This window comes from Ctenopharyngodon idella, chromosome 6 (genome assembly GCF_019924925.1).
Source record: "Ctenopharyngodon idella isolate HZGC_01 chromosome 6, HZGC01, whole genome shotgun sequence".
Lineage (NCBI taxonomy): Eukaryota > Metazoa > Chordata > Actinopteri > Cypriniformes > Xenocyprididae > Ctenopharyngodon > Ctenopharyngodon idella.
The window spans coordinates 26,617,074-26,725,232 of record NC_067225.1 but is presented as its reverse complement, the minus strand read 5'-3'; the positions used below and the strand labels follow the sequence as shown (position 1 = coordinate 26,725,232).

The 108,159-nt window shown below is 36.7% G+C and overlaps 3 protein-coding genes across 4 annotated transcripts; 1 reads left to right on the top strand and 2 right to left on the bottom strand.

The window, feature by feature from the left end:
* Window positions 1-10,564: 10,564 nt before the first annotated feature.
* ppp4r2b (protein phosphatase 4, regulatory subunit 2b) lies at window positions 10,565-17,219 on the bottom strand. Of its 2 annotated transcripts, XR_007930576.1 has the most exons (10): window positions 17,039-17,219; window positions 15,864-15,945; window positions 15,119-15,289; window positions 14,760-14,853; window positions 13,246-13,283; window positions 13,058-13,132; window positions 12,831-12,971; window positions 12,330-12,649; window positions 10,975-12,246; window positions 10,565-10,844 (listed from the first exon to the last, which is right to left on the bottom strand). XR_007930576.1 is itself a non-coding variant. In XM_051896670.1 (9 exons), exons 1-9 carry the CDS (start codon window positions 17,157-17,159, stop codon window positions 11,918-11,920), a joined length of 1,371 nt encoding a protein of 456 aa, XP_051752630.1. In that variant the 5' UTR covers window positions 17,160-17,219; the 3' UTR covers window positions 10,565-11,917. The 2 variants fall into 2 exon arrangements, 1 of the variants encoding a protein (XP_051752630.1); XM_051896670.1 differs by having other exon boundaries at window positions 10,565-12,246.
* Window positions 17,220-17,785: 566 nt separating this feature from the next.
* Window positions 17,786-37,046, bottom strand: gxylt2 (glucoside xylosyltransferase 2). Its single transcript, XM_051896671.1, has 7 exons — window positions 36,617-37,046; window positions 28,481-28,676; window positions 25,168-25,299; window positions 24,818-25,069; window positions 23,567-23,690; window positions 21,332-21,504; window positions 17,786-19,579 (listed from the first exon to the last, which is right to left on the bottom strand). Exons 1-7 carry the CDS (start codon window positions 36,883-36,885, stop codon window positions 19,397-19,399), a joined length of 1,329 nt encoding a protein of 442 aa, XP_051752631.1. The 5' UTR covers window positions 36,886-37,046; the 3' UTR covers window positions 17,786-19,396.
* A 465-nt stretch (window positions 37,047-37,511) lies between these two features.
* shq1 (SHQ1, H/ACA ribonucleoprotein assembly factor) lies at window positions 37,512-78,823 on the top strand. The gene is made up of 12 exons (XM_051896669.1): window positions 37,512-37,669; window positions 38,817-38,978; window positions 39,357-39,421; window positions 43,748-43,870; window positions 43,989-44,146; window positions 44,289-44,401; window positions 44,605-44,705; window positions 50,114-50,271; window positions 52,735-52,788; window positions 56,733-56,856; window positions 63,791-63,911; window positions 77,857-78,823. The coding sequence occupies exons 2-12, from the start codon at window positions 38,836-38,838 to the stop codon at window positions 78,494-78,496; spliced, it is 1,800 nt and encodes a 599-aa protein (XP_051752629.1). The 5' UTR covers window positions 37,512-37,669; window positions 38,817-38,835; the 3' UTR covers window positions 78,497-78,823.
* Window positions 78,824-108,159: the final 29,336 nt, after the last annotated feature.

The window sequence follows — 108,159 nt, the reverse complement described above, 5'->3', positions numbered from 1 at the left end:
TATTCCCATCATTAAAAAGGCCTATTTTGTTTGAATAGCATTTTTGTATTTTTGAAGAACATAAGAGATCAAGCAAAACTTCATGTCTTGTCTCATACTAGTGATTAAATTCACTTTCTGGCTCACTAAAATGCTGATTTCTAAAAATGTAGAATTGCAGCCCTTTCTCTTGATATACCTTAATGCTCAAAATAATTAATTGGTTTGAGTAGGGTAAACTTAAATTAAACAAATTAGTTCAATCAAATTAACTTTTATGAGTATTTAGAACTTTCTTTTTCTTTTGAGTTCACAAAACTGATGCATTTTAAGTAATCTGTATTGTTTCATTGTTTTTAGTTTTATGAACTTGTTTCTTTTAATTTAGATGAACTTAAATTAAACTGAAACTGGGCTGGGGTTTCTATTTCCCATCACGCTTTGCTATGACACTCGAAAGGGAGAGTAAATGCTAAAATTAAGTGTTATATAAGGTTTTTTGTACAAGATTAATGTTAAGTGGAAGATTTAGTAGTGTTTAATATTTAGCTATGCTAATTTAGAAGAGTTTCTGTCATGTTGGGTTTTTTCGGGGGTTACCATCATGGTGACGAGTGGAGCATGATCTGTGTTTGAGAACAGGTATGTTAAACATCTTATATTGTTGTATTCATTCAGCAATTACTATGCTGTGCTAATGCTATCAAAGCACTGTGTTAGTAATTCACAAATTAGCATTTACTGAATTAGCTAGTCAAAGCTAGCCAAGTTTCCACTACTAAAAATATTTAAGTTGAAATTACTTGTTCATTTTGAGTTAAATATATGAATTCGCTTACTCAAATATTTTGAGTTAAGAGCAATTAAAATGTATGAGTACAAAATAAAGTTCTGCTTACTTAAACTTTGAACTTCTTAACTTAAAATGTAACTGATTACCTCATGTTTTGAGTTTTGCCAACTTATTCGGGTTTACAATGTAGGCCTACCGCACCTGTAGGTCAAAATATTGGAAGTGAGAGCAGTGAAAACAAGTGCTGTGCAATGTAAACGTTACTCTCAAGCTCCTGGTGTTCCTGTCACTGTTGGTTGCTATAGGCACTGTTGTGTCGGAACATTCACTGAGGTGAAAGTCGCTCTGCACTCCCCTGGCAGTAAAAACTGTAAAGTGTTGTTCACGTTTACCCTGAGTACCTCAAGGCATCGATCCAAGACCCGTTTCTTCAGCATTCTCCCTCTCTTTGAGAAGCTAAACATCATGTTGAACCTCAAAGGTACAGTGCTTAACATGCCTTTCCTTTGTGATGCTGTAAGAATGCTGTTGTAGATACTTCAGATTTTTTTTTCCATTGCAAATGACTTATGCACGCCTTGGTGGGGCCATAATTGAGTTTTGATGAGCTCTGCCAAAAAAAAAAAAAAGAAAGAAAAAAAGAGGCAGTTTTGTTAAACAAGTCAGCATGCCAGAATATTATATGGTGATGCATAATAGATTTGTTTACTAATTATTTACCCATTTAATTTAAATTTAGCGATGGGTGAGTTGGGTAACATAATGGAACCAAAATAAATATGACAAATAAAAGTTGCTAGCATGAAGTTTCTAAAATTGCCAAATGTTTTAAATCTAAATCCATACATTTAGATGCTTTAAATGGAACAAAACATGCTGAATGCCCCTGCTGCTACAAAAAAAAAAGAAAAAAAGAAAAGAAAAGAAAGAAAGACAAAAGTGACTTGTGTTAAAAGGTCTTTGACAGTGTAACAATGTGGTGTAGCATCTCATTTAATTTACTGCCCCTCTTTTCCTACGTTAGAGTGAAAGTGTTGTAGATTTACTGCCTTTGAGTGTGTTGGGAAAGCAGGACCGAAATGGAATTCTAAGGATTCAGTGGAATGTTGTGCCTTTGAAAGAGCCAAGATAAGTTTGAGCACTTGCTACTGGATGATTTTGTGTTGTTTGCTAAAGCCTAGAGTTTGTTTTTGCACTGTATTCAAATAGTTCGCCTTCACATACTCTACTATATCACAATTTGAACATTAGTCAAAGTGTTACTTCACCCAAAAATAAAAATTCTGTCATAAATTACTCACCCTCATGCCGTTCCACACCCGTAAGACCTTTGTTCATCTTCGGAACACAAATTAAGATGTTTTTGATAAAATCCGATGGCTCAGTGAGAGCAAGATAATTAACGCTTTCAAATGCAGAGTAAGGTATTAAAGACATATTTAAAACAGTTCACGTGAGTACAGTGGTTAAATGTTAATGTTGTTAAGGGACGAGAATACTTTTTGTGTGCCAAGAAAACAAAATAACGACTTTATTCAACAATATCTAGTGATGGGCGATTTCAAAACACTGCTTCATGAAGCTTCAAAGCTTTACGAATCTTTTGTTTTGAATCAGTGGTTCGGAGCGTGTATCAAACTGCCAAAGTCATGTGATTTCAGTAAACGAGGCTTTGTTATGTCATAAGTGTTTCAAAATTTCAATGGTTCACCACTGGGGACGTGACTTTGGCAGTTTGATACGTGCTCTGAACCACTGATTCAAAACAAAAGATTCGTAAAGCTTTGAAGCTTCATGAAGCAGTGTTTTGAAATCGCCCATCACTAGATATTGTTGAATGAAGTCGTTTTTTTTTTTTTTTTTGGTGCACAAAAAGTATTCTCAGTATTCATAACATTAAGGTTGAACTACTGTAGTCACATGAACGGTTTTAAATGTCTTTAGGAGCTTTCTGGGCATTTGAAAGTGTTAATTATCTTGCTGGCAATGCAGGCCTCACTGAGCCATCGGATTTCATCAAAAATATCTTTTGTGTTAATTTGTATAATTGTATAATTTGTGTTCCGAAGATGAACGAAGGTCTTACGGGTGTGGAACGACATGAGGGTGAGTAATTAATGACAGAATTTTCATTTTTGGGTGAACTAACCCTTTAAGCCCCAGAAAGGTAGTAAAGACATCATTAAAGTAATCCATGTGACCCAATTGTTTTAACCTCAACTTTATGAAGTCACACGAATGCTTTGTTTACAAAACGGCTTACAAAATTCAAAATTCATATTTTTTTAACATTTTTATTTAAATTGAACAATGACATTTAAATGTAACATTTATTTATTAATTACATCAAATAGATAAAATAAACAAATTGTAAATTTTAAATAATTTTAATACATTGTTTGGCTGAATTGATTTACTAAAATATCTGCCTGTGTTATTTATTTCATGTAATTAAGAAATATCTTTACACTAGAGAATCACATTTGGTGGCCTGCATCAGTTTATCCACAGTGAGTCACTCACATATTATATGTCATGGGAGATTTGGTTTATTGACCATCAGAACTAATAATAGCTCCCTCGGGGGATGATGCAGTGCTGATGGCAGAGCCGTTCAAAGACCAGCTTAACAGCAGCACAAGTCCTAAATCCACTAGCTTTCTCAAAATCAATCCACTCACTGTATTTAGGCGTTATTGATTTTATTGGTTTTCACTTGTCAGGTCCTTTAATACCCGCCAACCTCTATTATGATGAATCTGCTATTTCACATAGCTGTAATGGTGATGATTACATCATATAACCTCTGCTCATATGTAGCTTGTTTAGTCACAGTATGAGCCGCTATGCAATCACACTGGGAAATTGATTGAATGCCTGACCGCTAAGAGGGATTCGAAGACTTGTCCACATGATTGTGCCCTCGCTGCAATAATCAGTGCTAACTAGTGCACATGCTCTAATTGGATGTCAAGATCAGTCGATTGACCTGTTGTGTACCTTGGCTGTATGGGGTTTCATTTCTCCATTGCTAAATTACAACACAGTTTTCATGCCTTACTGAAAGGTTTGCTGTTACTTTGGACTTATGATTGTAAAAACGGACAACAAAAAGTCCTCTATAGGTGGGACGCAGAAAATCATAGACATTTGAGCCAAGGCTCTTTTGACTTCAAAAATCTACCGATTGAATCTGATGTATGTTGCACAAACGAAAAACAAAATGTTCCCCACCATTTCCCAAGTCCTTTTCCTCAGGTAGTAAACACACAGACATGCACCTTTTCCCTGTTATATCAGGGGCAAAATCACTCAAATTGCCTCTTTATTAGTCTCCCATTTACACTTTTAACAGCCTCTTGCAAAAAGCAGCATTCCCTGCACAAAATGGCTGCTAAAAGCCTAGCTGTGTAGTAAACCAGGTCCTCAGCTGCTATTAGCCCGAGAGGCCGAGGGTACATCTATAAATGAAGCGATGATGGAACATCCTCCACAAGAGTCAATTAAAGCACTTCATTAGACTGTAATACTCCAACAGAGGCCACAAGCCCACGAACCCAGTAATGATGCCAATCAATGTGTGTATTACTCAGAATTAGCCATCAGCTCTCCGAAGCAGGGCTACATCTTAACAATGCTAAGATAAATGAGCCAGAAAGTATGGCAAAATATGAAGTAAGTTTTATGTTTGTTGAAACAGCTACTTTTTTGAAAAAGAGAGGTAGTGTTAGACTATGCGAAGGCTAAACCCTTAAGAAGTTTAAAAGAAGTTTATTCAAGTGTGCTGTATAAACTACCAGCCCACAGATCCGGCCCACATCTGGTGCATGTGGACTACATGTATTCGCCTTCTGTATTCAAATTACGAAAAAAACTGAACTGGCGTCACGTCAGTTAAGCTTTTTACATAATTTGATCATGGAAGGCGAAGAACATAGCGTAAGAGTTTTGAACTGCAAGAGTTTTACACTTTCTTTGTAAGTAAAATACGGAAGGCAGTCTGGTGGAAGCTAGGTATTTTACTTCATAACTTGTTAAATATGGATTTTTTTTTTTCTTTTCCCAAACGCATCGCTTTAGAAGGCCTTTATTAACCCCCCGGAGCCATGTGGAGTATGTTTATGATGGATGGATGTGGATGTAGACACTTTCTTCAGCTCATACTCACTCACTGAATTATAAAGCACGGATGCATCAGGATATTTATTAATATTTCTCCGATTGTGTTCATCAGAAAGAAGAAAGTCATTTACACCTACAATGGCTTGAGTGTGAGTAAAGCTTGGGGAAATTTTCATTTGAAAGTGAACTAATCCTTTAAGGAATGATTCAGTCCGATGAGTGTGAGATTACACCTGTAAATATAACAAGTACTTACCATAATAACGGTAGCTTCTGTCAAAATAAGTTACTACAGTTATCTGGTATTACCATTAACTAGTGTAAGTTATTATGAACAAAAAATAATGGCAGAATGATTCTGAAATATTCTTACACTGTTTGAGGAAGATCCCATATATTCATTTATTTATTTAGCCAGAAACAATGGTCCCCATGGTAAATTTTGTGTGAGGGTTTATACAATAGGACCATGCAAGATAGGCAGGGGACTTTACATGACAGGCATTTTGCCACCGATTCCATCTCGTAACTAGCCCATAAAGAGTTGAGCCAAGAAAATGGGCTTGGCAGACTGTGTTCAATATGTTCCATCACCTGTTTATGCGGAGAAAACAGATGGCAAAAAGCAGATGTCAGATACATTTTGCAATATGAAAGCAGTAATTTTCTTGTTACTTCATCTCTCGCCAAGCTTCATTTTAAGTCTCAGTAGAAATTCCAAATAGCACACGTGGGAAGATTTGTGAGTTATTTTACCATTTAAATTATATATCTTTAGATACTGAAAGCTCATCCATAGGCAAAACAAGTGGCTTTACCTCATCATTGGACATGAAGTTCAGAAGAACGATGCCTGTCTGACAAGTCAGTGGTAGTTCAAATAACATTAGCCTGAGAACAGTGTATTTTTTCCATCAGACCTCTTCAACAGTCTGGCAATTCCAAGACTTCAAGCTTTGTTGGGGAACTGCACTTGACAACTCATCCCGCTACAGTGTATTTAAAAGCATGAATAATCATCAAGAGGTTGAAATGTTTAAAGAAAATGTCTATCACATAAAAACTTCACTCCACTATCTGCCAGTTGTCATCCATGTGCTGAATATGACCACATTTTTCTTTGAAATTAAACAAAATCCCAATTCATCATGCATAAATGTAATGTAAAAATTGACCATATAATTGACCATTTTTGACTGGTCACTTTGCATGCTGCTCAGACAGTCTCTTGCCATTTAATTGGCAGTTTTTGTCCAGGATAAATTGGAAAGTGGAACAGACTTTATGTAGTTTATGTAGTCTTGCTACATCCTTTAACCAAGTTCAAAAAGTCTATATTTTTAGAGTTTGCGATTGCTCCCTCATTTCAGCTCTCACATACTTTAAACAGCTCTCTAAGCTGATGGCCACGTGGGAGTCTCAGCCGACGGTTGCATTGGACACGGTGCCCACAGCAGTTGAGCAGTGATCGAGACTCCATGCCAGGGAGAAGGATAAAGGGGAAGCGGAACAAAGGACGACAGCATCCCATATCTACAGCCCCGGGGCTGTCAGTCTGTCTCCTCGTTCTGGGAGGGGTAAACCTGTTAGGCCTGGCTGGGAGACTAAACACTACCCTCTATTGGATGATACAGAGATTGTGCATGGTGAGGCTTGACCCTTGCTTGAACCATGTTAAGGGTGAGAACAGTGACCAAGCAGTGAACTTCCAATCCGATCCGATCCGATCCGAGTCAATCCAAAATGTGATAATGCGCATGAAGGACGTAAGCTACTTTTCATTTTGGAATGAAATTATAAAGGATGGGTTTAGAATTATTTAAACTTGTTTGCTTACATAGCAAGTTCTTGTTCTTACATTGTTGAATACAGATTTCGAGGTCAACGTGAATTACCGTTTGCAGTTTTACTTGCATAATTTGACATTTCTCAGTGAAACAGGCTGAGAAAAAAATGGCACTTGGTTTTATCTATCCTGAACGGGCTAGATCATACAAATTAGGCATAGCTCTCCAGACTGAATTTAAATTTGCTAAGCAAATGCATAAATAGCTATTTGGCTATTATTCAATGGAAATTCTTTGATGTATATTAATAAATTATTTATTAGATATTCGTACATTAATTATTTTGAGTTATTTAATTCTAAATAAAATTATATTCAGTAATTATATAGCCTATCTAATAATTAAAAATGACTAAATATTATTTAGACATTTATTCAATAGATGTTGTATGGAAGTATGGAACAGTATGGAAGCTTGTTTCCGCCGCTGAACAAAAAATAAAAAAGGTAATTGCGACTTTTTCTCTAACAATTGTGAGTTTAGGCTACATCTCACAATTCTGACTTTTTTTCTCAGAACTGCGAGATATAAGCTTGCAATTGCGAATTATAAAGTCAGAATTGCGTGATATAAAGTTGCAATTACGATATAAAGTCAGAATTGCAAGATATAAACTCGCATTTCTGACTTTTCTCAGATTTGCGAGTTTATATCTCGCAGTTCTGTAACATGCTATTGTGTTTATATCTTTCAATTCTGAGAAAAGATGTCAGAATTGCGAGAAAAAGTCAGAATTGTGAGTTTATATTCCGCAATTCTGAGTTTATAACTCGCAATTCTGACTTCTTTTCTCAGAATTATAAAAAGTTGCAATTGTGAGTTATAAAGTCCAATTCTGAGGAAAAAAAGTTTAAGGTAATATTTTTCCCCCTCAATTCTGAGGAAAAAAAACTTTTTTTTCTCAGTATTCCGAGTTTATATCTCACAATTCTGATTTTATAACTCACAAATGCTGCTTTATATCACACAATTCTAACTTTGTAACAAAATTGCGAGTTAATATTATGCAATTCTGAGGAAAAAAAAGTCAGAATTGCAAGATGTAGCAAAACTCGCAATTGTGAGAAAAAAAAAAAAGTCTGAATTGTGAAATAAAAAGTTGCAATTATATTTTAAATTGTTTTATTCCGTGGAGGAAACAAGCTTACATAGATGTGACATCTACAAAAAGGACTAGAAATGTTACATTTTTATTAAAGACAACTTTTTTATTTGCAACAAAAGAATGAATTGTTGAATTGCACAAAAAGACCAAAAACCTGCATTAAGAAAGCAAATATTTAACATAAAGGACTTTAACTTCAAAGAACTGTGGACACCAACTAACAGCCTGATGCGTTCATGATTTTGCATTTATTTTTTGGTCCTCGTTATTGGATAATGGCTTCCTGCTTTAGAATATGAGATGTGGGACCACTTCACCACAATGGCCTGTTCCGAAGTTTTGAACACTTTTCGTCTTCTCTAAGTCTCAGACACTTTTAACACGTCCTCTTTTGGGAATAATATAAAAATTAGACATGCCTCTTATGAAGCACACGTAGTAATTGCAAATTATGAATTGGCTTGATTGGTTATACAGAAGGAGCAAAGACGGTCTCCTTGGTTTCTTCAGTACCAAAGACACCAGGGTGAGAATTATATTAAGGGGTCAACTATTTTAAATGTTGAACTTCATATTTTATGTTGTTTCACCTTCTAGATGTTGCTCTACAGAGGTGAATTGCAAGTTAGAAGCTCCAGTATCTGGCCACCAATATCCTGTCACTGTGCATCAGCTGCCACCCGGTGACAATTACATTATGACTGACGCCTGTCTTTAACTTGAGCTTTGTAAATAACAGGGCACTTCCCAAGTTATTAAATTTAATTTTGGGTTATAACATGGGGGCAGACCAGCAATTCCAATAAGAGAGTGAAAGAAAACATCAATAACTTTCCCATTATCTCTCAGTCAATGCATCAGCTTACAAGAAATGAGCAAACTTTGTGTTTCTGATCATGTTTAGCATATGGTTTGGTTTTCTTATGCAAATCTGACATTATTGTGTGTTTACACTCTTATCCCCAAGTAATGAGTCTTTGGTAGTCGGCACACAAGGTTTTATGTTGTCATATGCTGCTACGACAGTATATGATGCAGCTTTAGGGTACCTATCACTTCCTGTCCTCTTTGATGACTGTTCATTATATATATATATAAACTGTAATAAATTCTTAGTGTGAAGAACATTTTGAAAATGGAGTTTAAAGAATCTTCATCAATGCCAATAGAACACTTTTATTTTTAAGAGTGTATTCTGAAATTAGGGCTTTATTTTTATTTTATATTTATTTTTTACAAAGAAATATTTTTCTTCAGAATTTTGGTTTAAAGACGACCTAGACATACTGCAGATTTCACCCATACAAAGAGATTTCTTATTTTGGAGTCTGAAGTAGTTAACACACAACAAGAAATGTCTTAAAAGTCACTCGACTTCATCATTATTAATAAGCTTCGGTTCCCGGTCTCGGGGATCAAATTACAATTCATTTACTTAAGACTTGTTTCTATTCCCACAGCGTGCAGGGTTATTTCCCAAGAGATGGGCGTTCAAAGACGACAGTTAAACGTAACCTCTCACTGCGCATCACGGCAGGATTTAGACAATCCACTTTTTATTTCCTCCGAGAGGGTCGAGTAAATTTCAGTAACACATACTCATGCGACCCTGAAATTAGCCAGTCAATACGAGCACAAACACAAGACAGACAGGTGAAATAAGCTTTTCATTCTTGAAAGAACCTGCAAAAATCATTATTCTGAGTCAGCAGGAGACATGTGACTGTGACAAAAGAAAAGGAAACTTGTATTTAGGAAACGAAGCAGAAAAATTTGTGCAAGAGCTTAATAACAGCAAAATGAATTAGCATGCATTAATTTTAGGAACATGATTAAGGATTATGAAAAGGCCTGGATGAAAGAATAAGAGACGTTATGTAACAATAATCCTCCTATGAATGACATCCCTACTAGTTAGTGTTTACCGAGTATTAAACTTTGTTGTAGAACTAGTCCATAGCACAAACTGTGAACATGGATGAATCAAATTGTGTGGCTTGTTGAGGAGTTGTGTTATTACTTCTCTCCATGATATTTTGATGTCAAAAAAAAAAAAAAAAAAGGTGAAAAAAGCCCACAGCCTTACATTGAAGAAAGGAACCAAGTCATATCTAGGCTCCGTTTACACTTGGTATTAAGATGCGTTTTGGTCGATCGGATCACAAGCGGACGACACTAAATACAGGTGTAAAACGTTTTGAGCTTGTCCACATTCGACCACTTTCAGAGGTAGTTAAATGCATTCGCATTCGAAAATGCATTTGTCAAAATGAATTAGATCAAAAAATCTGAAAAACAAATGTACATTTACCCGCCCATAGACCCTCCCCTCAAAGAAATCAGGACAAAAGTGGTTGAAAGTGGACAAAAGAGAGATTAAAACACCAGGTGTAAACGGGTATGTCTCCCTAGTCTACTTGTGATCCAATCGACCAAAATGCATCTTAATACCTGGTGTAAACAGGGCCCTAGAGAAGAGAATATCATGAAGGGAGGGCTCTTTTCACTTGGACCAGTAAGCAACCACCCAGAAGACCCCAGCAACCAAAAAGCAAAGCAGTAAGTCATTGAAAACACCTCGGCAAACACTCAGAGCACCACTGCAGCTGTGTAAAAATATAGTTTAAAAATCTTACCTTAAACTCTAATGCAACAAACTTTTTGTAATACTTTCAGATACATATTCATGTTTTTTTTAACAAATTAAAGGGTCTTCCAAACATTTAAAACAATAACATTTATTGCTTCGTCTGAATACTGTATTGAAACCACACGCATTCAGTAAAACACCAAAAAAATTATACAATTATATATGGATGCACAAAAGGCAGTGAACACAATGCTCTACAAAACACTACTTTACAGAAATTTAAAAATTCTAAATATCAAAAATCGCACAGCTGCAAAACAGCAGCCAGCTGTTATCGGTGGGACAACTTGGGGTTGGACTGTCACAAATGACTTTGTAATTCAGCTAGTCGGAGCAGTCAATAACCACCTGCCAAAACAACAAAAAAAAAAATCAAAACAACTTCTCATAAAATAGATTGAAATGCTGGTATAAATTAACTTGAATCACGAAATCAGTTTAAATCAAGAGGTAAATGTACCTGACATAAACCACTCACTTTTAATGCAGAGCAGACTGCAGGATAATACAAAAGCGAAGTTGGCAGCATATGAGAAAATAGATTTTACATCCTGTCAGTTACACACAAAGGACCAGAAAAATGATGTTACGCCAGGCTCGAATCATTTAACAGAACAAAGATAGCTATGGCTTGTATTTGCTTGGAACATAACCAGAAAAGCGGCCAGTTATGAGTCTTCAGAGAGAGCTCCACTGCCCTGATGTTTGACACTGTGACTAAAATATTAATACACCAATGCAGAGGAGAAATGTCCTAGCAGGTGTCCTAAAACTTAGAACAAGACTGGATACAGATTAAACTTTCTCTTTAACAAAGACTAAAATATTAAAAGAAATATTCCAGGTTAAATACAAGTTAAGCTTTAACAACAGTCGAGACATGCTTTAATTTACAACAAATTATTTTGTCTCAGAAATATTACAGAAGTCTATGAGCAGGCGATATCCACTTTTGCTTTTTCTAACTGAGCAACGAGTCGGAATTATTTCCTGAAGTAACCGAAAGTATCCCACAGCTGTGTCCATAGACTTTAACTTGTATTTAGCCATGAATATTTTTTTAATTAGCTGTTTAGTGATGTCACAGTTGACAGTGTGATTACTGGACACCAAAGAACTTCAATCAAACCGCTTTGACAGACTGGCAGAAACCAATGACACGGATGAAATTAAGGAAAGAAACTGTAAAAAAAAGAAAAAGAGTTTAAAACCTTGACTTCAGCAATAAAATCATATGTACATCTGCATAAAGTGTCCGTTCCGGAAGGTTGGAGAAGTTAGGTGGACTCTCGACCAAAAGGCGCATGGTGGTAGATTGGGTGTTGCTTCTGACGGCCTTTGTGGAAGGCCACTCAAGTGTGTGCCGTCTTAATCTCCACAAAAGAACGCAGTTATTGTTTAGGGCAGTAGTCTGCAGGCTTTTAGTCCTGCTCCATAGGCTCCTCCTCTGCGCTCTCTGAGTCCAGGGCCCCTGACCCAGAGTCGCCCTCTGTGGGTGATTCTACGCTACTGCTGCTGGATGTGGGTCCAGAGGCATTTTCATCAGTGCTACTGCTGCTGACCTGCTCGCTTGGCTCCTCTCCTTCTCTCACCTCAGGGCTAGAGGCCACACCCGCTGGGGCTCTCTGCTCTGATTGGTCCATATCACTGGGCTCTTCTGAGGAGTCATCTGAGCCACAAGGAACCTCCCTCTCAGTAAAAGCCTCTCTGGAATCTGCTGCAGGACACTCAGGCTGTGTGCTGGAAGGTTCTACATTAGCAAAGAATAGAATACACTTTTTAGGGTCTAATGTATACAATACACCCTAATAGTGAACAAACAGATTACGCTACCTTGGTCCTCAGAGCCTCCAACTGAACCATGAGGCTTACTGTCTTCCTCTTCTTCACTCCCCTCCTGCAACATGGATGACGGTGATTCAGCATCCTCTGAGTTATCTGAGGAGCTTTTGGTTGACGTAGATCTGGGTGTCTCAACAATCTGCTCATCTGCATCATCTTCATCCTCATCTTCTTCATTGCCATCCTGGTTGAATTTGAGTCTCTTTACTTCATGTTCCTCCTCCTCCATTCCTTCATCTTCCTCGTCATCTAAGTGTTTGTTTTTTACAGAGCTGCTGAGAGGCCCACCAATGCCTGATACAGATGCATCACTGGAACACAAAGATATATTCTGTATTTCTCTAATGTAAAAGATATTCAGGGCTGCTGAAGTTCATGCCATTTAATTATTCATCATGCGAGAGATAAGTGAACATGTTCATTGATTCAGCCATCAGCATTTTACACAAATAAAATCATTAAAGATGAGATATGATGGTGAACTTAGCCTACCTGTCTGTTTTGCTGTGTCCTTGTTGAGTGTTCGTCTCTTTGTTTTCTGTACTGTCCGGAAGGCCGTTTGTGGCCAGCGAACTGGACATGGAGTGTTTCTGTCTGTTTAATGGTCTGGGTGTTCCTGGACCATTCACTTTCCTGTAATATACAGGGAAATCAAGTTAAGCCCTTTTTTTTTTTTTTTTTTTAAATGAGTATTCCTAAGCACCATACATTTTCCTCACCTCTCTGTGAAGGCCGATGTGTTCCCTGACAACATGACTCCATTCATTCTGTTGACACCGCTGCACCCATTTTTCCTACAAAGGCCAAAAATAGCTCTTCATTCATCTACAGTAATTAAAGATATCCAGGTGATCAAATTAAGATGTAGCAGTTTTATGATTTTCAATACTGAACAGTAATTACTTACTCAGATGTAGGATAAATGCAACTGACCACCATCACATTCTGACAAAGAGAGAAAACAATCAATATCACATAACATAAGCAACATAAATTCTGCATTTACAACCTCCGACTTGGGTGAAATAAAAGTGCAGAATGAAAGTTGAACTTCCTGCTTGTATTTCATTAGTTAGTTAGTTCACCCAAAACTGAAAATTATCCCATGATTTACTCACCCTCAAGCCATCCTAGGTGTACATGACTTTTCAGACGAACACAATCTGAGATATATTTAAAAATATCCTGGCTCTTCCAAGCTTTATAGTGGTAATGAATAGGGGGCCAGATTTTGAAACCCAAAAAGATGCATCCATCCATCATAAAAGTAATCCATATGACTCCAGGGCCTTCTAAAGGCCTTCTGAAGTGAAGTGATGGGTTTTGTAAGAAAAATATACATATTTAAAACTTTATAAACTAAAATAACTAGCTTCAGGCAGACAGCCGTATGCATACGGCCCAAGTAAACTCGCGGCAAATGAGTAACCCCTAAAACGATGTATGACGTAGGATGTAGGAGTAGTGTAAGCTTAGATGCCTCTTGCGGTTTAAACAAATAGGGCTGGGCAACAAACTCAAGCTCCTCTATTCTTTTATCAAAATCCTCCGACATTTCTCTTTAAAAATTCTCATTTTAGACTTCTAATTTGTGATTCGTGTTTTATTTTGCTCTATCCTCCAAGCTTCCGCATTCATCATTAAATCATGCGTCGGGTCAGGGGTTACTCTTCCACCACAAATCAATGCGTACAGCCGTCTGCCAGAAGCTAGCTATTATAGTTAATAAGGTTTAAAAAACAAAAACCAATCGCTTCACTTCAGAAGGCCTTTATTAACCCCCTGAAGTTGTATAGATTATTTTTATGATGGATGGATACTTTTTTGGGCTTCAAAATCTGGCCCCCTATTCACTATCATTATAAAACTTGGAAGAGCCAGGATATTTTTAAATAGATTGTATTCGTCTGAAACAAGATAGTCATTACACCTAGGATGGCTTGAGGGTGAGTAAATCATGGGAACATTTTTGGGTGAACTAAGCCTTTAACATGTGGCCCTTTTAATGATTATCAAATCACTTTTTAACCACTCAAAACACATCAATGAGTCAAACTTCCTTCATCACATGATAATAAAACCCATTTAGCAAGCACTGAAGAGACAAGTGTGTAAAGCAATGTAAAGAAATTTCTATATCGATAATCGCACACCTGCAAACCAAATGCAAGTGACCATAAATCAACAGAGTACCTTTATGGAAGTCAGAGATAGCACGTAATAATATCCCACATCTGACTTCAGATGGAACGTAGCAAAACTACAATAAAAATGCAAATACAAAGAGAACATACTGGGAATGGACTGTCACCCCTATAGGAACATGGTGAAGAAGATGCCTCAAAGTATTTTGTAGCAAGTGCATCTAAACAGCATCCATTATTAGCATTTCTTAAACTGAATAATGCATCATGCACTGACCTTCTCTACCCCTCTGAGAAACTTCTCCGTTCCTGTGTAGTTCCTCTTAGGTTCAGTGAGCAGCTCGCACAAGCGCTGAATAGTAAATGGGATCCTGGATAGAGAAAATATTTGAATAATATTTGAATTAGCTGCTCCACAACAAACCACAGAGAATTGGTACCAAATCTTCTCTACTCTATCCTGACACACATATAACAAGGAATGGTGCAGGCTTGGTTATATTCAACAGCCAGAAGATGGCACACTTGCTCTGGGGTAAAGACAGGCTTGCTATTTATCCAAAACAGGATAAATCCTTTCTAAAAGGAAAATGGTGACAGCATCACACAATGCAATTAATTAAGAGTGTTACTAACCCATTGTATCCACTGACAATCTTAAGAATTCTCTCCTTCATTTCTTCGAAGGGAATCGACTCCACGTTAGGGTTGGCAGGCCCTCGCTGCTCTGGAGCCGATGCTCGGAAATCCTCCATTACTTTCTCTAGTTTGAATATGAAGTAGCTTTTAAACTGAGACCATGACACCCTGTAAAGGCGACAATATGGAGCATTAGTAACTCTTGTAAACAATTTGTAAGGTCACGATTCTCTTAATACACAGCCACCAACCAAAAAATATTTAAAAAAAAAAAAATCATATTTGAAAATTGTTGAAATTTATTATGTCAGAAAAGACCAGTGTGATAAGAAAGACATGAAACTAGCAGAGCCATGAAGGATGAAAAAAAATAAAAAATAAAATAAATAAAGAAAGAAATGGCCATACAGTTGCAAAAATATTTAATTACAGAACAATGTAACAATCACAAGCAGGTATTTCAGAGACATAGATACATTTGATCTTGCAATATGCATCTGACTATGTACTCTCACAATTAGTTCATGAAATGAGGGCAGGTCATCTACAGCAGATCTAGTCGATAAGGACAAAGTTCTGTGTGTTTTGGAACAAAATCAAAAGAGCTGTGGTGTTATAATAAACCACCTTGTGGTGTTACCCAGAAAAGCAGTGGTGATTTTAAACAAACCACTGAAACACAAAGGTAGCTGGGGTTTCTGTGCCCCTCTTAGATCACTCACAGATATCTGAAAGTACTTACAGGGTTTCCCCGGTCTTCGCAATATGGCACAAAAACTGGTCCAACGCCGGAGACGCTTCTTTCTTCACCTTCTTGTCAAAATCTGCAGCAAACACAATAAGAACGCATCGTCAATTTCCTATGAATATCTGTACTAGATAAAATCCGAGCATCTTAGTTCTGGAGTGCATTTAACTGCACAATCTAATAATACCTTAAAATCTAGTTGAAATTAGTCCATTCTAGTTCTGACCCTATATTAGCTTTCATAAAATTAGCTATATCTAATATAATAGTTAACTACAATGCACCAGCTTCTAGTTTTATGTCGTCTACAAGTCCCAAATTCAGACATCATTTTCATTTCTACGGCTATTTAGATCACTCAGAAAACTGTAAAGTAGTCTTGGAATAATATGCATGCTTTTATGAAAACTAATGTATCCTAAATGTATCCTAAACATCTTGTTTCTAAACTTAAGGTAATTTTCAAGTTTCAAGTGTGATATTTTATGGCCACTACTATTTAGACCACTCAAAGTATAACTATAACCAGTCCATCCCTGAACTTTTATGAAAAATATGAGAAAAAATTAAATACTTTTCCTAACATAAGAGCTGATACAGGTAACGTTACAATAAATCTAAGCTTTATGTCATTTAATCACCAAAACTATTTACACTACTCCTACTAATATATATATATATATATAACGTTACACAGAAAGAGAAACTATTATGATTATTATTTACGTTATAAAAGTAGAGATGAGCATACAACTTCAGTTAGGATGTAAATGCCAAAAAATCCCGTTATGAAGAAAACTTATAAAGAAAATCAGACTTTATTATTTAATTATTCACTAGTTTGGAGTTAACCCTGGATAAACCGATGTGTAATATACTTGAATCAGCTCTACATCATCCCAAACCACTAACTAGTTATCTCAATAAAAAAAATAGTCTTATTTATTAACGAATTACTTAATCATCTCGTCATTTTTGGAAAAAAATGACAGAAGTCATAAAATAGGAGGATGAAACCTGCTTTTAACGCACAACAGACCTCGAAAAACAGTAAAAGCCATTTAGCCACAGGCCATGCTAACATGAGCTAACTCACATTACAAGCTCATAAGCACATATAACTCCTCTCTAAACTCACGCAGACCACCTCAACACACACAACCGGGTACCTTTAAGAGCTTCCAGAAGAGTGTCTATCTCCATGTCTGTGTTGTTGTCCCTGTCTCCAGCTGGAAATCGAGAGCCGATGGCTGCTGTTGAGCTCAGTAAAGAAGAGGACAGGGGAAACATTTCAATATGGCGGCGACCGCTACGTCACTGCCGGCCGCTCTACAGGAGCGCTGACTGTTGCGCAATAGTATGTCTGCGTCTCAACATCAAGTCAGCTGCCTACCTAAACATCATTTTGGGGGCATTGTAGCTATACGGATGCAGTATCTTTGTAGATGTACCTCACATCCTAGTGTGAGCTGCCTGCATAGACATAATTTTGGAGCACAACAGGCGCGTTCCGAGCAAAGTGTATGTCCTTAAATGCTGTGAAGGTAGGCAGCTCACTAGGTTTTGAACACGTCCTCAATGTCTTGTGTAGTGTCCGACTGGAATTATTAGCCTATTTATAATTTAACGCTTATCTATTTATTTAAAAATAAAGTACGACTTGTCTTGCTCTGGAATTTGAATTTACTTTAAAATTGTAAAGTTTACTATATTAACCAACAGCCCACCAGAATACCACACCAGCTAATATTATAATGCGTGACAATGTTTATAATTTATATCCTTTTAAAATGTTAATGAAAGTAATTATGAAGTCTTGCCTAAACATATATTGTCTGACCAATAGATTGTATTAAACGATGACACTGTATTGAAATTAACTTTTTATATAATAGATAGACTGAGACAAAGCCAAATTAATATTAAATGCATATTTATTTATTACATTTCTGACATACACACTTCTGTATAAAAGGACAATAACACATACAATAGAAGACATTCAGAAAGACAGAAAAGCACACTTGATACAATAAACATCGCTGGTCCGTCTCTTGACACAGAGAAAACATGAGATGTATAATAGTCTCCTGAGTTTCCAGTTAAATAAATCTCATCACTGATCCCAGACCAGTGACAGGAGGCTGGAAACTGGTCACACATATAATTAAGCACATTGTGCTAAATGAACACATCAAAACACTTACAACACACTCTCCCCTTTATGTTTGTACTTTCACACAGAAACAGTCAACAAATTAAAAGGCGGCGATTACACAAACTTAAAATGATTTTAAAACAGAAATGGGTAAACTGATCATACTGGGTCCAGAGAGTTTCTTTTGTTAAACTAATCTTGTTGCCATTTTTAACTTGTCTTCCATTTTACTTTCTCCAAACTCAGTATTTGTTTAAAAAAGTGCAATTAAATGCAAACCGTCCATCTGTGTATTGTTTTATTGTTTTGTTATAGTGTTTTTATGTATATAATACTGTCATGATATACAAACCTTTCTAATCGGCACATTTATTTTAAAATGATCACATTCATTTAATCCCACTATGGCAGAAGATCAAACTCCTAACAAAGCACAGGATAAAACAACAAAATGTGTCCTCTGAAATTGACCAGACTGAATATTGCTAAAATTATTTTAACACTTTTGGGCAGCTCTCATAAACTGGTATAGGTTATCCTAAAAGGACATTCCCCACATATTCAACATCAAATTCATGATGTCCATCAGAATAGGCTTGTCGTATCAAAATACAGGACACCTGACTTAATTGGAATTTTCACAAAAAGGCCTTCTGATATTCTATACATATATATATTAAAATGCAGCCCCAAAGAAAACATTACAACATCAGACTCCTTTCTAATCTCACTAACAAGCCATCTTCAATGTAAACAGTGTGAACATCCACCATTAAGGCTGTGCTTAAACTGAATGTACATCTTACTGAGCTCTAAAGGCTGACAGGCTAATTCTCTTTGGTTGTTTCTGCGTGCTACATTCATTTTTGTGGCTTGAAAACAAGGCGTTATCTCATGCTATTAAGCAGCAGAATGCTCAAACAAATTGGTGCAGCCACTTAAGTACAAGAATTAGATAAAGTGTACTGACACAAATGCTCCAATTGTGTAACACTAGACATAACAAACTAGATGCTGAAAAATGGTACAACACAGTTGTAAATAAACAGCTCTGAATTCATATTTTTGGATTTGCTGAAAACAGCTTTGCCAACGAGTCTCTCATATTCTTTCAGGAACATTCAGATGGTTGGTTACCCACAGTTGGAGACACTCGATGCATTTGGTTACTTCTCTGTATCCATCCAGCAGACCAAAACTGCTGCTTGTTCCCGCTTAAATCTCCAACTCCGCTGGCTCATGAAGCTCATACTGGGCCTAATGGACCAAATGTAGCTTGCCTCTGGCATTGCTAGTCTTCAATGAAAACAAAAACACTCTGATCCAAGTAGCAGGCAGAGACTCTTCCTTATGATGTTGAAATGCAGGCTCATTTCTCGTGTGGCAGTCGGACACGGCGCACCACTTTTTTCTCATAAACAACCCTCATGGTCTTCTCGATCTGTTTGAGGAACACCTGTGGTATTCTTCCACAAAGGGTGTTAACTGTGTCTAGGAACTTAGTCTGAAGTGGGTAAAACAAAGACTGGAACAAGTTCTCCTCAAAGGGATACTGAAAGAGAAGATGAAATACATAATTGTTCAAGAAACTGCTCTGGTATAATTGTGGAGGCACAATGAACAAGGTCCACATTTCATATCTGACTGAATTCTGAACAGCAGAGGGGCCCACGTGACTCAACCATATAAAAGGCTTCCTCTTGAAGAGACGCTTTCCTGCTATTAGCCTTCAAGGAGAGATTCAAGGAGACTGCACTCTGAATGCACAATGCAACACTTCTATTTATTCTCATATGATTCAACACCCTCAGGATTTGCTTTGTTTGCACTGAAAATTTAGAAAGTGGTCTGAGCAAGCAAAGATAAATGGATTATATTTCTTAAGCTTAAAATCTTATGAAAAATTAAAAAGACATAATAATAAACGATTTGATTTGTCATTGTTATGTGGGTGTAGATAGATAGGTAGATAGTTCATATATTTTTATACTGTAATACTTTCACATTGAATCTCCAAAATAATAACAATAATAATAATAAATAAAAATATGAAAGTTAATTTATAAAGTATTAATCTATAAAAAATTACAACTTTCAATTTAAGTGAACTGAAAACAATCTTCACATAAACCCATTGTAATAAACGTCACATTTAGCTCTGCCTTTAACATATAAGGGCTCAACGCTAAGGTTTTTTTTTTTTTACTGGCCCAGTCAGGCCAGTTCAGATTTTTATCTGCCCTGCTAAAATGCACAAAAAAGGTAAGTGTTTTCATTGTTTTTGACCCATGTAACCTTGTAAACAGTACTTTAAGGTTTTCAGGTAGGTCTAACAGGTAAATATACAGAAATTGAATAATCAAACACTGCACAGTCTTCACTGCATAAATTATGAATTGAATATAGATTAATCCTTATTAAAGCTACAAAAATTATTCAAGAGCAGTGAGTGATTTTCTTTGTCTTTTGTTCTTTGATTAACATTAATGACAGACAGCGGTAGGTTTATTAGGCTGCTGTCACTTTAAGATATGACGCATATCTGACACATCCTATTTTCTCACAACTCTTTACATTAATTTACCAGTTTCTAACTCATTTAAGACTATGCTTATGAGGACACTCGACAAAGAGGGAATTGTCATAATTCTATGGTTTTTTTTTTTTAGTCTGTTAAAGGGATAGTTCACCCAAAAATGAAAATTCTGTCATCATTTACCCACCCCCAAGTTGTTCTGAACCTGTATAACTTTTTTTTGTTCTGCTGAACATAAAGGAAGATATTTTGAAGAAAGTTTGTAACCAGGCTGTTTTGGGGCACCACTGACTTCCATAGTAGGGAAAAAAAATACTATGGAAGTCAATGGTGCCCCAGAACTGTTCAGTTTCTCACATTCTTCAAAATATCTTCCTTTTTGTTCAACAGAGCAAACAAATGTATACAGGTTTGGAACAACCTGAGGGGGAGTAAATGATGACAGAATTTTCATTTTTGGGTGAACTATCCCTTTAAAGCACAAAGGAGATCTCTGCATTTTGGGTGTTTGTTCACAGAGAGCCGCTTCACAGACAGAGTGCCAGTACAGATTTGAGTTCTTTTTTTGCATCTTATCACACTTGAATGGTTTAAAAGCACTTGAATGAAAGATAGCATGATCATATACTGTAACTGTAGCACAGCCAATAGATTAAAGGATTAATTTTGACAGCCTTAGTACATAACATATATAATTATCATCAATCTGACAGCTATTCTATTAGTTCTATCATATAACTATCTCCTGAAAAGATAGTGCCAGCTCACCTCATGTATGGCATCATACACCACTCTGAATGCGGGCTGCTTGTCGTCATGGTACACTCCACGGTTACCATGAAGAACAGACACTCCCTCCTCTTCCGCAGCTTTGCAATTGCTTCCATACATGCAGTGATCTGGCCTGTAGTTCCACTGGCATGGAAATATGTACAGACACTCTGTAGACACAAAGAAAAACATTCAACGTTTTATCCAAACTGCAAATAACATAGCTATGCAGCACTTGTGCTAAGAATAATTTTTCTTCCATTTGTTGGTGTTGGTAGTTGTGCAGGTCTTTTGGATCTGTTCCATTACAGTCGTCAAGCAAGCACTACCCTTGCCAAATGTCTCAACAATTTAGAGACTTTAATAACTGCACCTGTCAGTATCTGTCATACCTGTTCCAGTCAAGAGAATTGTTAATCTACACAAAAGGGTCTTATCTCTATAAAACCCAGATAAAACGACAACTTTCAGGAGGGCGAGGAAAGAGAGTTTTATAGGAAAAACTTTCCTGTATCATATCAGGTCTTTTTGTTTTATTTTCAGAGCTTCAATCAGAGTTGGAAAGTTTAGCTGACATGTAAGTGAAACAGAGCTGCAAGGCTTCACATGCAGAATAACAGCTTTTCAACTTAGATACAAGCCTTCAGCAAAAACACAATTAAATATAGTGCTGTAACAATCGAGTGCAAATCAACAAAAATAAAGAAAGTAGACAGGTTTATATGCAAGTTTAAATGATGCACTGAAAGTAAGGGAAGTCTAATGGTACAGTAAATTTATCACATTTGCTAATATCTTGATATTTTCATATATACACCATGTTACATTTTTAAAAACAAAATAATACTGGTCTATTTTGATATTTACACTCAAAAAAATAACTCTTTGAACGAACATAAAAAAAAAATCATGGAAAGGATTTCCACATGATTAAGTTGCTTTATTTCAGCGTTATGCAATTCTGTTATTCCAATTTAATGTACTTACGTTAGGTCAACTTAATTTATTAAGGTTGATTCAACTTATTTACTATGGTTGGGCACAGCTTAATTTAATAGTGTCAGCCCAACTAATTTGCAATGTTTAAATAAAAAGCAATAAATAAATAAATAATAAATTGTTTTCATATACATTGATTTTTACAATTAATTCTTCTTGTTTAATTTTGTGATTTATATAACTTTTGTGATGTTCTGTGTTAGAAATCTAGATGTGATACTGGATTCATCCTAAATTGCCTTAACCAAAAACATTGTAAAGCCTAAATTGATCATAAGTCCATTGGTGGCAATGGTTTTACAATCAACATAGGCTTACAATGCTTTTGGGAAATGCAACCCAGAGCACTACCACAGTGATTACTTTCTTATTAAAGTAATTTGAAAGTTTGTTAGCAGGTCCTCAACCCAAGCACAAGTGCAACAATTCACCACAATGGTAACCCTAAAACTATTAATTAACAGAAACTTTTAAATACCAACATAATAGAACAGTAAACATTAAGTCTTTCCATTTTCTCATCTTCCTAAAAACTGCTTAAAATAACACTTTATTTCAACATTTACACTCCTAGTTCAGCCCCTTTGCAAAGCATGATGGGAAGTGAAAATCCTGTTTGATTGAGTCCTGGTTGGGTTTACTTGATTGAAACATGTTATTCCAATATGAAAACATCAAGTTAAGTCAAAGAGTAATCGTTTCAAGTCAATTTAACATGAATCAATCACATTTAAACCAGAAACCTGATACAATGGTGTTGAATCAAAATAAATTATTTAAATAAACTGAACAGCATCAAAAAATCTTTTTTTTGAGTGTAACATAGTATGTACCAGCTTTTGAAAAATGTCATAGTATTATGTATAAAAGATGGTAAAGCCAAAGTATTTTGATATACCATGGCTTTTACAAGATACTCCAAGGTACTTCAAACATGTAATTAACAAAGGGTCTTCAAAACACACTATTAGTGCAGTACATGTCAAAAAAGTGTTATTTTGATATATTTTTATTTTGATACAATGGCATTATGGTATTAATATAATGCGTGTCCAAACAACATGATAAAACTAAGGTATTTCAATACCATTGTATTTACAACATACTAAATGGTAGTTTAAAAACACCATGGTACGTGTCCAAAAAACACTTTATTCTATAGTTCTTTTTTGCTAGTATTGTCTAATCATACTCATCATAATCAAGCATATCTTTGAGCAAACACACATGTACCTGGATTGTAGTGGAAGATGATGTTGAGGAGGTCTTGGTCTCCCCATGTGATGTGGTTCTTGTATTTCTGATAGAGAGGGTGTAACAGATTTTCCCATGACAGACCGCTGGCGATCATGCTGTTCTGTAAAATCAATAGTGGCAGGTTATTTTCCTCAACAGTGAGTCTGGCAGCCACTTTTCAGACAGCTGTTGATATGGAAATTGAGTTTTTTTTCAGAAGAAGAAATTTTCTTTTTGTCCCCCCAGACAGCCTTGAAAATGTGCTTGGGTTGGAAATTATAGTTCTAGCTGAGTTACAGAAATATGCTAATCCAGACTGCTGTCAGCCACTCTCTCGCTCTCTCAATGGATGGCAATCAGTAGACTTCCATCACTGCCTACTAAAAACAGCCTGAGGTTAAAAGGGTTTAAATGTGCAAAGAAACCTCAGAAGATATGTGAACGCCAAAGCCTCAGCCCACTACCAAGAGGAATAAACTACATAAGGAAAACACTGGCAATATCTAGTAATAACCAAGCACAAAAAAATACAGTAAAGCAAAAATCTATGAAATCTAAAATATTTGCATTATTAAGTATTTTATGTTTGTAATGCGTTCGTATAAATAAGAACGTATTTGATAGAGATGCACCAATACTAACATTTTGGCTGATATCGATAAGCTGACAATCATTTTCAAGTTATAGTAGTTAACCGATAAATGCCAGATGTTAACATTTTTATTATAAATTCAAAATAAACAACTAAAAACTTAAATTAGGCTTTTTAAATTCCAGAATTGAATAAAAAAAAAGGAAGTATAAAAAAGGATATTGATTTGCCAAAGATTACATTTAACAGGAAATTATCATCCAACGCTCACTTAAAGGTAATCTACAATTTAAGGGTTAGTTCACCCAAAAATGAAAATTCTGTCATTAATTACTCACCCTCATGTAATTCCAAACCTGTTAGACTATCGTTCATCTTCGGAACACAAATGAAGATCTTTTTGATGAAATCAAGAGCTTTCTGGGCAAACTAAACCTTTAAATACATCATTGACTGATACTGATAAAATAAAATAAAAAATCTCTAATATAAGATGAAGACTGGTATGGTACCGAGATATATATATTCATTTCTAGTATTTAACGTTTAAAATACAGCTATGTGGACAAGGATTTTAGACCATTGAAATTTCACCATAACCAGAGCTACAAAGCAACCATCAAAATTCAAATCAAGCCAACTGTATTGTTCCTTACCCTAAACAGAGTGCTACGAATCCGTGTGAGGTTCATTAGCATGACCCCTGAATTGACCCCTGTGACTCCATAAAAGGGGTGCCTTGCGAAGCGGCTATACCAGCCAATCTTGGGGATCTCGTGCTCTGGGGCCATGGCAGCTAGCTGAGTGCTGTTGAAAGCTTTCAGAAACTTCCAGATGTCGTCCATAGGGCGGAGAAACAGAACATCTGTGTCCACGTACAACAGCGAGTCCACGTCCTTCAGGATAACCTGATATCAGAAGAAATACTTGGTTACAGTCATTGTGGTGAGATGGAAAACACAAACAAGTGAAGAAAAAAAAAAAATATTAAGCAGCAGGAACCTACAGGAAGAAACAGCCTCTGGGCAGCACATGGCTTGAAGAGTTTCTTCCATTCGTCTGCATTCCCCACAGAGAAGGTGATTGGATATATGCTGTAGTGAAACCTGGAGGACACCGTCTGAGGCCACACACTGAACTGTGAGAAGAAATTGAAAGAATCAGTCAATGTCATGACTGTCAGCCTTCGGTAAACCGCACATCTATTGCCTACAGGTGTCAGCGAAGAGAAGTGTGAGAAGAAACCTATGCCAATCCTTCAAAAGAGCATCATTTTGTATCTTTTGTAAGAATTGTGATTTATAGAATGTAATTTAGAAGTCCTGAAGAGATCTACCCATACTGCTATACCTTATTCTAACTAACTAGGACATGGCACGTTTTCAATGTCTTAAAGGGTTAGTTCACCCAAAAATGAAATTTCTGTCATTATTCACTAACCCTCATGTCATTCCAAACCTGTAAGACCTTCGTTCATCTTTGGAAGACAAATTAAGATATTTTTTGAGGAAATCCGAGAGGTATCTGAACCACACATAGCCAGCAACTTCATTGCACCTTTTGAGGTCCAGAAAGGTATTAAAGACATTGTTAAAATAGTCCACATGACTACAGTGGTTGAACCTTAATGTTATGAAGCGACGAGAATACATTTTGTGCACAAAAACAAAACAAAAATAATGACTTTATTCAACAATTCCATCTCCTTCCTGTCATTCTCCTACGTTGTTTTCGTTCAGTGCTTCCAGGTTCTGCGTCAGAACGCCGACTCAGTATTGGCCGACGCTGTTCACATGATGCTGACGCAGGAGCCGGCCAATAATGACTCAGCATTCTGACGTAGAACCTACGTTTAAAATGTATAATAATGCAATGGGGGAATATTTGTGGCTCCTGATAATAATGAAATAATAAAGTTATTTTAATAATAATAATAATAATAATAATAATAAAACCCTCGTGATAAAATATTGCGATAGTATCGTATTGTGAGTTCAGCATCGCGATTTGTATCGAGTCATGACATGAGTGTATTACAGTGTATTAGTCTGGGTGTAACTGACTAAAATTAGGACTGCATGATTTTAATCGCACGATACGAAAAATAACATTGAACTTAAACACAATTATTGCTTAAACGCGATTATTTTTTTTACGCGCAGCTTGTCAATGAAGTATGGCTCCAAATGCTAATCCATCTGAAAGTACTGTGAGTTTGAATCGCTTATAAAGTACATTTGAAAAAGCAACATGCGTCAAACATCTTTCCAGACATGAGAAGCATTTATTAACATCTTGTCTAACAAAAGACAACATTTAATAAAATGTTTTTACTCCAAACTTACTTCATAACGACAGTTGAGCATCCTTCTGTGAGATGATGTGGCTTCTTACATAGAATAAGACAGTCTTGTGTTTATTAGTCATGTTTAATCAATCAAAGCATTTAAATCTTCTGTTTATTCAGCTACAGCAATATGCATGTTATCTTCTTCTGCGGCAGGGGATATTTTGAGTTTCTGCGTGAGAGCGGCTTCTGGCTTTCAGATGGAGAAGCATATACTACTGAATCACAGCCTTTGCCAAATCGTGTGCGATTTAATCGTGATAAATCATGCAGCCCTAACTAAAATAATTGTGATTTTTACCCTTCCGGTCAAATATTGCACTGCAAACATCATTAAATGCTTTAACTTGTCAATGTTAGCAAATGACCATGGTATAAGCAGGATAATCCATGACTAGCTGTGCATTAAACGATTTGAATGCACTCTGCAGAGGCAACTGAGGCTTTGCCTCCACAGCATTAAAATTGTTTAATGCACAGCTAGTCATGGATTACCCCTTACTTATTATTAGCCATAATACCAAGTGACCTTAAACTTGACAATATTTTATTGTAAATTCAACTGTGTTAATTTATTTAGATGCATGTCAACAACAAAAGATATGAAAGCAATTTATTTTATTTTATTATAAATGTCAAAAAAAAAAAAATCTACTTGGTTGCATTTTATTATTCTCATTTAGCTTTGTTTTTCTCAGCTGTCCGTGATCCCATCAGAAAAGAACTTCAACCCATTTTTGAGTCATAACAAATCAGTTAAGAACCACTGGTTTATAATATCCTGCTGATGGCCAAATAACTACTGCTGAAAAGGCTGCAGAAAAATAGAGAAAATCTTTTGAATAACAAACATGACATTGCATTCCTTCTCTATCGCTCTTCAAAGCCTTCAGTTCCTTTATCTTCAGCAATACGGCGCAGGACTAGATCAAGATCAGCTCAAGGCCAGAGGGCACCTCTCAAAAAGCATCAGCTGTCTAAGTGTAAAAAACAATGTAGTGCTATTTTCAATAACAGTCCCTCTGTGGTAAGAAACATTGTTAACAATTAGGAGGACTGTGGAGAAAGACCACTCTACCAGAAACCAAATAATGTGTTAAAAGCATGGTAAAAAGATCAATAGATTCATGAGGTTTCTCACATTACCCTCCTCACCAGATTGGTTGTCAGGGTTAGTCTGACACTGTCTGAGGGTTACCACAAAGCCACTAGAACAATAAAATTGACAGTCAGGGTTCTGTCAAAGGACTGTTTAAATACAATGAGAAATCTTAAGGTAAAAAAAAAAAAATTGTATAACTAATTACTAAGGATGTAAAAAGATAGTCATGATTTTAATTACTATAATTAATATATTACATGAGCAAGAGCTTGTTATTGGAGGTTTGCAAAAGGTTCATAACCCCAAATATAAGCAAAAATTATAGTGAGTTTGCCTTAGCAAAGCACTGGAAAAATTATGAATTGTATCAAAATAAAAAATAATAAACTGAACTGGCCAAACATAAAATTTCAGGATGCACTGCATCATTTAATAAAAAAACAAAAAAACAAAAAAAACAAAAACAAAACAGTAATCAAACTGAATTGTTGTCAAAGCAAATATTTACAGCCCTATTAGTTATATTGGCATATTACATTTAGAGATTTTAGTTGCAAGGAAAAGAATCAGAGTGAAGCAATAGTCCACAAAATTATGCCCAAAATGTGTGCCAAATTTTTTTAGAGCTGCATATTTATGAGATGAAACTTTGTCTGAAAGCCAGTTATCCATAGCGATGCTTTTTTTTTCAGAATAAAGATATGCCTTAGATAAGTAAAGATACTCAAACCATTGGAAATTAAGTTGGATGGAAAAAAAAAAAAAAAAAAAAAAAAAAATTAGGTCAACAGTCAGCTAGACATTAAAATTAACTTAAAAAACCTAAGATAATCACAGAAAAGATAAAAGAATCAAGGGGCATGCTCTCACCCCTTTTTCAAATTGTTCAGCCAAGTCCTCCTCTGCAAAGATGTGAAATTTAATCTTCTTTATGCTGAAGAGCAGTGCTGACTTCACCATGTTGAGCGTTTCATCTAGACGGTTCCCACAAGCCACTACTGCCAGGTGCATGACATCCTCTGCTCGTGTGACCTTTGACACGGGGTGCCCCACCTCACTCTTCTGCCTAGAGGTAAAGAAAAACAGCTTAAATCTATCCAAACTCATCCAAACCGTGACATCAACAACAAAAACATCTGGTACAAATCAGCTGGGTCAAACCAGGAGATAACACGGTCGTGAAATACTCCTTATTCTGTACACGGTTCCTCTGGCACATTGAAAACCTCATTTAAATGATTCAAGGGTAAACAATTCTGAGTCAGAGTCAGATTTGCAACCAACTTGATCAGAGAGCACACAAAGGCAAATGTATTACAAAAAAGAATAAGAATGCGTTTTTGTGGTTACAAACCCGAGTTGAAGGTCAGATCCACTATGGTAAGCCTATTACCGTATTGTTCCAAATAAGACGACCCTGATTATAAGACGACCCCCTCTTTTTCAAGATGTACCTTTTGGAAAAAGGCTTTTTGAAGACCAAATCTTTAATTTTTGTATTGAAAGTATGGTAAATACTGGTAAAATGTACCAACGAACACATTTAAAAATAAAGACTTTTTGGCATACCATAAAAATAACCTGTAGCTAATCTGAATTATATAACAATTAATCTATCCATTTTATAGTGAAAACCCTGTAGCTTACCAAAATTTCATTGAAATCTGGGTACCATCTTACGTTTTAAAATCATGTACAGTTTGGTCCCCTCAGTGAGGCACGCAAAGATGACGGTAAGCTTTCCTTTGACTTTTAGCGTTTAAGACTATTTTTGTGCTCGTGATTTTCTAACATTACACTCTGAGACACCGTATTTCTATGTTTTACGCCTATTTGGCACCACCTATTGTTGCGGGTGTATTATTGACATGTAAAGGTCTAGACTCTGAATATAAGACGAACCCGTTTTTCCAGATGTATTTCTAAGAAAGAAAACATTTTATACTCGGAACAATATGGTATAAGTGTTTATATTTTAGACCTAGCAGGATGGTTTTTGCAGCGAATTGCGTACATACATCACTCGTCTATGCGTGTCTCATCATATCCGTAGATAGAGAAAAGATACTCCGGCTACTTTGACGCATGTATATTGTGGGAGTGGCATAAGTTAGTTGTCACAACGAGTGAGAAAGGTTGACATGGAGCACGCTAAATCTCGAACATCTTGGGGAAATCACACATTTTAACCTAGTAGTGAATGTTTTATGAGCAGTAGGATAACCATAATCATCCAAACAGTTACAGAGCCAAAGCACAACCAAAACAATATTCTTCCGCAAAATGCATGCAGTTTTGTTTTTTAACCACTAGAGGGGCAAAAGTTGCAGCGTGTACCTTTAAGCGAAGCGTTTTTAGAACACTATGTCATGCATGAGATGCTACAAAAAAACACAACGGTCAAAGACGTCCATCTAGCACGTGTTTACATAGAAAAACAATTGAAAATTACTGCAGTGGAATGCAAAAACACGGTCTGTGCGTAACAGCCCAGATAATCCGCAAAATATGTTGGTCAGATCCAACCAAGGTGGGATAAATATTAATCAATATGGTGATGATATTTTTACCATATTGCCCAGCCCTACTTCGAAGACAATAGAAGACATTAAACGTGCAGATGAGTAGCACTCTTGCTCGCAATGACTTAAGTGACCTGGTGTTTCACTTGAATACACATTTCTTTGTCTTGAGTCTCTAACAACATTTGTTATTGGTGTGGTGTTTGCTTTTGTGATTCATGTTGAGTCTCCATCACTCCAGGGAAGTAAGCTCTCTAACCCTCTAAGCTCTACCCAAGAGACGACCTCTGGGAAAAAAAGTCCTCCATTTATCCAAGGCTTTAGCGGAGGAAACAAATTCATACCGCAAGAAAAGCACGCAGCCTTTCAGACAGACATCAAAGAGCTTCCATTAAGCCAAGGACGTGCAAACACTCTTGCTCTCATTTCAACTCAACCACAGACATTGATATGATGTGAAATTAAGAAAAGGAAAAACATGGAAACACCTTGGGGTTTGACAACAGGGAAGCAGGGATATTTTCACACCTGAAATTTCATTTTCTAATTTTTCAGCCTACTATAGATTATAGACTAGTATCACAAAAGACTGCAGAATCTGCTTTGAAGGCTGCGGTTTCCTGTGGAAAAACCTCCCCCTGTTTACACCACTGCAAATCAAGCAACAGGAATTGCATCAATGGTCTGACTGAATGACATCAAACAAGTTATCCTTTTCATTTCATTAATCATTTGTCCAAGATTGAGAGGCATTTACCTTCTGATCAACACATCAAGCATACAAACACACTACTGAATTCAGTGCCTTTTTTAATCAACATGAAATGTTCACATGCTCTGATCTTATAAAAATTCTTGCAGTCTGAGAGGACACATCTGGAAACATTTAGACTGTGAAGGCTGAATTAAATATTGCACTCCTTATTGAGCAAAAGTTGAGTTCCTATAAAAGTGAGTGCTGACACTGATGTTCCTCGTTGAGCAATACAATTGACTGTAGACAAAACAAAACTAACTGGCAACATGAAATCAAAGTGATCCAAAAATGAAATAGGGTGGATTTCTATTGTGTCTACTCTCTAACTTGATTGTGAACAATATGAAGTGTATCTATTCCTTTAGCTTCTATGAGATTATTATTTGTGTGAATCATTCTTAAAAATTAAGCATTCCATTTAGTGCAACGATTTATGCAAGAATAGAATAGAAATTTATGGAAGAATAGAAAACTATTTACTAGGGCTGCACGATTTATCGCAATTAAATTGTCAAAGGCTGTGATTATTTAATGCGCAGCTTGTCAGAGCTGTACATCTCTGTGATCAGTAGTAAATGTTTCTCCATCTGAAAGGCAGAGGGCGCTCTCGCACAGAATCTCAAAATATGCCCTGCCGCACAAGAAGATAACATGCATCATAATCGCTGTAGCTGAATAAACAGAAGATTTAATCACTTTGATTGATTAAACATGACTAATAAACGACTGCGTTATTCTGTGTAAGAAGCCACATCATCTCAGAAGGATGCTCAACTGTCGTTATGAAGTGAGTAAAAACGTGTTATTAAAAGTTGTCTTTTGTTGGACAAGATGTTAATAAATGCTTCTCATGTCTGGAAAGATGTTTGACGTGTGTTGCTTTTTCAAATGTACATTATAAGCGACTCAAACTCGCAGTGCTTTCAGATAGATTAGCATTTAGAGCCATACTTCATTGACAAGCTGCGCATAATCACGTTTAAGTTCAATGTTATTTTTCGTATCGTACGATAAATCGTGCAGCCCTACTATTTACACAGACATTTCTCCATTATACACAGAAAGCTTATGAGCAGTGAGTGGATACTACTGACTAGGGCTGGGACAATACTATCAATGCATCGTGATTCGTGAATCGTTTCTGATATTTTCCAAATGCATCGCAAAATCGATTCGGAGCTTAGTTTTTAACAGCAGATGGCACTCTAGGCTATTTTTTGACCGCATGCTCAAATGCTCATGAAGAAGAGCATTCGTGTGTTCGGCTGAGTCTGAGAATGATTTTGCACCTCAGAATGATTTTATGATGCAAGATTAATGTAAACAGCCCACTGCAAACACCTTTGTAATTCGTTTTTTTTTCAAACTTCATGAATGATTATTTTATAGAAGGTTCAAGTGGTGTGTGTAAGGAATTGGAAGGAAGCAGAGTACATCTGTCTCTAAAGCACGCAGTGCCATCTGCTGTTGAAAACTAAGCTCAGAATCGATTCAAGAGAGAATTGCGATACATACGGAAAATATCAGAATCGATCCAGAATCATTTCTCGATTCGTGATGCATCGATGTATTGTCCCAGCTCTACTACTGACCAACTTAAAACACCTCTGATTGGCCATTGTGTTCAAGAAATCAACAGTGATTGGCTACATTGCGCAACGCTGCAAAAAATGCTGTAAATAGAAACCTTTGATGCTCAACACAAATACACACTGTTATGTTGACCACATCTGTTTTACCAATATGATATTATTACAGTCAGTACTATCAACTGAGGGTGCTCTTGCTTTCGTTTGAGGGTGCTTAGCACACTCTAGCGCCCCCTTAGAACCAGGCTTTTCCCCAATGTTTTGTTTTTAGGTTCATGAATAGATTTGTTAGCCTAAGATGAATTGAAATTTTGCTGCACTTCACACTGGATTGTGAAAGCTTTGGTGGTTTGTGCATCGTGCGCATTTCAGTCGCTAATCTAATCCTGAACTTAAAAACTAAAACAATGGAAAACACCAAAGAGAGGTCCAAAAAAAAACATACACAGAACAAATATGCTGGTTGATTCAAGCCATGCCCCCAAGGCTACGTGTATGGAATTCAGACAGTGCTTTTCCTATAGCTATTCACTACACTCTACACCACACTCTATACGACCAAATTATTAGCGCTTTTTCCCCTCTTCAGAATGTCTGCATGCCTGTCCTGGCAGAGCCAGCACTTCAGTGGCACCTTGACTTTAAAACCTGAAGTGAAACGCTAGTGTTATTGCTTCAGGCTAGAAGATAAAGACTGCAGAGGAGGAATCAACTCATCGAGAGGCACAGGTGACAATGGAGAGATATTCGGCGTTCAGTGTAGAAACTGTGATAAAAAAAAGGCTAGAGAGAGACACACACACACACACACACACACACACAAATGGAGGGCTCTTAGTCTTCCTCCATGACATGTTTATGGCTTTATATAATGTAGCTGCCATGCAGCAGTTGCCTCTAGTCATAGCAGTATTATAGATGACAGAGCGAGCTATTCGTTTGACAGTTAGTAGACATTTATTCCTAGGTGCGGCAAAAACGGGTGCAGTGGTGTTTTGCGATTCTGGCAGAGAAAGGTGTTATGAGCACCCAGCTTTCCAGTAATGCAGGTTCTTTTGGGAAAGGGTGTGAAAGAAACGTGAATGTACTGCTGCAAATTTACTTCATTGTCAATTTAATACATTACACTAAAAGAACAGTTCACCCAAAAATGAAAATTCTGTCATTAGTTACTCACTATCATGTCATTCCAAACCTGCAAGACTTTCTTTGTTCTTTGGAGCAAAATGACGATGTTTAGAAAAATGCCTTTTTTGGTCGAGACAATGAAAGTCAATGAGAGCCAATGTTGTTTCAAATTAAACAGTTCAACAAAAGAGTGCTGCAGTGATGATTTTTTTTTTTTTTTTTTTAATGATTTTTTTTTTTTTATAGGCCAACCGGAAGTTGGCATCACCCTGGTTCCCTCAACAAAAACCCAATAGGATTTTTCCACTGGCTTTTGCGTCATGGCAGAAAATAAGCTTTGTAACCAATGACAGTTTATGATTCTTACATGTTTTGTTTATCATGATAATCTTCACAAATGAACACTTTTATGAATTTTGAAGCCTAAATACAAAGCACCCGTCGCATGACTTCAACGTCACAACCATTAAGACAGCTCTTTTAGTCTTTATTTTTAAAAACATTTTCCCTAAAAAGGCTGAGTTAAGGCACCCACACCCTACAAGATAATCAGGCCAATTTTGGGCCCAATTTTCCCCTTCCGACAATCCTAGGTACAGTCCAAATTATCTTGATGGTTCTACAGATTATCTTATCAGACAAACGTGCACACACTCTGTAGATTGTCACATGGAATGAAACGATACCCAATCAGGGGTGCGTTTCCCAAAGCGAACTATGGTCACAAGTTCCATCGTTACCAATAGAGTTCAATGGGACTTACGACCATAGTTGACTAACGATGATTTTGGGAAATGCACTCCAAAAAGTGAGCTGACAGAAGCTTAACACGACTTCACCCAATCCTTTTACTGTTATTCCACAGATTTTTTGCAAAAAGCAGTCCAAAACACTATTATCGCCATTTCTTCTTGCCTGTCGTCCGCCATGTTTGTTTACTGTAAAGTCACGTTTGATCACAAGAAATTTTGTGAGATTTCCCGTGTTCACAGTCAGGACTTTTGTCAAATCTTTTAGTGTTGGCCAGCCTTTAGATTAGTTTGCAAGAGCGCCATTATAAACACAGTGAGGCTATGAAAGTGGACTAGTGAGTACTTCTCCTGTTCGGTATGATGTTGTTTAATGTCCCCAACAACCTCTGTTCCCATTTAGCAACTTGTTAGCAAAATTGCTTTAAATAATCACAAGGGGGTTTTACTGATGTATTTTATGTCGCAGAATAAAACATGAGAATATCTTAAGCTTGTGTTAACCACAGACCTTATTTTAGGCATATAAACAAAAAAAACACATAAAAAAAAAAAAAAAAAAACCCTTGACTTCAGGACGATGGAACTGAAAGTACTAATATGCCAACTCATTTCCGGGTTTCGGCCAACAAAAATACACCATCCCTGCAGCACTCTATATTCTTAAAAATATCTTTATACAGGTTTGGAGTGACATGAGGTTAAATACATGAAGGAATTCTCACTTTTTGGTGATCTATTCTTTTTATTATACAACAACAAAACAGAAAGAAAAAAAAAAAAATCAAAAGGTTTGTGTTAGCTAGAACCCTCAGGACAAAACAGACCCTTCGGGCCCCCTGAACGTGATGAAACATATCATCAGGGACACATTTGTCTGTTTTGCAACAGTGAGGCAGGAAGCAAGTCTGGAGGATGCGCTTAAAAAGGAAAAACTCCTGCGGAAGAGTTAATCGCTTCTAAATAAAACAACAGGTCATACGGGATGAGATGGCTTTGCCCCTCCCCCTTCCTCTGCGGAGATGGATAGGGAGCCAGGAATTAAACGCATAAAGCGTTTTCCAAATCACACCCTCTGATCTCTCCTGTTTGTGCGGTGGATCTGTTTAACTAATTTCCCCACTCTGCATTAGCCATTTGCATTGTGGGTTTATCAGCAGAGAGCAGTCACAGGGGTGTGGACATGAAGACGGATCACTGCTGGAAACCCAACAGGAGGGTCAAAGGGTTGAGATATCTCACAACTGCAATTAGTGGCATTTATGTGAAGCTGTCAGAGGGGCGATAACATATGCTTGTTGAAAGAAGGCAAGCGATGAATATTAAACTCATCCTCAATGCAGAATTGATTTCACACTGTCAAAAAGGCATCCATCTATAGTTCGCCTACCTTTACATGATTGATTTTACACTATCAAAACACTGACACAAATGAACCAATCTTCAGTTCACCTAAAGGATAAATGTGACAACTCCTTTTAATTATGTCTCAGAAAGGGCGGATCATCTTGATGAATAAACTACTCCATCCTCAAGTCACAAGGGAGTGTGTGCACTCAACCAATCATTGATTTTGTCCTTCGTTGAGACCCTTTGGGAACGATGCAACTGCATTCAAGGTGACCTTTTTAATAAAGCCATAATGAAAATACAATTGAGATAATCGTGGCTGAGATGCGCAAAGGGGGCTCTTAGACTTGGTGTGGTAGCATGCGCAATGCACACTGGTCTCTAAGATTTAAGACATTAGTGCATAGCAATCTGGAGGTGAACAGAGGAAAAAAATTGTGTCATGCATGCTTTCCTTCTTGTTACATTAAGAAACATAAGATTGCACAATCAGTTCAAGACATTATTGCTAAAATCTCCACTGTCACAGCAGGCTTTTGACAAGAATGTCTGATTGGATTGGCTGTGTTGTCATCCAGAAAAAAGACCAATGATTTATGGGTTGTTATTAAAGCATGTATTTGCATTGATTTGCAGTGACTGCAAATTACACTGAGCTCATAAATGCCCTTGAGAATCAAACTAATGCACTGATCATGTTTACAGAAAGGGGATTGAAAGGAAGCCTATGTAACAACTTCAGTAGAAGAAAAAACATGCATTATAATATATACTATATTAATTTGTATCACATGCATTATATTCAATAAAAGGATTGAAAACATCTTGACAACTTGTAACGCATATTTATGCAGTCTGTTTTGGACCAAACTGGTTGGTAATCATGATGCTGCACTTGAAGAATTTCCTACCGAGTCTTTGCGATGACATTCCCTCCTCCTCTGCTGCTCAACTTCGGCTCTTTGCGGATTAGTTTCGGTGGTTTTTGTGGCTCTTCGGGGGTTTGTTTCGCTTCTTTCGCCGGTGCGATATCCTCGACATAATTGAAGGATGGAAAATGTTTTTCTTTCGCAACTTCTTTCAGCGGCGGCTCGTCCGCAGCGTTCCCCCCGAAAAAGTACAAAAGTAGAAAAACTCCAAAGCATACCGCGATAGCCACAATCTTTCCGTGAATTCTCATGGTGAAAAAGTGCTCTGTCCGCGTGGAAATGTTTTAACCATGGCTCTGGTTAAAACATGGGGACATATTTGTAGTGTGCAGCCATACTTCTTCATTTGTACTGTGATGATGATGAAGACGATGCTGCTCAGCTTAGCGCCGATATCACACACGTATATGAATCTCTGAAGGCGGACCTTACACTCCTTACCGTAACACTTGTAATACTTCTGTCACAATGTATGAAACGATATGAAACTTTTTTATATTTTGTTCGTATTATATTATATTATATTATATTATATTATATTATATTATATTATATTATACGCATGTCTGTCTGTCAGGAGGACATTAACACCTTTTATTACTACTGCTAATAATAATAACGACCGTTTTTGACAAAATGATGTTATTTTTATAGATTACATTATTGTATGTTCATTATTGTATGATGACAGCTATTGGTTAACGCTTCTAACCTGATTAGTTTCTCAAGTAAAAGCAATCTGTTTAAGTAATTATTCCATATTATATTATATGTTTATTTTTTTTTTTTTTTTTTTCAATTTTATTAATAAATATTTTATTTGAAATTACATTCATTGCAATGTATTCCGTCAGCTTGACCATGTGTGCCCATGTGCATCTAGTATGGATTTATTGTAAAAGTGCGTTTGTAGTCCTCCTTATATGTGGATTTACGGTAAAACATGGCTAGCAGAGAAAACAGGAAGCATGCCATGTGCTGCATATGTGTTACTGATATTTATCGCATGGAAGTGTACACAGAAGAGGCGTGAAGGTATCAGTTTTGTTTTATAATGTTTATACTATTTGCCATTTCCTTATTTATATCGTACTCTCTAATATGTGAACGTTAAAGTGTAAAATAATGCATGGAGTGTGTCCTGCCTGCTTTATGATGGCATTAACATTGCATGCACAAACAACACAGGCAGACTTTTGACAGCTGATTACCTGTATTGGGCTTTAGTTATCATTTAATTTATTATTTTGGGTTTGTTTTCTTTCGTGTGTGCACCTATCAAATCAGTATAGCGACTTTGGTTACCTGGATGACATTTATCGATGTTTTCTTTCATTTTAGTCCTCAATATATTTTAGTCCTGTGAATAACAGTGTTGTGTTGAATAGAATAAAGTTTAATTAGAAACTAATCGGATCAAAGGTTTATAATGTACTAGTTGGCAAAGGTGTTTTTTTATGTCTCATTGAGTTCAAATTAAATAGCCACAAGGTGGAGTTGTAAGCTGCCCTATTCTTTCTATTCTTCAGATAATGACTGCAGACAGGGACTAGTTGGATAGACTAAAGTATCTTTAGTTTATATTACAGTGCCAGGTAGTTGATTTTCTTGTTTAGAAGCAACCTTTGGTGATTGCACACAGTCCAAGTAATGGAAACTTACATTTTTAACTGAAATTTTGCTCAGTTATTAGTTGTTCAGTGAAATTGTGCCAAGATGACATGATTGATAGTATAGATTACCAGACTAAAGAAATATTTTTAGGCTTTAAGGTAAATGATCTTGCAGGACCTTTTAATGTTAAATCGAATAATATTCTACTTGATAAAGTGATACTCTGAAAATATGAATAAAAAATAGACATTTCTGGGATTTTTGTAAGTAGGTTGTTGTTTAATTCTTAGATGATTCTTGTTTAATTCTAATAGGATTGTGTTGTACTTTGTTGAATTATATTATATTAATTATATAATATTATATTATATTGTAATATATTATATTACCTTTTAAATGTTGAATCAGAAAAATTCTGAAAAAAAAAATCGGAACATTTTTGATTGATAGTGGATTTTTGTTTAATCCCAAATCAAAATAAAATTTAATTAGCATTCCTGTAGTATTTTGAGATGTCTGAATAATAATTTTTCTAATCTGTTTTTTTTTTTTTGTCTTGTTGCTGCAGAGCTTTGCTGTGTGTAATCATGATAACACCGGCGTTTGAACTGAGTCAGGATGCCAATTTCCTTACTGTGATTATTCGTGTACCCTACACCAGGACATCAGAGTTTGACATCTACATCCAGGGAGAAGATTTGAAGTTCTATGCCAAGCCATACTTTCTCAGGTGACTCACCTGCAAACGCCATTATTGACATTCTGTTATGCTAAAACACTGGAAAATACTTTATATGAGATGTTTACAAAGCTTTTTACCTACAAAGACAGAGACCCAAAAAAGCATTTGAACACCTAATCCACACTTACTCAAATAAGTTCTGAGAAAATGTCTGGAATACTTTATTTGTAGATGCCACTTGGTTTTAAGTTTGGTTATTAGCAGGAACATATATGCATGTGGTTTTTGGTGGCAAATGCATATTGCAGATAAATGTGTACGTGTGCATATTATAAGTGCAATTTTATATATATATATATATATATATTTTATTTATTTTTTTTGTATTGTTACTCATAAATAATGATGTAATCATCTACCCTGAAGGTTGACTCTCCCTGGGAGAATAGTAGAAGATGGCCGGGAAAAAGCTTCATTCGATATCGATAAAGGTAACAATCATTGATTCTGCTTTATACTTGTAGTCTCAGAAAACCTGCGCTGATTTTGTTTGCCACTCAATATCTCAGATACAGGTGTTTCTTGAAACAAAAGACTAAACAAGCTTCAGCAGAAGCAGCAAAAATGCCCTAGCCTTTAGAAAAAGGTTCCACTTAGAGCTGCACGATTTTGTATTTTATTTTGTTTCATACAGAGATCGCTATTCTCCCATGATTCTGAACAGACAATAAAACAAAATAACATGAAATTTATTAGCGGTTCTGACAAAATGTCTATTTAAAATGTTTAATTAATCTGAATGAATTGTTTTTAAAAAACAGTTTGAATGAATGATTCAGTGACTCATAAATACTTGTTTCATTACTGGATGAATTAGGGTTTTTGAATGAAACTCTTGAAAGAATAATTCAATGATAAATACATTTTTTTAACTTGTCACTTGTCACCACCTGGTGGTGTAACAATGTAATCCATACAATCATTATTTAAAGCGCCAAGTTACTTTTAAAAGGTGATTTGCTCTATTTTGATCGCTTCCAAGACATCAGTGTTTATATCTGAATGTGAATATTTGTAACAATGAGCGGCAGCACCAATGCAGATCTGAATGTTCTGGTGTATCAGTACTTACTAACTTCCACCTAAGGTCTTTTAAGCATTCAGAACATAGTAATTACGGGCTAGTAGATAGTTGTCTTGCCTGAGTAAGATATAAAATTGTTAAATTAAAGTTGTAATAATGGTTTGAATATCCTATATATCTTGAAGTTGACATGAAATGAAAATACACCCTATTTTCTAAATGCATTTTATTAAAAAAATTTTTGTATATAATTTAATTTTTAATTAAAATATTATAACTCGATCTTCCAGTGAAACAACAGACTTCTCTCTGGTGACATATACCAGACTTCTCCAATCATTTAGTCCTCTTGAAGCCTTTTCTTACAGTCAACCTGAATGTGAACTTGCATTTGGTGTCCATCAAATCAACAACTGATGGATAGAACCAATTCCTCAACCTACATTTTTTTTTATTTTTATATAATCTGTTTCACTTGAATGTATGTCACAATCCAGAAAAAATACTGAAAAATTGTCAGTATTACACAATCCTGTGTTACAATGCATTCCTGTGCAGTTCTAGAGCAATTATTGTCATTATCATAATTATATCTAAAAAAAGTATAGTGTGGGATACTTAAGTAATTAGGTTTTTTATATGACATTAAAGTTTAAATTTGTACAGAGCATGAAAATTTGTTTTTGATCAACATTACATATGCACTATTCATTATAATGCTTTAGAACAATAATCTTTAGAATTGGAATGGGAAAAAAAAATCACATGTAGGATACGGTATACAAACCTCACAGGATATAAAAGAATAATAATTTCCGAATTTGAGTTCTGGGTTGTGGTCAAAAGAGGCTCTTTGTAGTGTCCTGTGGAAATAAATTCTAAAAATCGAATTAAAAGGGGAAATATTAAGGAATTTATGGCAGCACATTGCTACTTGAGTGCCAAGAATTTTCTTTTTCTTACATTTCCCAAGGAATTGATTGATAGGTTAGTTTGTTTATACACCCCTTTTGATTTTACAATTTTCACAACCGTTAAAGCTGTCTAACTGCTCTCCAAATAGCATGAAGATTTCCAGTTGCTAAATAATGGCCACAGGATCCTGTTCCTGTCATCTCATTGGCCTTGTTTCAGCGTGTCTTCTTTGATCGACAGCCAGTGAATAATTTAGCAGGAGTCTATCATAAAGAATGTCTAATTGCTTTCTGTGTTTACACAGAGTAACAAGAAATTATAAATCATTCACAAATCTGGAAGGACTACAGTCAAAGTAATTATTGTCATTTTAACATGACACTGTTTTAATCTTTAATGTTCCAGCAGGGTCTAAAATTATAGGTTGTTTATTGCAAGGATGTCAAGCACAGACTTGGAGATTGTAGCCGTTTGGCATATTATGTGTGAAATATAATCCCTCTGCTTTTTTACCCATATAATTCCTGTTTGCATAAGAAAACACAAAGTCAAAGATCGAATACCAGTCTGGTGGGGTAGTGATTAACGCACATACTCCAGATATGTGCTCATGTGGAAGACATGGGTTTAAAGTTGTCACATTCCCTCTCATAATTTCCTGTCCTCTAAAAAAAGCCAGAGTTAAAGGATCAGTTCACCCAAAAATGAAAATTCTGCCATCATTTACTCACCCTCATGTTGTTCCAAACCTGTATGACTCTTTATTTTATAAAAGCACAAAAGAAGATATCTTGAAGAATGATGGTAATAACCAAACAGTTTGGTCATCATTGATTTCCATTGTATGGACAAAAAAAAAACAGAAAAAAACTGAGCCATTTCTCAAAATATCTTCTTTTATGTCCTGGAGAAAAAACAGAATACATACTGGTTTGGAACAACATGGGGCTGAGTGAATGATGAAAGAATTTTCTTTTTTGGGGGGGTGAACTATCCCTTTAAGAATCCCTGTTGCCAGTCTAAGCTGATTATAGCTTATTTAAGATGGTCTTAGATGGTTTAAGATGATCTTGATGGTTTAACTTGGCCAAGCTGTATTTCTTTTTTCTTGTTTTTTTTTCTCTCTGATTTAGCTAGTCAGGTAGCTTGTTCTAACTGAAAGGGCCTAAGTTTAGCTGGGAGACCAACTAAGACCAGCAACCTACTTTGGCTGGTTTAATTATTATTTTTTTTTTTTTCCCAGCACTGATAAGAGAAAATGTCTAAGTAACGTAATTAACACAAATGTAGTAATCTTTCTCTCCTTCTCTTTCTCTCTCTCTCCCTCTTGCGGTCTTTCTTTCTGCCTAGAAGACTTCATTGTAGCACAAAACTCTCACATTTAATCAGCCGGTTGAGCCGTCAGCATCAAAACGATCTCTCTTCTTTCTTTATTGGGATATACCTTCACTTTGATTATACTCTCACTGTCTCTCTCTTTTTCGTGTGGTACTTATCAATCTTTAATTCAGGAAGAAACAGCAGAAGCAGCGCTGTGATTGTGTCTGACCGATCTGCCGTAGTCCCGACACGTCTTTTAATGAGCTGCCTATTAGCGCTTTTAATTATACCTAATGGCCACGGGATCTTCTGCTTGACATCTCATTGGCCTCATTTCAGCGCGTCGTCTTTGATCGACAGCCACTGAATAATTTAAGTCGTCTATCATAAAGCACATCTAATTGCTTTCTGTGTTTACAAAAGGAATTATAAATCATTCAAAAATCTTTAAGGACTACAATCAAGGCAATTATTGTCATTTTAAGGATGATCTGTGTATGTGTATGTGTATTTTTTTTTTTTTTTTTTTCAATTTAAAATATTTTTTCCTGTCCCAGCTTAATAAGAAAAACATTGTAGGTTGATTTCCCAGAAAAAAAGTGTCTGCTTTCAAAACATTGCTCTGTTTGTTTAAGAATCCCGACCAGCCCTACACGGCAACAGTGGCTTAACCAATGGCATAAATTTGGGGCGGGGCTATCTGTTTGCTCCACCCCTGGCAGACAGCGAGAGTGTTCACAAGAGTTTATTTCTTCTGTAGAACACAAAATATGATATTTTGAAAAATATTGTTTTGGACCCCTTGACTTTTGTTGTATGGACTAAAAAAATACCTTCATTTGCATTCCACCGAAAAAAAGAACTGAATTTTTATTTTTTGGTGAAACAGTTGCTTTAAGGTTTCATTGTAACGGAGGTAATGGCAAATCTCTTCTGTGTTGTGACATACATCCAAGTGAAAAATATAGGAAGGGGGCTTGATTCAATCCACTGGTTGGTGATTGGACAGAGAGAGATCTGTTTAGTTTAGTCTTATAAGTTAACATTATTATTATTATTATTATTTTAAATGATTGACTTAAAGTTGTAATAATGGTCTGAATATCCTATATATCTTGAAGTTGGCATGAAATGAAAATACACCCTATTTTCTAAATGCATTTTATTGATTTTTTTTTATATATAATTTAATTTTTAATTAAAACATAATAACTCGATCTTCCAGTGAAACAACAGACTTCTCTCTGGTGACGTATACCAGACTTCTCCCATCATTTAGTCCTCTTGAACCCTTTTCTTACAATCAACCTGAATGTGAACTTGCATTTGGTGTCCATCTAATCAACAACTGATGGATAGAACCAATTCCTCAACGTACATTTTTTTTTTAAAAATTTTTTATATAATCCGTTTCACTTGAATGTATGTCACAATCCAGAAAAAATATCTGTCTCTACTTCTGTTACAAAGCAACTTTAAGTATGTGTGTTTTTATCAGGTCTCTTCACGCTGCATGTCCCTAAAGAGACGGCCGGACAGCACTTTGAGGGTTTGGAAATGCTCACCAGTCTCCTGGCTCCTAAGGGATCAAGATCAGCAAAACCACTGGTGGAGGACACAGGTGAGGTTTAATTCTTACTTGGGTATGAGAAGCTGATCGTCTTCTTGTGACATTTCTTTTCATTTCAATTTCTTCTCATTCTGAATTCTCTGAACACTCTCTGATGGCATTCTCTCAGAGGCCTGTGGTGGAGGATGTGAGGAGGAAGATGAAGAGGAGGATTTTGATTGGCAGATAGAACAGGAGATTTACACCGAAACTCCAGCAGAGACGCTGAAAGAATACCACAAGTATGGCTTTGGAAACCTCAGGTCTGGAGTCTTCACTAGACTGCAAGTATGAACATTTGTCCCTGATGATACTGTAGATACAGTCTTTTTTTAAAAGCTTTTGATAAAAAAAAAACATCAGTCTTATTGAAAAACAAATTACCTGGAGTTTTTGTGGACAACCCATTGTTTTGCTTTGCACCAATCAGGAGGAGCTGAATGAGGTGATTGATGTGAAGGATCCCGACAACACCGCTTCTGAGCTCAGGAGACGCAATCGACTAGATGCAGAGACCACAATATTTTGTGCTGATCATTATTTGTAAGTCCACTATCCCCGTTCCTGTATTGAATGCCATCAAATCTGTCAAAACTACAAAATAGGACAATGACATTAATATTTAAAACATTGTTTCATTCAACATCTCGCACACAGCAGAACATCCACTCATCAAATTTGTTTCTTGACCCACTTTGTTTTGGGAGTCAGTTTGATTGATTGACAAGTCTGTTTGATTGATGCAGGGTAAATCTGTATGAGGATGAGGAGGAGATCAGAAACCTGCTGAAGTTTAAACCGTGGTGGAGAGAACTGAGCCCGGACTCTTCAGCAAGCTCTGACACCTGTGAGACCTTTACCTCCTCACATTCACTATATCACCGCCACTTTTTTTTTAAAAAGTAATATATTCTCTAAATGTATAAAGTTATACTCTCTAAATGTATTTACACATTCTGTGCATAATTACCGCTTTGTTCTGTGTGTCTCTCTCCGTGTGTCTGGATGGAGAATTGGGTCGTGTTGTGTTGACGTCGCCAAGTTTACAATGTAAACTGGAAAATTTCCAGAAGTGCAGTTTGTAGTTTCTACCAGCAGGTGGCGCGCCTTTGCTGGAAACTGATAATTCATTTCGTGATTCTAAAGTTAGACAACTAGCGACGGCGTCATGTTCACACGTTGCATATAGGAGGAGATTGGAAACTATTTGGAACTTTGTTTTAACACTCATACTTTTACTCTTTGTGTGGTTAATATGTGTTTTTATCGTTGTTTTATAACTGCTGAGTCATATTGATGAGGCTGTGTGTGAGTCACTGAGTTAGTTTAGTCAGCGAGGTACAAACCACCTCTCAGCCCACTTTTGTGCCCACAAATCAGCGTCTACTCATTTATCCTATTTGTTCTTTCTCTCTCTTTTTTCTTAATTATCTATCCATCTATCTATCTTTCATTAGATCGTTCTATCTATTGTTCTGTTGTTGTGTCTATTGATCTCTATTGTCTGTTCTATTAGTCATTCTATCAGTCTTTCTTTCTATCTGTCTATCTATCTATCTATCTATCTATCTATCTATCTATCTATCTGTCTGTCTGTCTATTGTTTTGTCTGTCTGTCTTTTTCTTTTTTGGCACAGCTGTTGTAATTTTTCAAATTCTGAAAAACATACTCTGGGACGTTTAAAGTTGCATGGATTATTGACGTGTGTGTGATAAAGCGGCACAGACATGGACAGCCGAGAAGTGATTGTGTCCCACCTCAGCATGTTCATCACTAGAGCAGTGTGCTAATTCCTTAGTGCCCTGTTTACAGAATGAGGAAATTGCTCTGAGCTGCAAGCATATGTTGTTGCAGGGGGACGGGGGGGTTACACAGCTGGTCCTATCACCGAAGAAGAAGATGGAGAGGGATTAAACAGGGAGATGGAGATATTTCAAGATATGCTTTCCAAAAGGGCTGTCTGTCTCTGCTGTCAATCAGTCAAGTAAAGTTGTACAGCTACTTAGCACTCAGACGCTTCTATATACCTTTATTTTTCAGTGTTCTCATCGGTATGCTGGATGCATGGGGGAGATTGATTGCTACCAACTGTTGGACAGTCTGTCCTGAACATCTTGACTGAAGTGGGCAAATTGGTGCCAAAATATCTTCTCCTCACAGTTTTCTAAGTTTTTTCCTAACTGGATGTAGCTCATTAAGCCATTAAAGTTAATTAGGCATCTTGCTTTTTGGGTATTAGAATGAGCTTGTTCGTTTTTCATTATCGCTTGGCTATCGTTATATATGAGAAACAGGTAGGCTTTTTTTCTTTGTTATGGTTTGAGGTTATTGGTTGAATCTCGCACAACCTGTCAAGAACATGTCAGGGTCGTATTTCACCCAAAAATCAAATGAACAGAATCAGTTATATTTTGCTTAAACAAAAATAAGCCAGAATGTAATATTGAACTGTATTTTTTTTCATGACAATTAAGAATATTTACCATTTAAAAAAAAAAAAAAAAAAAATCCTCCTTAATGCACACAATGTGTTGTAAATCATACTTCATGCAACGACAGAGGTCTGACTAGGGTTGCAAACTTCCGGGAATTTTCAAAGCTGGAAACTTTACATGGCAATTAACAGGAATTTATGGGAATAAACAGGAATATATGGGAATTAACGGGAATTAATGGGAATAAACAGGGAATTTGCAAAATTGCAGGTTAGCCTATAACAGGGTACTTAAATGTAGTTGAAAACAACCAGATTTAATGCGATTTCAGTTAAATTTTTACCCTGCACATTCCTCAATCACATTCACACAGCACACTACTTACTGCAGGGCTATTGAGGCCACACCCCCTGCATGCACTGTGCATTCCCCCAGTCCATAGCATGCACATTTCAAAAAAATATAAGAAAAAAAATACAGAAAAAACAGTAATATTGTGAAATATAACCACAATTTAAAATAATGGTTTTCTATTTTAATATACATTAAAATATAATTTATTTCTGTGATGCAAAGCTGAATTTTCAGCATCATTACTCCAGTCTTCAGTGTCACATGATCCTTCAGAAGTCATTCTAATATGCTAATTTGATACTCAATTATCATCGTTGGAAACAGTTGTGTTGCTAAATATTTTTTATAACCTGTGATACTTTTTTTCAGGATTCTTTGATGAATAAAATTTTAAAGAACAGCATTTATTTAAAATAGCAATCTTTTGTTACAATATACACTATAAGTTCCAGTGGAAAGTTTCCGGAAATTTACCGGAAACTTTCCGCCCCTTTGCAACCCTAGGTCTGACAGATTGTATTTGGCCGTTACAGGTTACCAGAATTTGTGGACTGAAGAGGTTTATTCCTACTGTCACCACTGAAGTCACATGATCCATGACTAGTCAATACAGAAGCGTTTTATTCAATGTGCCCACACAGTTTTTAGGGGATTTTAAGTGAAATTTCAAAAGAATTATTTGTATCTTTAATCAATAAGTTGCACAATTATTGTATGTTAAAAAAATCTAATACGCTGCAGCAGAAATCACAGTCCAATCAAATTGCTCCTTCTGTGTATCATTTGCTTTTATATCTGAAAATTCCATCTACCTACCATCATGTTGCTCTAAAAATGTGGAAGAAAATGTCAAATCTACTGTTGAAAATCCATACAATGATAATGCATGATGACATGTGGCTTACTTAGTTAATAAAAACAAAACAAAACCTATATCTAAGGGATTTAACCCATGTTTTTATGCTAAACTAGAACTGTACCACTGGCATATCCTGTCTTTTTTCCCTCTGGTCAGGTTTAATCACTCCCAGGACAGGATAGGTTGTCGGAAGAAAGAAACTCAGGCATGTTCTTGACAGACTCAAAAATGTTATGGAATAGTTATAGGCCTTCTCCCTTTATTTTGTGTGTGTGTACATGTGGTGGTGTACTTGCTTTCCCATGTGTATCGGGTATCTTCACACTCTAGGTCCCAATGGAGGTGACAGCCTCTCCGTATGTGTTTATGCATGTATGCACTTCATTATTCAGCTCCCCCCATCTCACTCCAATAGTTTGTGTTAGTGGTCTGGGCACCTGTGTGGTGTCAGATGTTGTTTTTGCAGATTTTACTTTTGAACCTATAAAGAATTTCACAAAGAAGACTGTTATAGCCTCAAAAAGACATGTACAGTATTTGTACATTATAAATGTGTAAGTACACTAAAAAAAAAGAAAATTTTGACATTATTTACTCACTCTTAAATGGAAGCCTGTCTATGTCCTATGTAATTGTGAGAAAGTTTAAAATACTGTAGAGAAAGTCACTTTGTTAGATATTAATTCTAGATATAAAGTTGATTAAATATGAAGTCACAATTATGAGAAATATTCATAATTTAATTAAATAAAATCTTTATTTGAAGATAAATAAAGTCACAGTTGCCTATTTATTTTTGCTCTGAGGCAGAATAAGGCTTCCATAATTTTTTGTTGCTCAAATCCCCAGATTTTTTCTCTGTGAAGTTCAGGAGTTATCTAGCAGAATGTCCAAGCTGCTCTTTTTGATAAAACTAAAGTGGATGGTGACCAGCAACAGTGTTATTTTCCTATATACTGTGTTGTGTAAGTCTTCTGAATAGCTTTGTGTGAGGAACAAGCCAATATTCATTATTACATATGTTCAAATCTGGAACATTCGCATTACACGAGAACTCTTTTGCATTGCTGGAAATGCGATTCACTGAACGTCTTATAAAAATGAGGAGGTTAAGATATTGCACGCTTAATTGGTTCTCAGATGTATTGTCAATAGGACAGCTGTGAAATAAGGCATGATTTTCGCTTTCGCATACACTAATATTCAGCATATTAGACTGATTTCTGAGGGGTCATGTGACACTGATGACTTGATGCTGAAAATTCAGCCTTTCCATCACAGGAATAAATTACATTTGAAAATATATTAAAATAGAAATCAGTTATTTTAAATAGTAATAATATTTCAAAATGTTACTGTATTTCTGATCAAATAAATTCAGCCTTGATGAGCATAAGAAACTTCTTTCGGAAACATTAAAAAAAAATCTTACCAACCCCAAACTTTTAACCTTGTATATTCAAATATGGCACACTAACTTCCTTGGTTTTCATTTGTGTTGTGACCAAATCTGAATATGCATATATTCAAACAGCACAACTGACATTTGAATCTGTGAATAACGAATTTGGTTTTAGTCTGTTCCTTTTACAAACGTAACATACGGTTTCAGAAGACTTGGAATATACTGTCTTCACAACCTCCGGTCACCTTTCACTTGTAATGTGTATAAAAGAGCAGTGTGACCTACAGGTTTAGAATCAGAGTGAGTAAATGATGACTTTTTTTATTTTAAGGTGAACTGCTCCTTTAAGGCACATTTTTACGTAGAAGGAATGGTTTTGAAAGTGTTGTCATATTTTGTAAAGTGTTAAGAGTTCCTTATACACAACAAAGAAACAAAAAAAACAAAATCTGTCAATGAGTAGTTGGGGACAGAAACCGTTTAATATAAAGAGAAGTCAAGAGCTGGGGTGGAGCTGAACTCCCTCCTCAGCTCCTGGGTTTGGTCTCACAGGAGTCAGTGTTTCCTGCCAGACGGAGGCAGCTGTGTTAGAGGGTAAATCAGGTAGACAGAGAGAGAGAGAGAGAAAATGGGGGAGCTGTTCAGTCGTCATGTCGCTGGAATCCAGCAGATCCCAACAGAGCCAGAACTTGATTTCTGCCAGCTCTAGCTTAAAGTGTGTGTGTGTGTATATGGACATGCAAGCATGCACACGAGGGGCTCTATCAGGGGCAGCACTGCAGCCAAGGAGGGGGATCACTTTCAGCTGCTACTAAAGTGCTGACTTGCCCTTTTCTCTTTCTCTCTCTCTCTCTGTCTCTCTCTCTCTCTCTGCCCTGCCTTCGACTCCTTCCTCCCTAGTGCAGTATCAAGTCAGTTTAGGGCATCAATCACGCTCTGTAACTTTGCTCTTCCCGTGCGGTGACTTTACTATGCTTCAAAAGCCCCGTCTCCAACTCTGATTTAAAAATAATTGCGGCGAACATACTTTTGTTTCTTAAAGCTCTCCGCAGAGCAGAGACATCCATCATTCCCTGCTGGAGCCCTGCGTTTAAACTTGTTTTTTGGGGAGAATTTGTCAGAGATTGACTTTGACTGTACTTCCCTGTGATAACTTGATAAACAACACTGAATGTTTCTCTTACTCTCTCTTTACTTCCAGCAATAACTTTCACAGAAGAGGAAAAGGAGCAGATGAGGAAATTCACAAACCGTTCATACTTGCTGGATAAGAAAGCGCGCTTCCACGTCTGGCTCGGTTTGGTGGACATCATTCTTGCGTATGTCTATGATGTGCGCACTACAGAGGGAGAGCACAATGTAAGTGCACGCTTCAATGCCACAGATGACTCTCTTAGCTAGTAAGTGGGTTTGGCGTGCGGGTCCTGGCATTTTCACGTGCACCAAAGCTCCAGGAAGTTGATACATTCCTATAATGTTTTCCAGATAGTCCCAAGAATCTCTTTGGAGGCCACTGCACATGGTAGTAATTGTAAAAATAAGTATGAAAATATAAAAATGCTGGTTGTGTTTTAAAACATGGCTTCTGAAGCTGAAGTAATAGAATGTTGCAAGGTTTCGGTTTTGAAGAGGTCTGTTGGACTGATTCCCAAGCTTTCAACATATGTTAAATGTACAGTAGAAATCTGGGCTTTGATTCAATCATAATAGCTAGAGAACATATCAAACCTTCTTAAAACATTCTCTTGTCTAAAGTCATAAATTTAGCATTGGAGCTGTGTCTTGGTGGTTAGCGCTTATGCTCACTGAGCCGTGGTGCTTGTGAGTGACGCGAGTTTGAATCCAGCAGCATTTCCCCTCTTTTCCTCAATAATTCCTGTTCTTTCATTCCTGTTGACTTAATGAAAAGTTACAAAATATGGATGCGCAATATCTGGCTGATACCAATAAGCCACTAATTAGTCATTTTATTGCTAATAACTGATAAATGGCTGAAATTTGATACTATTTTGTGTACTCTACTGTTCATAAATTTGTGGTTAAGTCTTTTATGCTCACTGCATCAAAAATACAGTGAAATCAGTAATATTGTGAAATATTATTACAATTTAATTGAACAGTTTTCTGACGTCAATGCATTCAGAGTGTGATGGAATTTTTAAACTAATTATAATTAATTATGAACTAACATTTCTTTTTCCTACAGGCCTAACAAGTTAACTTTGAAAATAGAGAAATTGTCACTAGGACTGTGTGTTATAACAGTGGAAAATTTTGCTGTGCTGGCTAGACAGCATCCATTCAGATATAAAAAGCTTATAAAAATGTTTTGACCTATTAAGTAATCAGTGAACTATTAACCCTGTAATTTTTGATGATTCTAATCTATTTTAGTCTGCCAGTAAGCGTGGCAGAGGAAGCATGTTGTTTTTCTCGAATCTGAGCCAATCATATTAAGACTGATGATTATGAATAATAGATCATGTTATACTGACTGTGTGATGTACCTGAAATCCTATAAAACCTACTGTATTATTTTGACTAGAGAGATTCTCTGAGATTGATGAGAACTCTCCCGTTGCTGCCAGTTGTTGACTTGTAGACGCAGAGCTAAAGTATAAAATTGATTGAGTGTCGTCAGTAGACGCTCAGGTGTCGACTAGGAGACGTCCCAGGTAAACTTAAAGGGTTAGTTCACCCAAAAATGAAAATTTGTAATTTATTATTCACCCTCATGTCGTTCTACACCCTTAAGACCTTCATCCATCTGCAGAACACAAATTAAAATATTTTTGATGAAATCCGATGGCTCAGTGAGGCCTCTATTGCCAGCAATGTCACTGAACCAAAAAAACAAAATAACAACTTTTCAACAATATCTAGTGACGGCCGATTTCAAAACACTGCTTCGAAGCTTTACGAATCTTTTGTTTCGAATCAGTGGTTCGGATCGCATAAACAAAGCCTCGTTTACTGAAATCATGTGATTTTGGCGCTCCGAACCATTGATTCAAAACAAAAGATTTGTTTTGGGTGAACTAACCCTTTAAGTCAGGTGTGTAGGGGAAAATCTACCACAAGAGCAATGGTCAGTATTACTCAATAGCACAATTTTGTGTACTCTACCGTTCATAATTGTGGGGTTGGTAAGATTTTTTTTCTGTTTTTGAAGTCTTTTATGCTCACTCTCTGCATCAAAAATACAGTAAAATCAGTAATATTGTATTTTTGATGTATTCTGTTTTCTGATGTCAGTGCATTCAGAGCAGTGGCCAATATTATAGCATGTACTGAATAGCATGATTTATACAATATTAAATGTTAATATTAGTTAAGTGTGAGTCATAGTTAAGGGACAGTCACACTACGCTTTTCGTTCCATTCATAGGCATGCAAATGCAGGAGACAGGAAACGCAAGCTCATGTGAATTTTGCTGCGTTCCAAAGTTCAAGTTTGGTGAACTCTGCCCTGCAAATTTATATCACATAAAGACTAAAAATCTGAGTGACCTCTTAGCTGAAATAAAAGAATACAAACTTTAAATCTGCAGAATTGCAGCACTGCAATAAAGTCGAGTATATAACATATTTTTTGTTTACATGTTGAATTGTTTTATATGTTTTTAAAAAAGAGCGACTGTTGCAGTGTCCATAGAAATTTTGCATGCTCAAAGTCTTGTTTGAAAACAGCTTTATGCTAACATTTGTCCAGCTTTGTATAGTCTGTTGTGCATAGTTTCTGACATCAGTATGGTTCAGTTTTGTATAACGTGTAGTAGGATAGTTGGTGACACTATTGACCGATGCTGTTGTGATTTTCAGGTAGAGTCAGCCTGGACCATCAGGAAGCTCAGCGGTACTCTCAGCTGGCTGGAGGTATGTCATACATTTAGCAGCATAACAAAACGTGACATGTCCTTGAAGGTGCAAACAAACGACTGAATGAATGAGTGACCATTTACAAGATTTTAACTTACAGAGCTCACATATATGGAGACTCTGGCTCTTTTCAAATCTGAGCTTTTAGGTCTGCCATTCTGCAAGTGATTAAATCTGATCTGTTTGTTCAAACAATGTAGTCAATATCCTGTGTATCTACTTCAGTTGCTATAGTAATGTTGTAAGCATCAGCACAATGCCAAGAGACTACAAGTGAGAGTAGCTGTCAGTGTGGAAAGGTCAAAAAACATGGAAATTTTGCCTCTGCTCATGTCCGTCATGCTGAACTCAAGCGTATCAGAGAACATAAGCGACAGATTTTACACATTCATGAAGAAACTGCTGACTTGTTCATTCGTTTCACTATTCCCAACACAGTTGTCACAGTTCACTATATAGTGTTGTTGTGAACTGAAACTAAAACTATTAAAAATGATTTTCAGTAATAGATATGATGGAATGGAATAAATTCTCAAAAATGGGAGGAAAACTTAACTTCAAGTTGAAATACCAAAATTACTAAACTGAAATAAAAATAAATTCAAGCTAAACAGAAATAAAAATGCAAACACTAAAAAAATCATCAGAAGCACATAACAAAATTATTAAAAATTAAACTAAAATTAAATAGAAAACTGAAAATATAAAAATCCAATTCAAAATATTCATAAATTCTATAATAGTAAATACTAAATTAACACTGGCTTGTTATATGAGGAATGAGAAAAGGGAGTGTTTATGGACGCAGCTCCAATCATGGTATCGCACACTTTGTATGACATTACTTGCACTTAACATTGCAAATTTTACCTGAACAGAAGCTTAAGATAAGGTATGTACCATTCTGGTTACATTACATAAGAGATTTGTATTTCTGTAATGTGATCTCTCTTTTGAAACCACTGCTGAGTGCTGTTATTAAAATACATGCAGATTATATCACTGTCCATCTGTAAGCTCAGCCATTTTTTAAAGTTATGTCCTTAACACTCGTCCTACCCAGATACAAGTTTGTGTCTGGGTAGAAGTTTCCAGCACCAATTAATTTGTCTAAATGTGAAACTACCAAGTTGTGAAACTACCAAGAAACTGCCAACGCGACAAAAAACTACCTCTAATGTGATCACAAAACATCTGATGTGCATTCTGGGCTATAAGGTACCGGCCAAAATACAACCGTAATCATGATGTTAAAGGTTTAGTTCACCCAAAAATGAATTTTCTGTCATTAAGTACTCGTCGTTCCAAACTCGTAAGACCTTCGTTCATCTTCGAAGCACAAATTAAGATATTTTTGATGAAATCCGCAAGGTTTCTGAACCACACATAGGCAGAAATGTCATTGCACCACTGTAGTCACGTGGACTATTTTAACGATGTCTTTACTACCTTTCTGGGCCTTGAAAGGTGCAATGACATTGCTGCCTATGTGTGGTTCAAAAAACCTCTCGGATGAACAAAGGTCTCACGGGTGCTTCTTCCAAGTACTTGATTACTCCTGCTTATCCCTGGTTTGCATAAACTCGCATGTGTGTATAGTGAAATGTGGCAGACAGGCATTTACATTTTCATCATCAGCATAATCCATCCTGTTCCAAAGTGGACACCAAAGCGAGGGACAAATTTAACCTTAAACTGCTTGCATGTTGTTAGCAGAACTCCAAGCTTTGTGTGCGTGTGTGTACGTGTATCCTGACTCCTGGGGCGGCAGCAGTCCCTAATCCTCCACATTTCCACAGTGAGTGTGACAATGAGGACGAGTAACCCGACACCTCTCCCAGCTCAGCACGCTGAGAGCCAGCACTCCGCTGCAATACTGATAATGGAAGGGTGGTAATGACATCCTCCAACTGCCTGCTCGCACACACACACACACATAAAACAACACAAACCCTCTGCCCCCTCATTGCCTCTTTCACTGTTTCCTTTTTAGTGCTTGCAAGGAAGCTCTACATTGATATTACTCAAACATTCATGTTAGGGTTTTGTCCTAAACCTCTGACCTCTGAAGTATTAAACTCATGCAGTTAATTCAGCCTGAACTGCTTAAAGTACAGATTCCGTTCAAACTTTGTAGATCATTTCAGCCTTATGTGTGCTAGGTATTTTTTATTATTTTTTCACAAAGTAGTCTGCATGACCTATATAAGCCTTTTGAAATCATATGAAAGGTTTGTGTGAGTAATAGATCGTTCTGTCCATGTTATTCACTGAACAATCTTGACATAGTTCTCCTTGAGGGTTCATGAAAAGTAGCCATTCCCAATTTGTGAATTTTGAGTCTTTTATTCTTTTCAATGAATTGGTTGATCTGGTTCACAAAATTATTTGTTCACAAGCTGGACTCATCTGGCTCTTTGATTCTTGTCACTAGTTTAATTTTGGTTAAAAGTTGAATGCAATTCTGCAAATGCAAATGAAATTTCTGTTATTAATTACTCACCCTCATGTTGTTCCAAACCTGTAAGACCTTTGTTTGTCTTTGGAACACAAATTAAGATATTTTTGATGAAATCCGAGAGTTTTTTTTATCCCCTTTAGAAAGCAACATAATTACCACATTCAAGGTCCAGAAAAGTATGAAGTATGAAGCACCGATAATACTTTTTGTGGTCAGAAACAAACAGCATAGGAGAATGACAGGAAAGAGACGAAATTGTTGAATAAAGTCGTTATTTTTGTTTTGTTTTTGCACACAAAAAGTATTCTCACCGCTTCATAACATTAAGGTTGAACCACTGTAGTCACGTTGACTATTTTAACAATGTCTTTAGTGCCTTTCTGGACCTTGAATGTGATAATTATGTTGCTTTCTATTGGGGATAAAAAAAAAAAACCTCTTGGATTTCATCAAAAATATCTTAATTCGTGTTCTGAAGATGAACGAAGGTCTTACAGGTTTGGAACAACATGTGGGTGAGTAATTAATGACAGGAATTTCATTTTTGGGTGAACTAACCCTTAAATATTTGTATAACAAATTAAGATTAACTTTCTCGCAGTTATTTGCATACTAACTTGTAATTGTTCTTTTTACTCTTGCATCTATTAAACCATCTAAAACCACCTACTGCTGCAAAGAGTGTTACATTGTACGACGATTCTTATGCGCAGCTAATAGAACTCAAGACACTGCTCCTGAGACATTTCATTTACACAGAACAAAGACCTGAAACCAAAGCATCCTAAAACCTCAACACTATTCTTCAGCTATCTTGCAAGCACTGGTATTTCCTTCAGGAAATGCTAATGTAGTTTCTCAACACCCTATCATTGTCTCCTACTCTCTTTCTCTCTCAATCTCCTTCATTTCTCTTCCTCTCCACCCTGTGTTTTGCCTAACCACTGTAAACCCCCGGCCGGCAGTGCTCCTTGAGCCGCCCCCCTCAGCAGGCTTATTTACACCAGTGTTTAATAGCCTGAGGGAGTGCATGAGCTATGATGACATGCTAGAATGACTCCGGGTGCATTCTTAACAAGCTGCTGAGAGAATAGCGGAGGGGAGGGAGAGTGGGAGGCTGGAAAACGCAAAGAGAAAAGGGAGAGAGAGAAAAAGAACATGTGTTTTTCCCCCCAAAGCACTTGTCTGTTGATGCTTAGACTATGAAGAACTCTGAGGCAAGTGATTAAACACTGTCTACAATTAAGCACGCCGCTTGCCAAGGTGTTTAAAAGTTGACCTACTATTTACCCTGCTAATAAAACGAGAAGTCGTTGGGAATAATTAGAGCAAATTGCTGTAATTACCAGTGGAGTTAAAAAATGATTGATGTAATATGCCTAGACAGATCTGGAGCAATTTACAGACACTTGTGTGTGTGTGTGTGTGTGTGTGTGTGTGTGTGTGTGTGTGTGTGTGTGTGTGTGTGTGTGTGTTACAGACGTATCACTCGGTACAAGATGTGCTGGTGTCTTTCGGCAGGAGGACTTTGTGCTACCCACTCTATCGGCATTTCTCCCTGATCACAAGAGCTGTGAAAGACGTTGCTTGCATTTTTCAGTCTGGTGAGTTCTGTCCCTCTTTCTTTATTTCCAAGTTAAACCCAGACCTCTTAGCCATTTCCAAGCCCCCAAAGGATAGGGTTGAGGGTCAAGACTAAACGCATGACCTGTTCCTCACCCTATAAACCCTGCAGTGCTTCCACCTCATTACAAGAATCCCTGCTGCCACCACAATGAAAATAAAAGTGGATCTCTTTCAACTTCACATCTCCATGAGGGCAAGTTTATTATCTGATTAATGTTTATTTGTCAGTCATATGACTTGGTCAAACAAACAATACTTAAAGTCAACATGAAATCAAAATGGATCTATTTATTTTCTTAATATATATTTCTGATCTTTGTCACCTTTAAATTTTAGTAAAAAATAGCTAAAAAAATAGTTGAGATTGTATTAGACTATTGTTATAGATCATTTAGCTTTTCTAAAGACATTTCTAACTGAGTTTGTTGTTGTTGTTGTTTATGTTTAGGAAAAAAGACTAATATTGACATATGTTGAGAGATTCTTGAGAATGAACTGGACCTTCAACCTTCATGTCTTGGTCAAAAAGCCTTCTCCCAAAAAATTATGTAAAATAATAAACATCTTAAAAAAATAAAAAAATACAATTTATATATATATATATATAAAAAAAATAAAATAAATAAATGTTGCCCATTGACCTTTTTTGTTGTTAAACATACATTTACATTTTTATTGTTTTTTTTTTAATATTTATTCTTATAACTTAATTCAGAATATGAAATATAATATTAATATTAAAAATTCAAAACAAGTCTTAAATATTTTCTTCTGATTTTAAGATATTTTTACTGTAAAACGGTTCCCATATATTTTGGTCTCAGTAAATCTTGGAAATACATCATACTACAGAAGTTGCGAATGCTATTTCATGTTGACTTAAAGAGATTAATGACATCAAGAGCTTGACAGGCAACCTAAATTTACCCACAGCAGACACTGCTGCTCACTCGGGACCAAATTTAACACAACGCTCACCAACCCTCCCTGAACAGCGGGGTGCTTTGGTAAAAGACATTTTCCATGACATGAAAGTCAACAGATTGGTCATGTCTTGGTGTGCTTAGTCTTGCTGTTCTGTCAGCGTAAGTGGGTGGGAGGTTAAGAATGAGGGAATCCGAGAGGGATGTCTCCTCACTTCTGAAGAAATCAGCGATTCTGCAGAGTAGACACTGTTGCCTTTGATATCTCCGAGAGAGGAGCAACCTTTAAATCAAAGAAGCCATCTGTGGGAGAGACAGAAGCGCTGTGTAAACAAGTTTTCGGGCGTGTGTGGTGAGATTATCCAACACATGTTGATTTTAGTGCTCATAAATAACTGCAATTAAAGGGCTTGTAAGATTTGGGATTAGCAGGGTATGGATGATTTGAGAAGTTAAGTCAGAGCAGAGACTACACGACAGAACAAGATTAGATAAGCAACATCACACTTCACTGATCGCAGGTTCTTGTCAGGTACTGGCAGCTTCCTGCACTGACTGAGAATATGCACTCATGGAAGTTTTCATAAAAAAACGTTTTGTTTTTTTCTAACCGTTTTTAGGCCCATAAAAGTTCATTCTGTGAGGAGAAAAAAATTTAGCCGTTTCTCCAACAGGAAATGATTGAAAATTTGTCTACTTATGACAAGTGGTTGAAAAAGGAAGGCACTTGGAGGCGTTAACCTGGAAGTCTTTTTAGATGTACGCAAAAAAAAATAAAAAATAATAATAATAATAATTTGATAGAAAAATTACAAATATAAATTTTTTTGGGGGAAAATGGGAAATGTTACGCCACTGATTCTGTAGTGAAAGAAGTCCAAAGAGCAGGTTGGTTTGGCTACGCATATACGTTTTGTAAGTCACGTTTCAGATTAGTTGTCTTACAGAAGTTGGTAACAGTGTAACAGTACTCTCTATTGGGTCTTAATACTAACCATGATGATCCAGTCAAATCAAGATGGATAAACTCAAGTCCCACCCTACATTATTTCATACTTTAATGCTTGGGAATGCCATTTTATGCTGTATTTTAAAGACCATATAAGTCACAGACATTTAAAAGTTGGACCTTGATAATAATAATAATATTGATAGATGTACATACATTCGGATATACAGTAAATGTTTAATTGATCCCTGAGGATCATAACTAAACACAGACAACATTCAGACTGACCAAGGCTCATTTTCAATGAGATTTGATGAATTAGTGCGACAGTATACAGGGAAACTATTAAAGGTAGGGTAGGCAATTTCGGAAAGGCTAGCAATAGCAAGCTAGCTTTGAAATCCTAAGACCCCACCCTCCCTTCAGAACGCTCTCTCCAAAGCTATGCCTACTCCAAAACACATGAACGTGCACAGCCAGAGCAGAGTCTGCAAAGCATCACGAGAGACTGCGTTAAATAACCTCATGTGTCAAAGCACATAACATTACAATAATACAACTTAAAGAGCGCTGACTTGTACCACCTGACTGCTGCAGATTAATTTCGGCATTGATAGTGTTGCCATAGAAAACGCATAATTCCGAGTCTGAGGATGTGAACAATCATGGATTGCCATCTCGTAATTATGGTTACGACATGGCTTGAATGCAGCATAAGGTCATTGTTTCGGTTCCGGAGGAACTCTAAAAGGCGGCTGCTGTTTGTTTGTGACTGCCTGCTTACGACTCAGCAAATCTGCATGGAACGTGCTGATGACTTGTGATGTCTGCGCGATCAAGGTGTGCGGAGGTATGGAAATACATATGTTGACAGGCAGGTAGGACATCCTAGAGCTCAAATCTCCTCCCGAAAATCCCGAAAAAAGTCTGTTGGTACCTCATTGACTACTTCACTCAGAGAAGCTGTCAATCACAGCTGTCAATCATGACATCACACCCCCGTTTTTGTAGCATCAAATAACTAACTAAAACCAAACTTATTTAAAAAAAACGAACACTTGAGCTTACATCAGCATGATGAAAACTACATAAAATGACAGAAAGTGTAATTTAATTGTTTAGTTTGTCTCACGTCCCATTAAATTACATGGAGAGGGCGGGGTTTATGACCTATCTTGGACCAACCACCTGTGGGCGATCGATGCGCTTTGGCTTCACTTTTCAGGACTTGTGCGGCACGCTTGGTCCTGAGACTTCCACAGAAGATATATGTACATTTTTTTTATTTTTAGACCACTTCTATTATTGATTGCTATCAGGATGTGAATAGAGTTTCAAGTATAACAAAAAGTGTTTATGAAAAACTTCGCCTACCCTATCTTTAATGTTAAGCTGAGTTCAACTGTATGTAAATGAGCAGCAGTAACCAATGGGAGTGCATCGCTGTGATCTGCCATATCAAGTATGTAGAACACCTGCTAGTGTCACAGTGACAGTGATGTAATCACTGGACATCAGCAAATCAGTGTTGAATGTTCTGTAATTGGCTTGTAATTGTATTTCAGTTTAGTTGTCTGCCCTTAGAGATTTTTAATTTGACTTGATAGTATCATATCCATCTGTTCTCTGAAGTTTACACTGGTCCACTTACTCTTCTGGGTTGTAATCCACTCACTGGCATATATTTTCACACAGAGTCTGTGACATTTCACTCCAGTTTACCATTTGTAGGTTTATAACCATCAAAGCCTCACGAGCAATAAGGCTCCCCTTTAATGAACGGTAACAGTGGTGTCACTCCCCTCGGAAAGCAGGCTGCCCTGTCACACCGTGACTTCTGGGTAATTAATTTGTCGGCGGAACATGAATGGAGGTGTGTATCTGATGTGTGTGTACTCTAATTTGAGGCACTTCGTTTAACCAGCAGTGAAAGCAAACAGTTGTAGGTAGTAGGAAAACAAACCCATTAATGATCCTGCACGAGGAAAGCCGTGATGGAAATGCTATCCAGGGGTAAATATTTGAACAGCCCTCTGGCAGCTTGTCTGGTTGTTCTCCGAGAGATCCTGCTAAAGTCAGCGGCCCTCAAGGAGATTGAGGAGGGAGTCTAAGGATAATGGTCTAAAAGATGCACTGTGGGCAAATATAAACGCTCATATATAATCTGAACGTTCAGGGGCTTGCCTGTATTTCATTTAACTGCATAGCTTGGATTCAGTTTCCGCTTGTTTTGCTCTGTACTGGTATTGGCTTATCAGTTAGCGCTGTGTTTCCTAACTTTTTGCCATTGTTACCTCCATAGCACCGTGTTAAATACCCCTTATATATACTAGGCTTAACTGTTTTAGATTTTTATATCTTTTAAAATGTTATTTATTGCTGTGATGGCAAAGCTGAATTTTCAGCAGCCATTACTCTACTCTATCCTTCTATTATGCTGATTTGCTTCTCAAGAAACATTTCTTATCAATATTGAAAACAGTTGTGCTACTGATATTTTTGTGGAAACCATGATACTTTTTTTTTCTTTGAATATAAACTTCAAAAGAACAGCATTTATTTGAAATAGAAATAGTTTGTAACATACATTACTTTACTGTCACTTTTGATCCATTTAATCAATCAATTTGATCAATTTAACTTTCAAATGGTAGTATACATTCGTGTTTCATTTTTTGGAAGATGTTTTATTTCTTGATTTAGAAGCAGGTTCATTTTCATGGCATTTAAAAAGCTCTTTTACATCATTCAGAGCCTGACTTTTTTGCTAAGTTCCGCCGTAGCTTATTGAGATTCATTGTTTTGCTCTGCAGGAATTGTCATCTTTAAGCCAACGTGATCAATCTTAAAAAGTACATTGCCGGATTCACGATGATAGATGTAGGCCATTTGATGCAGCATAATTTGATGTCAATGTTCTTTAATATGATTTTTGCTGCTGTTTCTCGAGGATAGCTGCTTTGTTCACTCGTGTAAGGTTTTTCCACACAGACAGCAGTTAGAGTCACCCTTTTGTATGATTACTAAATTGGTGGTTTAAGGCTGAATCTCACCAAGCTTGTCAACAACATATCCAGGTCATATTTCATGGCAAAATCGAATAAAAAATATGAAGCCTGTTTGATGGACCTTTTATTTTATGCATTTTTACAGTATTCTCATGACAATTAAACACTGACATCTTTCTCTACTCAAAAGCTGTGTATACTGATGACATTTTATGTTTTGCAAGCAACATATAAATCACAAACGTCATATTATAGTAGAAGTTTTACCAGACGTCACAGTTCGGGATAGTAGCTAGTTAAGGACTGATAATGGGTTTTATTTTCTTAATGCTGCTTTTTTTAATTTACTTAGTTTTGAATGTTTGAATGAAATATGACCTAGGCATGTTTTTTGACAGGCTTTGTGAGATTGTCCTTTTAAATGTTGGCACCCTGTGGACCTTTACCATCTGTACTTCCTGGGCCGGAATCTCACCTTGTCACCCCATTCCTCTTCTCCCTCTTCTTTCTTCTCCTCCCCTCAACTTCTTCCCCTGAGACGCCTGATTGCAGCACATGATTAACTGACTCAACATGCAATCTAAAGCCAGCGCACACTGCACCGCACAGTCCCACAGCTGGTCTTCGGAAGAATCCAAAGCTTTCTTTTCCTCCACTCTCCCAGGGAGCAGTGAAGAAAAGTAGAAAACCCTTCAATTATAGATGGATGAAAGTCAGAGAAAGAGAGAGAGGGAGGAAGAATGGAGAAAGACAGAGTATGGTTCAAGTTCCTGGAGTTTTTCTCGCATGTCCTGAAGCTGGAAGCCACGGCGGCTTCTCTGGGTAAGAGCTCCAGCTTAAATGGGAACCAAATGTTTGTGTAAGGCTTTCCTCGGTGCGAGTGCAGTGTTTGTTTTCTGAGGCGGCTGGAATGTCTCCACCGGCTGCCAGGCTATTCTGTGGGCGGCTCGAGAATCCTTGCGGTCCTGCTTTCGCTTCACAACTGAGCCCGTTGCATTGCACTGAGGGGATATTTTTGCACCTTATTTGGGAGATGGGTGTTATGACAACAAATATCATCGCTGTGGCACGATGCCCTTAAGGTGTTTGTGTGTGTTTTTTTTTTTTTTTTTTTGTATTGTAGAAGCATCTGCCAAAATGGAAAATACAATCATCTCAAAAAGCATCTGCTCAGCTCAGATTTCCCCTTTTGCTCCAACAAAAGTTGCACAGTTAATCTCTAACTAAGCTGTCTTCACTGCTAAAAAAAAAATGTATCTCTATTTTTATCTCGTTTTCTGGTTAAAAAAAAAAAAAAAAAAAAAAGGAATAGTTGAAAATGAAAATTGACATTTAATTACTCACCCTCATGTCGTTCCAAACCCGTAAGACTTTCGTTAATCTTCGAAACACAAATGAAGATCTTTATGAGGAAATCTGAGAGCTTTCTGTCCCTCCATAGACAGCCTATGGAACTGCCATTTTGACGCTTCAGATTGTTCATAAAGAGATTGTAAAACTAATCCATATGAATTGAGTGGTTTAGTCCAAATTTTCTGAAAAAAAGACTTGATCGCTTTATATGATGAACAGATTGAATTTAGGCTTTTATTCACATATAAACATTGATCAGCAAACATAAACAGAAGCACAACCGAACCTGCTTCATGCGTGAGAACAAACCTCTTGCAGAAGCTCAAACGTGCTGCGAAACGCACGAGAATGAACCTCATTGGTTCTTGCATGTCAAGCGAACATTCTTGAGCTTCTGTTTACCAAACTGATGTGTGAGCTGATGAATGTTTATATGTGAATAAAAGCCTAAATTCAAAGCGATCGTGTCTCGATCGTGTCTTAATTTGTGTTCCAAAGATGAACAAAAGTCTTACCGGTTTGTAACGACACGAGGGTGAGTAATTAATGACAGAATTTTCATTTTTGGTTGAACTATCCCTTTAATTTTATGTTACCCCTCTGGTTTAAGCATAAACCTCACTAATAAGCATATCCTTCTGTGTTTAGACTGATTCAGTGCATGTTTTCTTTGTCACAGGGAAGGCCTGCATCCTGAAATGTCTGCTGGCCATCCATAAGATTTTCCGGGAGAATGATCCGGCCTATATCCTCAATGACCTCTACATCACAGACTACTGCATCTGGATCCAGAGGGTCAAGTATGTTCAGTCCAGCACAATATCAGCCTTAATCAGCCAACCTGAAATTAACTAGGTCCAAAATCCGATTGTCTGCTAATTATACCGGATTGATGAATCCCTGCTGAGAGCTAAACCACAGGTTCATTAAAGCAGTAAGCCACAAGAGATGGAGTTATAGTGATTTTACCAGGTGTAAAGGGTCTTGTTAGGTGAATCTCACAAAATCACATCCAGGTCACATTTCACACCAAAATCAAAAGATGAAAGTAAGAAATTATGTTTTGCATAAAGAGAGATTCTTGCATTTTGACATTTCCATGATGGTTAAGCACATTTTCACCCCATTTTCTTTTAATAAATAATAAAGTACTAATGCTACCATGAAAAAATGTAAAATTAAGCTATAAATATTGTACATAATTAATATGAAATATATTTAAATAACTTTAATTAATAATTCTTATTTTATTTTATTTTATGAGATTTTTTTTTTTTTTTTTTTTTTTTTTTTTTTTGCATTATGGTAATGAGAATTGCAGGGAAATTGTCATGAAAAATAATGTCAAAATGGTCCCAAAAACAGGCTATGTTCTTTTTTTAGAAAAAATATTTCTAATTTGTTTCTTTTTAGGGGTGAGATAAGCTCCATACATGTTTTTGTCAGGTTTGGTCAGATTGATTTTCTTAGGCACAATGAGTCCAAACGATCCATTTCATATTTTTTTGTTTTAATTCAGTCTCTGCTAGTTAAACAGAACCACAGTGCTTGAACTTGATTCATGATGAATGGTATCGCAATCATGATTTCTGCTCGCCATTTTTTGTAATCACTTCCATGTTTAAAATGTGAACTATAGCATAATTCAGTAATGAGATATACTCTGCTTCCCGGCTGGTGTTCAGCTAAAGTCGTACGCTTGTCTATAAAGAGTCCAGTTGAAAAATGTGCATCAGAAATTGTAGGCCCGGTGCCCAGACACGATAAACGTCCTGCGGGGATTACGCCGAAATTTTTCAGCCCTGTGTTTTGCCAAAGTGTAGATTTTCTGCCAAGAATACGGCCTTGACAGCTAATTAATAATGGATGTGTAAAATAGCAGAGTTTAAATGTGCCTGTTTTCTCAATGAGACAAAGGGAGAAAATGAGGGAAAGAGACGGAGAGAGCAGAGGTGGGTACAGAGACTCTTTGTCCATGGTCCACAGAGAACTGCACAGTTCCATTGTCAAGTTGGAAAACTCAGTTGCTTTTGCAAAGCAAAAGGGCAAATTAGACAAAGCACTATCATGTCTTTATTCCCTCCTCTTATATTTAAAGTAAAATGAACATAAAATATTAAAAAGGAGGGGAAAAAGTGTCCTTAGGGTGACCGGTCACTGTGTTCTTCATCGACCACTAAATGCATCATCTGAGGCATCAGAAGCATTGACCTGCGATTGAGTACTTTTGTTTCTCTGTTCCTCTACCTCTTTGGTACTTTATTGAACAGAACAGAAGAAAAACAGACCAGAGAGCTGTTGAAAGGCGCAACTTGCAGGATCTGTGACAGCACTCTAGTGCCGATGATGTGTCTTAGTCATACTTGCCTTCAGGCGTTTGACATCTCTCAACATCACACTGAAAATTGATTTCCAGTTTGCTTCCTTTTAGAGTATCTTTAGTCGGCTTGAAACAGTGCTGCAAACTTTTCCTTTGAGTTCAGAAAAAGCCCCTCTTGTCATAGGAAGTGACTGCAGGAGACTTGCTCCTCCTTTTAAGTGCTGGAGCATTTGATCAAATCCCCACTGCTCTGGTTTGTGTAGACAACTCCCTGTTATCATAGCAGGTTTGTTGTGACAGCGTGTTCAACATCTGACATATCCTCTGTCAGATTATTTAAACAATTCTTTTTTCCAAAAAACTCCTCCCAGAAGGACGCCCCAGTCCAGTTATCTAAGCGAGTTATCTTTGTCTGCCTTCACATAGCGGCAAAATGCGGTTGTCAGTCTTGTTTTAGAGTGCAAAATAGTTCCGAATTCAGAATTTCCATTCCATCCACAGATAAAACAAAAGATGGATGGATGGATGGATGGATGGATGGATGGATGAATGGATGGATTTCACATTCAGAATTTCCATCCATCCACCCATTTTTCATTCTATCTATCCGTATGTCTATCCGTATGGATTTCAAATTCAGAATTTGGATGGATGGATGGATGGATGGAACTTCTGTATTTGAAATCCATCCATTCAGCTTTCATTTTGAAATCCATCCATCGACAGACAGAACAATGAATGGATTTATGTAAATTCTAACATTGAAATCTGTCCATCCGTTCTTCCGTCCGTCCATCCATCCATCCATCCATCCATCCATTCATCCATCCATCATTGTCCATCTGAATTTCTATCGTTCTATCTACCTAACCGTAAAACTTTAAGGATTTTCAAACTTTTTCAGAACAGGTCTTCATCAAGACAACATTCAAAGCTTGTCTTGACAAACTTGGCTCTTCTAGTTAAAAATTGCAAGCATGTAAGTTTAATATAAGCATATAAGTTTTATTTTATTTTACCTCATTCTACTTCCATGCATTCAATTTTGAATTGTAATTCTGCATCCTGTTCTTGCAGGTTTTTGGCATGAAATGTGGTGCAACTGTTTAGTAAATTCACCCCTGACTGTGTGAACATAGCCATTATGAGATCTATGGATTATAGATGTTATCCATTCTCATCTGTGGCAGCAGTTCCTCCTCAAATCTCTTATCGGCAGTCAGACACGATCAGCTGCTTATGATGAATGCTGGGATTAATAAACACTGCCCCTGAGGAATGATTTATAGTGTCTCTCTACAATCTGACCAGCTTTTTCACTCTTGAAGTCTTCCAGACTGCCAGAATGTCATGATCAAATTTATGACGTCTTAAAGACTTCAAGTGTGATTTAAATCTCTGTACTGGCCCTCCGATCAACAGCGAAACAAAGTGGATTGAGTTGGGCACTCCTCTTTGTGGCTTTTTGACTGACACGGCTCAATGAATCATTATTTGACATTCTGATGGCAATGTGCCTGATGATTAGCCACCATCACTCAGTCATTTTATGTATGGTTGGAATAGTGTCAGACAATTGTCCCATATCCATCTGCTATTGCAGATGTTCCCTAATGAGTTACTCATCCTCAGTTTGTTTTAAACCTGCATGTATTTACGTGGAACACACACACACAAAAAAACGTTTCTTCACGTGCTTTTTTTTTTTTCATTTAACAGACTGTCATGCTTCACAAAGGACAAAAATGCACCATAAAAGTATTTAGAAGTTACAAATATCTTGTATGTATTCAGCATTAACAAATATGTTGTATGGAATTATCCCTGTGCTCAAGAGAAGCTGCAAAACTACAATTCATTTGTACAAAAAGAAAACTCATGCCAGATTTTGCCTACAGACATTAGCTAAGCTTGCAAAACTTCCACACAAGGCCCTGTTTACTCCTGGTATTAAGGTTTTGGTCGATCAGATCACAAGTAGACGAGGGAGAAACATACCCGTTTACACATGGTATTTTAATCCGTCTCTTTTGTCCACTTTCAACCACTTCTGTCCTGATTTCTTCGAGGGAGGGTCTATGGGCGTATGGGTTGAGTGGGTTTTTTCAGATCTTTCGATCTAATGAACAAAATAAGCTTGCGCAATTTACATATGGACCCGTCCAGAGACGACGGAAAAACACTGAGAGCACGTTTCTGCTCTGATAGCCGCAAAACTACGGCAAACGCAGTGCGTGTTAGAAATCAGGAATGGTGAGAGAACATTGTGCTTGGTATGTTTTTCGTCTTCAAACCAAACTTGGATTTTCAGCCAACAAAGTTTAAATTCCGCGCTTCCCATAATGTTTACGCATTAGGTCTTTAGGCAGAGAGTAGGTGGTCTTTTGCACTCTTTCGAACGCATTCGGCCACATGAGCGTTTACACTACGAAAGAAATCCGGTCGAATGCGTTTTCAACTACCTCTGGAAGTGGTCGAAATTGGACAAGCTCAAAATGTTTTAGACCCCGTTTACTCCTGTATTTAGCGTCGTCCACTTGTGATCCGATCAACCAAAACGCATCTTAATACCAGATGTAAACAAGGCCCAGAATATACAGTTGTCCTCTGTTTCAAAAGTCACCTTATAGCAGCTCTCCAATCAATTACGGTCAGTGCAGATGAGGTTCTGCTACACATTTCAGTGTGGTTTCAATGTGTGCCGCTGATGCCATACTCTGAGATTTGGTGCCAAACTACTGAGAGCACTGGCATTTTCTTATCTTTTCTTCCCCCTCCCATCCAGCATTCAGAATCACTCCAGTGAGTCGACTCTTCGGCCAGTTTAGAAAACATAGAAGATAAGGTGGAACTTACTGTGTTTCACTAAGTGCAATGGAGCTGTTATCTGACAGAACCTTGCTTTCCATTTTCCCTTTGTGTTCAAACTCCTTAATTGGGTCAGTCGGATTCCGAACGGCAACCATGGCAACCTGTTAAAGGTGAGCTTAAGGGTTTATCTATTGACAGGATGAGAAAGTTGCTTTCTCTGACATTGAGAAACGACACATTGTCAGAGTATTGACGCTCAGCCAAGTGTTTTTCTCCAGGGACTCGAGCCCCTGGCTTGAGCGTAAAGAGGCCTCCAGGGGCCACATGGGTCAGGGGTTTCGTAAAGCTTTGTGGTCAGTTGCCCCAGAGTGGACGTTACTGTTGTCAGTTAGTGTTAAATCACGACAGAGTAAAGAGGTGTGGGAAACTGTGTTTTCACTTCTTGCTTCAGTAGCTAAGTGAATTGTGAAATCCCCCTCTAGCACTGAGGGAAATCAGGCTTAAAATATCTCAGTTTGGTGTGTGTGCGGGTTAATAGCACTGTTTAGGTTATTAAGGATTGCTGTCACTTCAGTTTGGATGGCTTTGAGTTTGATCGTGACCTTTTTGGTTTTGTTCTCTAACATTTCACTAGCTTTCCATCCAATTCAAGAGGTTTACTTCTGATCGTACTGATCAGCTTTGGTGTTGTTTGGGGAAAATGTGTAATGACTGCATGCTGATTGAAAAAAGAAATTAATAGTGGAATTAATAGTGTGTTTCGAAGATTTTGGCACTTAGCATAGAAATACCTGCAGGTGAATTTGTCACTTATGATTGATGTATTCTGCTACTAAAATTGTCTGAATAAGAGGGGTTTACTAAGTAAAGACTTGTGTTTGTTGTTTTTATAACCAATAATGATACAAATTATTTTTATGTGCAAGTATTCGATAACCAAAATGCAAAAACTTTTGCAACATTTTTTTATAAATAGTTTTATGATCACAAATGAGTAATGATTAGACTTCAACAAAAAAACAAAATATGCATAATAATAGTAATAATAATAATAATGGAAGTTATACTTGGGAAGATGCAGAAATGTTTGACAATTTTTCTTAAGCTCAAATAAAGTTAAAAATTATTAAATAAAATTGTATATGTACACTAAAATGTACAATAAAAATGGGCCAAGCCAAAAATGGCAAAATATTTAGTGGTCTTTTAATGGTCTTAACTGGGCTTGACATTAACACCCGCCAGCCCGCCAAATGCGGGTAGATTTCAGCTGTGGCGGGTAAGACAGCCACTCCCACTAGCCACTTTGGCGGGTTGAGTATAATTTCAGCCTAGAGCCTAATCAAAGGTAGCCAAGCTTGTCGTAGCACAAAATTACAATCCATTCACAATTCGTTATCGATTAACTTGCAGTTAGTGAAGGCGGGATAGGCGGGAATCGCGGTGAATGATACACAACAGAAGCACTCTCTCGCTCTGTCGCGCGTGCGATCAGTTCTCTTTGAGCCTGAATGGTTAAATACACGCACACACAGATGTCAAAATTTCCATCGTGTGGAGTATCTCGCGTGAATACGTCGATTATGGCTTAAGTGGATGTAAACAGGTGGGTAAAAACTGGATGTGTCAGTATATTACATCCATGCATTCAGCAGCCCAATTAAATACCTGTCTGTCATTAATGTTAATCAAACAACAAAAGATGTTAAATGTTAAATAAACCTACTGTATCTGAAAAAAAAGTTCATTTAATTTACTATTGTAGGGCTATTTGTAATTTGCTAATTTGCTTATTCTTTTTATATAGCCTAACAAAAATAATATAAAATTATAAAATTTCTTATATTATGGTCATACTACCCACCCCTTGCCCACCCGTGGGTGGTCAATCTGCATCTGAAAGATTGAAAGGGTTTTAAATCTGACTAAATCAAGTAAAATGACTCAAAATCAAGTAATTTTAGCATGCTAATGTCAACTTTAATCATATAAAATGTAATTTCCCAACAGCAAAATTGTGGCCAGTGAAAATGTTGAGAGGCTAGTAACTTTGGGAAAACCACTAGCCACAGTGTCTGGTGAGCAAAAAAGTTAATGTCAAGCCCTGGGTCTTAACCATTTTAATCAAAAATCACTGGTCATGAAATTAGCAAGAATTGCACAAATACTGTAGATAAATTAACTTAGCACAGAGTAACCTTCCCTAGCTTGCAGAAAGCTTGTTTCACTCAATGTTAATAGCTTCAAACAGTTCATCATGAGTAGTTGAAAAATGTCTCCCAATTCATTTGAGTTCAATGTGAGACCAAATATTCACTATAGTGTTCAAATCTGGACTCTGGCAGGCCAAAACATGAGCCTGATGGACTTCTTGTTTGTCTTTGCAGTTTGGACAGGAGCATTGTCTTGTTGAAAAATAACATTTAATCATTCCTCTTTAACAACTTTTTAATTGGGGGGAAGCAAGCCATTCTGCAATATTCTCCTGTATTCCAAAGCATTAAATGGCTTTTCACAGTGAAGTAGTTCACCAATGCCAGCAGCTAAAAAGGCTCCCCACACAATGACACCTCTTCACTGCTTCACTGTGCTAGAGATGCATTTATATTTCTCAGCAGATTTTCGAAGACACCACACTGGAGCATCACTGTGCAACTCGTGTTTCATTGTGATTTATCACTCCACATAATTCACAAATCAAACTTTGCATATTCTGCCAAAAGCTTTATTCTGTCTTTTGATGTTCTTCTGAGACTGCAATGGATTTTTAAGTAGTGCATTTGCGTAAATTTAGCTAATTTCCTGACCAATAATTTGTGGTTAAGACAATTAAAAGCTTAGTGTTTAGCCATTTTTTTTCCCATACCCAGGAGTGCATATTATTATTTGTTTATAATTATAATAATTATTATTATTAGTAGTAGTAGTAGTATAGATGTACACAGTGTGTGATTTGTAAAAAAAAAAAAAAAAAAAAAAGGCAGGGGGTGGTGTTTTTGAAACTTTCTTTTTTTATTATTATTATTTCTAATTATGTCTTACTCTTATCTGTAGGACAAAAAAAATGTATTTCAAGTTCTTTCCAGTGTTATGAGAAGAAAATTCGTCGAACACTAATTTAAATGTGCAGTGTTTTTTTTATAAATGTGCGTGTTGCAGCGTTTTACTTCATATCTTTATTTTAGATATTTTATATGGTCTATTGGTGAAGTAGCATTGATCACTGTTGAGGAGAAGATACATTTATAAAAATGATTCAGCGGAGGCAGGGATATTTAGACGAGAGGGGGGAAATCCCCTCCATCTCCCCCCAGAAAAACGCGCCCTGGATGTACATATTACTATATAGAAAAGTATTAATATAACAAGTTACCAGTTGAGTAGTGTTCTGCTGGTCATGATCTCAACTTGGAATATTTTTTAGATCACCGATATAAACTTTTTTTTTTTTCTTTTTTTTAATTACTTTTCATTAATACTAAGTATTGTTCATTTCTTTACGTATAAATCTTTTGTAAATAAAGTACAGATTTAACTTACGATTACTAACATACAGATTTTACTAAAACATTTAGACAAAAGTCTTACATTGTGTGTCCTATGACAGAAAATTCCTTTCTGCACAGTTACACTATACCTTTTCAGTAGGATATAGTCTCATAGTCTCGTTTGAGCACCCTTCTGCGATACGGAGCGGGGGAGAAAGAGAGAGAGAGGGAGGATTGAAGTGTCCCGCTGGTGTGAGGAAAGTGATCTGGTCTTAGAGCTCACACAGATAAGTGGATCATATTCACTCTCAGTGTGTGGTTTAGCGGCATTTGAACACTTTGGCTTGTACTGTCAGTCTGAGCTGTAACGGTGCTTCCAGTTCCCAGAATCCTCTCTTCTTGTAATATGCAAAAGGCTGAATCAAGCAGTGCCAAGAATTTGCAAAACCTAGAATGCACGATTCATGCAGTCACTTTGGATAAATAAAACAGCCAAATGAATGAACGCAAATGTGGTAAGGACTTGACTGAAATGTGTACAACTCACAGCCTTATAATGAATCATTTGCTTAGTTTCAATGACTTCATGAGTCTGTGATAATCTGTGAAAATACTGTTTCAAATGGTCTTATGCCATTTTAAATGTTCTTTAAGACTAATCTCATTGAAAAGGCAGAGGTACATTTCATCCTTATGTGTTCTTGATTTGTATACCTTTAAGAGCTTAATGTAGACGCAGTCTGAGAGCTTTGTTTAAAGTAGACGAGTAATTCACCGCAGGTTCACCTCATCTCTCTCTAGACATAAAGGTCTCCACTATTTTCTCAAGCTGCCTCTAGTGTGTCTTTGTTGCGGCAGGCTTGTTTTTATTTCCCCCTTCTCCCAACCTTGAAAGCCACCCCTTCTCGGTTAATTAAGGCGAACCACAACAGTGCCATCGTAATGACTGAATTGTGTACAACATTATCCTTCTCCCCAAAAGGGGCCTTTGTTTCCACCGCAAGCGTGCATTCTCTCACCGCAGAAGTGAAGGAGGAGAAGGAGAGATAGAGACACAGAAAACAAGCAAGCCTCTACAATCCTAACTCAATAATGACTTCCCACGGGGAGAAAACGAATATGGCAAATGTTTGAAGCGCCGCCGCCACTGCTACGGGACTTCCACCAATCACATTACTCCAGGAAGTGCTTAATAGTTTTATGGACCTTCTTTCTTCTTCTGAGAGCACATGGTGCTTGGTGCTTTTCAGAGAATTGTCTTTGTCCAGGGTCAGAAATTAACAAGGGGTCGGGCCAAAAATGCCCCGAAAAAGGCCTTTTTTAAATTTTTTTTTTATCTGTTATCTGATACATAATATAGTTATGGGCCTCAGCTGAGCTGTGACCTGTAGCAGTCAGATATCTGTATTCACTGTCTCGGAGGCAGGTGTTGTTAATAAGAAGTGTTTTTTTTTTTTTAGGAAAACAACTGAACATGAATAAAACACATTAACTAAAACTGCGACTGGACGATTATTTTAAATGTATTACAGCAAAGCATTTGAGAATTTATTTCAATTAAATGGTTTTGGAAACATTCCCTCGTAAAGGGTAAAAAAGGTACTGAAAATCAGTTGCAAGGAACAACTAATAATGTTAATTTCACACTGGACCCTTTACTTTTCTTTCTTTCATTCATTTTCATTTATTCGAAACTAGTCAGATGATTTCAGGTCTTTGATGGCAAATTCTTTGATGCTAAAAATAGTCCAGATTGTAAACTGATTATGTTAGTAAGCATAATCACATTGACCCCGTATGCTGGTCTTTTTTTATTATTATTTTCAAGCAAATTTTACACTTTTGCCATTTCATTAACATAGTATGTTGGGTCAAATGCATGAGTTCTGTCATTCAATTCCGTTTTTAGACCTCTTTTCTCTCAAGGTCTTGGAAAATATGCTGTTTCTAAGTTGGCAGAATGCTGTGAAATAATATTGCAATTTAAAATAACTCTTTTCTATTTAAATATATTTCAAAATGTAATTTATTCCTGTGATGGAAAAGCTGAATTTTCAGCATCATTACTCCAGTCTTCAGTGTCACATGCTCCTTCAGAAATCATTCTAATATGCCTATTTGCTGCTCATATTTTGTTCTTGTAACATCATCAATGTTGAAAACAGTTGTGCTGCTTAAAGGGGTGGTTGATTATGATTTCACTTTTTTAACTTTAGTTAGTGTGTAATGTTGTTAGAGCATAAACAACATCTGCAAAGTTACTACGTTCAAAGTTTAATGCAAAGGGAGATATTTTCTACAGCAAATGGCTGGTAGGGACTACAACGAGATTCTAACCTTAAAATGTACATAAACCCTGTCTCCAAGAACACGCAACAAAAGGGGTGAGGCCATGTTGGGCTGCTTTAGAGAGGAGGAAGAGTTGTTGTAGTAGAGTGTTGTTGCATGCTGTCATTTTACGCCAGACTGCTTCACAAACGAGGGTTAATTCTGGATTTGCACAAAAGATTAACATGACGGTACATGCTAGTCGATGAGTCGAATCAACTCCACAGCAACTACATAAATGTATCCACTGACAATTCAGAAATGTCCAGTTGCATTCTAAAAGTTGTATCTTCTTCCTGAGTTTCCATCAGTGTCCGACAATGTAAGCTGATGTTACTGACAATCGTCATTTTGGCTGCGTGAGATTCTTCAGCTTTGTTCTTGTTGTTGAGCAACAGAAGCGCAAGCTGTTAAAACTCTACCCTCTTTTGGAAAGTGGTATAAGTGATCTGTGGTGTATTTTGAGCTGAAACTTCACAGACACATTCTGGGGACACCAGAGACACTTATATTACATCTTGTAAAAGGGGCATTATAGGTCCCCTTTAATATATTTGTGGAAACCGTGAAACGGGATTTTTCAGGAATCTTTGATGAATAGAAAGCATATTTATTTGAAATGAAAATTTTTGTAACATTATAAAATTCTTTGCTGTCACTTTATCAATTTAATGTATCCTTGCTAATTAAAAGTGTTTTGTTTTTTTTCTTGTTCTCCCAAAACTTTTGAACAGTAGTGTAGTGTAGTGTAGTGACTGAAATGATTCACAAGCAGTTTTCCTTGTTCACAGAACTTATATTTTTCTGTTTACTCTCTCAAGTGATCTATTTCAGTAATATCTATGGCATTGTAGAGACATTTCATGTGTGGTTTTCTCAAAAAAGAATTTCTAACACCTTCAAGGCCTGTTTGTGTTTTACATCATTTACCTTGTAAAGCCACTGAAAAGTGTCAAACCAGTTTTGCCTCTTCGTCTAACCATGACTTCTCCTTGACATATTACAGTTTGCCTCTTTATCTCAGATAAACACTTTCTGAAGGCGCCAAGCATACTTGTGACTAAAGCGTTGTGTACACAGTATTCTCCCTGAGACTGTAGCGCTGCTCTCCTGCTAGGAATCTCTGTCCGCTGGCGGTCCGGGACATCATTAGGCCTGTGTGGTGATAACGAGGCTTCTTGGTTCTCAGCAGTGTGTTAATTGAAGCACAGAGTTCAGCGACGCACGTCAATAGAGACGGGGCGGCCCAGACTCGTACGCTTTATCCTTTTTGTGAATGACCACAACCTCAAAACTGTCAGGGAGCATGACCCTCCCTCCGCTCGCTAATCACCATGGTGATGAGGGATTCGAGCGGCTCGCAACTCTGAATAGTAGCCACTTGAGTTTTGGCAGCACCCGGTCGCATTTGCTACATGAATAATGTATGTCTCAAGGCCTCTTGTAGTACTGGGATCTTTGCATTGAGTGTATTGTAGCAATATATTTTTTTTCTTCTCAGGGAAGCTTTGTCAGGTTGCTTTGCATATTGCGTCTCCCCAGGGGAACTTTGTGGCGGCATGCGGTATTAGCGAAACTCTGATTGATGTATTTATTTTGGTGTCCAGACATTTAATATTGCGTGCATTACATATTCACAAAATAACAAAAATTTAAATGGTCGTAGTATTAAACATCTGAATATATATATATATATATATATATATATATATATATATATATATATATATATAAACAAACTGTTTGTTAGATGCAATTAGTCGGTCTGATAGCACTGTAATATATAGATTTTATTTTTTAATTATACTAATATATACATATAGAGAGAGAGAGAGATTTTTGTTTTGTTGATTTGCCACAGTGAGAAGAAAACATTCCTATGATGGATTTTAGCAATTCTGCAGTGACTACTGGCTGAATGTTACATCACCTAATTAATATTCATGAGCCATGATTATTCCCTAATTTTTTGATTATCTCTACACCCCTTGTTAAAACTTTGTATGTTGATATGTCTTTCAATTGATTTTTTGGCCAAGTACATACATGTTTAGTCTCTCTAGTTTGTGTTTGTCACTATAAAAAATGTGCTTGATGTGTCTGTTTTAAAATGAGTTCTCCTCTAGCTGATAAGCATGCGCTGAAGTCCTAGAGTTCTTCCTACAGTAGCCATGGAGACATCTGTATTGTGAACTGAATACTAAAATATCCTCTGCCACATTTCGCTCAACAGCCAAACCCAATTTTTTGGTTCACAAAAAAACATGTTGCCTGTAAATTTAATTATTTAAGGATTAATTCAGCAAAAATGTTAAATTCTGTCATTTACTCACCTTCATGTCATTTTAAACCTATATGGTTTTCTTTCTTTAATGGAACACAAAGATACACCATTCAAAAGCCTTAATTTTAATTAATACTTTTATTCAGCAAAGATGCATTGATTTAAAGTGGCAGTGAAAAATTTTACATTACAAAAAATTCTGTTCAAAAAAATCTACTGTTCTTTCAAACTTTCTGTTCATCAAAGAATCCTGAAAAAAAAAAAACCATGGTTTACACAAAAATATTAAGCATCACAACTGTTTTCAAGATTGGTGATAATAAGAAATGTTTCTTTAGCACTAAATCAGCATATCAGAATGATTTCTGAAGGATCATGTGACACTGAAAACTGGAGTAATGATGCTGAAAATTCAGCTTTGCCATCACAGGATTAAATATTATGTGATATTTATTATTTATTAATATAATATAATAAATTTAAATTATATTATTTTAAGTTGCATTAATATTTCACAATATTACAGTTTTTTTTATCAAATAAATGCAGCCTTGGTGAACATATGAGAATGGTAGTGTAGATCTTTAACAGAATGTTCATGCTGCTCTTTTTATGTGCAGTGTGAGTGAATGTTAAGCTCTAAAAATGGCCAAAAGCACCATGAAAGTGGCCTGTGCACTATATATCCTACTCTCCTTAAGCTATACAATAGATTTGTGTGATGAACATTAATTATTCGAATATAAATGGTTCAAATGACATTAAGAGTTAAGGTGTAGGGCAAGATTTTCTGCAGAAAATTACTTAAATTTCAGTCTGTTCCTCAAACAATAGTTATGACTTCAGAAGACTTGAAATATAGCACACGAGTCACATGAACCAATTTATGATGTTTTTATGGCACTTTTTTATTTTTGGAGCTGTCCCCATTTGATTTCATTATACAGAAAAACCTTATCTACCCCTAAAAAAGGTGAATATTACTACTATGAACCTTTTAAGGAGTACATAGTTGTTCCTTTAACACAATTGCCCCAGTGACAAGCTGTTGTACCCCTAAAGGTACAATTTTTGCACATTTTTAATGAGAGTGTGAATTAATCTCCTTTAGTGGTCCATGGAGAAGAAAAAAATCATATGAGGATGAGTACATATGAATATTTCAATATTCTATGTCATATATTTACCATGAGCCACTTGGTGAAATAACAATCATTTATTAGTTGCAGAAGTCCAGTCACAAATATATCTTCTTTTCATATAGGGTCAGTTGGTTACACTTTATTTGAAGGTGTCTAATTATACATTTAAGTACTGAGTAATATTAATTAACTATATGTACTACTTACTATAGAGTTAGGGTTAGTAATGGGGTTTGGTTTAGGGTTAGTTGCAGGTAATTATACATAATTTACTGTTATTACTATAGTAACTACATGTAACATATATAACAAGGACGCTGTAAAATAAAGTGTTAACGCTCAATTAAATATTGTTTGTTTTTTCTTCACCAGATCCAAGCATGTGCTCGCACTAGCCGAACCCCTACGTAATGCCAAACTGCAGAAAAACCATCTAGAACTGGAGCTGGAGATACTTGAACAAGCTGCTGAACTTGCACTGAAGGAGGAAGAAAACAGAGAGGACTCCAGCAGTGGCAGTGACTCTGAGGAGGAGGAAGAGAGTGAGGAAGAGCAGCCTGAAGAAACGCAACCTGAAGAAAGGACAGAAAATAACCAAACGGGACCTCTTGAGCCTCAGGTCATCTGTGAGGTTCTGAAGGAACAAGCCATGATTGAAGCTTCCCCCCTCCATGTTGAGCTCCAGCGTGGCGGTGGAGAGCCGCGTGAGTCCAGACGGATGATTGAAGAGCTGGGAGAGAGGCTGGAGGAGGGGCTGACGATTGAGGAGGATGTGCCTCGGGGAAGACGCTCTATTAGCGGCAGTAACACCGAGGGAGAGGGAGGGAGAGAGGGAGACTGTTACCATCAGTGTGCAGCTGAGACGGAAAGAGACGCCACGAAAGCAGCAACCAGTAGAGAGCTACTTGATCCGTGCCTTCAGAGGAATCCACTGCGTATCATAAGCACTGATGAACTGGACAGTGACGATGATGGAGACCTGCTTCTTACAGTGGTAAAAGAAGGACCGTAGTGGAAACATTATTGCTTGGATATTACCATTCCTTCACACTAAGAGTAACGGATGTATCCTTAAGTCTATCGAAGAGCTTCTGCGTTTTCATGGATGTATATTGTGAAAAATGATGGTTTTATTTGTGGCATTTGTCGTAATTGCTTGTTTCACAGTGCCACTGCTGTTGAAAATAAGACTTTTTTTCCCACGGTATGTTTATGTGGTTCTGGGTAGTTTTATATTAAACATTTTTTTGCATTTTGACATTTTTTGCACACATTTTATTTGTGTTTTGAGTTTACTTTGTTGCAAAATATAGCAATAAAAAGTTATACTTATATTTTATATGCTGTTTTTTCCATTATGGCGTGTGTGTGTGTGTGTGTGTGTGTGTATATGTATAACAATATATATATATATATATATATATATATATATATAATTAACTGTGTGTGTGTGTATATATATATATATATATATATATATATATATATATATAATTAACTGTATATATGTGTATAAAAAAGCTGTTTAAATAGCATTTTTATATATGTGTGTGTATAAAAATTCTATTTAAAGGCTTACTCAACAAAACTCATATACAGTGTCTTCTTTAAAGAAATACACAATCAAAGCAAATTCAGAAAGATTTTTGGGGTTTTTATCTGTACAAACTGATCTTTTGCAGTGAGTTTCTGCAGTCTGTGATGCTACTGTTATTTACATGCATCCTGTTTGCGGTGAAGCTCGATCCCTCGCGTGTTAGTCCTCCCCTCTGATGAGTGTGAGATTAGCATATTGCACGTTGTCATTTCCTTGGAAGACAAGGAGTAGGAGGTGGTCGTTTGACGATAGCGAAAAGAAGTGGGGGTGGGGGTATATCAACAGGAAACGTTAGTTACAGCCCACTCTTGAGAAAAAAGTTTGTTACCATCCAGCTATCAAGATAACTAAAGAAATGTATTGAATTGTTGGGTGCCGTTTTGTTTTTTCTTTTTTAATTTTTGCTGTGGTAAATTATTGTTTTGTGCTTCTAAAAGTTTGCTCAATTGCAATGTGAAGTTCTTAAAGCTCATTTTGTAATGTATAAAGTTGTTTCTTGCTTTAGATTTACTATCCGTTATACAAATCCAGTTTTGATCAGATCAGCTCCACTTGCATCGGTTTTGAGAGCAGTTGATTGATTTAATTGATCGGTCCTGAATAGAGGAGTCAGGTGAAAACAGATCAATCATGGAGAGGCGAGATAAACAGGAAAGCACTTGTCAGGCAGATAGATGGAGGATTGTGTAATGTGCAAGTGGAAATTGAGGAGATAAAGTGGTAAGATTCTGCCTTTGTCCTTTCAGAAAGCAGACTGTTTAACTGACGTTTATCTACTAAAGAGCTTTGAAATAAAGCAACAACCAACACAATCTCTTAGCAATTTGTGTCTCTTTTACGTTTTGGCGAGTTGGTAGCGAATTCATACAATGTTATTTTATACGTTCTGCTTATGCCCCAGTGGTGGTTATGTTTAGGTGTTACTTTTTTCTAAAAAGTTTTTTTGTACAAATTTATACGAAATCTCCACATTTTCCTGTGAAATTGGATTACAAGAACTTTGAAAGAGGTAACAAGTATGTAAAGCCGTTAAAGGATTAGTTCACTTCAGAATTAAAATTTGCTGATAATTTACTCACCCCCATGTCATCCAAGATGTTTGTTTTTCTTTCTTCAGTCGAAAAGAAATTAAAGATTTTGAGGAAAACATTCCAGGATTTTTTTCCATATAGTGGATTTCAACAGTTACCAACGGGTTGAAGATCCAAATTGCAGTTTCAATGCAGCTTCAAAGGGCTCTACACGATCCCAGAAGAGGAATAAGGGTCTTACCTAGCGAAACGATCGGTCATTTCCTAAAAAAATTAAAATGATATACTTTTTTTTTAACCACAAGTGCTCGTCTTGCACTAGCTCTACGATGCGCATTACGTAATTACGTTGGAAAGGTCACGAGTGATGTAGGCGGTAGGGCGAAAAACTCCATCTTATTTTCTCTTCCAACTTCAAAATCATCTGACATCGTTGTTTTACCTTTTTTGTAAAGGGAGTTTGACTTAGTTTTTGCTTTGTAGACACTGGATCGGTACCTTTGACTGTCACTCGTGACCTTTCCAACATGATTACGTAATGTGTGGCGCATCGCAGAGTAGTGCAAGATAAGCATTTGTGGTTAAAATGTAAATAAATTTCAATTTTTTTAGAAAATGACCGATCATTTCGCTAGATAAGACCATTATTCTTTGGCTGGGATCGTGTAGAGCCCTTTGAAGCTGCAATGAAACTTCAATTTGGAGTGAACTAATCCTTTAAGAAAAAAGCCTTTCTAAAATTGTGCCCATACAGTAGTTCATTTCAAGCAACGTTAGCAAATAATGCTAGATTTGACACTGGGATATGTCAAGATGCTCTTAAAGGTGAACTTGACCTTCTTGACCCTTTGTTCTGCTCTTGTCAATAGTGAGGCCATTTTCTTTAAAGGAAGGGAGCAGATCCACACGAGTTCTTGCTTCATTCTGGTAGGTCACACTCACTTAATCAATTTGATGGTTAAAATCAAGTCCCACCCTACTTTTTTTCCCCCTTCTATCAAGTTTCTACTGAGAAATATGTCTCAGTATGGAAGTAAAATAGGCTACAAATGGCATTTCACATTGACTTTGTCATTGACAATCTGGTAGCTGTTAAAGTGAGGAGCAGCTTGGACGAAATGCTGTCTTAAGCCGTGTGTTCCCGTTGGCTGTCTACCCTGTTCACTCTCTGACTGAGTCTGTCTGATACCTTGGAGACAGACGCTGTCTCTGTCTGTAACTAGAGCTTTTTATTTCTGTCCGTCTCACCATCACAGTTCTCCTTTTTGTGTTCTCTCTCTTTTTTTTGCCGCACTGTGTTGAGGATGGATGATGTCGTTAAAGAAGCTCCCTCCGAGAGGGGCCGACCGAGCTCTCCAGCAGCACCTTGGGAGCCTAATCATTTGTCCGACCTCTATCAAACCCTCCTCCTTCATCCCTCCATCTTTTATTCTCACTTCATTGCTCAGTAGCTCGTGGGAGTCCGCAGGCTGTAGCTGCCTCTTCCCTGTGGGGTCCACCATTGATTAAGTGACACTCTGTTGAATCGTCGTTTTTCATGATAAAGAGGTGCCTATATTTCCCATTATGATGCCCACCCCTGGGAGCCAGGCTGGTGCTTCACAATGTATGCTGGCTTGAACGTTTTCCAGCCAAGTTTTTAATAGGTTTCACCTGCAGCTAAGGGGACATTTGTGCCTTTTAAATGTATTCAGCTGACAAAACTGGATAAATGCGGTCGTGTTTCAAGAGGCTTTTTTCCCTCCATTCTCTGCAGTGTGCAGTAATTATGAGCAGCTCTGACACACTGCTGTGAGCTCCTCATTAAAGTCCAGATATGTCTCATCTTTTAAACGTTGTTTGCACGTATTGTCAGTAGGAAGCTCATAACTGTGAGTGACCAAATTAGCTTTGCTGGTGTTCTGCTGCTCAAATCAAATTTTAACAGCTCGTAAATGCACGAACAAGGTACTAATATTTCCAGTTGTCACTTTCTCATTAAAGGTGTCATTTTGACACTAGTAACACCAGTTGAAATAGCAAAAATGATTAAATGTGAAAAAAGGCATGATTTCTTTTCCCAACAGTTAAGCGCAAACCCATCCTGCAGCCAGTTCTAAAGATTTAATTGATGCATTTTGATCATGTCTTTTTTCTGATTCTATAAAATCAGAACTTTTCTTGATAGGTGACTGCATTTTACCACTAATAAAATTGGCTGTGGGCCGGGTTTACACTTAAATGGTGTAAAAACACAAGTAAATATGAGTGGTTTCTTTCAGTTAGTAATGCCCAGTGCAGTCCAGCGCCAGGGCATTGCTAAGGTATTCCAGGTGGTTACAAGGGTGTTCTGGGTGGTTGCTAAGTGGTTCAAAGTCAAAAAAGCCCACTACTAAAGGCATGTTTGCACCAAGAACAATAACTACAAAGATAACCATAACAATAATTATATTAGCAATAAAATCCTTTCGATTATTAAAGGGTTAGTTCACCCAAAAATGAAAATTCTGTCATTAATTACTCACCCTCATGTCATTCCACACCCGTAAGACCTTCAATGCCCAGAAAGCTACTAAATACGTATTTACAGTTCATGTGACAACAGTGGTTTGACCTTAATGTTATGAAGCGACGAGAATACTTTTTGTGCACCAAAAAAACTAAATAATGACTTTATTCAACAATATCTAGTGATGGGTGATTTAAAAACACTGCTTCATGAAGCTATGAAGCTTTACGAATCTTTTCTTTTGAATCTTTCTCAGTGGTTCGGAGTGTGTATCAAACTGCCAGTCACGCCCCCCAGTGGTGAACCATTGAAATTTCAAAACATTTATGACGTAACGAAGCCTTGTTTATTGAAATCACGTGACTTTGGCAGTTTGATACACGCTCCGAACCACTGATTCGAAACAAAAGATTCGTAAAGCTTCGAAGCTTCATGAAGCAGTGTTTTGAAATCACCCCTCACTAGATGTTGTTGAATAAAGTTGTTACTTTGTTTTTTTGGCGCACAAAAAGTATTCTCGTCGCTTCATAACATTAAGGTTGTACCACTGTAGCAGTGTTAATTTCGTTGACGAATAATTTTCGTCAATGACATTTTTTCACGGAGGAAAACGAGACGATGACTAAATAAAAATGCATTTTGAATGGCTAAAACTATGACTAAAATCTACTCTAATTTTCGTCAACGAATAAAAACGAGACGAAAATGATAGAGAGGGACAATTTGGGAAGATATCCAGTCAGGATTGCTGTCCTGTGTGGAAGATGCACACATTTGTATAATGTGCTAATCTAACCGCGGGCCAAAGCGGCGCTGTTGCGCGCTCTACAGGCTTGTCCAGCAGCACTCCAGACCGCTTCGCAATCAATGAATAGCACACATTTACGCCAAGTGATTGCTTATGAGCTAATGTTGATGAATTATGCCAATGTTTACTACATGATGTTTATATGGTAATATGTTTTAGACGGTTGTGAGAATGCATATTTTATCTCCCTCATCTGAACTTAAATGAGCAGCCTGCTACAGTGCAGACTGTAGACATTTTCTAGTTCATTATTGTTATTTTGTTTACACAATAAACTATTTAATTTAATTTCTATTTAATTCATATTAAACTATACTGTATCTTCTGTCACAGGAAGGAAAGACTAAGAACATTATTTGACACACTATTCAATATATTTTACAACTATAAGGGTTATTATAGTTAACTAAACCTAAAACCATAAAAAAAATCTTCATTACTTGAAATAAATGTTAACTGAAATAAAAAATAAATATATAAAAAATGTAAGCTTATTTTATTTTATCTAGTTTCTAAGCTTTAGCTTAACCTGATGTACTAAAATAACTAAAACAGAAATAAAAAACTATATAGACATTTAAAAGCAAAAACTAAGAGACAAACACACAAAAAATTACTAAAACTTTTAACTAAAATTACAATGAAAGCAGAAAAACTAAAAATCTAATCAAAATTTTAAACAATAACTATAGTAGTACCTCAATGACACCTTTGTCAATCCCTGACAAGTACTGAATTGAGCTCTCTTTTGTGTCCTTTTGCACTTGAATGATTAAAAACCGTCCGCTTTGGCGAGTAAAGTACAGTTGGTTGTCTTAAGCAAACATAAACAGTTTGGAGAATATCAGATGTAAATCAGTGTATTGGATCTGAGAAATGCTTACTTAATGCATTGCAATTTAACTAAACCCTTTAGATTTAGTCGACTAAAACTAGACTAAAACTAAAACAATTTCCAATGACTAAAATATGACTAAAACTAAATGGCATTTTAGTCAAAAAACTATGAGTAAAACTAAATCAAAATTTGCTGTCAAAATTAACACTGCACTGTAGTCACATGAACTGTTTTAAATATGTCTTTAGTAGCTTTCTGGGCATCTGAAAGTGTTAATTATCTTGCTGGCAATGCAGGCCTCACAGAGCCATCGGATTTTATCAAAAATATCTTAAGTTGTGTTCCGAAGATGAACAAAGGTCTTATGGGTTTGGAATGACATGAGGGTGAGTAATAAATGACAGAATTTTCATTTTTGGGTGAACTAACCCTTTAAGGCTGCATAGTTATGTATGCTCAACCTCTGTAAAGTCATGTGGATTTTGACTGGCCTCAGCTGGAAAAAAATCATTCTGAAAATAATTCCAGCGATATTGTTTCTCTGTGTCATTGTCATTATCTGTGGTCTAGACTTCCCTATTCTCAGAAACTTAGAATGATTATTAAAACTTAGCAAGTTAGTGTGGACGCTAATATAATTATAGTTATTATTCTTGGCGTGAACGATAACTATAATTAAGTCTTTATGAAATTGTTGTCTCTAGATATGGCTCCGGGTGTCTTTTCGTGTTTTGATTGCCTTTAACAATGCCGGTTACTTTACAGTTCTTTTAGTAGAGTAATAAGAAATAAATATTTTGGGGGAAAGAAATGTAATTACATTGGCAAATAGTGAGATACTGACAAAATACTTAATTTGCATCTGCAACTAAACGTTGTCATTAAGGTATGAACAATATGTTTTTCATTCACTAAAAAGAACCAACACACTGGTTCGGGAACTCTGTATGTTCTTAGTTCGTTAAAAAGAACCAACTCATATGAGTCATCCATTTGGGAATCGGACTGAACTGCTTGTGCTGTATGTGTTTGATTCATTAAAAAGAAACAACTCATAAGAGACTTTTGCTGCGTCCCATTTGCCTACATATACTATGCCCTAAAAGTATGGACTGTTTTTGTGAACAAAAAGTACATTCTTTTGAGTGTGTAGCAGAAGAGTAGGCAAGCTTTGGGACATACTACTTTGTCATAATCAATCATCTTGTCACAGTTAAAATCCTCCACATTTAATTTAATTTAATTTAATTTTCTACCGTTTCAGAAAGAAATGTAGTCGCACGTTGATCTGCCAGTCATGGGTCTTTCATGCAGAGAACTCTCTTCATGTTTGCATAATGATGCATTTAAAAGTTAATGACCATTATAAAAGTTCACAATGCCGTTGTAGATGAAACATAATGTGGTTAACATTGAGTAAATATCTTTTCGTCAGGTTAGATACTGATTATTAATCACTCAAACCCCTTTATCTAAACCACTCTGCTTAACCGTCGGTCTCTCACATCTGTCATGTTTGTAGTTTTTGTAACACTTTTTATTTATGTTTGTAGTTCTAATCAAATCCTCATCCAACACGCAATGGGTTGTGGGCAATATCAGCCGTTAGAGCGTGCACGGATCTGCACTTCGGATTCTAACCGGAAAAAGTAGACCATCCGTGTATCTTTGGAATACTCATTTCAACATACTACGATTTGGGACGCACTAAGTCTAATTTAGGATGGATAGTATGTGAATTGGGACGCACTGATTCATTCGGGAATCGGACTGAATTGCTCGTGCTGTATATTTTTGATTCACTAAAAAGAAACAAATTGTATGAGTCACTCATTCTGGAGGTGAACTGAACTGTGTTCGCACTGTTTTTTTAAATTAACTAAAAATAACAGCTCATAAAAGTCATCTGCTAAGGAATCTGAGTAAACTACACACCACCTGTTTTTCCCTGTTGATTCTGTAGCAGTTTTGCGGCACCGCTGAATATTGGTGTAAGAGTATTTTAGTGTGACGTTCCAATATCTGTAGAAAAAATGGAAAAAAAACGTCTGACTGAACCTTATATCATACGTCTCCGGAATTGTGAAATGAATGGGAATGAATAAATTCCAAACCCTACTTTGTGGAAATGTAACTTACTAATGGCCTACTCATAGTTGTCCATTAAATTTGAATAGGAGAAAGTATTGTAACACTCTAAATATTTCATACTGCGCCACTGAAGGTGAGATTCAGTTCCTCTGCTGTCAGATGTCATTACGTTAGGCTGGTGAAATCTGTGTGACATATTGCCTCAAACTGTTCTGACCTGCACTACGTTTACTGCTGACAGAACAAGGACAATGTGTTCACCCCACACACAGGATCCCCCTGTGTGCCATACTAATAGAAAACTCAATCTCTTTTCCTTTTAAGTGGTGCGATTCCGGTACTTGAGCACATGAATAACCCTATAGGGTTAGGTTCTCCTTTATAAAGGAGAAATGAATCTGTTCCTCTCCGAGGCTTGGCTTCTCCAATGACTGTGCAAGTAAGGTTTCTTTTGTGCCATCTGTCCCTTTCAGTCTCCCTCTGATTGTCTGTTGAATCTTTGTCTCCTCATTTGTCAATTTTAGGGATGTAATGAACCTTCATTTGTTACTTAAGTAGAGGAAGAGCAAATCCTCTTGTCTGGACTTGGTTGCAAGTAAAAGTCTTATGCTATGGAGGCTTTTCTCTCATTCACATGACAACTAGAGCGAAAAGCATAAAGCATCTGAGCTATAGAGAGCTACAGAGGCCCATTGAGAGTGCTTGCATCAACAGTTCCCACATGCCGAGCTTCCGGATACACTCTAATTGGCGTAAGCAGCATCCGTTAAATCGCTCCTGTTAAACGGAGAAATTAAAGTAGTACATCCCTGTGAGTGTGTTAAATCACTCCTCGCTCGCAGCATACGTTTGCTATCAGCCTACCTAATGGAAACTATTACCCCTGTCTATCTAACAAGGTCGATGTTTGGTACACTACTGCATTTTAGAGAGAGAGTGAGTGTCTATAAGCCATTGTCCCATCGTTAGCTCTCAGATTGCAAAGGCACTTTACGCTGCGCTCAATCTCGTGCAGTATAGCTTTACTCCCAAGGCTACGGTAACAATTAGCCGAGGTGTCAAGTTCAAGTAGCTTGACTGTAATGTGAATATACTCCCTTTGTTTGCTCCATTGAAGGTATTTCCTGCCTAAAAGAAGATGGCAGAGGCTTCTTTCTTAGATTCATTCAACTTTTTAAGAGCGCCGTGTTTGTGTAAATGCTTCATAAGTCAGTGTCATTTTCAGAATTCAATCTGAAAGTTTTTACCACAGAGCTTTTTAAACCACACCATAAATCTCGACTTTGAAAAACTGCTGCTTTGAGAAGCCGCAGTCCCTTATTTGTTTTCCATTTGAAACAAAAGTCAGAGATTATTAATATTTTAGCACAAGTTGCTGTTGGAAGTGAGAAGTTGTGCTGGAAGAGACTGGGGGAATTGGAAGCCACAAAGGCAGCAAGCCAACCTGTCAAAGTGCTTCTCTCCATTCCTACCTCTCTCTTTCCATAAGCTGAGGTAACAATGGTGCAGTTATTCATGCTTTCATTGTTTTCTACATGTTTCTGAACCACATTTGTCTTTAGTTTAGGTGCACAAAGATATGTATTCATGGTGATGTGTCCAAAGTAGGGCTGTCAATCATTTAAAAAAAAAATGTTGAAACTCAAGGTTATGGTAAGGGGTTTCTGAAACATGCTCTGAGTGGTTGACCAATCACAACCTACTGGTCCAGACGATCAATCAGAGTGTTTTCGGATGGAGGGGCTTCATAGAGACAGGAATTAAACAAAGCGGTACTGACAGACTAGGAAGAGAGGTGCTACAACAATGTAAAATATATGAACATCTGAACATTGAAGCATTAAAACACATTCTAGTAGACCCCAAAAACAAAATCAAGACTTTGAAAAAAAAAAAGGGCATTAATTGGTCCCCTTTAATGCTTAATGCATCCTTGCTGAATAAAAGTTTATATATATATATATATATATATATATATGAAGACTTCAGATGCAAAAGCCTCTAAGTGCCGTCAGAAATTTTCTTATAAAATGAGCATTTTTATCAAGCTTGTATGTTTATGTTCAGTCATTTCACTTTGATAGCAATGAAAAGGACCTATTAATTGACATTAAAGTGAAATTACTGAACCATTAACACACAAGCTTGATAAAAATGCTCATTTTAGAAGAAAATTTCAGACGGCACTTAGAGGCTTTTGCATCTGAAGTCTTCATATATATATATATATATATATATATTAGGGCGGCACGATTTATCACACAATATGAAAAATAAGATTGAACTTAAACGCGATTATCGCTTAAACGTGATTGTTAGTGTGATTATGATTTTTTTTTTTTTTTTTTTTATGTGCAGCTCGTCAATGAAGTATAGCTCCAAATGCTAATCCATCTGAAAGCAGCGTGAGTTTGAGTTGCTTATAATGTACATTTGAAAAAGCAACATCCGTCAAACATCTTTCCAGACATGAGAAGCATAACATTTTGTCCAACAAAAGACAACATTTAATAACATGTTTTTACTCCAAACTCACTTCATAACGACAGTTTAGCATCCTTCTGTGAGATGAAGTGGCTTCTTACAGAATAAGGCAGTCATGTGTTTATTAGTCATGTTTAATTAATCAAAGCATTTCAGTCTTCTGTTTATTCAGCTACAGCGATATGACTCCTGTTATCTTCTTCTGTGGCAGGGCATATTTAGAGTTTCTGCGCAAGAGCGCCCTCTGGCTTTCAGATTTACTTTTACTACTGATCACAGAGCCGTACAGCTCTGACAAGCTGCGCATAAAATAATCTCAGCCTTTGCCAAATCGCATGCAGTTTAATCGCGATAAATCGTGATATATATATATATATATACAGTATATATAGCTTGAGATGGTAGGAAAATTTAAATTGGTAGGAAATTAATTCAATTTTAATTAATCACACTAAATTTAACTTGTTCAACTGACCACTCTAGTTCAAAGGGGTCTGCAAGTGTTTGCACTACCTGACCATCCAGAGTTTTGTGCTAACAGTGCCTTACGGAGAGACACGCTAACCTATCAGCTAAGGAAAAAAGTTTATAAAGTCAGGCTAGAGCAACACTTGCTCTCGCTTTTTGTACTAAACAAAACTGTGAAGAATATAGCTAGAGGCTACCTCAACCGCCTTCGTTTTTACTGAGCTCGTAGCCTTTTTTGACTACCTTTCCCCCTAGTTTTGTTTGCTTGTTTTCTAAGCTCCTGTACAGCGCTTAGCATTGATAAAGCCTGGTGTCCATTCACTCCATCTACTGCCTTGTTATCTGTTCATAGTTTGCAAGGTTGTGGGGCTGTCACATGCTTGGCTTCATGTCTTTTCTCTCATTCCACACACACACACACACACACACACACACACACACACACACACACACACACACACACACATAGAGTGCCCCAGTGCCCATAGGGATATGGTGTAGTAGAGAGACAGATCTCCTTACATGTGCATGGCTGAATGTGTTAGCTTGTCACCCCCTAGACTGCCCTCTGTGACTCCTGCAGCACAGCTCTCACTGCCTGAGTGGTGTGCATTACATCTGCTCACTGCACACACACGCACGCACACGCACACGCACACACACACACACACACACACACAAAGAATGAATTAAGTAAGTAATCTGTATAGACAGAAGCAGCCAACACACACAAAACATGCAAGCATTGTTACAAAACTTAGTAAGTCTATATAACAACAACCTCATAAAAGTGACTGATTTGGTATATTACTTTTGTTTATTTCTTTTTTAAACATTGTTTTTGTTTTGTTTGTGTTTATGGACAAGTAGAATAATAGAAATGAATACTTTTATTCAGCAATGATCAAAAGTGACAGTAAAGACATTTCTAATGTTACAAAAGATTTCTACTTCAAATAAACGCTGTTCTTTCTACTCAAGAATCCTGTAAAAATGTATCAGAGTTTCCATAAAAATATTAAGAGGTACAGTTATTTTCAACATTGATAATAATAGTAAATGTTTCTTGAGCAGCAAATCATCATATTAGAATGATTTCTGAAGGATCATGTGACACTGACTGGAGTAATGATGCTGAAAATTCAGCTTTGCCATCACAGGAATAGATTACAATTTAAAATATATTAAAATAGAAAAATATTAACTTTGCTGTAAAAATATTTCAAATTTTTCTGTAGTTTTGATCAAATAAATGCAGCCTTAGTGAGCATAAGAGACCACTTTCAAAAACATCAACAAATCTTGAACATAATTCATTTCATATTAATCCAGTCAATTTTCAATTAGATTGACTGACTGTGTTAATTAATATTTATTATCTGAACAATATTTTAATATGTATCTAAATATAGAGATTTTTTTCCATTGAACTTGCTGCATTGCATTCTAGGATTGCCTTTTCAGTGAAGGTCAAATTTATGCATCTTATAAGGCAACAACGTTGTTACTTAACTTTTGATAGACTTCACATCAGGAGCTTGTTTATGAGACCATAAAATGCTGTCTAGATAGGCAGCTGACTAGGTTTTGGAGTGTACATGGTGCCCTGCAAACATAGACGAGACAACACATGTTCAGTCCAATTTACATTTTGAAAGTCAAATCCATCAATCATATCACACTTTCATCTGCAGCTAACATGCTAACAAACAGATTGTAAATTTCTAGGTTGCAAACATATTCTGTCAATGTCACACACTCACACACACAATGAGGGCGATGTGTAAGGAGGTCTCATCAACTCGGCATGTCATTAGAATGTGTCACCCTGCTGCTGTCTGCTCTCTCCCTCCTTCTCTCTCTCCTTCATCTCTCTCCCAAGGATTTCTGGGATTGTGAAGGACTTCCCTCGCCTTGTCAGTGCCACCAGAATTCTGTTGTTTGAAGCAAGACAATGTGCACTTTAAGGGTTAGTTCACCCAAAACTGAAAATTCTGTCATTAATTACTCATCCTCATGTCATTCCAAACCCGTAAGGCTTTCGTTCATCTTCGGAACACAAATGAAGATCTTTTTAATGAAATGTGAGAGCTTTCTGTCCCTTCATTGACAGCCTACGCAACTACCACTTTCAATCCACTGAAAGGTAGAAAAAGACATCAAAAAGGTAATCCATGTGACCCAAGTGGTTTACACGTTCATGAGAGCACCATGACGTATACGTGTTGTGTTGACGCGAGAGCAGACGTTGTTGCGTGAATGCGCATTAGAGATTAATATTTTGTAAATAAAGTAATAAATTATGTTTTTTGTACATACAAAGCATTCACATTGCTTAATAAAATTGAGATTAAACCAATGGAGTCACATGGATTACTTCAATGATGTCTTTACTCCCTTTCTGGGGCTTGAAAGTGGTAGTTGCGTAGGCTGTCAATGGAGGGACAGAAATCTCTGTTTTCATAAACAAGATCTTCATTTGTGTTCTGAAGATGAACGAAAGTCTTACGGGTTTGGAACGACATGACAGTAAGTAATTAATAACAGAAATTTAACTTTTAGGTGGACTTTATTTCAAACACAACAACAACAACAAAAAAAGTCATACCGACCCAGAACTTTTGAATGACAGTGTATATCAAGACTTTTAACTCTGATTGAAACTAATGAATGATGTGAATTTGATTTTAATTCATGTAATTAAATAATTACTTTGTGTATTTTGTGTATACATGATCTTCAGCTCTTGAGGTGTAAAAGATGTTGGCTGTGTAGCATTCTTGTGGAATGAGTAACTTAGTACTTAGAAGTCAAAACCTGGAAAGTGTGTCAAGTGAGATAAGATGCTAATATGCTTCAGTGGAATTTGTTGCTATTGGCTGCACTGGTCATTCTTATGTAATCTGTGAATGGACTATTACAGAGTCCGTTACACTCTCAAGGTGATTGCTGACTTTTGAACCTTTAGTGATTGCTTCACCCTTCTATAACCTTCATATAGGGCTGGAACCATGTTTGTTCATTATTCAGTGGTTGTTATCTTCAGGATTGCACAGGAGGAATGAAACTGCGTTATGTAATATGAATGTAAAAATAAACTAGCTGCACCCTCCCATCCCATAGATAATGTTCTGAAGAATTTATAATCACTTAACACTGAGTGTTTTTGTTAGTAGTAAGGAAGTTTGATTAGAGAACAATATGAAGTGATTTTTTTTTATATTTTCTTTTCTTTTCTTTATTTTATTTTCCAGTATGACTTTCATACATTGAAACTTGTTGAAAACCACAAACATTGAAACCTTAAAGGGTTAGTTCACCCAAAAATGAAAATTCTGTCATTACTCACCCTCATGCTGTTCCACACCCGTAAGACCTTCGTTAATCTTCGGAACACAAATTAAGATATTTTTGTTGAAATCCGATGGCTCAGTGTGTCCTCCATAGCCAGCAATGACATTTCCTCTCTCAAGATCCATTAATGTACTAAAAACATATTTAAATCAGTTCATGTGAGTACAGTGGTTTAATATTAATATTATAAAGCGACAAGAATATTTTTGGTGTGCCAAAAAAACAAAATAACGACTTATTTAGTGATGGCCGATTTCAAAATACTGCTTCAGGAAGCTTCGGAGCGTTATGAATCAGCGTGTCGAATCATGATTCAGATCGCGTGTCAAACCGCCAAACTGCTGAAATCACGTGACTTAGGCGCTCTGAACCGCTGATTCGACACGCTGATTCATAATGCTCTGATGCTTCCTGAAGCAGTATTTTGAAATCAGTCATCACTATATAAGTCGTTATTTTGTTTTTTTGCCGCACCAAAAATATTTTCGTCGCTTTATAATATTAATATTAAACCACTGTACTCACATTAACTGATTTAAATATGTTTTTAGTACATTAATGGATCTTGAGAGAGGAAGTGTCATTGCTGGCTATGGAGGCCTCACTGAGCCATCGGATTTCAACAAAAATATCTTAATTTGTGTTCCAAAGATTAACAAAGGTCTTACGGGTGTGGAACGGCATGAGGGTGAGTAATAAATGACATTATTTTCATTTTTGGGTGAACTAACCATTTAACATAGTCTATTTTATTTATTTATTTATTTATTTTAATTTTATGTATTTATTTATTTTCCAGTATGTCTTTCAAACATTGAAACTTGATATGAACAATGTTGTATGGCAACATTATGCTTTATTGTATTCTGACTTGACAGGACCTACGGCTGAGGCAAAAGGGTGTCCATTTCTTTCTAATCTATCCCATCCACGAGTGTGTGTAACCTTAACATAGTCTAATCTGCTTCTGACACCAGATCAATAAACCGCCCACCCAAGTGCGATTCATCTGCTGCGGTCGGCCACGGACTTGTTCTTAGCTTCAGCACAAACCTCACCCACCGCACATCTGTATGGCATTAGTAACGCTGAGAGATTTACAAGCGCTTTGTGAATCCTGCAAATGCAAAGGCGTCCTCCACTCACCCCGGCTGGGCAAGAAACGCCGCAAAGTCCAGTATACACCTATAAATATGAGAAATCACATTTGGGATTCTATCATATTGGATCAACAATTTAGTGTGGTTCACATGGCATTGATCCTATGGATTCTTCCTCAGCTAGCAGCGTTTATATCACTGAAACTTTAGAGATGTCTTAATGTGCCCCAATTATGCTATTTTAAAAAATTCCCAATTTTGTTTTGGATGTATCCTACAATAGATTTACATGCATCCAAGGTCAAAAATTACTTTAATTTACTTTAATATATATTGCACATCACCTAATTTATCAGAGTCTGAAAATGGTTTGATCAAAGGTTAAGTCTCTCTAAACCTTTCCGCAAGCCTATACTCTGCTCTGATTGGTCAAACGGCCCAGTCTGTTGTGATTGGTCTACCCCTTACAGCACTTTAAGCTTTGACTAAAAAATAATCAAAAGTTCATGTACTCCAGACTAATTTTCCATTGACCACATATTTAGCTTATCTCTTAAACTATATATAAGTCAGATGTGAATTGTTTCTGCAGACCAGATGCCTTTCCCCCCTATTGGATTCACTCTCATAGTGTAATCTCCTAAAAAAAACAAAAACTTGTTGTCCAATTTTACCTTATGGTCATGTTTAACTATTGCGCCAGTCAGTGCCTCTGGCAAAGCATTGACATTAATTAACGATAATGGTGAGTAAAGATTGTTTACAGGTTCGTGACAGATTAGACTGGTTAGACTAGTTTTTAAAATGTCAACTAATTTTTTTCCTTCAAGACTGCACATAACTCTTTAAACTCAGTTACTTAAAAAGGTAGATCGGTATAATTTGACTTGAAAAAGTAAGACTGATCACCTTTTGGTTAACTGCTAGTTGGTTAAACTAGCTCTTAATATGGTTGGCTAAGTTAGTTTGACCTCTTGTACCACTGTAAAATGCATTGAAAGTGTGTTTATGTGCATTTTGTCAACAAATTTCTTTGCCATTTCAAAGAATGTGCCCTATTAATGTAAGAGAGTCAGATTTTACCACTTTTGGACCATGCCATGCCACGGCGGCCACTTTTCCAGTCTAAAAAGAACGGATTTGTCGGCAGCAGGGAATTGCCATGTGGTGTTTTCCTGCCACAGTTACATGGATCAATGCATAACGCATGACCTGCCCTGGGCGCATGTTTTATAGTTGAAGTGACTCGCTCCAGCGAGCCTGCCATGACACAGCCCCTCTCGCTCACTCACTTTCGTCTCAATCTCAAAGCCAGCAGGGGAAGCTGCAGGCACTGTCATTTTAACAGTTTTCCTCAAAACTGTATAATCACTGTTCACCCAGATCTGAATTGGAGCACCAAAATGAATTTGTGGGCGATTTTTGTACTATATATAAATATATATAATAAATACACACACACACAAACACACATATATACGCTATATGCTGCGTTCGACACTATAGATCATAAAATACTCTTAGATCGACTACAAAGTTACACTGGTATTCAGGGACAGGCATTAAGGTGGTTTAGATCGTACCTATCAGATGTCACCATTTTGTCTATTTAAACGGGGAAAAATCTAAGATAACGTCAGTAAATTATGGAGTGCCACAAGGATCGGTGTTAGGCCCTCTGTTATTTTCAGTATATATGCTGCCACTTGGTAATATTATAAGAAAACGTGAAATTAGTTTCCACTGTTATCCTGATGATATTCAGTTATATATTTCAACACGACCAGATGAGATCTCCGAATTATCCAAGCTGGCAGAGTGTGTTAAAGATATAAAATATTGGATGACCTGTAATTTTCTTTTGTTAAATTCAGATAAGACAAGAGGTATTACTTATTGGACCACACAGAATCTCTTAAAGTACAATTTGCATTTAGAAGACATGGGTGTTATTAGACAGCAACTTGTCCAGGTCATATATATATATATATATATATATATATATATACACACTGTATATTTAGCAAGGATGTATTAAATTGATCAAAAGTTACAGTAAAGATGTTTATAATGCTGTTGAACTTTTTATTAATCAAAGAATCAAAGAGAAATGTAGCGTGGTTTCCGCAAAATATTAAGTCACAAAAGCTTCTCTAAAATAATAATAAGAAGAACCGTTATTAATAATTGTGCACCAAAAATAACTGATAGTAATTCAGCACCAAATCAGCATAATGATTTCTGAAAGATCATTTGACACTGATGACTGGAGTAATGATGCTGAAAATTCAGCTTTGCCATCACAGGAATAAATGACATTTTAAAAGATATTAAAATAGAAAACAGTTATTTTAAATTGTAGTTATATTACTGTTTTACTGTAGTTTTGATTTTTGTATTTTTTAGCCGTGGGGAGCATAAGAGACTTCTTTCAAATACATAAAAAATCGTAATTATTCCAAACTTTTGACCGGTAGTGTACATTAAATTAATTATAGTTAAATTGCAAGAGCTCTAATAGTTAGTAATTGTTGCATTAACTTGCTATTTACTGTTTTAAATTCATTCTGATCAGATACATAATATCATGCAATAAATAAAAGTAGTCAAACAGCAGTCTAATGATGACAATAAATCCAGAGCTAGATGTTGTTGCACACTTTAGCAAGCTGTTGCATTCCATTGCAACATGAGTGAGCGCATCGCTCACCTAATGAAAATGCTGAACAGCTATAACAGGTTTAAAGCTTGAGTCCAATAGCAGACCCGAAGCAGAACTGTTTAATGCATGAAGCATTCACACACGCTGTGCCAAGAATCCCCTTACTGACGGGAAAGGGCAAACTCCAACTGCCGACGAAGCTCGGCCAGGTGGATTAGCAAGTCAATGCTAACATCATGTGTGGGGTAATCTTACTGCAGACACATGTGACCTTTGTTAATGATTTTACTCAAAGCTGCAGGTGGTGTTTCAATTACAGCCAAATGAACTCTCCTGAGGGGTGAGTGCTTGGCAAAATAGTCACTTGCAAATGTGTACTCTAATAGAAGTACTGCACTAATTTGCAATACAAATAATACCACCCTTCACTGGAATCATGTACTGCTCTGGGCTGTGTAATTGAGCTCTGGTTCTTTTTGTCGATTTATATAGACAAATTGACCTCTTTCCTTCTTCAGTGGGAATAACCCTTGCATGTACCTCATGATGTATGTTTATGCAAGGAATTTATGTTATACCCTTGTTCATGTAAGACCACACCATGATGGCTCCAGATTAGAGTAATTTCTGAGAGCGATAATTATTAATCAGAAAATTTGGAAACTATTAATATAATGCAAAAGGTCTCATGGATCTAGATTTTTTTCCTGTCACTGGTGACTGAATTAAGAAAATTGACCAGCCTTAAATATTTCTTACCTATCGTGAAAACTGTATTTTGCATTATTTCAGTGAAAGGTGTTGTGTAGCAAAGTGCAGGGAATTGTGTCACCACCTGTCACAAAAAAAAAAAAAAAAAAAACAATTTTGTTAAGAAAATGGACATTTTGAAAGCTTAAAGGAAAGTTCTCCATTAAATACAAGATAATTTGTGGCATGCTTTTGAGCTACCATTTGTAAGTTTATTTATCCACTTATTATGTTAGCAAAGTTTTTTTTTTTTCTCCTGTCCTCTCATAACCACCCCTTTGCAAAGCCTGTATCTCAATCACAGGATCAATCCACACTGAAAATGTGCTACATAAATAGTTAAGATCAATTCAATTCAATTCACAATTATTTTTATAGCACTTTTCACAATAAATATCGTTTCAAAGCAACTTTACCGAAACCCCCGAACAAAAAACTGAGGCCCGAACATTATCAGGAAGGCTATTCCAGAGTGTAGGAGCCAAATGTGAAAACGCTCTCCCTCCTTTAGTGGACTTACATGTCCCAGGTACAACCAGAAAGTTTTGTGATCTTAAAGAGCGTGATGGATTGTAGGGCGATTGAAAATTGGTTAAATACACAGGAGCTAAACCATTAAGGTCCTTATAGGTCAGTAGCTGTACTTTATAATTGATACAGAACTTAATAGGTAACCAGTGTAGAGATTATAAAATTGGTGTTATATAATCATATTTTCTTGACCTAGTAAGAACTTTAGCAGCTGCATTTTGGACTAATTGTAGCTTGTTTATTGAGGAAGCAGGACAACTAGCTAGTAAAGCATTACAGTAATCGAGTCTAGAGGTCATGAATGCATGAACTAACTTTTCTGCATCAAAAACAGTTAACATGTTCTGTAGCTTAGCGATGTTTCCGAGGTGGAAGTAGGCTGTTTTTGTAACATATGTAATATGATTTTCTAAGTTGCTGTCTAACACCCAGGTGTTTAACTGTAGAGGATGAAGTAACAGTACATCCTTCTAAATGCAAATTGTACTTTAAGAGATTCTGTGTACAGGTTTTTGGTCCAATAAGTAATACTTCTTGTCTTATCTGAATTTAACAGAAGAAAATTACAGGTCATCGAATATTTTATATCTTTAACACACTCTGCCAGCTTGGATAATTCAGAGATCTCATCTGGTCATGTTGAAATATATAACGGAATATCATCGGCATAACAGTGGAAACTAATTCCACGTTTTCTTATAATATTACCAAGTGGCAGCATATATATTGAAAATAACAGAGGGCCTAACACTGATCCTTGCTGCACTCCATAATTTACTGACGTTATCTTAGATTTTTCCCCGTTTAAATAGACAAAATGGTGATGGTCTGGTAGGTTTGATCTAAACCACCTTAATGCCTGTCCTTGAATACCAGTGTAATTTTGTAGACGATCTAAGAGGATTTTATGATCTATAGTGTCGAACGCAGCACGAAGATCAAGTAAAACCGGTATTGAGATACAGCCTTGGTCAGAAGCTAAAAGTAAGTCATTTGTAATTTTAAAGAGTGCAGTTTCTGTGCTATGATTAGGTTTGAATCCTGACTAAAATTTTTCATAGATATCATTTTTTTTGAAGGAAGGAGCACAACGACGCAACTTTTTCTAGTGTTTTAAGATCAGATTGAAATGATCAGGCAGGATGGATAGGCAGAGTAGCAGGTGCTACTCACAGCCAAAAACAGGCTGGCAAAATTTCCTCATTATACTCTAACATTGATATATTATTGCATAACTCTTATGTTGTTCTTCTTATGTTTTGATTGTCCTCAGCTGTTTCAATAATCTCTTGTTTTAGATTGGGGAAGAACTTTTTAGTTCTGAAAGTTGCAGAATGTTTTTATAGCACATCAAGCTTTTTAATCTCAAAAAGATAGAACATTTTGATTCTTCATGATATGACTTCAAGTTGTTCTTCTTTGAAGGATTCCTTTGATTACATCGCAACATTCTTCCTGACACTTAAGCAATGATTTCATCATAAATTGCGGAGAACAGTAAAGATATAGTGTATTTTCTGTACACATTTTTGTACTCACCCACTACTTTAGTTTGAGTTCATTAGGTTCGTTAAAGTTGGACCATTTCAGGTCAAGTCTCTTTTATCTGCACTGCAAAAGTACTTTTCTTGGAAAACCTCTATATGGTTCCTTTTGACATTAGCTACTTGCCTGAGGTTGCCTGCTTGATCAGTCTTTCAAACACAATAGCTTTAATACCATCATGAAAGGTTTCTGCTTGTGATAAAATGTCACCCGGCTTGTTATTGAAGCCAAAAAAAGCCTTGGTCTTCTCTCACCTCAGCAACAACCCCCTGCCATCTTTCCTGATTCTGTCTCTCGCCTCATGTTCTGATGAAACACTCTCCATTATCCAATCCCACTTAACCTATTGTCCCCCATTCTCTGCCTTTCTCAGCCTCTGTCTCTGGCTTTAATGCATTTTCCCACCCACACCTCTCTACTCCTCTCTCTCTCCCCCTCCTCTGCTATTCTGAGTCTCACACTTATCACATGTAATAATATGAGTCTAATGTGAAGGTTTCTTGCCCTATCAAACTGTTGCAGACACATCATAATGGAGCTTAGGGTGTGGAGGAAAGTGATAAACACGTAAAACATCTTGTTCCTCTCCTCAACGAGTGCCAGATGGATATTTACTGATAACTTCATCATCTGGGAAGAGAACAGGTAATAGGCATGTAGAAAAAAATATCCAGAACTTCAGCATTGTCCTCAGTTATTTTTTCACAGCTCATGTAGGGTTGTGTGCTTCGCAACCAGCTGAGTCACCAGAAAGAATGAAAGAAAAGAGGGGGAGCAAATAGAGCAAGAGTCCTCTAAGCGTCCTCTGTTAAATGAATCAAGCGCACGGGGGATTGATTGGCCAGTTGATTGCATTGCACTCGTCAATGCACTAATCAGTCAAATTGAACTGGAACCCACTGTTACCTGGTGAGATACTTCTTGATTCAGTCTAAATATCAACCATACTAAGTTGAAGCCTCCTTAGCCTTAGACGGCAAGCATGTGGATCACAAACAATCCGTTCACTGAGCATCTGATGCATACTGAAAACAGGTCTGTGCAACATTCAGAACTGAATTAAGAATGCCAAATTCCAGTTAATTTCGTGGATCTATATCAAGGCAGCAAATTTGATTTTGAATGTAAAGGAAGCAGAATTAAAATGAATTGAAATGTAAAGAAATTCATAAAACTCGATTTTTTTTGACTAGAAAAGCAAAGTTTGTCATGGCAAACTTTGAATGTAGGCTCAATAAAGCCTTATTTGAATGTTTTGAAATAAAGCCTTGAAGATACATATATGTACAGTCAAACCAAAAATTATTCAGACATTTTTTATATTTTTGACAACTTTTTACTAGTGGGTGCAGGACACTATAGTTCATTTATGTAAGTGAGGATAGCAAAATAAAGTAAACGGTGGCATATTGTACCCAAAAATTGTTCATACAATGGACTACCAGTAAAATTGATTAAAATTTGGAGCCATAAATTATTCAGACACTTTGACCTGACCATGTTTTCCTTAAGTGTTATCTGACAAAATTAAGATTAATTTTTTTCTGACACAGTTTAAATCTGAGATATTGTCATATTTGATTACCATTTAAACTGTATTATCGAATGAAATGTTCAAGGTGTCTGAATAAATTTTGGTTTGACTGTATGTATGAATATTTGGTAACACTTTAGTTTAGGGTCCAATTCTCACTATTAACTAGTTGCTTATTAGCATGCATATTACTAGGATATTGGATGTTTATTAGTGCTTATAATGCACACATGGTAACACTTTATTTTACAGTGCCATAGTTACACTACATGTACTTACTTTAGTAATAACAGGAAATTATGCATAATTACAAGTAACTAACCCTAAACCAAACACTAACCCTAACTGTAACCCTATAGTAAGTACATGTAGTTAATTAAGAGTACTCAGTACTTATTTGAGTAATTACAATGTAACTACAGCATTGTAAAATAAAGTGTAACCACACATATTAATGCATTATTCTGCATGACCACATTCTACATCCCTTAATCCTACCAATTCAAAATTTAGCAACATACTAACTATTAATAAGCAGTAATTAGGAGTTTATTGAGGCAAAAGTTGTAGTTAATAGTTAGTTAATAGTGAGAATTGGACCCAAATCTAAAGTGTGACCATATATTTCATTATATTTTGTGGACCAGGGTTAAAAAAAAAACTTTCTTAGAATTCATTATCTGTGTTGAAGTCCTTTGAATTGCAATTTAGTAAATTTCCTTTCCTGTCATTCCAATTCAAATTCCGTTTCAACTTCCTGTGGGTTGTGGCTAAATCAATTCAAATTCCACATCGTGATTTGAAAAGAAGCCAATTCTGAATTTTGTTCCAATCTGACTGGTTTTACACAGCTTCTGGAAGCTGTGTGCACAGATTTTATCGGTCTGCTAGGAACTTGAAAAATGCACAGGGTTCACATCATCAAAGGTATTTAGTGTTTTTAGGCACTTTTTTAGAGGTAAACTACATATTCACAAACATAACTTTATATTCTGTGTTGTTTTCTGAGTTTATATGTGAAATAAAATTCTCTTCTTACTTTTATATGGACTGAAATTCTTTGCATTACACTATAATATTGTGATATCATTGATTTCAAGCGTACCCACCCTTTAATGGTAAGTAAAATAAACTGTGGTTGGCCTAAATTTCAGCAAGACAGCTTAATATCTATCTTTGTGAGTCTAAGATCTCCCTGACCACGTAGAGTGATTTATAGTCCTCTGTATAAACCGCTCTTGTCAGAAGTACCACATGAAAGCATTACAAAGTCTCTAAACATCTCATTCCTTCATCTAAAGGTGACCTATGCTCAAAGAGCTTGATTTGAGTTTTTTCTGTTCGCAAATGTGCCACAATTCTTGGTCTGTCATGCTTGATTGTTTTCAAGTGACTTTGGTTTTGATAAACCTTTTAGGAACTGTGAAGAATGACAATTTGAAAGATAAGCAAGCACTCTCTTTTTCAAAGAGAGACACGACATCTGAAAGTGAGAGCGGGAGAGCTGGCAGCTGACGCAAAGCGTCTCGTTTTCTTGTTTAAAGTTGCAGTGCGCCTCTGAGTTAACAAACCATGGGATTGAGCCTTCCCACCACGCTGCCTGCGCGCATATGCATACTCTCCTGCACACACACTTAGCTCGCAGGCCTTTGTTCTGCAACCTTTTGTGAAGCTTGCCCTGGATTCAGCAAAGCTCTATGCTGTAGAGTGAGACTAAAGAAGTCTCGCTCTCTCTCTCTCGTTCTCTCCCCCTTCGCCCCCCAACGTTCAGTCTGGCTCTCTTTGTCATCATTTTTTTTCAGTCTCTTCACCTGACTTTAGCAGTCTGCCTCTTTCTTTCTTTCTCTAACAAATAAAACACTCACGCTCTGAGCGTTTGCCAGCGTTTGGTGGGATAATCTACCTTCCTGAAGATTTGGCTGCGCTTCTCCTTATCACTATGGGCTCATCAGAGCATAAGCAGCTCTTGGCTTTCTACCAGCGTGAGAGAACCACTTTCCAAACAGGAACTCTTATGGAGACATTCCTTGTGTGGAAAAGGAAATCATGTCCTCCATTCCCCCCTCATTCTCCCAGAGCACATACGCACACACATATGAAAAAATGCCTCCCTCTTTGAGTTGACATTACGAAGAATCTGGCTAGTTATTTCATACCTAAAGACATCGTATCAGCTTGGTATCTTGAAAACACGTTGTGCGTGAATATTAAAATACACTGCCCGGCCCTCCCCAAAAAAAGTCGCTGTTTGGATTTTAATAGGCAAATACTTAAAGGATTAGTTCACTTTCAAATGAAAAGCTTTACTCACCCTCAAGCCATCCTAAGTGTATATGAGTTTCTTCTTTCTGATGAACACAATCTGAGTTATATTAACAAATATCCTGACGCATCCAAGCTTTATAATGGCAGTGAACGGGAAACAATGAGTATGAAGCTCAAGAAAGTGCTTCCATCCACATCCATCCATCATAAACATACTCCACACGGCTCCGGGGGTAGGGGTGGAGGGGGGTGGGGGTAATAAAGGCCTTCTGAAGTGAAGCGCTGCATTTGTGTAAGAAAAATATCCATATTTAACCAGTTATAAAGTAAAATATATAGCTTCCATCCAACCGCCTTCCATATTCAACTTGCGAAGAAAGTGTAACGCCTCTCGCAGTTCAAAAAGCTTATGCTACGTCCTACCTTCTGTATTCAACTTATGAAAAAAAGCGTAACTGATGCGACCAAAAATGGAAGCATCTCTTGATGGAAATAAATGTTGTGATGTTATTTCCATCAGGAGGGGCATCAAGTTTTGGTCAAGATCTTGTATTGACAATACAAGAGGTGAGCACTCTGTAAAGTCTACTCCAGCACATCCCAAAGACTTTCAGTGAAGGTCTGGACTCAGAGGTGCCCATTCGTGTGTGAAAATGATTCTTCATGCTCTTTGAACCATTCTTTCACAATTTTAACCCTGATGAATATCGGCATTGTTCTTCTGGAATATGTTCACAATACATCTTCCGACATGGTTGTTAGGGTTAAAAGAACTGTTGCCAAACATAAAACATGCTAGAAACATAATAATCACTGTAATAATGATCCATTCATAGATTCTTAAGTATTTGCCTATTAAGATTCCAATATATATACATATATATATATATATATATATATATATATATATATATATATATATATATATATACATACATATATAAATATATATGATAAGACGGAAAAAATGTTTTTGCTTCTCTAATCTTTTGCCACAGATCTAAGTCATGGGTGATAGTGTGGGATCCTAAAAGAATGTGCATTTCAAGTATGCCTATCGTTGGAGCCCTTCGTTTGGTAGCGTGCCAGCTGAGAGCTGAGGCCAAATTTTGTTTTGAATCAGTCAGTGCTCTGGAAAAAAAGTGCATAATTTTCCCAGTGTCAGTGCCAGATATGCATAAATGGTCAACCACATCTGTCTCAAGAGAGAATGTGAATTGTAAGTAGCTCAAAGGTGTCACCAAACACTCTGTTTACTGATCAGTGAAAACTTTTTGAAGTCCAACACAAGCACACACACACACAGTGAGTTTAGCCAACAAGAAGCAGCCCTAGGGGCGGTAGCCAGATGTGTTTTATCTGTAAGGTGAAAGGTCAAGTAGAACAAATTGCATAAACTCATTCCCAGTAGCAAGAACGCTATCCACAGGGCAGCAGATATGCATCTGATTTTCTTCTGGCTGCAACAACATTAAATACAAAATGAACAGGCTCCACTTTGCTTCTTTATTACTTCCCCTTAGCTTATACTATTAGAAAGGAAACGTACCGTGGAGTGTTAAGTGAGACAGGTACGAAAATGGCAGCAAAGGTCAGAGTTGCATCAGAGGTAATTGTCGAATTACTGGTTCAAAACTAATCAGGGAACATGAACCAAACACAAACAAAATGATATAAATCTAGAGGTCATCCTGATTTTGTCCTTGATCCAGGCATGTAATGTTCTTTTATTTTTAGGATACATTGGCCCCATCTGATTTAAACTGATTCATAATGAGTTTTATTTATCCTGAAAACAAACATTTTAAATGGATGGGAATGTTCTAGTAAAAGCAAGCAGTTCAAATAAAAGTGGCTTTTAAATGCCATTCTGGTACTTCATGTAACCTAATTAATAGACTCAGTCCTGTTTTCATACACTTTGTGTTCTGTGATGCTTTTTTTTTCTAAGATGCTTTTTGCATTTTCTGAGAAAATCCACAATTTGTTTCTTGGAAGAATCATACATTCTTGAAAATTCTCCCGTACCTTTTTAAATGAAATTATTACAAAAATCCTGCAATTTTCAGGCACAGATGGTACAGTTTTTGCGAACGGGCATTTTTTTATTGTTAAAGGGGCTATATGTAAGAATTTTCATGTATTAATCACATTTTATTGCCAATGTGTGAACAGCTTGTAATGAAACTTAAAAAATGATGCCTTCTCTGACTTCCTTGTCAATGAAAGCCTGTAGACTCATTTTTATGTGAAGGACTCTGGATGTTTTTGCTGGGAAAATCAAAAGGATGTGATGCAGCACGATACCGGTAACCTCTCTTCTGTATAACGCGTGAAATGTTTATATAATGTTCAAAATAATGCCGAAAGAGCCATTTCGTATAATGTCAATGTGTCATGCAAAGGAAGGGGATTAATTCAAACTAAAGTCTCACATAGCCAGATCTACAGTACTGTGCAAAAGTCTTAGGCATGTTAGTATTTTCACACAAAAAAGTTTTTTAAGCCAGTTATTTACATCTTTTGCTGTATGTGTCAGGAGGAAATATCAGTTTACATTTCCAAACATTCCTTTTACCATTAATTGTAATAATCCAGCACAGATTTTTGTATGCACAAGGAGTCTGACAACAGCACACGGAGATTGGATCTCATTGTCATCGAGTCCATCTGTGATTACATGAAGAAACAGAAAAAACTGAGACAGACTAAATCCAGAAGAACTGCGGCAACATCTCCAAGACACTTGAAGAAACCTTCCTGCAAAGCTACTGTGAAAAGCTTTAGGCACTTGTGTAAAAATGCTGTAAAGTGAGGATGCTTCCAAAAATAATGTCATAAATAGATTTTATTTTTCAATTAACTTCTATTAACTAAATCAATATTTGGGTGACCACCCTCTCGAGAGGCCGGAAAAGTTGAATGCACATATAAGGAACAGCTGGAGGACCAATTTGCAACTTATTAGGTCAATTGGCAACATGATTGGGTATAAAAAGACGCCTCTCAGAGTGGCAGTGTCTCTCAGAAGTCGAGATGGGCAGAGGATCACCAATTCTCCCAATGCTGCGGCGAAAAATAGTGGAGCAATATCAGAAAGGAGTTTCACAGAGAAAAATTGCAAAGAGTTTGACGTTATCATCATCTACAGTGCATCATATCATCCAAAGATTCAGAGAATCTGAAACAATCTCTGTGCATAAGGGTCAAGGCCGGAAAACCATACTGGATGCCCGTGATCTTCGGGCCCTTAGACGGTACTGCATCACATACAGGAATGCTACTGTAATGGAAATCACAACATGGGCTCAGGAATACTTCCAGAAAACATTGTCGGTGAACACAATCCACCGTGCCATTCGCCGTTGCCGGCTAAAACTCTATAGGTCAAAAAAGAAGCCATATCTAAACGTGATCCAGAAGCGCTGGCGTTTTCTCTGGGCCAAGGCTCATTTAAAATGGACTGTGGCAAAGTGGAAAACTGTTCTGTGGTCAGACGAATCCAAATTTGAAGTTCTTTTTGGAAAACTGGGACGCCATGTCATCCGGACTAAAGAGGACAAGGACAACCCAAGTTGTTATCAGCGCTCAGTTCAGAAGCCTGCATCTCTGATGGTATGGGGTTGCATGAGTGCGTGTGGCATGGGCAGCTTACACATCTGGAAAGGCACCATCAATGTTGAAAGGTATATCCAAGTTCTAGAACAACATATGCTCCCATCCAGACGTCGTCTCTTTCAGGGAAGACCTTGCATTTTCCAACATGACAATGCCAGACCACATACTGCATCAATTACAACATCATGGCTGCGTAGAAGAAGGATCCGAGTACTGAAATGGCCGGCCTGCAGTCCAGATCTTTCACCCATAGAAAACATTTGGCGCATCATAAAGAGGAAGATGCGACAAAGAAGACCTAAGACAGTTGAGCAACTAGAAGCCTATATTAGACAAGAATGGGACAACATTCCTATTCCTAAACTTGAGCAACTTGTCTCCTCAGTCCCCAGACGTTTGCAGACTGTTATAAAAAGAAGAGGGGATGCCACACAGTGGTAAACATGGCCTTGTCCCAACTTTTTTGAGATGTGTTGATGCCATGAAATTTAAAATCAACTTATTTTTCCCTTAAAATGATACATTTTCTCAGTTTAAACATTTGATATGTCATCTATGTTGTATTCTGAATAAAATATTGAAATTTAAAACTTCCACATCATTGCATTCCTTTTTTATTCACAATTTGTACAGTGTCCCAACTTTTTTGGAATCGGGTTTGTAAATGACGTGTGGTTTACAATGCAGAGAACTGAAACCATTCAGCTGCGCGCAAGTTCAAGATCATTTGTGATTTATAGATTTCACACCTGAAAGAGAGGCGTACACTTGTTTTCTGTGTGTATGTTCATTCTATGAATCACACGTTCACACATCTGAGAAATGATCACAAGTTCAAATTTAGGACACTTTCTGCGCAACATTTTATAAATGAGGCCCCTGGCACATACAGAAATCTCACTGGATTATTACAATTAATGGCAAAAGGAATGTTTGGAAATGTAAACTGATATTTCCTACTAACACACTACAGCCAAAGATATAAATAACTGGCTTAAAACCATTTTTGGTGAAAATACTAACATGCCTATGACTTTTGCACAGTACTGTATATAGTCTACCGTCTCAAATATACTTTATATACTTAAATATACCTAAATTATCATAACAGTGGCATTTTAATTACCTCATCTGTCGACACAATGCCAGTGAATTGCAGAGCTGCACAAACATATCCACATCACTAAGATGCTTTCTTAACTGCCGTTTTCTCACCACTGTCATTTTTATTGTATATTTTGTTATTGAGAGAACTTTCTATTCTGATGCCATTGGAGTTAAACAGGGACCCCCTAATATAAAATTATACATTTGACTGGTAACACTGCACTTTTATTAATAAGTATTAACGGTTAAAAACATATGTACCATATTAATTACAATATAAATGAGAAATTTTACATTTTAAAAAAATATTTATTTAAAATACGAACGTCCTGAGTAATTTGTGTGAAAAGTTGAACTTTTTATAGTTCTTTTCTTTCTTTGTTAAAGCTTATTTCTTTGTTAAA

Coding starts and splice junctions, on each gene's coding strand:
- ppp4r2b (XM_051896670.1), bottom strand. CDS start 17,159: ATGTTTCCCCTGTCCTCTTCTTTACTGAGCTCAACAGCAGCCATCGGC. Junction 15,946..17,038: donor TCTTCTGGAAGCTCTTAAAG/GTACCCGGTTGT, acceptor TGTTTGCTGCAG/ATTTTGACAAGAAGGTGAAG. Junction 12,972..13,057: donor ACATCGGCCTTCACAGAGAG/GTGAGGAAAATG, acceptor TGTATATTACAG/GAAAGTGAATGGTCCAGGAA.
- gxylt2 (XM_051896671.1), bottom strand. CDS start 36,885: ATGAGAATTCACGGAAAGATTGTGGCTATCGCGGTATGCTTTGGAGTT. Junction 28,677..36,616: donor AATGTCATCGCAAAGACTCG/GTAGGAAATTCT, acceptor CTTTACCTCTAG/GCAGAAGAGTGAGGTGGGGC. Junction 21,505..23,566: donor CATCTTCCACTACAATCCAG/GTACATGTGTGT, acceptor TTGTGTCTACAG/AGTGTCTGTACATATTTCCA.
- shq1 (XM_051896669.1), top strand. CDS start 38,836: ATGATAACACCGGCGTTTGAACTGAGTCAGGATGCCAATTTCCTTACT. Junction 38,979..39,356: donor GCCAAGCCATACTTTCTCAG/GTGACTCACCTG, acceptor TCTACCCTGAAG/GTTGACTCTCCCTGGGAGAA. Junction 52,789..56,732: donor GTACTCTCAGCTGGCTGGAG/GTATGTCATACA, acceptor TGTGTGTTACAG/ACGTATCACTCGGTACAAGA.